Raw genomic sequence first — 121,013 nt, forward strand, 5'->3', positions numbered from 1 at the left:
AACTACAAAATTACAGGAGAAAACTTGTTATTGCTAAAATCTTTACTAACCTCGTCTTGCATCAGAGAAAGAGGATCTAGAAGTGAAAAAAAGAATCAAAACAAAGGCAGCAGGTTTATAGCAAAGGGAGAAGTTGTTAGTATTGCAAGTCAGAAGGGGTGTTAAGCTACAGTTTCTTCAGAGCTGGTCCAATTCTTCCACTAAAGTGTTGTGTAAGATAATGAAGCCTACTTAGATATTATTAGTCCCAAGATAGATATTAAAACACAGACAAATGTAATTTGTAAAAAAGCAGCCTTGAACTGGGAGCAGGTGAATTAGTATCTTTCCCAGAAATAGGAATTGCCAGGACTGGAATAAGAAGTGCTTGCAGCCCAGACTGAACTCAGGTGTAAGGGAATTCTTGGCTGTTTCTGGAGAAAGACACATCTCTATGCTACCAAAAACGTGTAAAATGAGCCAGTTTTTTATAACAGATGAAAACACAATTCCAGTGACAGTTGTAAACATTGATCCTATAGGGGATCAGGCCTATGGGGCTAGAGGAAAAGATGGAGAAGAATTATCATAGTACTGAAAGTTCTGCCAAAATAAAACCCCAAAACAGTAATGCTTTAAGAGTAGACCAATGGATTTCACTTAAAGGTTATTAGTTTTTTTTACAAGTCCCAATATCATAAAATTTACTGAATAAATTGGAATTCAGGGATGGATTGAAACAGTTTGGCTGGAAGGAAGTAAATACATTTCATCTTCCTTACAGGCTATGAACTTAGTCCACAGCATATTATGTAAAAGTATTGTTATGATACTCAATTATTGAGTTGCAGAAGGATTTATTTGATAATTTTGCTATGTGCAACAAATCATACAAGGATAGCTGGAATTCATTCTAAAATAAGATTTATTATATAAGCAATTCTCATATTGTACAAGTGTGTGCTTAAATATGTAACTGATTCACCTACAAAGTTTCTGTAAATAAAGTTTTTCTCCTTGCTAATCCTTTTAAAAATTCCAGTGGTCATGGGTTTTATTTTCACGCACCACCAACAGGCAAATCTTATGTCCTTGATTAACAATCACTGTGAATAGCAACATTAAAATGATATTAAATTAACAGTTGTTAACCACCAGCATAAGTATTAACAAGTTTGGGGATTTTTAGGATTCTGACACTGAAGGCATCTGGATGCCATATGTATATCTAATTAATTGTAAATAAAAATAATCACAATAAAACAGTTTTTTGTCTCTAAGTATAAAACTAATCGAAGGTAATTAAGCTGAATTGCTTTCTTTCCCAGTACATTTTTGCACTATGTAAGGTACACATTCATCAAAGTTAGTATTTCTGATCACTTCCGAGTAGAAGCCAACATCACTCTGCTGTATAGCAATTGCCAAGTAACTGAAATGAGGTCATACACCATCAGAACATTGTGAATAATGGGATGAGACTATTAAGCTCTCCAATTATGCCCTAACACTCGCCTAAATAAACTGTAATATATATGATTGCATAGAAACAGCAGCTTTCAAACAAAAGGAGAAGCTTAAAATACTCACATAAACACTGGTAAGTCATTTTCAGATGTATGCTTGGGAATGAAAGCAAGAGGGGATTAATCATGACATCTGAAATGCTCAAAAATACAGACAGCAGCAGGCAGGATCTGTAACAATAGCTCAACTCCTTGACTACTCATCAGTGATAATAGAAAGTCTCTTGTCTACAAAGATAATCACTAATTAATGTCACTGGCATGTATTCCTACACCATATGCAGCAGGTAAATGTGCTATAATAACAGTTATGTAAATTTTGTTTAAGAATTGAGACTATAAATAGCAGCTGGAGATACAATGTCATTGGATAAGAATGTAGTACTTCATCCAGGGCTCCCTAAGTCAAAGCTCTGCAAAACAGTTAATAACATCCCTTATTAATGTACTAAACAAATTTACATGACAGAAGTCACAAGAAAAGACTGTTTTATATAATAACAATAGGAAATCATCATTATGGGTATCATAGAGGGAAAAGCACAGAAACTTAAAAGGCAACTGAAACACAATATAGGTGCCTGCATTCAAATTTGCAATCCAAAGGCATTACTGCTCAGCTATTGCCCAACTATGGAGCAACTTGAACTCTGAAAGCATCTTGGGTGGAAACTTCCTATTTTCCTCCTGGTACTTCAAAGGGTACAGCACCAAGTTCTGCCCTCACTCATGACGTGGCACATTGAGCCTAAATTTATATTGATCTGCAATCCTACCCCAAGTGGGACCAAGTGAGTAGATACTTCTGGTCCTTAACTTACAAAAGAAGCTTCATTACCCACATGTTCTCACAGAGTGCTTCATACAAGCCTGTATATTCAGGTTCTGTACTAAAGGCAGTAGTGGGGTTTTCCTTGCATTTTTTTGAGAGCATAACTGGACAAAGAGAAAATGTTAAACTGGTGTTTGCAGGATGTGGAAATCAAAGCTTGATTTTCCTTTTCAGTCTGAGGGTTAATGTGGTGGTATATGTTTTAGTTATTAGGCTACTGTAAAGAAAATCTAACCTGTGAAGGAAAAAAGAACAGAGATCTACTCTTTCAGAAAACAGAAAATTATTAGAAAGTCTGGTGCTCGTAGCTTTCACATGAGTACTGGGATCCCAGTCCCTGGAATACATAAAAGTGTTTCATTTTTAGGGACTGGAACATAAAACCCTCATTATGGCTCTTTTTTTTTTTTGCCACTACTTAAGTAACAGTTTCATCAGGAAGCAGAGAAGGAATGCTGTCCAATGTAGCCTGAAAGGTGATGATTAGGTAACTTTCATTGCAGGCAGGCTGAACATTCTGAGGCTGATTTCTTTCCCAGTATCAATGAGGAGAAAAAAGAGTATTTATAATTGTGATGCTTTAGTATTCACTTCTGCTGTTGTTCAAGGTATTTCCAAGAAGCCAGAAAGAGTCTTGTAGGATCCTTATCTGTTTCATTACATTTTTGTAAGGCAACAGTGAAGCAGTAAAAAAAGTCTTCCTAAGATCATCAGTTGGTAGTTTGGGAATGCATGAGCCTTGGCTGACGTGCCAGAGCTGTCTGGGTGGGAATTGCAGTTCACCTTCTGCTAGAGCATGGTTACAGAGGCATATAATGTTCAGTCAGGCTTAAAATGAGCAAAAGGGCATACTTGATTCAGGTACTGATAATGATTGATAAATGGAGTAAGAGCATTGTCCTTAGCTGTGATGGTTTAAAAATAAAACAGGTACTGATTGCAAGGAAATGGCATTCCTTACCATGGACCATAAAGATGTCACTGCAAAGCAAGAGGCACTCATACCTATTCCCATGTCTGAAGTAGAAGCAGTAAACCATGACCTGAGCACAGACTGGGAATAAACTCTCTAGGCAAACTGCTACTTTCATTTACCAGTGATCCTATGGAAGTACACCTAGATGCCGAAGGTCATGGAGACACGATGCACTTTGTATCTTCTTGTGTACACTACTGTACTTACACTTTGCAAGTAGGGGATGTGCTTGGATACCAGAATCTGGGGTTTTTTTCATAATCTGGGGCAACATTGTGCTTGCATTTAACAGTTTGACTGTTCCCCTCACAGCAAAAGAGATTTCCTTTAGAAAGCTCTGATTCTACAAACGTGCACAGGCTTAAAAGTAATTAAATCAGTGGTCTTATTGCCAGGAAAACTTGAAATTAATTGTGTACAAAAGTGGTTTGCAGAATGGGGATGTAGGGTGCCTCAATCATCACTTGCAGAGACGTATAATAATCCGGATCCATTCATGCCTTATCCTTTCTGGCAACTGGAAGACCAGCTCTTTTATGCACATGCAAATGTGGTTTCTTTGGGGAAGCCGTCGAGGTGACTCAGGTGAGCTCTCAAAAGGCTGCCCTGCGGCCAGGGCTGAACCCACAGCTGAGCGGGGACTCGACTGCTTCAGAGCTCTCGAGCCGGGCTAATTCCAGCTCTCTGAGCAAACTTCGCTCGCCGCTTCAGCTGACCCCGCCATGCGCCCAGGCTCACTGCCTCAAGGCAACAACGACGTGTTTTCCGCGAGGGATCAGAGTCTGTGCCAGACACACGGGGCAGCATCGCCGAAATGCTCTTCGAGAAGAACTTACGGGCAAGGGGAGGCGGCTTCAGCTGCCGCTGTCGCGACATGGGCGCCCCCCTGTCGCCGGCTGCCCGCCCTCTCTGCCGGCCGCCCGTGCCGGGACCCGCCGCCTGTTGCTATTTTTGCCCGCGGTGTGGAGCGGCCAGGCCGGGCGTGCGGCGCGGGTCCCTCCTCGTCCCGGCCCGCTGGCAGGTAGGGGCGGGGCGAGCAGGGGCAGGGGCAGGGGCAGGGGCAGCGCAGGAGGCGGCGGGCAGCGGCCAGAGGCGTCGGGCGGGCAGGGCAGGAGGCGGCGGCGGGCGAGCAGCCCCTGGCCCGGCCCGGCGCCCGTTACCGGCCCCGCCCGCCTCCCCACGCGGGAGGTGCCCGGCCGCGCCTGGCAGCCGGCGGCCGCTGCCCGCCGAGGGCACTTCCCGAGGTGAGCACATCCTAAGGCGGTAAGCGGCGCCCGGTCAGCCCCGGCCCTGTCAGGGGTCGGCGATGGGGCCTGCCGTACCCCCGCTGCGGGCCGGCCCGAGCGGGGCCGAGCAGCGTTTCGGGAGGGTGTGGGGGAAGGAGGAAGAGCAGCTCTTAGCGCAGAGGAAGTGAAGAGTTGTGGTGAGGAGTGGGGCACCCGCCGCGGGCCGGCCCGTGCCTGCACCCGCGCTGTGAGGGGGGCGAAGGCTGCGGCGCCGGGCGGGGCGGGTCGGGCCAGGCCCGCTCCGTGCCCGCGGCGGGAAGGGCGGGCTGAGCGGGCTCCGCGCTGCCGGGCCCGAGGCACGGTCGCGCCGTCGCTCCTGACGCCGCTGGCGGCGAAGCCGCGGCTCTGGCTGTGCGAACGGCGTTGCTGCGGGACGGGGCGGCCGGGCGGGAGCGCAGCGGAGACGGGGGCGCCGGTGCCGCTGTTCTGGCTGGCGGGGTCCGGGGAGAGCTGGCTTCTCGTCAGAATAACCAAAAGACCTGCTTGAATTTAATCTATCAGTGACCTGAGGTGCCTTTAGTTCTTTTTCTCTCGTCTGCCGTTTCCTCGCCCATTATGCAAAATCGGTGGGTATAACTCCTCCCAGACCCCGCTCCGTCTGAGAGCAGCGAAGCGGCTCTTCCCTGGGGAAGAGCGGACCTTTCCTCTGGCGGCACAGCCGAATGTTAACTTTCCATCCGCCCACGGCGGCGCGGTGTTCTTATGGCCCTTTAAATTCGCGAACTAAGTCAGCAAGGGAATGATCTCTTGAAACTGCGTTCACGAGAGGTATGAAACAAATGTGGTTATTTATAGCGCACTTTGAAAAGATTGAGGCCTTTGTGTGCTATGTTTTATTTGGGAGAGAGGCTAACATGGCAGATCTGCTGTAGGAACCTTTAGTAGTGCAGATGGTGGGATTTGTGTCTGCGCTAAGCCCAGAGATTGAATGGAACATCATGGGTCAAAATTAATAAATTATACATTTTCTGAGTAGCGAATACTTCTGAACTGACACATATGACTATACTTTTAACACTTGTAAGTGCTGAAATAGAAATTTGTCTCGGGTTGTTATACAGGAATACTGAAAATCATAGGTAATACACTAAAGTGGAAATGTTTGCAGGTGAAAAAAACGACAGGAGGGAGGGAAAGTGAAACACAGTCAGTGATATGTGGGTGACTTTACACTTTTTTCACTTTAATTTGGTTAACTGCAAAGTTGAATGCAGGCATTTTGGCTGTGGATATGCAATTAAATAAAAAGGAATGTTCTACAGTTGTATAACAGCTCAATATTTTGTTCAGGTCTGTATGAGGCTGGGTCAGAAGACTTCAATCATCAGTGTATTAATTTCCGTGGACTTGATTAAGGAAATAGCAACAGGTGTTAAGGACAGGAACAGTCAGCTATTTTCTTCATTTGATAATTGATTATAAATGTGTTTGTTTTTAAATCAAGAACATACTAGCATTTTGTTGCAATTTTTTTTATTAATAGCTTATTTTTAAAACTTATTTGAGGAGCGATATAAATGTTGGCTGTACAGGTAAATATTTTAGGTGTATTTATTACTGGAACCAATACCAGAGTATATGGCCAAATGTTATTCAGCAGCCAGTCTAGAGTTGCTGATAGCATTTAAGCATTAAGTCTTTTAAAAGCAAGCATTTAATGAAAAAATAATGGAAATTAAAAGTAATTTCTGAGGCAAATTGGTTTCTGGACTTGTGCATGCTGTTGCCCACAGCAAACCATAGCTTCAGAAGGAAACATCAGATAATAAGTAGCTATGAGATAAAAAGAATATACTTGCAACAAGAGGTGTGTATTGTGTTTCCAAGTGTCCATTTGAATTAAATAAAAAAAACTTTTTGAGTGACTGTGACATGACATACTTAATATATATTCTCATTTGTGGTTTTCTGTATATCCTGCCAGGTGGATAGAGAAATCTGTCAGCTTGAGCAAAGACAATGTAGATTTCAGTTAGGGATCAGAAAGAGAGGGAGACAAGTGGTATTTTGTTCTGGCTAGTGTTCCAGAGTTCTGGCTGCAGGCCAGGGCTCCTCATAATCCTTAAGTAGTATGATATTTCTGCTAAAATAATCAGTGGGGAAGTGCAGTCAGTACTAGTGCCTCTGGTTCCATTTGTCAACAGGGTTCAGTTCTAATGCCATGCAGAGAAGAGCTGAACAAATTTTTGCTATTTAAGACCAGCTGTTTTTCATGAGACCTTGCTGTATGGTTGCATTTTTTGCTTAGCTTCTTGAAGGGGAGAAAAACTGACTTACAGAAGCTTACATAGAGTAAAGCTGCTGTCATGTCCTGAGCCTGATGTGGAGTAACTGCACAGTTGTCTCTCAGAAGAACTGCAAAGGTCAAGGAAGATGGCATCTTTCTGTTCGACTCCCAGGTCAAAGCCCTCGTTTATTCCTTGCTGTGTGAAAGCTCTGACTGCCTCCTTGCTTGATGTATCTTCTAAGCTCGTCAGTTCTGCTCTGAGTCCCCACACTCCAACTGCAGCCAAAGCAGGGAAGGAGCTAGAGGAGAATGAAGGGTTGCTCAAGTCACTTTTCGCTGCATGTCTGTATTGAATTTAGTCCAGTTGAAAAGACAGGACAAAAGAAGGATAACACTTCACCACTGTCAAAGTTTCTGCCTTTTTTTTTTTGAGTGGGGGGTGGGGGAGTGTGTGTGTTTTCTTTTGATTATAGAACATTCTCTGTCCTTTTTGTCTTTTTTCTGTATTAGTTTGAGTGTATCCCAGATCTGCCTGGTGTTCTTCCAGGTGTACAAACCTGATTTTCAGTGCCTCATTTTCCCAGGTTACTAACACAATAACCTCACAAGATTCTCCTTCCTAACCTCAAAGCTTACTTGACCTCATCTAACCAACTGGCACCTGGAGCCAATACCTTGCCCTTGTGATATAGTCTTTTCTCTCTTGAGAGAAGGTGAGTTTTGAAGAATGCTGTCCTGCATGATGTAATGCTGCTTAGAAATGTACCTTCACATGGGGTCCAGAGTGGCAGAAATAATATTTTGTGTAGCTTTCCCTTTCATGCTGTCTTGCCGTCATCCTGGCTTCTCTCTGAAAGGGTCCCTTATAACTTGGTGGCATAACACGGTGAGAATGTAACTTGATTTTGGAGAGAAGAGTCTAATATATATATTTTTCAAATTAGGTTAGAGTTTTAAAACACACTTACCAGATTTTGCTAAAACAGGACCATCAGTGTAGTGTTGCATGCTTTCTAAGCCTGCTCCCCACTTGTGAGCACTGGCTGGGTGTATCAGAGCAAAAGAGAAGTTGAGGATACAGGGCACACATATGTTCCTATGTGTATCTTCCACATTATTGAGTCAGCCTGGTGTTTCCCAGTATAGAAGGCAGGGATAGATCTGTTACTGTGGTTTGTGTAAATATCATATCCGTTACAGTTTGACTGGCTGTTTTTATGCTAATGGAGCAAATACAGCTGAATCAAAGCAGGCTAAGCAGTAGGAACAAAAAGGTTCATATTCTCCGTATCTCTATAAACTATCTTTCTCAACAGCAAAGCTGTCAGCTGAGGAGTGTCACTCAAGCTGTTCTCAGTTTCGAGTGCAAGGGCAACCAACATCTTTCAAAAGATGCTGGTGAAGAGGAGAAAGAGGAACTGTCCCAGTTATATCTGTGAGCACTGGGAGAACAACTGGAGACATCCAGTGTGCAAAGCAAAGCCCAGAGTAATGAAGCTGAATGTTGCATGGAGCTGCCAAAGGAGCATCAGAGTTGAGGTAGAAGGAAACTATTGGACAGCTTTATTTTTATATCTTTTCTATTCTCTCTTGGATTAGAGGTGAAATAGACATTTAATAAGCATGAGTTAATCAGACACTTGTGAGGAAGAGGAAACTTGTTTGAGCCTACTGTACTAATATGTATGGTAAGCTCCTATGGCACCTGCAGAGCCAAATTTCAGAGGGGATGAAGTGAAAGGTGGCAACCAGAGATGGGTAAAGCTGCTAAAATTCCAAGCAGTGGGGTCGGGGCAGACATGGATGAGCTGAGAGCATGGCTACTCTTTGGTCGTAATGTGTGCTTAATTTTGTGGCTGGGAATAGGCCTGTTGAGAAGAACAAAACTATTTTTATGTCTAAATTAAGCATGTACATAAGTACTTCATGGTCTTGAAGTAAAACCTAGTCCTTGGTGTAGACTTGAAGGACATTAACATGAGCAGCAGGAAATTGGCATAATTTCTGGTTGGATTTGTTTACAATAAAGTGACAGGAGGGGAAAACAAGGACAGAATGGTTGGGAAAGGAAAATGGAACATGCCGAACAGTAATACACAGAACGATATGGGTTAGATAAGGAGACTTTCTGATGCTGCTAAATTTGTGCTCTGAGAAACTGCACTTTCAGCCTTTCCTAACATTAGGGAAAAAAACTAGCATTTTGACTTCTGCTTAATAGGTTTGATTTAGTAGTAAGTGTTTTTCTTTGGAAATAACAAATGCAGACATTGGAGTATTTATGCTGTTGATTTTGCAAGGTGTTTATTTTTTAAAAATAGAGATGAATGCCAAGAAGCTTCACATTTATATTAAATACATTCCAGCAGTACAATGTTTGTTTAAGTATGACAGAGTATCAACCTTGGGTTTTGTATATACTGTTCAGTCCTTAGGGTTAGCATAAAAAATAATGTATTATATTGTGATATTAATTTTTCTTTGAGGCTACATTACCTTGGCTACAAAAAATATGTGGTAATACATTATTGTCTGTGTTGTAGCTCAGTTCTCCTGTTTTCAACTAAGAATAAAGTTTTCTTAGGCTTTCTTGTCCTGCGATTATTAGCTATGCCAGGAAGTGACAAGAACACTAAAAGCTAAAACTTCGATTTTTATGCAGTTTAAGACTACACACCATGGTAGTTATGAATGAATCCAATCTACTCTGCAGTTGCTGAACTATTTTTCATTGTTGCAGTTAAGGAGAAATAATTTGTCATAGCTTGTCAAAGAAGAGACCATTTTGATTCTTGGCTGATGGAAAATTATAATGGTAACTGTATTTAGCAATCTGTGTTGATAAGGTGTAAAAATACTTCCTGAAGCTGCTATCCCATTTAGAATCACAGAATCATTGATGTTGGAAAAGATCTCCAAGATCATCATGTTCAGCATTTGACTGAACACTGCCATGTGAATTAGATCATAGCGCCAAGTACCATATCCAGTTGTTTCTTGAAAACTTCCAGGGACAGTGACTCCACCACATCCCTGGGCAGCCTCTTCCAAGTCTTACCATCCTTTCAGTGAAGAAATTCTTCCTGATGTCCAACCTGAACCACCCCTGCTACAGCTTAGTGCCATTTCATTTAGGATATAATGCATATGTATTAATCTAAAAGGTGCTTATTTTCTTGCTCATTTGTGAAATAAACAAAAAAAAAACCCCTAGTTGTAGTATACTTAAAATGAGGTATATAAATTCTGGATTTTCATGGCCCTTTTTCGCACACCTCCCCTGTGCAGATACACACACACAGGTTTATGAAAAGACTTCTAAAAAATTGATCTACACATCTAGACTGCTATTTATTATGAATTCATTGAATAGTATCTTGAAAACTTGCACTCTTGCTAAATTTGCTATTCTTGGAACTGGTAATGTGTCCACAGTGTTCATTTGTCAAAAGATGAAAAAGCTTCAAAAAAGTAAATGTACCCAAAGATGATTTCTGCAGTTCTCATTTTTACAGTTTGCTAGTTACTGCAGAAACATTTTCCCCCGCTGAGACATTTACAGATTGGTTGCATTTTAAACAGCTTAAGATTAATTTACATTGTGAATTTTTAAAAAAAAGTTTTGTGGCTTTTTTAATCTTGAAATTTTCTTTCATTTTCAGCAAGGTTTAAAACTCAGTCTGAAAATATTATTACAAGAGCAAATGAAGGATAAAGTTTAATGGAAACTCCTAAGAAAAATAGTGCTGGTTTTGATCATATTTGTAGATGAACAAGGACAAGAAATACTGTTGCCACAGTAAACAGATGCCACTTATTCAATACTTGTTCAAATGTAATCAAAATGTTTTTTTAAGGATATATTGGTACTATTTATGTTGTTTTTAATAGGTCTTATTATGGGAAACTCTCGTAAGACTGATGGTAAACTGGTGTCCTGGTATTTAAACACAGGCAATTACAAGCCTGTCAGCCTCGTGTCAGTCTCACACAATATAATGTGACAGCTGAAACTAGGGTCAGTTAAAGAGGAGTTAAAACAGGGTAGTGTAACAAATGCCAATCTGCGTGTTTTCGTGGACTGCTTTTTGTGAAATGGAATTTATAAATAAATGCAATTACTGGATTTCATTACTAAAAGTACTAATACATAATAACAGTAGCGGTAGTAGGTGCTGGGTATAACAGGGTTACAGTAGGGTTGTGTGTAACTTGGTATATTCCATTTGATATTTTAAGAAATGAAAATGACACAATGTCGGTCTGGCTAACATTTAAGTAATTCTGTCTGACTGACCAGCGTTAAAATGCAACCATGAATTGTGATTGTCATCTAGTTCTTCCCAGAAGGCTGGAAGGATTCTTGCTTGGGACTGGATAGGTTTATCAGCAATCACTCAGTTGACTGCTACTGGCATTTTTAGATGACAGTGATTTCTAGGGTGTTATTTATTTTAAAAAATCTATTTGGTTACAATCAATAATCACTGGGCAAACTGCACCTAGGGAAACAACTCCATGTTAGTAGCCAAAGTCATCCAACTATGGACAAGAAAGTTGTCAAGCTGACTTTTTTTTTTTTTTTTCCCCCAAAATGTATAGGTGTCTTAGCAGGCAGTGACTTCAACTGTCATGAAGGTCAGAATAGCTCAGCTGAGTTCTTCCTGTGGTAACAGGATTGAAATAGGCCAGTGTGATCTACATGTGCCTGCTCAAGAAACAGACACAGGCTGGAAAGAATGTTCATTTAATTTAGTTATTCATTAGATAGTTGAGCTAAGTCATAAAGCAAATTTTTAATCAGGACTGACTCTTTTCCAAGCAATGTATTTATTACAATTATGTTTGTTGGACCTGAAATAGTAAAGCCCAATTGCTAGATGGGGGCCGTGATAGCTCTCTTCTAATGTTAAGCTATTAATGATTTGTGTTACTGAGGGTTGGTTTTTCATCGCCTTCCAGCACCTACATAACTCTTTCTTTTCCTTTCAGAACTCATCTGTTCCTTAATCAAAGGAGCCATCCTGCATCCAGATAATGTCATTCCATGGAAGTGAAATATTAGTGAATTAGTCCAGTTTACCTAAAGGACTGTAAAATGGAGCCAATAACTTTCAAAGTTAAAAAGTGTCAAACGCCTAGTGATTTCTCAGCAAGTTTCAGTCTCCAGCTCGTGGGTTCTCTCCCAGTGCATTCCCTAACCACTATGTCAATGCTGCCTTGGATTGTGGCCGAGATCCAGTTGCTCAGTGCAAAGTCTTCCAAAGAAGAACCCAGCGTCACCCAAATCCGACTTTGTGTTTCAGCTGCCAGTTTGCGATGTGAGCCAGACACAGGGAAAACCCAGCAGTGGGATCCTTTAATTTGTTCAAGTTTGTTTGAGTACAAGCCACAGCAGGTCCACAAACTGATTCACAACAGCCACGATCCAAGCTACTTTGCTTGTCTGATAAAGGATGAAGCAGCAAATCAGCAAAGTATCTGCTATGTATTTAAAGCTGATGATCAGACAAAAGTAAGTAAAAAGACCCAAAGCAAGCATCCCTGGAATTGTTTTTGTGCTGTTTGAATCTTTTCACTACACTGTAAGACCTTAAAGTTGTACTTACAATTAGAGACTAGATCTCATTAAAACTTACTGACTTACTTTATTTAATGTTAATTGCTCAGTGGAATTTGAACTGCTCAGTATATGAAATGAAAGGTGCATACATCTCCTACAGGATCAGGGCCTGAATTTCATCATCTTAAAAACCACTTTAGTTTGGAATATAGGCTGAAATCTTGGCCCTCAAGTCAGTGAGAGCTTTTCTGTTGATGTCACTAGGGCTAGTATTTCACTCTCGAGTCACTGTGAACTTTATCTAATCCTGCACTCAGACCTCTCAAGTTTCTGTTTTCCTGAGCTGAGACCTCTGTGACTGGGAAACAGAGATACCTTCTTTCTCAGAAAGAGGAGAGGGCAGTGTGGAACCTCCCTATGTATCATATCTCTAACAGCAGGACCTGTGAAAACCTTTACCTAGCTCTATAATTCACAAAACCTGGTAGGTAGGTTTAGGGAGTGGGATAAAGGCACAGTAATTGCACCTCCATGACATGCAGGCTTGGAATTGGGTATGCATGTCTGGCAGTGGGTAAGATTTGGTTTAGTCTGCTTTTCCTAACCAGTTCCTAAGCAGTTGTGACTTTGCTGGAAAAGTAGAAGCATTAAAATTGTCGATCTCTTCTCTTTGAGAGTAGTGTGAGACACTCATTCTCATGAATGAGTAAAATGAATAGGATTTAACACAAAGTTATTGTGAACTACTGGGGACAAAATGGTGACGTATCCTTCTCCTCTTGAATGTTGACTCCAGTCTCCATAATGTTGGAAAACAGCATGCTCATTCACTCATAGGAGGTGTCCTGCTGAAGAACCCTGGAGGTATTATGTGAATATACACCACACATGGGATTTATGCCAACCTGCTCAATAGCAAAACATTGTACAATTCCAAATCCGTGGTCTCAAGCTTACAGCTCAAAACATATGGAAACAGCTTTAGTTAAGTCCCCCCAGATAAAGCGGCAGTTCCAGTAAATTAAAAGGCAAATATGTTGTAAATCATAAGCATTCAAGAGAGAAATCCTGTCAAGTTAAATGTAGAATACTGAGTTTATATATGTAAGAGCAGAAATAAGGAATAGACATTTCAAAACGTGGCGTTGAATAGCAACTGGTGAATACATTTTTCAATTTGCTTATGCATTTACTTCTGCTTGTGATTTTCCAAGATTATGGTGAGAACACAGCACTGATCACCTCCAGTACATTTTCTTAGACATTTTCTTTTGCAAAAAAAGATTCAAGTACTTTTTCTTCATGTTTGATCAAATTCCTGCACGTTTGAAATGCTTAAGAAAAAATTAAGTCTGTAGTTAAATTTGCACCTGTGTCTGCATATTTCTGGAGACAGCACCCAAAATTTTTGGATGCCTGTTTTAACACAGCTATCTATCCTTTCAAAAACTACCTTCCACTGGTCTCTTAACTTGCCTTCCACACAAGAGTTGTTTCTCTTTATTTTTTTACCGTCTAGGTAGACATCTAATCATCATTTGTGGACTGATGTTTTAACAAAAGCATAATGGAAATGTCAGGTGTTCTTACCATGTAAAGTGAAGCCATGCCTCTTTTACTTAAATTTTGTGTAATTTCCACATTTTAAGTAAGTTCTTTGTGCTTTATAGGGTGTTGTTACTTTGCCCTGAATATGGTCACATAATGCCTTTTAGCTAATTGTTATCTGTGCATTTATCTGGAGGAGTGAACTGATGTTACCTGTTTTGCAGATGCCGAACTTGAAAGGATAGGGAATGCACATGTGCCTTTGTTAAAAACTGAAGGAGCTGTTTGTTAAAAGCCAGTGAGTTGGGATGAAGAATTTAGAATTGTTACTACAGTTTTTGTTCAATTTCAAAAGAAATAAATTTTAGAAACTGGACTTTTGCAGCCTGTGCAGTTCAGCAGATTCCTGTGCACTCTTGCTGGTGAGGACTCTTTTTTTCCTATTTGCTTCAGGTCTGTAAAAGAATCACAGCAGTCCAGATACGTTTAGTTCACAGAATTTACATGTTCGTAACAATCTTTAGCTAACAATCTTGGATATCTAGACTTTTGTGATAATTACTAATTACAATAATATTGTAAACTGCAAGAGCCACAATTCTTTGTGTCTGCATATATAAACCTGTAGTAGGGTTATATTTGGCAGAGTTCTTGGATTAAGTCAGGTCTGACTAAGGATTTGAAGTAGAAGGTACTTTGTGGCTTTGCAAATAAGTTCTGTGTATATCCTCACCTTAAGATAAGTAGAATAAAAGGGGGCAGAAGTATGTCTGTGAGAGAAGTACAGTAGGAAGATTAGGATGTTAAGACAAAGGCAGTTGAGTAGAAGACACTTAAAGCCTTTAAGAGGAGGACAAGAAACTTGAAAGTCGTGCAGACAGAGGCATACCACTGGAGGTGGTAGAAGGTGCAGAAATCCAGGAATGGTCAGGCTTTTAGCATCACCATTGCAGATAGACTGCAGTCTATTAACTGTAGTTTTACTCCTTTATAAACAGAAATTGACCAAGAACATCTGATTAGTGAGGAATTATTTTACTGTTTAATATGAGAGTTTTGTTAATGTTGCTGGATAATATTTAGCTCAGCTCTAGGGTTGATGGAGGTGCATGCCACCCGATGTTTTTCCTGCATATGAATACAAGGCTCTTGGGTTCCTTGTTGCTGCATTTCCAACATATCTACTCTAGAGAAGAAATAAGTAGACAGGTAATTAATACTAAGTAATGTCAGGATTCTTTGCTAGGAATTCTTTGTTAGGCTGCTCTTTAGCAGTGAAAGAAAAGGTAGTGCCCCATTGTGGTCTTTGTCTTCCCTCTGTAGGATCTTCTGTAATTGTTTGCATTGTAGCATCTTGGCAATGTGTGGTTCACTCTCCCTGCTGGATAGCAGTAAGTAGGGAAGGATGAGATGCCATTACTTGGAAAGAAGCATATGGATATGAAGATCATTCCACTCTATTTTGCGCTTAAAGGATGAGTTTACTCTTCCTAGAAAGAGCTTCTCTTATGGATTAGAGTCTTCTTTCCAAGTAGATTTGTCAAACATGGGATCTGGAGTGTTCCTTCCTTCCTGTATAACCTCTGTAAGTTTCCACTAGTTACAGATAGTGGCATTTCTTATCCTTACACCCTCATTTTGCAGAGGTTCTGATGTGGCCTCATAGTTGAGGCCTCATAATTTCTGCCTGAGGGTGGGGCTGAAGCATTAATGCATATTCTTTGTAGGTGCTCAGGAATGGAGCTGGATTCAAATATATTGCCTGCAGGGAGCTTATGAAGGCTACTTAGAGGTCAGGTGAGTAATGGTGGGGGAAGCTGGGGAAAAATTAAATCTCCACTAAATCTGTTTGCAGAATAGTCCCTTAAGCATAAGAACACAGCCTTGCTGAACACTTTGGTGAGAATGCTTGGCTACTGTAGGAGTGCAATGGAAATGAAACCATACGTGCTCCACCCTCTATGTTCCCAGTGGTCTCTGGTCTGACACTTGCTTATGTACTACAGAAGTGGGATGCTGTTGATATCACTGTTGTTGCTGAAAACTATATGCCTAAAAAAATTATTGGTATTTTAGTCCTACATTTGAGATGTGCTAGTTCTAAACTGTTTGGAACTGCAGGTGAAGTATGCTGTTTCCTTCCTGAGCTGATTGTCCCCAGCTTTCCTTCTGTATGATACCCTGCTTTAGCACACCATTCAGTCCAAGAAATGAAAGAGATAAATAATGTGAGGCTACTGTAGCAGGGTATCCCCCTCCAGCAAATGCAAAGTAGCCAAAACATTGCGGAGTTAGTAATTTCTGTTCTTATTTTCAGCCTGGAAAAGTAATTCCAGATGTCATTATGTTGATCCTTCTTTGGATCTGTGTATCAAATGCTTCGTTTTACTTAGGTATGTTTAATCTTACTTGATGGATGTTTGGGCTGGCAAATGGAACACGGGTCACTAGTTTATCTGACTCATGCCCTGAGCTAGTATAGATTTAAGGCAAGTTAAGGTTCTGTTGTCCTTTATTATACTTTTATATTTATTGTAAATGAAGACTAAGAGTTCTAAATTTAATGCTTTCACAGAAGTCTGAATCAAAGAGGACATTCAGTATCTCAGCCTTTTTCCATGTCCTGTGCTCCATTCAGCAGCAGGCTCACATTTTCCTAAGCCTGCCTTCTGTCACCTATATAGCTATAAAGATTTTTTTGTTTCCTTTGACAACCCTTGCTAGATTCAATTCCAGGTGGACTTCGGCTTTCCTAATCGTGTCTCTGTCTTGGGCTGTCAAGTTCTTATCAAGGCTCTCTGGAAACTGGCTGAATTGACTTTGCCCTGCTGTGTTTTTCCTACTGCAGATATTTCAGTGGTTAAAGTCTCTCATCAGGACCAGGGTATTCTAACGTGAGACTACTCTGAACTGTCTGTAGAGTGCATCATCCACCTGTTCTTTCTGATCACAGGGTAAAATAGATTCCTGTATGCAGAGTAGAAGTCAGCAGACAGCACTGTCTGTCATTTTTAAATTTATTTTTTAGTGAAGCTCTGAATTTTTGAAAGTTTCCCCCTTTTTATCCTTTGATATGAACTGGAGGTTTAGAGAATTTGAGGGAAAACCTAGAAACTTGAGCCTTATGTCTTGCAAGGAAAATATTCCTGTGACATTACCAATGCAAAGCTGGAGTATGAAGAAGGGTAAAAAGTTCAGTTCAGATTTTTAAAGGGTTAAATTTTGTACTGCTGTTTTTGTTTGTGTAGGTTAGGTTTTTTTGGTCCCCGAGACTCTGGACACAAGTTGTCATAACAGCCTGTAATATATGCTTGTGTTTACCAGAGCAGTTAATGCTATGATGGCAAAACACTGGGTAGAACTTTTCTGCTCAATAGGAAAATATTGCCTGTGATTTAAACAGGATCACAGCTGCACAAGACATGCACAAGTCTGTGTGGTGCTTCTGAATCTTCTCTCTGTAGTGTAATCAATCAGGGACAGCTTTTGGCCCAGGCAGCTGCAGGACTTACCATGAGAGTTGCAGTGTCTGTATGGTTGCAGCAGACTGGGACACCTGCTCGAAGCCTGAGCCTGTGATTGACTTCACCTGTGCCAAATCTGCCCTAAGGCAAACACAGATAGCACGAATCTCCTTACACTGAGGCACTTTCTGAAATGTAGCACTTGGCCTATTGTTCAGCTTTTTGGTTACAACTGTGATGTCTTCTGTTGTCAGAGGTCTTCAGGTTTTTTGTGCACTTATTGCTTAACAGTTACTATGCTTTTAAACAACCTTCACCTACTTTCATGAGTTAAAATAGCTTATGCACTTAAGTAGATCACGCTGTCTTACACTCTGTTACATGTTGTTTATGATCTGATTATGTGCTGAAGAAGCTGGTTTCAGATAATCAACACTTAGCTCTCTGTGAGGCTGCACAGAGCTGAACTTCACATTATTCATCTATAAAAGGAATGGCAGGGGCCCAGTGAACTCCTAAGCAGTTGTTGTGAGGCTTGGCTGCATAACTCTCGACTCTTACACAACTTATTTTTACATTAGACTCTAAGGTATAGCCTCACAAAGTATCTCATTTTTAATAGCACCATTTCTCTTTCTTAAAATAATTCAGGGAAGATAATTTAAAAGATAGAGGTGATCTTTTTCTTTTGTATTTTACTGCCTGATGAGTCTAGGGAGATTAGGTTCTTCTTTTGCAAAAAATCGTTAAAACACCGAAACAAAATTAAGTTACTGGAATTATGTCAGTGCAAGTGAGAACTTAATTTGGCTGTTTTCTGCCTCCTTATGCACCTTTGGGGTTTTTGATTGAATCTGTGTAATTGTGAACTGCTTTTTGATTTCCTGTCTTTCCTGTCTCCCAAACACTAACTGAGGAAAATACAGAAGGAAAAGAAATGCAGCAGAACAAATGAAAAATCAAATACATGTTTGTGCTGTGCACATACGCAGTCCAGTTTATAAAGTAGGTCAAAGTTTAGCTGTATAAATCCTAACGGAATATCCTGTATAATGCAAACAACCAGCTGTGCTTTCAGTACTCTCACAATTAATCAAGCTTTACAGGCTTCTTGAGCATGAGTGTGATGACACCAGTTCTATCCTGGGATCTGTTCAAACAATTCATGTATGTGAACTCTTCTGTCAGGGAACTTTAGTGGCCAGTGACCCTGTCCCTGGCAGCATTATTCCAAGCCTCTATGGGGCTCTTGTCAAATCTTAGAGTGACTTTGTGACGTGCTGCATCAGCTAAGTGCTTGTGTGTTCGCTCTCATTTCATAAAAAATATAGTGGGATTTCCCTAAACCTTGTGTGATTGCCACATGGAGGAAGTAATTTGTGTAATACCAGTGCTGCTGTCTGACTTAAGTCCGAGATAGTGTCTGATCAAAGATGATGTACAGGGTTTGTAAAATGAGTTGCCTATTCCCACTCTTATGGCAGCAGCATCATAAAAATGATATATTCTTGTGATTTCTTATCTTTGTGTAATAGTTAACTCTATAGTAAACTTATCAGATGACATTGTTCCTGTATTTTTTAACTTAAATAATACTGAAAGTAGCTGTTTGTTACTTGTGATTTTGCATGCACTTTATTTTAGGGTCAGAGTTCATGCCAAGGCTATTTATTGTTCAAGGCTATTAACTGTTCCTTCACTTTTCCTGTTGGGGATTGTAGCAGAAATACAAAATAGTAGAACTGAGGCAAAAACATAATTAGTGGATTTGTGATGGCTTCTCATCTGATTGCTAACCGTTCTTTTTGTCTTACTTGTGGCCTATGATGTCCAGCACAGGTAACTGGAGCCATGAATATCTAAGCGTCCTCCAGAGCTGTAGAAGAGTTTTCTTTAGAAGCTCCTGTTCACACGGAGAAGAGCTTCCTTACATACCTCCAAAGTGAAGCTCACTCTTAACATCCTAACCAACTTTGAGTCAGCTTTCTGTGGCCTTGTATTCCTTTGTTTGCTGATTTATTCATTCACAGCTCTCCCCCTATTCTTTATACTGTGGTATCACTCAGTGAGGTATTTCAGAGCAATTTGGATATTCCAAAGGAAAAGTGATCAATTTTCAATGAAATCAGCATCCTAACATGATCACAGAACACTTCCATGTGCACCTTTGTGAGAGTCAGGGCATTGCCATACAGAGCAGAGAGAAGGCCTGGCCACAAGATCCCAAATTCATTCAGTCTTAAACTGCCCTGGGGTTTTAGTTCAAGTGTAATCTATGATGGTACACTGAGGAGATTGTATAGCTGTCCTCTGTCAAAAGAGGCATCTGTTATTCTTTTCTCTTCTGATCCATCCCTTGATGTACTTCCTTGGTGTTCTCCCTTGTGCTGGCACTGATGTTTGTCCAGTTCTGTGTTGAGCTGCTTTAGGGGCTAAGGTAAAAGAAACTAATTTCATTCTGCTCCAAAACTAATTTGGTGCACCTTGCTAGGTCACCATAGATGTTTTTTGTCAAATTTCAAGTTGACATAAATTTGGAAACTGAAGTGAACATAAAATAATTTGGGACAAGATTTTCCTGGTGCTTTTGTAAGAAGGTGGGCAAAATAGAGTGCCACACTAGGCGTACTCCAAAGGGATTGGGCCATGGAGTAGCCCCAGTTTTTGCAGTCTTGTTGTTCTTTCTTTGTAGGATGACATAAATCTTAAAAGTAGGTACACAGGGACGCTTGCAGCCTTCCTTGGCCTCTGTACACAGAGTCACCTTGTTTGGAGCATGGTGCTCCTAATGCCAAGGTTGTGGATTCAATCCCCATATAGGCCATTCAGTGAGAAGTTGCACTTGGTGATCCTTGTGGGTCCCTCCCAGCTCAGAATATTCTGTGAAAGTGTCACCAACATTGAAATCTGCCCTGCTGGTAATGTGTGGAAAAAATCACTGCATACCTGCTCATCGGGTCCAAAGTAGCTTTGCTCTGAAAAGGTGAGAACACCGAGTGGGTGGTCTTCAACTGGAGAACTGTCTATCCAGGTATCATCCATCACTAATCCTGTTGAAGTCCTCAGCTTCACATAGCTTGTAACAATAACAAAATGTGTAGCAACAAAGTTATCCAGAGCACCTTACCGTGGCGCTGGAAAGTGATTTCTGAGAAGGTGTTGGATGCAAGATGCAAACAAAGTGAATGGGTCTCCTCATTGCCTTGCAGCCTCATCAATCCTACAGCTTCAAACAAATGCACAGCAAGCAGACAGCGCTGGGCAAATGGAAAAACCCAAACTAAACTGAAAGACTTGTGCCCATGGAAAAGTTCTGAGCGGGAAATAGAAGGAGTGTGGAAATATAAGTTGTGTATACAGAATTAGGAGTTCAGAAAATACTGTTGATTTATAGCAATATTGAATATAAACTGCATGCACACTACTATATAAAGAAATACTTAATGATGAAGAAACTCCAGTGTATTTTCTGAGTTACCCACTGCTGAGGCTTGCTGAAGTTGATTTAAGACTAGAAGAAGTTTGGAAGTTTGAATGCTGCCTTATTGATCTCCAAACTCAAGTCAGAAGGTCTAATCTAGACACAATAGATGGTTTTTATTTTTTTGTTTAATTACTTAACACTCTTAAGTAATATGAAGTATGCACAGTTGTGAAGTTCTTAAATTAATTTTGTGGATACTTGATGCAATGATAGTTGTATGCAATTTAAAGCCAAAAAATGTATATTAAAGAGGGGGGAAAAACTGCTAGAAAATAACATTTTTTTATTTAAAAAATCAGTCTTACCTAAAACAGTGTTGGTTTTTGTGGCACAAAGTACAAAAGCATATTGAGGACAGTGTGATTTAGTTAGCAAAAGTGAGAAGATAGTTTTTGTCGAACGAATAAACAAAGGCTGTATCTGTCATGTAGGCTAGTACAGTCTACAGACAGACTCAATAGTGCTTCTGGCTCATACCTGATTGATACCAGTTAAGATATCAAGCTTCCTCAAGGCCAGTAAAACCAAAATCTCCTATTTTCTGTGCTTTGCAAGTTTCATTAAGGGAGCTTGGGCTTTAGCACGCTTGAAGCTACTTAAACATGGACATTCATGTTCAGGCAGTTGTATTTTCTTCTTTTCAGATTTTAAAATGGCTCTAAAACACAAATGCAGACCATCCACAATAAAATATGAAGATGTCAATTTGTAAATTATGATACTGAATGAATAGCCTTCCTGAAATAGCTCCTTATGTTTCCATGCAGTTGGCTTTTCATTTGGAGTTTTGCCTTTCCTGGGCTGACATTTATGCTGTGCCCCCAAGGTCATCAGATGGGAACTCTTTGACTGTAGTGGAGCAGAAAACCAAAGCAGAGGAGGCATATATAACCACTGTATTTACTTTAGCAGCACAATCTCCCATCCTGTTACATGTCAAAGTGAATAATGGTAGAAAATCACTGTCGTAAAATCAGTGCTTTCTCTTGCCTGGTGTAGACACTGTTGTTCTGTATTTCTGTTTTTTTTACCCTCTCTGTGGACGTCAAGTTATGGGAAGGGCTGTGGGAAATATTTTCCTAAAGAATGATTTGTGTGACTGGACAAATACAGGCTTAAATGGATATGTGTGTTTGCCCTAAAGGTTGATCATCGAGGATCTGATACAAGGATTGAGTGGATAATGCCAGTTTATACTTGGTTTGTCCTTTGTATGAAACTGGTGATTGATGTGGACTTCCCTTTCTTTCCCACCCTCCCCCCAATTTTCCCAGAGGGACAGTAATTGAGATCTATTGCTAGTCATAAAAACAGCTTCACTGGTGATGATTCCTCTTGCATCAGGTTAAGTTTGGTCCTTCTGCATAACTGATTGAACGCTTCTCATTTGCAAGCTTCTAGTTTCAGCCTTTAAAAAGACCCCACAAAACTAGCTTCACACAGGCAGAATGTGCTTCAACATTGTATTTTTAATAATCATGCTGGGGTTTGTTGTGTTGCTTTGTTGCTTATATGCTTTACTTCTACTTACATTGTAAAGAATTTGCACAGGAAGAGGGAATAAAAGCTAAATTTTATTACTCCTCATTTGAGATTTTTGGAAGCCACTCGTTCAGCACAAAGGTGTCTTGAGCTTGCAGTGAATATCTGGTGGCGTATTTGCATCGAAACCTATGGCTAGCTGAAATGTTGAAACTGAAATGGTTTTTTGAGAGTCAGAAAGCAAGTTATACATAAATCTTATTTCAGAGTCTCTGAGGCAGAAAATCTGTATGCACTTTAACTTCAGGCTAGTTCCTTTGAAGACAGCATACATAGTTGCAACAATGACTTTAAACATGCTTGTAAATATTTGCTTGGTTAGCACTATAGTACATAATATATTATTCTGCTTGGGTTTGTCCTTAGAGTTTTTTTTCAATGACAGTTATGTTGTCCATGTAAGAAAAAAAGGTTTCCAATATCTGAAATTAATTCATTTAGAAAGATTTTTAATGAAACAGAAGTACTTTTAAAACCAGACAAGAAAAATTATAATTCAAATACAAGAATATATTCAGGATGATTAACATGATTGATTCAACACCACTATTACAAAAATTAGGTTTTTTTCCTTATTTAAAATTTCAAGTAGAAGTATGCTATATGTCTATGAAGCAATAATTTACTGAAGTCTGAAGAAGAGCAAAGCCCTGTTCATCACTTTTAATTCACTGTGGACTATGAAAACCGTGTTCTAATGTGCATCTTCAAGTAAAAATAGTGTTGGTACCTTCAGAGGTATCTCAGTGAAGCTGAATTTAGAGGCATTTCTAGAAGTTGTTTTGTCATGTTAGGGTTGTCTTTGTTGGACCAGCTGTCCAGCAGCAATGAGGCACTTCAATTTTCCCGATTTAAGGGCATGTTTCAAAGCGATACAGTAGTGGGTAATGACATACTGGAACGAGGCGCTGATTCCCGAATCAGGACTGGGATTTAGGAGAGAAAGCAGTTGCTTCTGTGGAGCTCTCTGCAGTATCTCTGCTGCTGTGGAGCACTGCACAGCATTCCTGACGGTAGCATTCCTAGCCAGGCCACTAGGAAGCTTTTCTAATTGCAGGAAGAGAACTTCATTGTTCTTAGAAGGGATTACTCCCCAGAGTGCATAACTCCTTTGGTCCCCTCAATTCCTTCACAAGATCGCAGATTCATCAGTGCTTAAGATGAGGTGTTTAAGTGCCACTTAGTGGCTGTCCAGAGCAAATGTAAGATACTGTGATTGCTGTGAGTTTTCACTTCTTCTGCTTCTGCTTTCCACCAGCAGGAGAATTGCTTGCCTTACCGTAGAGATACCGAAGGCTTAATCTAAAACTGGTTCAAATCAGTTGAGAGATGCTGGGGGTTTTCAGTAAGAAAGCTTCAGTACTGTGATTTCCATTGTCCTGCTGAAGTTCTGCTTGGGTTCTCCTCGTGGTTTTTTTTTGTTTGTTTTTTTGCATTTCATTGGGGTGTTTCTTCAGTATTTTTGCAGTGCCTCTTAAAGTTTTGGAATGAGTTTGTATTTTACTATGTAACAAGAAGCAGCACAATGTAAAGTCTGTAGAACAGAAATACTGCTGTTTCTGGAGTTTATTCTTGTGTGTTAAATTTTGCAAAACAAGATGTGCTTAACATTGGTTAGTGTTTGACATCAGCCACTGTTCTGGGGTGTTTCAGCTTCCCTCAGTAGAATATCTCATAGGTGTGAAAACATTAGCTCTGAGTCATGTTAGGAGCTTGCTATAAGTTTTTATGTGTGTAAGGACAAAAGTTTATCTTCTAGAAACTTGCAGGACTTCTGGATATTCTTTAGATGTGTTATTAACTGCGTATGAACCAGATACATCCTTAAGACACATAAGGATATAGTAGCAACTTGATCTGTGATTTAAGTGGGGCAATTCTCAAATTAATAGCTTTTACATCTCAAAGTGCATGCATTGCCTGTACGGCTTCCTCTTAACTAGGAGAAGGTGAGAAGGTTTTCAGTGGGCTTTCTGCAGGGAGATCATGTACTGCAGGAGGCATGATTCAAGTTTTTCTTTAGAATGGAGTTGTCTTTTTTTCCTCCTTATTCAGTTTTTTTGTTTAATAGACTATCCATATGCATGGTAGATTTGGAAGAGTCAGAAAAGTTCTCAGGAACCTCAAACAAACAAAACATAGATTTCTGATTACATTTCTTGTTAAAGTTACAGAACAGAAACTGTCAAGGTCTCAGGATAAACCCCTTCACATATGTTGAGACAATGTACTTCCAACAAGCCATATAAAACCTAGATATGTGACAAACTTTCCTTAGCCAGATAACCCGCAGTGACTGGCTTTAAATACACACGTTTGCACAGGCATGTCAGCCTATTCTAGAAGTCTTGATGCCAGCTTGAAACATCAGCTGAATTAGACTTCTGGCTTTTTATCTTACTTGGAGTTGTGAGTAAAATCAAAGCACTTGTATGGGGATGACACTGTGGATCTACAATGAGAGAAAGTCATACTTGATTAAGTTCTTCTTGTTTGACTGTATATTACAGCTTTTTGCATGCTAAGAGAAAAAGCTGGGAAGGTTGATTAAAACTGACCTACATTCTGCTCATAAATTATAATTGAAAGCAATGGGACACTTGAAAATTTAATATACCCTGTATGAAATGTCCTGTTTAATATCTATATCAATGATCTGGACAAGGGGATCGAGGGCACCCTCAGTAAATTCACAGATGGCACCAAATTCAGTGGGAATGTTGATCTGCTGTAGTGCACAAAGGCTCTGCAGGGGGATCTGGACAGGGTGAATAAATAGGCCAAGGCCAAGTTGCAAGAGGTTCAACATGGCAAAGTGCTGGATCCTACACCTGGGTCACAACAACCCCAGGCAGTACTGTGGACTGGGGGCAGAGTGGCTGGAATGTGGCCACAGCTGGGTGAACATGAGCCAGGGTGTGCCCAGGTGGCCAAGAAGGCCAGTGGCTTCCTGGCCTGTGTCAGAAATACTGCAGCCAGCCGGACTGGGGCTTGGCACTGGTGAGGCCACACCTTGAGTCCTGTGTCTAGCTCTGGACCACTCACACCAGGAAGGATATTGAGGGGCTGGACCAGAGAAAGGCAATAGAACTGGTGAAAGGTCTGAGCACAAAGCTTATGAGGAGCAGCTGAGGGAGCTGGGGCTGTTTGGCCCGGAGAAGGCTCAGGGGAGACTGGATCACTCTGCAACGATGTGAAAGGGGGTTATAGTGAGGTGGAGATTGGCCACTTCTCCCAGGTAACAAGTGACAGGATGAGAGGAAGTGGCTTCAGTTGCACCAGGGAAGGTTTAAATTGGATATTAGGAAAAATTACTAAGGAATCTCAGTAATAGGGTTCTCAGGTATTGGATTAGGCTGCTCAGGGAAGTAGTAAAATCACCATCCCTGGAACCATTAAAAAAAAAAAAAAAATGTGTGCATGTGACATTTGAGGACATGGTTTAGTGGTGAATATGGCAGCGCTGGGTTAGTGGTTGGACTTGATAATCTTACAGATCTTTTCGGACATAAATTGATTCTATGATTATAAAAGACCTGCTCAGATGACTTCTGAGGTTCACTTATCCATTTGAGTCTTTGCACCAGTGAACACATTGAAATATGTGAGTTAAGACTTGCAAATTATTCAAATATATGAGCTCAGACTTGCAAGTTGCAGTGGTATCTGAACCTACCAGATCACTACAGTGAAGAATTCAGCTGTCTAGCCAATTCATCCAGCTTTGTGCAGGTTTCTCCTGGAATTCCAGAGTTCCCTATTGGTACTAAGAATACCCAGAAAGGAGGAAATGGCAGAACTGACCCATTAGTTATGCATTTATTTATGTATTTCAGTAATGTACTGCATGTCAACTAATATTTTAGATTTTATTCCTGAAAATATGTACACATTTCCAAATTTTACCCACTCCAAGAGTCTTATATGAAATGATGCAGCTATCTCCCCTTCTCGGTGATAAGATGGTTAACAGAACCGGTGATGAGGGGCTGTGTTCAGTCTGTGTGGATCCATGTTTTTTTGGATGGCTGACTCAGCATGCAAAGGCTTCCATTGTTCTGGAAGAGGAGCGGAAGCGCAGTCAGCACATGTGGCTGAAATGTGCCGTGGTGACTTACAGTAGTATATCCTGAGCCCTTTGAAGTGATGCAGCTTTATCAAAACCACAAAAGAGTCATAAAGGCAAATCCTGCCTCTCTATTGTGGTGTTATATTTCACGAATGTTTTCCAGTGTGTTTTTCAGGAGTTAAAACAGAATTGTCTTAAAGTAACTAAATGTGGAATGTTGTTTGTAGTGAAACCTGGAGTTGTACATTTCTGAATGGAAAGCCAACTGAATCATGGGGAAAAGGATTTTTCAGATTGGCAGAGACAGTGTTTGAATCTTGGTTTGAAAGATGGTTTATTGCCATTTTGTGGCTTTCACTGTAATTGAAAGACACCATGACTTAGCCAAAAAATACAAAAGCAAAAGAGTCCACATCACTGGCAAAGATACACTCGATGGGTTAATAAGCCTGCAGAAGAGGGTAGGAAGGGGAGAGATTAGAAACAGTAAGTTAAAAATGTGTGCAAGGAAACATTGTTGATAAAATTTTCTGCTTTTAAGGCAGCTGAGAAGGAATATAATCAACAGCACAACATAGCAAAATAAAAATCACAGACAATTTAATGAAAAGGCAGATTTATATGCTCCATACAAACTTACTGTACATGCAGATTATTATGTTAGTAGGTTCACATTACACTGGAAATATCTAGGGAAGGACTGTGCTGCAGCTTGTAATAAAAAGGCAGGCTGGTGATGAGAAGTGATGTAGAGCAAGGGTTGGGCAGGCAGCTGAGTGCACTTCTTAAGGAGCTGCAGTAGTTCTCAGCTGGCTGCTGTAGTTCTCCCACCAGGGTTTTGTCCAAGAGCACCCGAGGCTTATGATACGAGGGCAACCTTACAGACATTAAAATTTCTTCAGCTTGATTCTGGAAAAGAACAGGAAAATATGGTATTTGTTTCCTCTTTCTGTTATCTATGCTTAAGATGCATAAGAATATAGTAACAGCTTGGTCTGTGATTTTAGTGGGGGCAATTCTCAAATAAATAGCTTTTGCACTCAGCTGCTTATCATATGTGAACTGCAATATAGCTACATTGACTGTAGGTAAGTTCCAGACCCTACACCCTGCTGAGAGATAAACCTGAAGTGATAGTTCTTATTGTTAAGCAATTCCCAGAAAAACCAAGAGTATTTTGGTTTGGGGGTAGAATAGTTAATACTTTTAAGTTTTATTTTAACTGTTGGAGGTTTTTCAGTTTACTGAAATGGGGATTGCTTTAGAGTATGTGAACTACAATATATGTCCATTAGAATCTGTGTACTGTCTATGGGGATTGTGGCTGAATTAAATAATGAGAAATCAATGCTGTTAAGAAATAGATTTATTAAGTTATTAAGTAAATTATGGAGACCTGAGAAGACTGGCTACTTTTCATGGCTCTCTGTATGGAACACATTATACTTCCCTAGTCTCCTACTGTTGCAACTGAAGTATACAAAATAATATGCCCAGGCCAGTGGGACTATTTTTGTATCTATAATTAATTATGTGAACAAAGAGCTAGGCTATAACTCTGTAAAATGTTGTATATATGATTGTTTATTTTATATTATTCATTACCTGAATGTTCTAGTAGCCTACAGTAAATATGGAGTAACCGAACTAAAATGAAGTACCATGTTATGGAAGTAGGCATTCATAAGATATATGTCTCCCATAGCATGGGGAATTGATAAATTAAAATTATGTTTTGATTTTAACCAGTCAAATGAGAGGTGTCATGTTTTCTTTATAGGTTTTCCTCAATACTTTCTAGACTTTTTTTACTCTAAAACTTATTTATTATTGTAAGTAGAAGTGCTTAGTAGTTTGGGGGATTTTTTCCCACTGTGATAGATGTAATACTTCTTTAAAAAAGAAATTATCATCAAATTAGTTGCCTTTTTTCCCCATCTGACTTGAGTTAATCGTATAAGCTTCAAGATCAACAAGCACTTTAAGTATAACTTCTAAATAATTGCATTTTGAAAATGCTTTTTAAACTTTAAGAGGTTTGTTTGTTTTTTTTTTCTCCTGAGATCTGTGGGTGCTTGTCACAAGGAAGCAGCAGGAAGCTGATGGAAAAGGGTGCAAAGTCCTTTCAGAGCCATGTATCTAGTGCTGGGGGACATAATGGCAATTTGATTTTCACGTGTTTTGCATCACAGTGTTGGGATATTTTTAAAATAAGCAGTATTGCATAATTAATATTTTATAGTTTATCCAGTTGTGTCAGTTGTGCAGGTGTGTGTCATCTTTGTGGCATCTGCTGCTCTCTCCCCAAAACCACCTCAGCATTCTGGAGAGCTCAGCTAAGTTATCCCTCAGTTTGGTGACACTGAGAAGACCAAAAGCTACTGTCCCTACAAAGAGGAAGAGCAGGAGGTTTCAGGCAGTTTCAGCTACAGTCAAGTCTTAACTGATTATCTCAATGGCTTGACCTGCTTTTTTTCTCATTGCACACTGGGAGCATCCCCATTTATTTTGAGCTCTTTGTTTTGCTTCTGTGGTTTCCTAGTTTGCTCTCTGCCTGTCAATTCTCTGCTCTGAGTTTCCCCTCCTGCTAATTCGCCACATTGTCCTTGTGGGTTTTTGCATCCAACTATTCAGATTAAAGTGGTTTCCTCACAAGAGATCTTCATAAGTCTTCTTGTACTTATCTGTAGATTCAGGCTGTGTTTATTCACTCACTTATAGATATCTGATAATTTGATTACAATTAGATCACTCAGCAGTGTACATTTCATCTTGGTCAAATGCAGACATGATTATGCTTGAGAGGAATTAGTCAGAACCCATGGCAAAGTTCCTGACAGCTTTAAGCTTTTTTTTGCTGTCTGTAGGAAGACAAAAAATACACAATCCAGCATAAAGCTTTCCAATCCAAAGTTTGCTCATCAATGTTTTTGGAAGTGTCTGAAGTGGCACAGTCATTTCAGTCCAGATGTGCTCTTTGCATCAGGTAACCCTAATGTTTATGAATGGGACCCTAAAGCTAGATTGTGTTACTGTTATGCTGATTATGTATAGCCTTGGTTACCTTTACAGGATGATGGGTTCCACGTGCTGTAAGTAGTATTTTCTCCAGTTCCTCGTTTGACTAAGGATTTCAACCAAACCCTTCCACTCTGAACTTTCCAGAGCAAATATTAAGAAATTATCCATTCTGTTCAAGGTAACTGACTGATCATCCCAGCATCTGCTATCACCCACAACTGCATTCTAACAGGGCATAAGAAAAGCACAATATGAAAGTATTTCTCTAGATACAACTTTTCAAATGAAATAAAGAATGCCTGAATACTTTTTTGTCCAAAACAGACCCATGAGGAAGAATCTGAAGATAATGGTAGCCAATCAGGAAAGCTGTTTCAACCTTATGAGGTGTTTTATCTTCTAATGGTCTCATGACTTCACTCCAGTTGATGTAACCCTGCCTCTAAGATATTACTTGCCCAAGGAAGACTTTAATTCCACTGTCTGCTGAGTGAGCAACATGGCCCACGTGCTCTTATGCTCTTCTTCTACAGATAGAATCACCTTCTCCTTCTTGCTTTCCCTCAGTCCTCTTGCTGAGGTGCAGGTGGGCCTCAGCAGATGGTAGCCCTTTTATGCTCTGACACTGTTGGAGAGAGAAGGGATAGTGGTGCTAGGGAAGAGGACAGATAGCTGATCCACCAGCACAACTCTTCATTCCCAAGTGAGAAATCCTAATATCACTTGAATCAAAGTATTTTAGCAATTACAAATCTTGTGGTGGAAAAGACAATTACAGGTAAGCTAGACCTACAGGAGAGGTTGGAAAGGACTCTGCTGCTGAATCAGTGCCCAGCAGTCTGGTGAGGAACTGTTCTCTTCCGTCTGCCACGCAGGGAGTGAATTGCAAGTTATCTCTGGGCACCGGCCCAATGTCAGCATTTTTCATATTTGCCAGAAAATTGCACTCACGATACTAAGAAGTTTATCCAAATCTGTGTAATTTCTGTTTCCACTGAGTGTCTAGAAACCACCAAGAAAGTCATTGCAGGTGCTTTGGTGAAAGCTGGATTTCATTTTTACCATGGGCAGTGGGCTCCTATGCACTTTAATTCAAAGGGACAGCCACAACCAGCCTGTGGTTAGGTGTTGGGTCGTGCTGCTGTCTTTCATTGGGGGCTGGTGCAGATCTGGTTTGGTGAAGTAGTTTGGTTTTATGATTAATATTTTGTTTTGTATTACAAAAAAAGTTTGCTTATAATTTAGCCAAAAGAAGTAACAAAGCTTATTCTTTTCTTCACCACAGTATTTATTCAGAAGCCACTGAGTTAGGCTTGATTGAGTCTTTGGGTAGGATGAAATCCAGAGGATACATTACTCTCTTGTGTTGACCAATTCAGATAAATCAATTTTTGTATCTTGCATTGTGTGAAGGTGCCATAAAAGTCCAGTGTCTCTTTAGACACCTCTGTTTTGGTATGATTTAGTGCAGCTTCATCTAAGAACCAAAACCTTATTACATTTTGAATTCATATGACAAACACTATTCTCACAGTAGTTACTTTCTCCCTGATAAAGTAGAAACCATCACACCTGGAACAGGAAAGGATGAGACAATACTCAGGGAAAGAACAGTGAGAAATAAGTGATAAAGGATAAAAATTGTGGGTGTTTTAAAACAAAGACCAAATATTGGAAAGGGATAATTAATGGCAGGCATATTTTTTTTCTTGTATTTTTTTCACCTGAATTTATCAAGACCTTCTTCTGTACAGGAAGGAAGGAAGGAGATAAGTGCAAGTTGCAAGTGAATGTGGATAGAGGGGATGATTCATGAGAAGAATAACTGCCAAAATGTGTTTAAATACAATTCAGAAGAAAAAAACTGTAAATGGAAATGGCATTTGCTTTAAAATCACCACCAGTGGTAACACAAGAGCAACAGGAGAGGCTAGTTGTTAGGTATCACAGTTGTAGCTATACCTATAATGCAAGTTCTTGCGAGACATCATTCAGTGATGACACACTGTGAAGACTCACAAAAATATTTATGGCCATAAAACTTAGAGAAACTTAAATCAGAGGAAAATGAGTGAGAAATATTCCTCCTTTGAGTTGAAAGGTCAACTGCACCCTCCTTTCTTGTGTGTATTTCCTTATGTCTCCCTTCTCTTTTTATATCTCTTTCATTCTCCAAACGGCTTCTTTTAATGGAGAAAAGATAATGGGAGTGCTTGTGTATGTGCAAATTTATGTAGGACATCTGTAAAACAGAAAGATCACCTTTCTGATGATGTAAGCTTTAAGTTGTAGCTTTGAAGTATTTTAATTGTTGCTATTTTCAAAACAACCACAAATATCTTGCTAGTACTTTCCATGATAACATGGAACAGCTTATAAGACTGAGGGCTTTGTTTTGATTTTTAAGAGATCATACACTTGGATAAGATGGTGTCAAGTGCTACTTACTATTTATGCAATACAGATGTTATTCCCTGACCCTGAATTTTTCCATTACCCCAAAATGGATATGTAGTATTTTTGGAGAGACGGTTATCTACTCGAGCCAAACTTAAAATATTAAGATATAGAGGTTCTCTTTTTAGAAATATGAACATCCTGAAAAATGAATGCAGTTATTGTTCCCACTACATTACTAAATGTATATTTTTTGGAAGGTAGGCAACACAGTGACCTTTTCATTTACACTGAAGAATTTTATGCATTACTAAATGTTTTTATAGCTGAACACTTAAGCCTCACTTCCAGCTGTTTCCCAAATGCCAAAGTGTGCCCACTTCTCCTTCCTTCAAGGCCAGAATCTATCATCTTTGTTTCCAGGTGAACTAAAGCAGCGACAGCAGTTATGTAGCATGCCTGAAAGTCATGTTAACAGCAGAAGCTGGAATTCATTCATTGTTACTCTATCTCCTAATTCAGAATCTTCACCACAAGACTACTCTTCTTCCCAATCCTATAGAAGCATGTAGATGTTTTCAGAGTGCATTTCAAATCATACAAATATCACTATAACAACTACATGCAACAGGTTTCAAAGTTAAGTAGTGTGAAGTGACACACTGGAGGTGGCTATTTGATCCAGTTGCAGACAGGGTGAGAACCCAGATATCCTGACTGACATCAGTGTTTAATGTGGACTCGGGGTAGATGTGTAAATTGTTAGTTTAAAATTGTGTAAAGATGTCAGTCAGGAAGGGAGAGCTGGAAAAACTCCCAAGCTGGCGGGATCTCCTCGGAGAAAGGGGAAGAAATAGTTATTTAGTAGTAATATTGTTCCCACTCATCTTTAGAGAAATGAGACTCTTGAGACTCTCATCCTACCATCAAATATAGTGGCTATACTGTACAACTATGAGGAGCATTCTGCCCAAATATAGTGGCTATACTGTACAACTATGAGGAGCATTCTGCCTTGCTCGTGCCCTCAGTTACTTTATGAAATAAAAGCAGACCTGGTTCTATACTGCAGATGGTAATATTTCTAGAGTTCATGTCAGGTTCTGAGTTTAAGGCACTGAGAACAGAAGGTTTTTTTTCATGTATGTGCTCTGTACATCATGAGCAGAGTAGCAGCTCTGTCATACCAATATACCTTTAGAGACTGGTACCAGAATGGATATCGGTCATATTCAGTCATTTATTTGGCTTATGGCTAAGAACATCTGTAAAATCGAAATGTGCATGGGCCACTATCATAATGACAGAGCAAGCCATTGGCTATCCTTGTGAATTATCTGTAATCTATAGAACTAGTAGAAAATGTAACTCTATTCTCCTTTTATAAAGATCTGAAATGTATTTGTTAAGGTTTTCATTTCAGAAACTAGCTTAGGTACAGCCTGAGAAGAACCGGTTTTGTATTGTGCCCTCATCCCTCTGCGGCCCATTACAGACATACAGCAGTGCTGGGACCCTCATCAGCATCACGTTAGGAGGTGATGGAGCACTCTGGCAGCTTGCTGCCTTGTTTGCTTTGCATCAACCAAACCCAGGGCTTCAAGGTCATGCAGTCTGGGGCAGGTGCCAAAACTACCCCTTTTCTACCTCAGCGAGCTGTGGGATTGGCTCTGCTTCTCCCCGGCCCATGTGTGTGGATGTCACTCTTTTGCCTCCTGTTTACATTTAATAACTCAAACAACTGGAACAGTGTCAGCTCTAACCCGGAGATCATTCCATTGCCCATAGTGTGCAAATGCAAGCATATGCAGGGCATTCTCACAGTGGAGTAGCTCTCTCAGTGAGAGCGTCTTTGGGCAAAACGAAGAGCTGAATTTGGCACTTCATCATCTAACTTTGACCAGTTGAATTTTCTCGAGAAGTGTATAGCAGACTTCTATGCTTTCCTGTTGTGATTGTGCAAATCTAGTTCTTCATATTGTTTCTCTGAGGTGGTGGAAAATAAAGGGCTTATGTTTTGAGCCCAGTGGATTATTTCCTGTGAATTCCAAGCCTTTTTTCTTTCCTGGTTCTGTGCCCGTCCTCCAAACTCAAGAAAATTAGTAGTTTCAGGCAGCCCTACGGCCACTGAATAGGGGAGGAGGGTGTTCACAGACAGCTCAGCCGGAGCAACGACAGGAATGAGCATTCCTGGCTGAGTGGCGAGTAACATCCCTGGACCTGCCGGAAACATGTACACTACTGTCTGGCCTTCCACGGCAGTCTGATTTCTGCGAGTTGAGCTGCTAGCGTATGATGTCAAATGCCATTAGCTAACACGAATGGCAAGACAGACTGGAAGTGTAACATTTCACAGTGGTTTCAAACACATGATTTTTCGCTTGATCCTTTAATGTTAAGAATAGCTTCCATGCCGGGATGTTGCCAGAAAATTTTCGTTACGAATCCCGTCGTCAGCGCTGAATTACGTGGCCAGGCAGCGCGAGGCGGTGGCCGGCGGTTTTCTGCGTTGCCGGGCGCGCCGCCGTCCCGAGCCCGCTGCCGTCCCGAGCCCGCTGCCGGGCGGCCGCAGCCCGGGCGCGGGGAGCCCCGCCGGAGGCGGAGCGCGGCGGGGGCGGGACGCGGCCGCGGCCCTTCCTTTCCCTTCCCTTCGCTTCCCGCCCCGCAGCCCCGCGGCTGCAGCCGGCGCCGCCACGGGCAGTGTCCCCGGCGCGCAGAGCTCGCGGTGCCGGCGCTCGGCGGCGAGAACGCTTCGGGAGCCCGCGCGGGCCGGTCCCCTCCCCTCCCGGCACATGAGGCGGTGGCAGCGGCGGGCAGGAGAGGTGGAGAGGAGCGCCCGGAGCCGGCGATCGCCGCGCCGGAGCCCCTAGGATGTCACCATTGTTCAGCTGGGTGGCCAAGGTAGGAGGCGCGGCTCCCTCCGCGCTCGGAAAGTAAAGTCCAGCCTTAGGGCTTGCAGATGTTCACGTGTAAATTTCAAGGCAAGTCAGTCATCTCTCGGAAGGGAGCAGACCCCTGCTGTATTGTTCAGCCAGGGAAAAGGAGGAGCGCTCAAAGTGATCAGTAAACTCAACCTGCTGTCAGACATGGCTTGGGTTTAGGGGCTAAAGGCGAAGCTGCAGGTCTGGCCGACTTGCCCTGCGTTGCTGCGGATCTGCAAAAGGGGAGAGCTGTAACTAAAACTGCTCAGAAGGCCTGATCTTAGTGCCTGTGGAAGTCTAACGCTACTTTTGCACTCTGGGGAATGTGTAACAGCGCTCCCACTGTTTGTTTTGGAGTCTTTTTTTTTTCTATGGTTTTTGTCATGCTCTGAGTTTATGAGGAACAATAAGTTGGATTTTAGTGGGACACATGTTTAACTGTGACAATGCATGTGTCGTGCTGGCTTCTTCATCTGTGTGTCTAGGGCTTCAGTAGGATTTTCCACTGTAACTGAAATTACGTATGGATGCAAAGCAGTAAAGATCGTTAAAGATGTCTAGAATATAGTTTTGAGCTGATGTTTTTAAAAAATTTTAGAGTAACAGTCATTCTGAATTTAAAATGAGGTGCAAATGATACTCTGTCTCAAGGCACAGTTTAACTTGTAGAAGAGGACAATTGTGTGAATCAGCTGTAGGGCAGTCAAGAGCTGTAGGTTCCTTGAATAATTAGCTGGGGAAAAAAAACTGTATCTTGAAATTCAACAGACAGTGTAGGCTGCTAGGCAGATCACATAAAACCTGTTTCTCTCTGTTGTCAGGTGTAAGTGGTCAGTAACTTAATTACTTCTGCATCCCCGTTCCTGAATATTTAACAGGTGAAATACCTACCCTTGGAAGATACTAAGAGGGAAGTGCTTCATGTGTGACTGTTGCCTTTGTTCCGATTCTCTAGAAGATAGAAGGATTTGCTTTAGTCTGTTTTGAAAGGAGACTACTGACTTTTAGGCACACCTTGAAAATTCGAAATGTATCCTCTTTCCACTTGCCTTTTTTTCTCTGGGTGAAGACCTGTTGGGTGGAGCACGTGTAGTTACCTCTCCTGTCACTCCTCAGGCTCTGTCTCATGCATAACATAAGATCCAGTTTGCCGTCTTATCTGAAGGAACGATAACGGCTGATGCCTGTCCCGACTTTTATAAAAATGTCCCGGTTTCCTATGCAGGTGGCTCCTGTCAAAGATGAGTGGTGCCATTGAGTACGTACTTCAGGGATGCCCCCAAGGGATGGCTCATTTCCTTCCCTCATTGTTCACTTGTCAGCTTGGCAAGGCAGCTGGTAGGAGAGGAGTTGGTGTCGGAGGAGGTCAGAACTTGTAGCGCACGGAGTTCAGTGTGTTTTTAGAGAAACAAGCTCTTCCAGAAACACACTTCTGACTGCTTTTAGGAGTGCTGTCTGGGCTTTCAAAGCTAATTGTTTCAATGCTGGTTCCTCACAACTTCTTAGTTTTATTCTTTTGATGGCCATTAATCGTCAGCACTAATTTAGGAGGGAAAGCAAGGCAGTGTACTTAGAAATATAAAATAAGGCTTGTTAATAGAGAAAGCTTTCCCACCTGCCAAAATCTGATCAGTAAAAATGTAGGACCTCTTGCTGTGGGCTTTCAACACAAATGCAAGTCTTTCCAGTTTTTATGAGATGGTGGTCCATTCCAGAACAGGGAAGGACTGTGGGATGAGGGGAGGAGGAAACTGCCCCTCTCGAAGGAAAGCTGTGCCCTTACATCTATTACTTAAAAAATGAGTGACTCCATTACTTAAGTGTTTAGTCTCACCAGGCAAGTCACCAGGCCTGCAGATAGTTACGTGTGAAGAAATTTACTCCCATGTGCTATGAAATTGATTTCCCTGGTGTTTGTATAAACATTACCTTTTAATTTAACTTGTTTACACATTTTTACATACAGTTTTACCCAGCTTGTCTCTTACCTACACACAGGCTCCTCAGGGCTGAGTTTTGCAGTGCTGCAAGGTTCAGCCATGGGGCCCATTCTGGGCTGGAGGATAAAGCCCTGCTTGAGTCAGATGTGGGTTGATGTTGCCCCCACTGGCCATATGGATGCTGGCTAAGCGCCTGAATGGTGACTCTATGGATAATGAATGCTAAAGTACTGACTTGTTTTAGTCTCCTAAAATTATTTAAATAAAAAAGAATAGTCATACCTGTTTTTCCTGCATGATTTGATATGAAGTTAGACAGCTGGTTTAAGGGAAACCTTTTGACTAAGCACCTAAAAGCACAGGCTCTTGAAAGTGTAAATTATCTTTGCACTGTTCTGAGTAGAAAACAGACATGCAGAGTTTTAGTGGTGAACTGGCACGTTATTAATTCATTAGTAGGAGATAATAATACAGTGACAAGTATTAAAGGTAATTTTATTTCTGTTCCTATAATATTTAATATGGCTTTAGTTTAAAAAGATTCATCTTAGTTCATTACAAAATTGCTTAATTTTATAATGCAAGTGTCTATTCAGAAGCAGCTTTACAGCAACCAGAATTAGAGAACTGATTCCTGAATAAATAGAAACAGTTCTTAGTGCAAGAAATGATATAAATAGACAGTTTTGAGTAAATGTGTCCTCAGAGTCTCAGCTAGCTATGAAATTTATACAGTTTGTCTTTCTAGTTACAAAAAAGGTGCTATATATAATTTAATAGCTGTGTTAACTTCAGCTTATTTTGTCTGAAGGATTATAAACCAACACGGAACCAGTAAAGAAAATAACTAAGATAAAATGCAAAGAAAAGTTACACAATTTAATTCAAGGTTTCTTCTATTAATGATTTTGCTGGTCGGGATCGATCCACCTTGAGCAGCTGCCTCTGACCTGCAGGACAGCAGGCGGGAAAGAGATGCTCCCCCCCCTAAGGGGAGCTGAGAGTGGTATGGTGTGTTGCTGAAGCCTGAGGAACCTCCACTTACGTGCCACCAGCACTGGAAGAAAATTGTGGATTTAGAGTGCAGCTATCCCTAGCTGGGTTGGCTAATCTTGGACCTTGAGTTGGGAAAGCAAATTGTTTGGATGGCTTCTTCTATGAAAATCCAATTTTAGGGTGTATTCACAATAGATGCTCTGAAATTCCCAACAGCAAAACAAGAACTAAGTTTTATTTTGGTTTGGATTTTTTCAAGGATTTCTGAGTCGAAAGGGCCTATGAACTTTCCTCATTTTGGGAAGCTCTGAAGCTATCAAAAAAGAAAGTTTCTATCCTATTCAGTGCAGCAAGACATGGTTACTTGGTTTGTGCCATGAAACATTACTGAAGAAGTAATCATAATAATATTGGAAATGCCACTTATATATCTTGTAATCCTAATATAGCTTTATATGCTCTGTTAGAATCAGTTCTAACAGAATTGCTGTTTTGCTATCATTTCTGATATTTTCTGTATAATATAGACCTCTGGAGGAGCATGCATGGTAGTAACAATATACTTCTTAATTTAGATCAGAAGCTACGAATGAAATTAATTTGCCTTCTGCAAAGGAATGAAGAGGAATGAGAGACTGAAAATCAGGATGGCCAACAAATCCCTTCCTTTTTTTCCCCCCCTCCGTTTTAAGAGTGTTCTGAAAGGATGATTTTGGCTTTTTTTTGCTGGTCTGTTCTAGGGTATATCACACTCATTTATAAGGATGTTTTGCTCCAGTTTAACTGACATGCCTCTTTCTTTTATTCACCACAGTTTCCAGCAAAGTTGAGCACCTTTGAACATCTTTAATCCCTCAGTGAATGACTTACATTCTAACCAAACAAATCAAGTTTTGGTCTCTTCAGGAGCCCTCATAACCAGGCATTTAAAAAACTGTCTAAAGGTGAAAAACTTACACGTTTGTTAAACCTGTCTTACTTTTAAGCCCATCTTACTTATGATAAATTGTTTGGGTAGGTGAGTAAGTAGTGATGGTATTCTATGGGGTGCAACTCTTGTTTGTGCTAGTGCAATTACCCTGATACCTTATTGTGAAGGAATTTGAATACTTGCAATACTGTATCAAGAATCAAGTAGTTAGTAGAGAACTAGCACCAGGGAAGAACTGGGAATCAGTGTAAAGGGAAGGCTCAAAAGCCATAGTTTTGCTTGTGGAGGAATCTCCTTGAAGCCATTGATGCTGTGGGTAGGGCTGAAAGGACAGACCCTCACTTGTCTCCCAGGCTGTATGCCAGCAGTGTAGCAAACAGAATGAGGAAAATTCTGCCAGAGCTGTGTTTTGGTGCCCAAGCCTGCACAATGCCCTTGTCAGAGAACACTACATTTCTGCTCAGTGTGATTCTCCAGGTCAGTTTATGTTGGGGTAAAATGTTGTTGCCAATTGACAGCTTTCAGATAAATGCAGATTATCACAAAATACCGAGCAGTTCAAATGCACTGTTTTCTGTATGCCAGTCACTCCCCACCTTCCCCTGCGGGGCCCTGGGTGATGACTGAGGAATATGCGCTCAGCATTTGAAATGAAGTCAGTCCTGTGGTGAAACCCCTCAGTTACTCAGCAGTTAAGTTCCTTTTGGAACTATTTGCTTTTATTCTTCGTCCTTCCATTTCTTTTTCTGCATGCCAGGCTCTAATTGCACCTGCTCTGCTTAGATGTTCCCCGTTTGATGGGAGACGCCTGGAATACAGTCAATCACATGGCTTTTATTTGGCTGCGCAGGTGTAGTAGGGCAGTGTCCTCTGCATTTCTCAGGTACATTAGGGGTGCTTAGTAAGGAGCAGAGCTTTCCACAGAGAAATTTCTGGCCATGTAGATTGCAGTTTAGCAAGGTTTTTCTCTTGAATCATTTATGCCTTTCTGAATTAATTTCTCATGAGTATCTTCTTTCAGGTTCATGTTGACCTTCAGATTTAACAAGCCAAGCCTGATAAGGTAGCTGAGCTTGCTCTTTTGTACAGGTTCTGTCCTCTGCAATTCAAAACAGAACTTTTAGCCTCTAGTCAAAGACTGTTTTCTTTTCTTTGCTGAAAGGTACTCTGGAAGTTGGTGGTAGCTGTCTTCATGTGGTTAACATGTTCTGAGCCAACCAGTAGCAAAACTACTAGTAAATCCTGCAGGATCAGGGAAAACCCCAGGTCATATCAAAGATGGATAATACAACTACGGATTTGTTTGGATTTTTTGCCATATATACGTGTCAGCAGCACTGCAGTTTAACTTCATTTGCCTTACATTTGATGATTTAAAATACTGATTCACATCATAGGCTTTTTTTGAAAGGCTACTGTTATGAAGCAGTCATTTATGTGTACTGGAGGTGTTCCTGAGAACACCAAAGAAGCAGTTCCACTCTGGGTCCCATAAATAGAAATATCCTTAGGGAAAAGTCAGGTAAAGAACCTCTTTACAGTTTGCAACTTCCCATCATCCTGAATGTAGAAGCTGCAGCATTTCTGAGAAACCTCTTCTTTAAGGGGTTGTTGGAACCTTTTTATTGTGCCATTTAATAAAAACTTTAAGTACTTTAGGAAGTCTTCTGAACCATTTTATTTTAAATTTGAAGGAGCTGAGGTTGTGTATGGTGTACAGAGGTTGACTGATGACCTAACAAGTAAATCCTCAATTGAATGATCCAATTACTATTCAATTAATAGAATTACAGCTTAGTTTTTTGGGTATTTTTTTATTAGAAGCCTTTACAGCTCAACTGTTCAAGCTGAAGTACTTATGGATGGCAGTGACTCAAAGGAAAAACATTCTCAGCCTCTGTTTTGGTAGTATTTTACATATCAGTTAAGATACACAAAATATGTCAAGAGATGCTTACTAATTTGTATGGGGAGGTGAGGCAGCAGAGCTGGGAAAAGCAGCCAGAACTCAAAGAGCAGAAGCTGAGGCAGGGGAATGACTTTAGCTATCACATATCAGTTTTATCACTGAGTTTACTGAATTGTATTGGAATTGTTTTCAGTTATTCTTGCTTTTTAACCAAATTACAATAACAAATCATTAAATGCATTAATGCATAAACGTAGAATTTTAATAGGAGTGTTTTCACAGAATCACAAAATAAGCTGTGTTGGAGGGACCAACTAGGATGAAGCCCAGTTTCCTGGCCTTGCAAAGGACACCCTCAAGAGTCACACCACGTGCATTGTCCAAACACTTCTTGAGCTCTGTCAGGCTTGGTGCTGTGACCACTTCCCTGGGGAGCCTGTTCCTATGCACAACCACCCTCTGGGTGAAGAACCTTTTTTTGATGTCCAGCCTAAACCTCCCTGACACAACTTCAGGCCATTCCTTCATGTCCTATCACTGGTCACCAAAGAGAAGAGATCAGTATTTGTCCCTCTTCTTCCCCTCATGAGGAAGTTGTAAACTGCAACGAGGTCTTATCTCAGTCTCTTCTTCTTGAGGCTGAATCGACCAAGTGCCCTCAGCCACTCCTCCTACAGCTTCCCCTCAAGGCCTTTCGCTATTCTCATTTCTCTCCTGTGGGCACATTCTAACAGCTTTATATCTTTATTATGCCATGACACCCAAAACTACACACAGCGCGTCAGGTGAGGCCATCCCAGTGCAGAGCAGGACAATCCCCTCCCTTGCCTGGCTGCTGATGCAGCCTGAGGGCCTGAGCCCCTCAGGACACGCTTGGCCCTCCTGGCTGCCAGGGCACTGCTGACTCATGTTCAGCTTGCCATTGTCCCTCAGGTGCCTTTCCATGGCACTATTTCTCAGGATCTCATTACCCGGTTTGTCTGTACATCCAAGGTTGCCCCATCCCAGGTGCAGAATCTGGCACTTCCCCTTGTTGAACTTCTATGTTTGGTGATTGCCCAGTCTGCTGATTTATCAAGGTCACTCTGCAGGGCCTCTCTGCCTTTGAGAGAATCACAGCTCCTCCCAATTTTCTGTCATCTGCAAACTTGCTTAGTATCCCTTTTTTAAAGTAAACTCTTTCTGAAAAGCATGGTTTTCTTACTGAGAAGCAAGAGGGAGGTTCAGGAGCCCTTACCCTGTTTCAGTGGACTAGAGCATAACAACAGGGTTTCTGCTGCCCTTTTCCCTTGTGCTTTCAATTTCCTAAAAGCTAGGCCAGTATTCCTGGATCAGCTGGCCAGGTGCATGAAAGCTGCAGTTCTTAGCCTGGATGAAATCCCCTGTAGGTTGCATGTAAGTTAGTAAGTGCCATGCAGCAACATGTTGTTTAAGGGGGGCTGCTGGTGCTGAGGACACGTTCTATACCTTACTCTGGGAAGTCACTTTTACTTTGAATTGGCCCTAATTTGGTGCTGTGAACCAAATGCCTGTTTACAGTGAAATGTATCACAGAATGAAGGTTTAGTCCTATTTAAATGGGTGTCAATTCTGGTGTTTTGAGACGCCCTCATAATGTAGTCTGTCACACAAGAAGTGAAATGGGAGAATCCACTCTCAAACACATTCGTGGTTCAAAATAAAATAGTGAAGTAGTCGCTCCAGATTATACTTGAGAGTCCAGTTAGAGAAGCTGGACGAAGAGCATACACATGGCTTTGGCTGTGTGGACACACTGTAGCACAGTGGATGGCCCTGATTCCATCAGGGAATTTTTGTTTTATTGGGATGTTGACTTTTTGGCTAGTGCTTGGTGAAAATATCAGGCCTGGAAAGATTATCTGGAATTTCTGTGCCCAAGACTTCTGTATGTTACTAACTGATGAACTGTGAAGAGCGTGTAAAAATGTTTCTTGTCTTCCATACTGTGTATGTAAGCACACATGTTGTTGGTCACATTTTAAAACCAAACAGTATTCTGGAGTATCTGGAAGCTTCTTTCCAATTCAAGTTGCTAGCTTTGGACATGTGAATATTTCTCTTTATACCTTTGCAGCACCATGACTATAATCAAAAGCATGTTTTTTTTTCCAGGGGACACCTTTGATATGCAGCTACCAAACAAGATTTTCAGGTATAGATATTCTGTGAAATTGTAGGTTTGGGGAGAAGAGGCTGCTTATGCATAGTTACACAGGCACACTCCTTGCTACTGAAAATGGCAAAGCTGGGCTAAACTAAACAGCTCCTTTCTTTTCAATGAACCATTTTGGAGGATTTATGTATTTATTTCAAGGAACTATGTAGCCAAATATGTTACTTTTACCAAATCTTAACAGTTGCCTCTCTATATTTTCTGAATTACTGGTCTGCTGCTATAGTACCAATGAGGTGAGCTTACTGGAGCCGTTGTCATGGAAATTTGGATGGTTGGCACTAAATGTTTCATGCTGGTTTTGTTTCTGTGGAGCTTTTTATAGCTTCTAATCTCCTCAAATGCAAGTCATGGAAAAGGAAATTTGTAGAAGTGCCTTGGAGTTTTAGACTATTATGTACAAGGGGCCAGTCTTTAAAACTGGTGTTACTTACCCAGAACTGAACCAGTAATATGTTTTGGAATTTCAGATTTGGGTTTTGTCCCATTGGAATGTATAACCTACCGAGTTTATCGTTCTGTGAAAGCAACATTTCTGCTTGACATACAGTCATTGAAGGCTGACCTTTTTAGACTAAAGCATATTTTTTATATGCAAACACAGTTCATGCAGCTGATGTGGTTTTGTTTATGTAATGTGGAATCATATAAAAATTATTTATTTTAGCTTGTTATAATTCCATCAGCATTTTTTTCTTCTGTTATACAGCAGAGAAGGATGAAAACTGATGAACTAACTGCTCTTTTAAGTGAAAGTTGCAGTAGTTTTCATGGGATGTTTAGTCATTACTTTCCCATCCTGTTCTCCTGAGAGTTGACCTGAGGCAGCTGAAATCTGTTACTGTGTGAAAAAGCAGCAAATGTGCTCATCCACAATCAGATCAGTTCATCAGGATTTTGTATCAGTCAGGCAGAATGCTGGAAAAAGCTGATAGCTTCTTTGCTCCAGTTCCTCTGGGGCCTTTATAAGTTTAATGTTCAAGTAAGATTCTTCCAATTAGAAACATCATCTGTCCTTGTGCCTCCCACCAGCAACCCTAGGAAGAAGAGCTGTGTGGCTGTCTGTTTCCTTTGGAAGTCTGTCAACTCTGTTGTCAGAGTAAGAGATGGCATTTTAATCTGCTGCAGATAAAACTTACACATCATGTCAACCAAAAGCATTCATAGGTTGACTTCCCCCTACTACTTTCCTTTGTGAAAATGTCAAAAAAAATTTTGAGGGGAGGGGGATTTTGACACACATTTGGATCACCTGTCAAGAAGGTTATATCAGAAATAACCTTAGTTGTTATGAGGATACACATGGAGTTTTCCTCTTTTCTTGTTTGGAGTCGGATATTGATAAAAAGGAAAGAAGAATTTCAGGCTTTTTTTGAATTTGTAAAGAAATTATATTCACTTCTGTTCTACTAACCCCTATTTTGCCAGTTGTACCAATTTTGATAACTACCAGAAGCCCAAGAGCAAAGGAGACCAGGAGAGAGCCTGTATCCTATTGTACAAACGAAATTTAACCTGGTTAATCTTTTTTTTTTAAAAGGTACTAATGGTCTAAGTCCTGTTACTGCCTTTCAATAAAAGGCAACAATAAAACACAAATAACAATAAAAGACGAATTCTCCACACCACTTCAAAAAAAGTCAAAACAGAAAAGAACTCTTGTCCTGAAAGCTTTAAATGCTATTGCTGTCTTTTTCCATTTATAGCTATTTAAGAATAGGCTTCCTTCTGTTTCCCACCCTATAGCCTCCAGCAAAGTCCCAAGCCTGTCTCAATCCTGTGAAGGGAGCTGCTTGCAGTTCCATCTTGCACCTCTCTCAAAAAAGGGATTTAATCTCTGTTGATAATGAATGAGCGCAGATATTTCTAGTTATTGCTTTACAACAGGTATTGCCTCATTGTTCAGTACTCACCTTGTAAAATGTGAGACAGGAACCCTGTAGGTATGACCAGCAACTGCTTCTGTGTCTTTTAATACTGTTTTCATTTGAGAAATTTTGTGAAAATAAACCTTTGCTACAAAATATGGAGAAAATGCAACTGAAGATGTTAATGCCCTATTTGAAATATCTTTTGATTTATTCCACAATTGTTCTGTGTAAGTTTATGGTACTGAATGGAGGAGCTGATAATGCTGTGCTAGATGAAAAGAAATGGTTTTTATTGTAAAGACAGAAAGGATTAGGCAAATATGAATTAGTGAACACCATGTAATAAACCCACAAGAGTATACCTATATTCTTCCCAAAAGCACAATTTGTAGGAATACTCCCTTCAGAACCAATCAAGTGCTGTTGCATTTGGAAGTATTCTAAATTCACATGGAGACTTTGCCAACTGCAATTTGCTTTTGGGTCATGCATTTTCATGGGAAAGAGTCCAAAAGTAAGAAGCAATCTAGGATATGGCAGTTTATTTATGGAGAGTAGCCAGCTTTTTTTGTATTTCAGGCTTCAAGTAAGGTATATCTTAAAAGCATGTGTAAGAAACCCTTTAAGTGTATCAGCAACGTGATGCATCTCTCTTGGGGTGAAAGCACCATCACAAAACAGAACAGTCCAACTTGATTAGAATACTGAGTACACTTAAGTTCTGTTTCTGAGCTTGTTTACAGTACTCTTTGAACAGATTCTGCAAATATTGGTTTGAGGATTTTTTCAAAAGGAAAGAAAACCCTTTTCTGTCTCTTTAAATTACATGGTGTGCTCTCAAACTCACATGACTTTGCAGAAAGTGCACTCTTTTCTGTCTGGCTGAGGAATCATGAGGAATGATGTTGAGCTGAGATTTGCCTGTAATATTAAAAGGAATGTGATACTGTGAAAATGGCATACAATACTCATGACATCAGTCTGCAGTACTTTAACAATCTTCTGGAGATAGCACTTGGTGTGTGGGGGAAGTCTAGTCCCCTTTACAGCTTTTTATGATAATGTGTAAACTGTTAAGAGTATGTGTTGGCTACATGGAGCTCTACTTTTGGTGCTTACTGTGTCAGTCATCTCAGATGATGCAAGTGGTGTTCATCCACTCATCCAAGTCAAAAAGAACTAGATTTAAGCAGATAATTCTCTTCTGCCACACACAGAATATCCTTTGAATTTTAGTGCAGATTCATCAGCTTCTTGCATGCATCCCTGCAAAATTTGAGTCTTAACCTTATTCTCTGTATAATGCCCATTCAAACCTTACTAAGGAAACAATGCCCACATGTAAACGTGTGTATGACCTTTTATGGGCCCATGGTGATACTCAGCTGTTGATCTCTCCCTTATTAAGGCTGAAACAACACTTCTGTCTTGCTTTTGTAGTTTTCACAGCCCTTTCTAAGCAGCACACCTGCACTGTGGTTACTCCTGCTGGCTGCTACCCTGGCTACCCCTCCCAGCCCTCTGGTTGTGCTCCAACTTGTTCTCCTTTTCAAAAGACATTCGTGAGTTCCCTGGTTAAGTGAGACACCCAGTGCATCTGATGTACCGTAGAGAGAAATGTGCTAGACCAAGGTGTGTGGCTGGTGAAGCTGCTAAGAGTGGCACAGTTTATAGCTGTTTTATGAGCAGTGAGGATACGGCAGCAAAATTTTGGATCATATGTGTTGAGAAGTGAAGTCATGGAGTAAAGGTGACTTGTCTGTCTGTGCCGTTGGTAAGAATGCTGCTTTAGTTCTGGTGTGTTCACTATGCAGAGAAAAACTGACAGGAACTTGCAAGGATAGTAGTCAGCCAGGGACTGGAAGAGCTGTAAACTTTGTTGTTCCCTGAATTAAATCTGGGTTCGATTTGCTTTGTGAAAGGAATAAAAATCAAATCAAATCTGTTTATTAAGGGTCAATAGGTAAAAAGATTTTAAAACAATAATTGAAGTTAATGACTGGAAAAAGCCAGGGAGGTGTAGGAGACTGTAACCAGTCTCTAAGCAAGATAACAGAAGAAAAAAAAGACACTTGAGATAAGACGTGAATATAAAAAGCGTTTCAATGAAATAGAAATTAACTGCAGAAGTTTATAACTCTTTTCTACTTTGAATTTCTGCTAGTGCCAGAGAGTAAAGAAATTCTGTCTTGGTATTCCTACTTGGACCTTAGCTGGATGTAGCCCCCAGCATCTCATCAAAGTTTGAAGTTGTATCTAACTTGGAAGTTTGCCTTGTTTTATGTGGGAGACTGCACCATCAGAGGTCACTTCCAAATTAAATTATTCTGTAATTTTGGAAGGAGAAATTGTGCAGTATCTCAATTTAAAAGAAGAAGAGTATCTGTAAAATACATTAATTAAAATGCTTTTGATCTAAAAATGCCAAACTTTAAATTTTATGAGTGAAGTGTTTGAGAAGTCAGTTGACCACTACTGTGGGTTAAGGAGTGGTAAGGACAGGAAATGCTGATCTATGTTGATTTCTGGACAGTTATTTTGCCACCAGTGTGCTGAAAACAGGCCAGCTGCTTTTTATTACATATCAAACTGCTGAAATAAAAACTTTTATGCAGTGTTTGTAAAAATGCAAGTAAATAGTGTGCTGTATTGCCTTTTATGTGTGTAGTATGTGTTTAGAAATTATTTTAATTTCTTCATTCTACTACTTTTGCAAAATATTCCATGACTGTAAATAACTTATGGATGACAAAAATATTGCTATCTGTCCTGACTAGATAGCTTCTCCCACGGTTAAATAGCTGTGTACCCTATCTTATCTGTAGCAGTACTCTACTAAAATAAAGGAGGAAAGATACTAACAGCAGGCAGTATTAGATTTCTTGACATATTTTATTGAGCCTGCTCTATTGATCAGGGAGAAAAAACAAGTAAAAGCACTTTAAAATAATTCAGATGTCCTCTCTCGCCTGAGTAAGCTAGCAAAATTCAATCAAAACATCTACTTGTTTCAAGACTTTTTGAAAGATTTTCAAGTCTTTGTTCTAGCTGGGGTGGTGTGAGGCCTTCTGAGGTTCAGCCTAAGAATCTGACCCTAGTGTTTTTCAGTCTCCAGCAATTTCTGGAGTCTGTTGCATAAGACCAATTCCTGTCAGCACAGGTCTGTCTTAGGTTAAACAAAACCCCCTATGTCCTTGAAATCGTTAAGACAGTGCTTGAGCCCTTCACTGACCTTAAGCCGTATGCAGAGACTGGTAGGTATAAACAGGTAGATTTGTGCTGCAGGTGTAAACATTGCATAATAGAATAATAAATTATCCCCCTTTTTTCTTATTTCACCTTGTCCTCCCAGCTGATGTGGTAGCAGTTCTTTTCCTGTGACACATTTTGCTTTCTTAGCTACTATGTATAAAAGAAACAAGGAATCTTTTTTTAGTTTAGTCTTGCTTACCGAAAGTCAGCTGTTGCATTCAGCTGTTACTGGGCTCTTTTATTTTAAATAGTTTCTAACTCTTTCTTAAATCTACTGACAGGATAAAGACCTTGACCTCTTACATGCTTGTAAACTTACAGGGTGACCGCTAGTTTCAAGGGGTAAATTGCGGCTGCAATTTATGTGAGGGGGAAGAGCTGTTCTTTGTTCTCAGATGCAGCAAACCCGTGCATTCTTAAAAATTACTGCCTCTTGTCATGATTTGGTGCATGGCATAGAAGCTATAGCTATTTGTCTTGTAACTGAGTTACATGCGTTAGGAAGTCCTAGGTGTTTGTATTTTGGTTGAATACCCACAAGCCAAGTCACAAGAATACTCAGCATTTCAGTTCCCTGCTTTGTCACTGCAAAGTAAATATTCTCATTGTGGCGGAAATAATGTGGTACACTTTAAAAAGCCCACAAGTCCAGTGTTATTTTTAATGGTTATAGATACGTGATCTTTTTCTGTATCTAATTCAGACAATCTAAACACAAAACCTTTTCCTTGGTACATTTCAGTTGTGTCTTCTGTTCAGCAGGCTTGTTTGGCCTGAAGTGATAAGAAGGTAATGCTCGTGTTTGATAAAGGTTCATTGTTGCTTACACTGATGTTCTGCACATAGTTTTGTGGTTTTAGGGAAATAATTTTAGGTCAGCAGTGGTTTTTCTGATTACAGAAATAATCTTTATCCACTAATTATTTATTTATACTAAGAAAAAAGTCAGAAAACACCTAAGAATAGAAGTATGCTAGAAAAGAGGATTTGCATGGCATGAAGAAATCCTAACTGTGTGCAACAGTCTTCTCCCACTGTCTTAGCAGGTTCAGAGTAGTAGGCACAATTACTAAGTTATGAATAAAAGCAGTTGGTATCTATATCACCAAGGTGATGTAGGGTGGCCCCTCAGGAGGTCATCTAGTTCAGCCTCCTGCTCAAAGCATGGTCACCTAGAGCAGGCTGCTCAGCCCAGTCCAGAGTTCATATACCCACAAGGATGGAGACTCTGCAATTGCTCTGAGCAAATTATGCCGGCTTGTGGCCACCTTTGCAATTAAAAAAATACTTTTTTTCTTGTGCTCATGAAGAGCCCACAACCTTTAAAAGACTCCAAACAACATTAATTTATTTCAGGAGCAACTTCATCCGTGCTGCTTTTTGATACAAATTGAAGAGCCATAAAACCTGATTCTGTTTACATCCTAATTAATTTGTGGAAGTTTGCAAGAGATGTGGTTACCGATCACCCAGTGGCATTCTGCTTAATCTGGAAATGTTTCAGCTGTGGTTAATAAAGGTTTGCCAAGATAGAGCCTATAACCTGAAATAATTATAATATATTTATTTTTAACTACTGTTTACTTCATGTTTGTCTACTCAGCATCCAGGTCTGTTTACTTGGAGCACCAGTGTCAGGGGATACAGAGGACGAGTGGATTGTTCGTTTTCAATATTTGCATAAAAAGTCTGGAGTGGTACAGGTAGATAAAAAGAGCACAAATCTTGATCAGGCAAAGAGTAGTTCCAGGGAAATAAGTTTGTTTTTTTTTTCATTCATCATGGATCTTGTCTTTATTAATGAAAATAGATAAATGTTTAACGTACATAAGCATCACAGGAAAGTGAGGTGGTGATTTCCTGCTTCTGTTGCTGCATCAATTGCCTAATCATAAGTAATAAAATGTTATTAGCAGGCTGAAAATTTTTTTTAGGTCTGTAAGTGAGAACAGAAGAGTCTGTGTTTTTTAGTAAGTGTAGCACGGAAGCCAGCTGTTACTTATCAATGACATGATTCAAGCCCTAGCATGTGTGAAAATAAATAAATAAATACTCCCCTTGATTTTTCATCAACAGGCCTGCTGGGTCTCCTCAGACACAAAGTTTATTAACTACTGCAAAGTCCTTCTGTGTGATGTAGTGTCTTTCCCTAACCACTGTCTGTATATAAAGTATAGCCACTGTTGAATAGCTATTTTGTCAAAGTCCAAGGTGTTTGATAACAAAACAACATTGAAGAAGTTAAATTCACTAACTAGATATATGTGCTTGATCCCTTATGCCTTGTCAGGGCTTTAGCTCAGCTGTAACCCTTGCAGCACCTGCACTGCTGGAAATTGTTCTTACAGTTATTGACTGTGTGTGTTGCTGGGGGAGCTTAGCTGGGGTTGAGATAGTGGCCCTCTTTGCGTGGGTGAGAGCTGATGTTCCTGGCTTTACCAAAGTAAGCAGAGTTCACAAAATGCCTCTGTCCTTTGCTACTGTCTCTGCAGCCTCAGCAAAACTGGAGGTGGGTTTGCTGGTCTCTGCATGTATCCTGGGCAGCTCAGTGGTAAAATTGCCTATGGCTGGTGAGTCCAGACACTCCCACAAGAGTAAAACATGTTTATTAAAAATTACTAAAGCAGTTGCAGCTTCAAATGTGGGTAGAATGAAGTTTTATGTTTTACTGTAATTCTGATACGTTATGCCAGTCAAAATTGTTTCTTTGAAGGAGTGTTGAGTAAATAAAACTGAGGTAGACCATAAGCTCACTGTAGAGCAAATGCATATTGTTTGAGGTACTAAAGATTTATTATACCGTTAATGTTCTTGTGTATGATTAAGAAGTTAGGCACAAAGCTGCCTGAGCCCAAGGCTTTCTGACTAGTTTGTGACATATCAGAGAATAGACTTATGAATTCCTGACCCTGCTTTTCTTGCCCATTCTTCCCTATTTTCTGTGCTGAATGATTAGCTGGTGACTCATGCCTTGCGCTGAAGGGTGAAGTAATGCTTCCTGAGTTCCTGTTTAGTAATGTGTTACTTACTGTTTTAAATCTACTAGCTATATGTGTGTGAATATCTCTCTATTTGTCTATCTGGCTGTCTGCCTATCTCTCTCTCTCTCTCTCTCTCTCTCTCTCTTTATCTACCTACCTATCCATATCTTTATCTTTGTTTCCTTGTCTATGAAAGAAATCCTATTGAGGTCTTTATGCGCACCCAAAATATTCATTCAATTTTCACTGTTCAAATTTGTTTTTCCCCTCAAAGTACTTTGCTGTTTCCTGAGTTGGTTTATGCACATTGCTGCATAGTGATTAAGCAATAGATAACCATAAAAATGTCTGAAAAAAAAGAGAGACCGTGTCTCCAAAATATTCTCTAGGTTTTTGGGATGCCTTTTCTCATAGGGGAGGGGATTCTTCTGGGTTGCTATTTTAGTCTGCTGCTCCTAGACTTCTTTCTGTACTATCTGCAACCAAATACTTGTCTGGAAATCAGTGCACTTTGCATGGTTTTTTTCAAAGTAACTTTGGTAAAAAAGCTGGCAGAATTAGCAGTTATAATCATAGATGGTGGTTTCACATTTTTCATTACAGCAGGAGCAGCACAGACTGCAAGAAGAACCTTAATCTCCTAGGTCAGTCAAAGCAGTGTGATGTAACCAAGTGTTTGCCTCACAGCAGCTTAGCAGAGAGCATATGCATATCACTACTGTCTAACTGTATCAGCAACTGGGACCGTTTACTGTCACTCACAATGTGTCACATGGCAGTTTGGGTTCTAATTACAACATCTGTCATCCGTAGCAGACTGCTGTCTCATACAGATGCCCTTCCAGTCATACTGTATGTGAGGTAATATTATTTAAGAGTGTCATTTAGGATAGTAGAATAAAAATGAACATCTAAAATAATGAATATAGTTATTTTAAAAATACAGCTATTTACTTTTTTTAAAAAACTCATCAAACTGCCATAACAATGTAATATGCTATTCTGAAGGGGAAAGCATATTTGCAGGAGTCTGATTAATCTACATGATACGAGTGTTTGAGTAAGAGAAGGGAGTGAAAAATAACAGAGATTAAATAACTTTACCTATTAATTAGTCCATGGCTTCTTGTGTACTTTCTGAAGTACTTCTGTCTTTTGTTTTGAGTTGGAATGTCATGTTATACTGGTTGCTTCAGCCAAAAGTTTTAATGAAAATGAAGAGCATTACAAGGGACAAAACTCTTTGTCCATGACAAAGTGTTGATGGTGGTGAACTCTTGGCAAGGAGACAAATGAGAAATTCCTCTTCTCAGTGTTGTTTAATTGCTATAATGTGTCTCTTGAATAAATAGAAGATCACTTCAACTGGTCTTTTATTTTTGAAACTAAATCAAAGTATCCTTCCAGGAAAATCACAACAGGGAGCCTCTTAATTTTGCAATTTGTTTGTCATAAAGCACCCAATGCTAATGTGTATTTTTTCCCCTCCTATAGGTGCCTGAGATTATAAGCTCTATTCGACAAGCTGGAAAAATTGCCCGTCAAGAAGAGTTTCAGAATAATCTCTCCGATGTTGAAGACCCTTTTGCCAAAAAGTTTGAGGTGCTGTTCTGTGGACGGGTAACAGTAGCACATAAAAATGCACCTCCAGCACTCATAGATGAATGCATTGAGAAATTTAACCGTGTAAGTTGTACAAAAAGTTCAGATTTCAACTCATCATCACAACAGCATGAAACTGCCAACAACTTTGGAGGCTTCTCTTTCAGCAGCAAATTGCGGTCTGTATTCCAGCCCTTGGTCAATGAAGAGGAGGAAAAAAGGCCAATTAGGAAATCATTTTCTCAACCTGGGCTTCGTTCCTTTGCTTTTAAGAAGGATTTCCAAGAGGGAGGCCTTAGGAGTAACAGCTTTGTCAGGTCATTTGAAGAAGATGCAATTTCACTGAACCTAAAAAGTCAACTCATCTATGGACACAGCGTTGTGCAGCCAACTGACATTGCAGAAAACCGGACTATGTTGTTTACGGTAAAGCAAGATTTGTGGCTTCTGGTGGCGTTTTCACATCTTGGAGTTTGGAGTGGCAGACACCAAAGCAGATGTTCTGACAGATGGCAGTTACTTCTTTGATAACTTAATTGCAATTACCAAAGCTTAACTTAAACTTGTCTATTTCTCTGGAGAGCATTGCTTGTTAGTGCAAATTGGTTTACGTATTCTAAATAAGTTTGTATTAAATAGTTTAAAACAGTACTACCTGAAACCTTGTGCTTCTAAAGAAAGTTTTTAGAAAGTTACTGCAAGTTAGTAAGTAGTTGTGCAATTGCAGAATGATATGTACACTTACAGTAGCTAGTAACAGCAGTAGCAAATTTCCAGGGGAATAAATTACCTGTAACTAGAGCAGAAGGACCAAACCATGGCTGAGAGCTAGTAGACTTCTTCCCATGATAAGTGGTGTAATTGATGAAGGTGCTCCTGCTAGCAACATACCTGTGTAATGATGGAGTTGAAGTGTAATAGCTTCCTATACTACTCCACACATGCTTCCACTCCTGCCCTGCTTTGGTGTGGCTAGCAATGCCCTTGCCTTGATAGATGAGCAGCAAAACTATTTTCCAAGAACTGTGAAGCAAGTAAGGAATGTGGTATTTGCTCCTCTTAAAATCTTCATGATAGATAAGCTATGTAACATACTTTACTTAGCTTGTGTTTTCTGAATGTGATACAAACCTGGAGCTGATACTGCAAAGGCTGACTCTCCTAAGATCATCTTGGATCTGTCAGCTGCTGTTGGAGCTGGGTGTTCTTAAGACCAGTAATGGAGTGTGTGCAATTATAGCAGGTTTTTTAAAGCGGGGAAAGAGAATTCCTTAGAAGGATTGCCACTGTGTTATATCTGTAAAAAGTAGTATGCAGAAAACGTTGCAGTCAGCTATACCTGAATTAAATCTTCTGTTTGGTTGTGGCAGGCTAACATCAAACAGAGAGATGTTTCTTCCCTAGAAAAAAGAAAGCCATGTTCACCTTCCTCCATTGAGCGTGTATTTCACATAGAAAATATAGGTACCCTTTGCAATAATAAGGCCTAATTTTAAATAAATCATGACTCCATTATTGATTCATGGCACATACTTTAGAAATAGAGAGATAATAATTGGATTGGGAAGGTACTTACTCCAGTGAGTACATTTTTAATTTATATTAAATAGATGCAGTGGTTCTCAAAGACACCTGCAGCTTCAGCCTGAATGTAATGTCAGTCACCTACTTGCAGGCACATTTCCGAATTGTGAGGCTTTGCTGATCTGGCTTTGTGTCTTGAGTTGCTTTTTGCGTGGGAAAATATTGTTTCAGTATGCACAGCTGTATTCTTTCTGTATTCAGCCAGTCTATATTCAGCTGAATATATGGAAGTGAAGTAACTAGCCTTCAGTATCCACAGGCAGCAGCTGATGGCAGAGCTGAGTTTGTTGGTTGCCTGTCTCCCGTGTTGAGTCGGGGAATGCAGGCAGCGTGCTCAGGTCTCATCAGTTTGTGTGTGGCTACATATGAAATGCTTACAAGTTACTTAATATCCAGAGGGGAAAAAAATGATTGGTGTATTCTCAGCTGGTAACTTAGATTTTCCCCAGGACTGAAGCAAAGATTAGTTGATGCATGAGGTGTGAAAAGTATTCAGATTAGTTATCTGCGAGCTTTCCTCACCTGATTGAAACAGTCCTGATTTTCATATATCTTCCTGAAGAACTGCTTTCCTAGCCAGTTTCTTAGGATTTTGGGGGGAGGAGGGGGTATTTTTAGGGTTTTTTTTCTGGCTGTATAGTGGGGGTGAGTGGGAAGAGGTTCAGTGGTTTGGGCTTTTTCCCCATGTTCAGTTAACTTCAAACGATCACTGTTGCCCAGGGGCCAAATGTGAAAGAATTATGTGGGACTGAGCAATAAGAAGGAGCCTCTCTCTTGGTGCAGGGAGGGGAAGACAGCAGCAATCAGGAGGTGTTGGAAGGAATAGCCCCATGAACAGAGGCAAGATCAGCCCCAGGGACAATGCAGGAAAACCAGCAGGCATCTGGGGAAAACCATTGTGACTGATTAAGTGAAAGAAGAGGTGGAAGGTGGATGCATAGGACCATTTTTAGACGTACAGAGGGTGGCACATCTGACTTGATCTATTTACACATAAGATTTGTCCCTTCCTCCTTTCTTAGGAAAGTACAGTTACATCAGTGCTGCTGATGGTTTTATGTGCATCTTTTGGGATTTGGTAGTGACTGAAGCAGGTTTCTCTAAGTCATGTTCATCAGTGGATCCAAATTCCACCTGCCTTACTAAAATCTGATATGAGACTTGTTTTTAGCAGTCTCTGATGTGCTAGAAAATATTAGGAATTTAAATTTTTCTGTTACTATCTTACAAAGATGTTGCCAGAAGCTGAAAAAATGAAAGCAGTTTCACCTTAAAAATGCCTTTTGGCCATCAATACTTATCATCATGTTTTGACTGTACAAATGGCCTACAGATTAAATTACATTAGAAAATATACTCCAGTAGATTTATTTGTATAGATTTTGAGTTAAGTGCTTTAAATTAAATGTTATGTGTGCCATAAATAAATAAATAAATAAATAAAACTCTAAAAAATTATTAGGTGGAGTACAGGAAGAGGCACACACTTGGATTTAAGTTTCAGAGCACTCTCATTAAGTAGCTTCTGTGACTGTGGTACATTCCAAGACTGCAGATAATAAGGAAAGGGAGTGTGAGTATATCTCAGTGCAAAGTAGGTTACTTGTGACACAACATTGTTCTCATCTGTTTGAACATTATTTTCTGTTTCTTGTCTCGTTAAACCTCAATGCCATAATGTGCAGAGCTCTCAATGCCAAATCAGTGCTGCTTCACTGTTCTTTCTGGTAGTAATATGCTAACTTGTATAAATATACAGGTAGAAAAAAATTTGAGATCTATATTCAGGAAGCATTTTTATAGTGGGACAAAAGGAAGTGTAATGTTACTTGTTAGCACTTTGCAATTTATTTTGCTCTTTTTAGATTGGCCAGTCTGAAGTTTACCTTATCAGTCCTGACACAAAAAAAGTCGCAATTGAGAAAAGCTTTAAAGAAATATCCTTTTGTTCTCAGGTAAGATTGTAGTGTATTCTTTTTCTCATTTTAATTGTTTAAATATTTTCTACTTGTGAATGCTCATGTAATCCTTTCTCCTTGCACTCCACGTGGATTCTCTCAACAATCAGTTTCAGTGATTCCTATTGAAAAGTTGCTAATTAATAAGTAATTTTATAAGACATCATTCTTCTTTCATGCTTTGCATTGTGATTTCTCAGATAAAGACTCACTTCTGTGTGCAGTGGATGCATAATACTAGCTAGGAGGAACACACTGGTCAGGAACACACTCTTATTTGAGATTGCTGAGAGCATGATTCACAGTTGTGCAAACCTTGGGATCTCTGAGCCACATTTTTCAAGAAGTAACAGTGAAAGGAGAAAAATTATATGTAAGAGTTATCTGAAAAATGCTTAAAAAGTATGTTCTTTTCAAGAATATAAGTTTCATGTATTTAAAAAAGGACAGTCCTCTTCCATGCAGAGGTAGTGTATGTGATGTGCTGAGGGCAAGCAAGTGTCAGAGCCTCCTTATTCACCTTATTCACTACTAATCCCTGATCCTTGTGCTACAGAGTTTGCTTCTCTGTCCTTCTGCCTACGGTTTTTAGGTTTGTTTTGTGGGTTTTGTTTTCTATAAATTACTTTGGTTTTTAATTTGATGACAATAGCTTTCATCACTAAACATACAGGCACATATTCTGAAAATTTCAGAGTAAAATACATTTTGAGTGTATTAATCTCTGTGTCTGCTATGTGGGTCTTTTATACTTCATCCATTAAAAACAATACAAAATCCAAACTATGTCTGACTTAGTTGAAATTCAAAAGATTAATGAAGTATTAGGTTCTATAACAGGACAGAATTTTAATGGCCAGATGTCTTTAATGTAGCTGTAAGAGAGATAAGTGACCTGTATGTAATGCTATTTTGTTCCTTTCTTCCTGAAAGAAATACAGATACAAAACATTGAAAGTAGATATGACTGTTTCATTGCTGTTATTTCTTTGCTAGGGAATTAGACATGTGGATCACTTTGGGTTCATCTGCAGAGAGTCTTCAGAAAATGGAGGCTTCCACTTTGTTTGCTATGTGTTTCAGTGTACAGATGAAGCATTGGTAAGTGAAAGAAAAGAATAGCCAAATAGAATATTAGGCCCTAAAAGTCTTCTATTGCTCCATTTCTGTGTTTTGCTTAATGTCTTCAAATCCTACTCCGCTCAGAAATATAAGTATTTCAAAACTGTAACTAGTATAGCAGTCTGCAAGAGACCTTTTCATTTGTTTTGAGGGCAGAAGTTAAAATCCTCTTTAAAATCTACAAAATCTTCCTTTCATTTCACAAACTTAGCTAGACCCCATGCCTCTTTTTTGGGGAGAGTTTTCTCTTAGGGCACCTGTTCTGACGAATCAGGACTAGACTCCTGTGCTCTAAGTAAGGCCAGTGCATCACAACTGCAGTAAGCTTTTTTATCATAGACAAGAAAGGAGTTTGAGATAGAGGGTGGGATCTTTCATTAGACTACAGTAATAAAACTGGGTGGTCTGGAAGAGACATGAGTTCATTAAGAATTTTATCATGCTTGTATGTTTGTGCACAGAACCAGCGTAGGAACAACTTGTCTTTTTAATCATAAGCACATTCACAAGCAAGGGGCAGTACCATTCTAAAAGATTGTTGTGTTTGTGTTAAGGAAAACAGTGGAAGAGAGAAATTCTGTTCTTTTGCATGCCATGCTTTTCAGGTTGATGAAATCATGATGACATTGAAACAGGCTTTCACTGTGGCTGCTGTGCAACAAACTTCCAAGGCACAGCCCCAGCTCTGTGAAGGGTGTCCTATGCAAAGTTTGCATAAACTCTGTGAAAAGATAGAAGGTAAGGTTTAAAGAATTTTCTGATTGAATATTTTTTCTGGCAGTTTCATTGGGGGATAGTATGTAAAATTCTAAGGAAATTAGTGCTTAAAAAGAGCTTGGGACTTGGGGTGGAAAGTTGAAAACCAATACTTTTATGTAGAGGACTGTAGTGTCAGGTTTTCTGTAAAGTAATCAGAATTTTCTAACAAGAGTTAAAGTCATTTATTGTGTTTTAGTTGAATTTTTGAAAACTGCTTACAAACGTAAACATTAGTGAGTTGCAGCTTTTTAGGCTCAATTAGCCCTATAAATGCAGAAGACTCTAGATAAGGAACCTCTGAAGGATAGATGCTGCAATAACTATGACCTGCTATCCTATTGAATCCATTTAGCAACTGGCATTATGCTGTCACTAAGCAGGAACTGAATAGTATGCTTTTAATATGTGTGTTTGTGATGTTGATCTATGCTCCTTCATGAAAATGCAGAAATTAGAATTGTAGTTATTGTCCAGAACAGAAGTTCAAGACACAATAAACCTCTTTATATTTCAGCAAATTTCACAGTTAGATTTTGTTCATTAAGTGATGTTTGGGGTGAATAAAGGGCAACAGCAGCTTTGTCAGATCACGTGACAGTGGCTTGCTGGACTAAAACCTGCCTAGTGTTAATTTGATGATACTGGAAAACTTCCAAACCTACTTTCACTCTATTTTGGTTTTGAGCTAGCTGTGATTTTTGGGAAGTTTCTGAAAGGCAAATGTTCCTTAATGCCTTCAATCATGCCATCTTATTAATCTTGTCATCTGCTTCTGAAGGAGGTATTCCATGATATGAAACTGAAGTGCACAGTACTGTTGATGGTTTGCTGTTTTTCCACAGAAAAATAGAGGAAAGGAATTTAATCCAGGATGAGAATAGAAAACATAATCTGAATGAAAGGGTAGTCTGCTTTAGACTGTCAATAAATGTTTTCATCAAGAGGCAAAGTATGACCTTCACTAACAAGCACTAAATTTACTCGTTTCAGAAGGCCCACAGCATAGAAATTGAAGAAAATGAAAGGGAATTCTATTTATACCATAAACAAAATCCAAACACCACTGCACAAAACACTAACAAAACAGTCTGCTAAAATGCAGTAGATTGTGGGTTTATTTTATTTTGTGTGATAATGGAATCTTCAGCTAAGAGTATAATCCTGGTCTGTGCTCAGTAAATCTCCTCATTGCAAAGTTCATGTCCCTCATTTTAAAGACATGAGTTTAATAATAGCTTTAAATTAACCTAGAGTTCTTTCTAATGCCCTCTATGAAATCCTGGAAAGGGCCAGCTCAAATATTTGACATGCTTTGGCTTAAATAGTGAGCATATTTATATGATTGATTGATTAATTCTGAAAAACTTGACCCTGTAATTTGCTCCTTTATGTTCCTTTTGGTAGGGTTGCACCCTTCTAAGACTAAACTAGAACTACAAAAGCATCTAACTACACTAAATAACCAGGAACAAGCCTCTGTTTTTGAAGAGGTTCAGGTAAGCTTTGTTTCCTACAAGATTTTAAAGCAGTTTTGTTTTTTGCTAACATATGTATAAAACACAGAAGTTATTTTCCTTTTTTGTGAATCATTCATTATTTTTGCATAATAGACTGTTAGCCAGCTTGTGCTTTAATTTCAGTTGTTTTTCTAGAGCTGTTAAAAACTTACCTTTGATGAAAATGACTGTTTTACTCATTTTTCTTCCCCTAATACTCCTTGCTTTCCATGAAGATGTTGACTTGTCACTGAGTAAAACTGAACACATTTTTTTATGGGTGAAGGCAGTAACTTGTACTGTGAGGGAATTCAGACTGTTACTTTGACCAAAACAAATTACTGTAATATTCCCAGATCATAAAATTTCTGGCCTAAAATTTGTTCTAGATCTTAACTCTTATCAAACTAACTAAAGAAGTTAAACTTGATATCTTCTTAATTAAATCTATTTCAGGACAGAGGAAAGCATAGCTGCATTTAAAACAGATGATATGCATTGTAGGAAATGTCACTGGAATTGACACACTGTTGAAGATAAAGAAATTTCAGTCCTTTCAAAAAATGTTTCCTTCCTCTCTTGAGTCGTTTGAGTCTCTGTGAGTTTCCACGGTATCACTCAATACCAAATTTGGAAGTTGTTCTGTAGGACCAATTCCATGAGCTAAGTAGTTTCTTAGCATAAGGCAGCTAGCAGCACTGGTGCCTTTTAGTGTTTGCACAAAGTCTAAAGCTTCTAGTAGTCACAGGAAACTGTTAATTGCTTCTGGTGAGGTTCTGCAAACGATTAACTTGGTAAAACTAAGGGTAAAGTACAAACCCCCTGCCCATCTTTCTCAGCTAGCTTTTTCAGTTGGACAGCCTGGAATGTTGCATTCTTGCAGATCCATGTATTGTTACCATGATTTGCATTTTTAGGTCACTGTCTTCCTGTGGCATTTTTATTAATCTAATGTGCTACCTTGGCATTGATTCATACTGTAACCTCTGCATTGTATCAATAGGCTTAAGGCAGCATATGTTTTTCAAAAGTTAAGTTTCTGGGATTAAATTCTTTAATAAATTGTTTTAAAATCTTCTCTTACAGTAATTCAGATCTAAACAAAATGTGGCACAGATAAACATGTTCACCTTGTGCACTAATATATAAAAAAACCTTTGTCATTTCCCACAAATTAAATGTCCAGTGTGAAGGATTTCTAGTAGAAGCATAGTGAATCCTATCTCTAGGACAGTACTCCATGTGTGCTACAAACTCAGAACTACAGTGGTTCAGTTTTCTTTATATCAAAAGAAAATTGGCAAAAATATTTTTAAAGCCTTTATTTGTGACAGTTTGATATTTGTACAGTTGTTCTCTGTCTTAGGTGTAAATTCTGTCGTGTATAAAGTGAGGTGAGGTGTTTTCGTGGCTGTACTGGTGCTTTGCCTGGAACACTGGTGTCCTCTGGTGGACTGGAGTAGTAGCATTAACAGACTAAACTTATTCCTACATTGATGATTTATTATGGTGACAAACGAAAAGCATATATATTTGCTAACTATTACACAAATGTATAATTATTCTGCTTGTGGTGTTTTCAATTACAGAAATTAAGACCACGAAATGAACAAAAAGAAAATGAGCTGGTTATCTCTCTACTGAGAAACATATATGAAGAAAAACAGAAGGACCATGTTCATGTTGGAGAAGCAAAACAGGTAAGTAATCATTCTATTTTAGTTCATGTAAGGAGAAGCCAGGCAAAAATGTTCCATTTGATTTTTTATTTCTTTCCAAAGGCAAATTTCCATCACTTGAATTTGAAACTTCATTGTGTAAGCAGTGGTGAATACTGGGTGTGCTTATGGTTCATAAACTATTGTCATCTGCCAAAACAGATATCTGTGAATTTGAGGTCCCTGGTACAGTCTGATTTCAGGCCTAGGAGACAGAGGTGCAAACAAGGCAGACTACTAAGTTGTTTATTTGTTCTCACTGCAATGAAAATTCAATATATGTGAGAGAATATATAATGAATTTGTGATTGTTCTCAGCTGGTCTGTAGCATTTGCCATCTCGCTGTCAGTGTTGAGTCTGAAATGACAACACATTGGATTTGATCGTTAATAAAGCCTATTACATTTACCCAGGACTGAAAGTTATTTCTTGTGTAAGTGGCCTTAAAATGAGGAGGATTGCTGCAGAAATGGCAGCAGAGACTCATCCATGTCCACAGAGATGAGCTACCTTTTATTCTCTGTGAGGTTCCATCAATGCTGCTTAACTGGCTATTTATACAGTACACTTAAGGTTTTTCCGAAGGGATTAGTGATTTTGGATACCTTGGTTTGTGAGTAGCTACCTTGAGACAACTCAAGGAGGTTAGTATTAAAAGGATTCCATCCATTCTCTGGAAACTTTCAGTTGCAATTGTTTAGACCCTCTTAGAAGTCTTGACTGTCCCTCTTCTATTGCTTGATAATTCCACTGTGATGATTGCTGTCAGCTCTTTGTGATATAAACTAGCAAATGAATATATAGAGAATAATTACACCTGTGAAAAAATTAGGAAAGTAGCAGCAAATCTTCCTTTACTGTATTTTCACTTTGTTAATCTCTTCTCCTTTCATGGCTTACTAGCTAATTATTTACCTCCCTCAGTAAACAGAAAGAAAATTGCATATTTCACTCTCTGATTTATTGTCTTGGGCATCTCACCAGAAATATGCTTTTAAGAAAAAAGCATTTCAGTTGTGGGATAAAAGGAAGAAACATTGCCTGAGGTCCTCTGTCATCATAGGTGATATATTTTGATTTGGTGTAATGCTAGCTGGTGGTCAAATAATTGTCAGTTACAGACAGCTTGGAAATAGTGATATACAAAGCGAGATAAGATCTTAGTATGTCTTCAATGATTTGAAAATTTATAAGGCCTGCTGCAATCTGTTTGTCCAGTTCCTGAACCAAATTGGTTAATCTGACACTTGCAAAGATGCCAGTGTTCTAAGAAGAGAACTGACTTCCCCTCAGTCCATCATTTGTCTCAGCATAATATTTTATATTTATTCTAATAATTTATCTCCAGGCCTGTGTAATAGCAGATACCTTTGAACACATACTCTGTTATTTGTCTCAGCAATCATAACCCATGACACCCTGATGTCCCTGTTCCCTTCTGTTCTGCATATTCATTTTCATGCTTTTCATTGCCTATCTTAAAAAATATATTTAAATCAGGAGAAAAAAGATGAAATGTGATGCTAGTATACGGATCTTGTTTAACAAAAACACTTCAAAGTGAGTGTCTTTTCATAAGAATGTAATAGCAAGCAGCATCTGATTTACCCTTGGAGAATAAGATGAGGAAAGGTGATGTGGCTTAGGAATGGTACTGCTCATTCAGTGCCCCCACCAAGACTCTCCAAGCCAGGCACCTACTGCAGTGGGATGGAGAGGACAATTGGAGGCACAAAAGTCAAAAAGCATGAGATAAGAATAATTTACTGGAAACAGCAATGAGGTAAGAAAAGGACCAGTAATACCACCAATATTAGCCACAGAGGGTACAAGAAAAGAAAAGAAATTATTCACACGGAATCCACCCCGCAGTGATAGGCAGTACTGGAAGGCTCCCTGCTGATACATTGATTTGACTGGAAAGAGCCCATACCCTCCAGCAATGACGGATGGTATAAAATATCCTTCAGGTCCTGGCCATGCCCCCTCGTGGCTACTGCAAAAATTAACCTTGTCCTGGCATAACCAGGACAGAAGGTAAGAAGAAAATAGAGGAGCCTGTAAAGTTGTCATACTGGAGATAGGATGTTTTAAAATTACATATAGACAGGACAATTTGGTGACAGTTACGTCATTCAGCTGCCCAGTAATATTAATTGCACAGATCAAGCATTCAGATCTCTGAATTTAGGGACAAGCAGGGATAATACTAATGTTTCGTGAATTAGTATTCACCAGCACCAAAAATGAACTGAAATATTTATTTAAGAAGAAAAACTCTCAACTGACTGTTAGTTTTAAGGTGGAAATATTTCTACTGGTGAAATATATAGAAGAGTTAGATTGCTATACATCTTCCTGGCCCTTAGAAAGACCCATTTTACTACAATGAAGAAAGTTGAGAGTTTCTGTTAATGATGAGATTTTGATTCATTTATTGGTTGAAGAAAAGGAAATCCATGAGAAATCTCTAATCTGTTACACTTCAATGTTTAGAATTTGTACAATTCCACATTGGCGTAAATGAAAATTTGTCAACAGAGCTGTAAATCCGTATTAAAACGGTAATTCTTCTCAAGCATGCTAGTTCACTCAACATATTTCCTGTAAGAGATTTCCTTTCCTTATTTTAGGATAGTCTGTTAAACTTCAGTACAAGTATCACTAGAGAAAAAGGCATGTCAAGTAGAGGACACCAAGAAAAGCTATTGATTTAGGTTATAGAAGTCTTCAAAATGTTCACTGAGATTTTTTCCATGCTGTTGAGTATTTTGTATTTCTTTTTTTAAACACTTGCAGGCTTCACAACCTCCTGCTGAGAATGCTGCAAATGAAGTGTCCAGCAGTGCTCCGAGATTCAGATTAGACATGTTAAAGAACAAAGCGAAAAGGTCTCTTACAGAATCTTTTGAAAATATTTTATCACGTGTAAGTATCTTCATGTTTATTGTCTTTGAACATAATGTCATTGCTTTGTTTATTTGATAGAAGGGTCTTATTTGTTATCATTCCAGGCTGTAGCCCAAAGGTTATTAAAGTCACAGTGTCAAAAATATTTGACTGTACATTTTAGAAGACAAAAAAAGCAGGGCTTTGGTAGAGAGAATACCAAGTCGTGGATGAAGTGAACTAATTCCTACATAAGAAAGCCTGTATATAGGCATTTCAAAAAATTAATATGAAGTTAACATGAGGACTTATGAAAAGCAACAGTTTATTTCTTTTTTGGATTTAGAAAATTAAAACAGTAATTATAATTGTTCACTTTATGTAGAAGGAAACTACTGAGGAGCTGACTAAGCATTTCTAATGAGATGTGTTTCTTAGTGACACAGAATTGATGAATAGTGTGATAGCTGAACTTTTAAATCCCGTAGATTATTTGAAGGTGAGGAATAAGAGCATGAAGGCATCTAGGCAATACTACAGCTGGTACAATTCTCTGTAGACAGTGTCTGGAAATACTGATTAGTGGAAAAAACTTGAGCTTCTATGTGGTAGTGATTCTTTTCCAACCTGGTTAATTCTGTGGTTCTATGAAAATGTTTATCATGAACAGATCACTGAAATTAGCCACTGAAAGTAAACAGGAGCAGTTGGAAATTAAATCAGATGTCAAGTTTAATAACAATTTAAATCTATTGAGTGTCTTATTCAAATATACTTTATTTTGAACCTCATGATAGAAGTCTGAGGAAAACAGTAGGAGGTTTGTAAAGACGTCTGCTTGACAAAGGATTTAAAAAATCAGACCTTCTCCCATCAAAAAAAAGTTGTGACAGAATGCCAAACAACAAATATTCAGGAACAGAAACAGTGCATTCTCATTTGTAGTCAGCAAAAAGTTACATTGAAGCAATATCTAGTAGAATTTATTAGTTCACAGACAAGCAACTTGTAGTGACAAAACTCGATTTTCAAAGCTTGTTTCAGACATCATATCTAGCCCATTCTCTTAAGACAAATGATAACAAAAGCATTGTTTTACTGTTACAATTGTACATATAGAGGTGAGTTTTAGTTTCGTATCTCCTCTCGTTACTTCCCAGACAGCGTTTCTAGAATTCACCCGTATAAAACCCTGCTGCAGCTGTGCTCGGGATATGGAACATAATGTTAGTGTTGTTACATTAGCTGTAGTACTGATCTAATTTTCTTTCAGTTTGTCCTGACTGGTATAAGCTGCCTTCATATAAGCACAGCTGTACATTGGTTGCATTTTCACTGGCATTGCTGTTTTGATGGAAACTCTTGATTTTGAATCTGAAGCCAGATCTGAAGCCAGAAGTTTTGGCTGAACTTCAAAGAGATATAGTCACTGTTGTGAATAATAACAACATTTTATATTTTAGCTGGGAATAAACTTCAAAGAGAACATGAGCTTTAACTTCAGAACATTAAAAATTACATGGTTTAAGATTAGGAAGATACAAGTTCCATAATTGTGTTAGCACATCAGAATCCATCAGATATTTTTCTTGGTTACACAAAAACATTACTCAAATGATACAAAAATACTGTTCACAGATTTTACAGAATATTTATGCTTTCTGATTTATAGGCACTGAAATGATAATAGCAGAAATTATGTTTTCCTGTATATTAAATTTATATGGGTTTAGTCCTTTGTAAAATATGTCTTTGTAGGTACCTAATACAGAAGGTACTGTAACAGTTCTACTACATATGAAATATGTGATTATGTACATATAATGGAAAACACATCATTGCCCGTGAGAATTCCTTAATTCTACAGGATCCTTAAAGTTGACAGAGACTATTCTGAATGAAGCTTCTGTTTCCCATAGGGAAAAGGGGTATTTTTAGGAATTTCAGGAAATTAAATTTGATACTGTCTGTGAAAATTACAGATCCCGACTGTGCTACCCAAATCTCTTTGGTGTGCCCTATGTATCATAATCTAAACTGCTGATGTGCTTTATTTCTACAGGGCAGTAAAGCCAGAGGTCCACTGGACAGGTCTGGTTCTGTGGATCTGGAGAGCTCTATGTCCAGTACCTTAAGCAGCACAAATAAAGTAAGTAAAGCCTGGAATAATTGTACATATTTAGACACTTTGAAAAATATTCCCTGAAACAATTAAGCAAGTGTGAATTATGGTCAAATGTGAAATGTTTCAAGTTGCTTTCAAGATTTTCATTCTGTTCCCTGTGTTATAAAGCAGAGAAGTGCTATTGAATTAGAAATTCCTTGTACTGTATATAACATATTTTGTATGAATATGTGAATATATGTGAAATAATATATAACATCATCTGAATTTTACAAGAGTGTGCAGCAAAACAAGTGCCATAATGACCATTCTGCTGATCCTCATCTGACTGGTTTTAGCCCTGAGAGTTCATACCATAAATGCAGGACTGTATTAATAAGAAACATAAAACTAAAACAAGAAGTAGAGTAACTTCCCTGTTTGTGTGGTCAGAAAGTTTTTAGTCTGTAGAAAACAATACAGGCAAACAGCATGGGAGAAGCCAGTCTTCTTCCCTGGAGGCAGTATAGCACTCTGCAGGCTTAGATATACAGCTATTGATTCTGCTGTAATGCCTGCTCACCTGCAGACTCCTAATGTCATGTAAACAAAGGTCTGCTATTTCTGCTTATGTTTTTGAAAGAATCACTGATTCTGCAGGAAACATACGTCAGGAATAAAGAAAATGCATAGTTTGGGATTGAAACAGGCATCTAGTCATTAGCTTAAGTTCTTTGTGTGAATCTGCAGGTAGACAAAAGGAATATTATATGGTTAGATGGGTTGCTAAAGATACAGCATTCTGCAATACCACCCTTTAAACTGTTAGCCAAACCTCACCCTCTTGTTCTGAGCCTATTTCTTCTGAGTTGTATTCAACATGCTATAAAATACAATTACTCTCAAAATTATTCAAAACTTTTTCTGCAAAATAAAGACTCTGCTTTGTTGGTCTAAGTGATGAATAACAAGGACAAAAACATGAAACATCTTTCTTTGACCTAGCTTGATAAAAATGTGTGTTTGGAGCAGATATCTATGGATGTGAATAATGACATGGTACTGCAATCACAAAGATGGATTCGAAGCCCATACATTGATAACCTTATTTCTTGCACTGCTAGGAGCCACCATTGTGTGAAAAGGAGAAAGACAGACTTCCTGTGCTTCCTGCAGAAAATGCTGTCAAAGCCAGTGGATCAGTGGGTGATGTCTGCAGTGACACAGAGGTTTCCTCTCTGGAGCAGTCTGTTACGTTGCCCCAGCAGAGCTTTCGGAGGCGAGCAAACACACTGAGTCATTTACCAACAGAGAGCCAGGAATCTCTGGGACCTGTCGAAACATCACCATCTGTTCCTCAGAGAAAACTTATGAGGTATCACTCAGTGAGCACAGAGACTCCTCACAAAATAAAGTAAGCCTTATTAAAAGCAGGCTATGATTTTGTTTGTTGAGGGCATATTTGGGGATGATAATTGCATACCAGGTATGTCCTGTTAATGGATAAGGGATGTGTTGCAGCAGTGTGTCACTCCTTGGAGGTTTGTAGGTATTCTTTTTTAAAATACCTTTAACCCTGTGTGCTACACATGAGATGTGTAGTTCTGCAATATATGTCACAAAACTGGTCGATTCGGTTATATTTATCCAAGCAATTATTTTGTTGTTTTGATCTGTGAGAGGTATAAATAAATGCTACTTCTTGGTTTCTATTTAGAGAGAAAAATCCAGTAACCTCTGTGATCCTGAAAACCTTACTGGTTGGTGATTTCATATGTAGTATTGAAACAGCACCCTAAAGTGTCTTAAAGTGCTTAGTTATTGGTAGAGGTGAGGCTTCTGTCTAGCTTTTCAATGAGCCTATCTAGATTTTACTCACAAAAACACTTGCTTTAATATGAATATTCTTCAAGCTGTCCTCCTTCAAATGCCTGCCTCTGCATCTCTAGTCCTCTCTTACTTTATGGCAGTTTTCTCCCTTCATTCTATCTGGTTTTTCCAATTACTGTTGAAACAGTTCTGTCTATAGGCGTCTGTTTTACTGCCCAAACTGCTCATTTGCATAAATTAATAGGAAATCTCTGTGTTCCAGCATATTCTTTTCCTGCAGGAGGCAGGGCAGTAAGTCAATATGCTTGAAATGGATGATGGAGGTGGAAAAAAAAAAGAGAATTATAGTATTTGAAAAGAAGCATAACCTGGGTTGCCTTTTTGGCCATTTTTTGAACCTCTTTACTCCTAAAGTACTATAGAATGTTTTTTGTAGTGCAATTTAGGACTTGTTAGTCTCTTATCTTCACAAGAGCTGCCCTAGAACTTGTAGCTGCTTGTTCAATCAATTATTATCTTACTATAGGAATGCAGCTAGAAATTAAGTATATTTTTTATTTTCTTGGTTATTTATGTTTGGTCATATAATTTTTAGTAAGTCCTGAGTGTGCTTGCTCCCTCATATAACTCAAACCCAAAAGAAATCCCTATTGCTTCTATTTCATAGCAAATATACAGAAACAGAGGAAACGGAAAACTTACAAGCAAGTGTACTTTAAAGTTCTCAAAAATCATGTGTTATAGACTTTTAACAAGTCCTGTTTTATGAGTGTTCTTGAACAGCTTACCTCATTCAAAAATGGTTTTCAAAGTAGAACTAAATTTAGTTCCTCCTATAGCATTTCAGTTCTCATTCATTGGAACTCTTGATCATATGCCTGACTTTATCATAGAAATCAAGGGGAAGCACATATAAGTAAAAAGAAATTGAGGTGTTAGTGCCATTTTTTGATGAGTTATAATTAGTCATATTCTGAAATGCCTTACTGAATCCTGTAAACATGAATTTGGAACTTTGCTAATTGGGTTAAAAAAAAAGTTTTTGTTCTTAGTTACTGCATTAACTGTGAAAAACATAGGAAATGTCTCATTTACATATGCCATTTCCCTTTCAAAGATTAGAGAAGGGATTTCATTTTTTTTTTCCCCTCCTTTCCTTTCTTTCGGTTTTGTTCTCTGTGCTACCTCAACTCCATCGCTCTGGTTGGAATCCGCTCTATATGGTGTGAACGAATCTGTCGGCAAATCTAAAAAGTTCTTCTGGTCAACTTGCACGTTCTCCTACTCTAGCTCGTCTTAATCCCTCGGCCTCTTCACCCAACTTTTTAAAATATCTAAGACATAATTCAAGTGGAGAACCAAGTGGGCATTTTCCACAAAAAAGGTGAGCTAGTACCTGCAAGTAGTTTGGGGTAGGGTTTGTTTTCCTATTGCATAAATGTGAAACTCTGTAGCATAAAAAATCGAAATGGTTTAGTATAGACCAGAGGTGGTAGTTTTTTCTGGGAGAGGGAGGTCTTTAACTGCTCCACTACTGGATGTAGAGCTGGTACTTACATAATTTATTGTTTTAATCAATCAGATTCTTTCAGACACTGGTTCTTTCTTTAGAGACAGTTGTTCCAAAGCAATTTGTTGTTATGCAGCAGACAGCAGCGCTCTTTAAATTGTGTGAGGGATAAGTTGCCAAGAACCTGAGAGCTCACTTTGTCCTTCCTGAAGCGTTTGGTTCTGTTCTTTGTTCATGGTAACACAAAAGCACACTACTATTCTTTTGTGCCTGACATTAAATGAAGGTTGACCAAGTTAACTACATGGGGCAAGAAGCAGCAGGAATATGGAGAGCTGATAGGAAAAAAACCCACCACATACCACCCCACCACCATCCCCACTTCTCACAAAACAAAAACCCAAGAACAAATAAACAAAAACCCCAGCCCATTAACCCATCATTTGTCTTGGTTACTTACAGCAGTATCAAATTATGCTTTCCCATGCTTTCTTAGAATTAAAATATAGAGAGAGAACATTGAAGAGCACTTCGTTTCCCTGAGAACCTGAAACTAAGTGGCTCCCTAAATATCATAAACTGTGAAAGTCTTTCTTAACTCCTTGAGCTAAAACTGCTTATTTTAACTCAAAAGGCTAATGAGACCAAATGTCCTCAGAAGCTCTGTCAACAGTCACTGGCCATTGGCAAGCAATTTTTGTTGCTGCTGCTGTTTATTTTTTGTTTTTGTTCTCCCATGTGAAAGTTTCCTGTTTCCCTAAGGTGCTGATTTTCTAAACCTGAGAAAATATTCAACTGAGGATGCTGTTTCACCAGATTCTTCAGTTGTACTTGCTGAGTACTAACTAGCATCTCTTAATTTAGCTTTACCTCAGAAGTATGACATAGCTCAGGGCAGGAAATGAGTCTGCAGAGTCCTGTTCATTCTTTAATTTAATAAGATTTACTTGAATCCTGAAGGTTAAATTCTCAAAGCAAATGTTTCCAAGTGATTTGGTAATGATTCTGTACACACCGTTGCAATTACACCTTTCATTTCCCTGTCTCTTAAGGAATATGCCATATTGAACATCTAAGTAACAAGACTGAAAATGGAAATTGCTAGGGATGTCAAATGGGTTAATGAGTTTAAATCAATACAGTCAATCTTCCTAATTCTGTAAGTGGAACTACCATGTAATTGTAATGGATTTACAATGTAATTGTAAGTGAACCCTGTTTGCAGGGCACACCATGCTACGGCCTTATCGTCTTTATGTCAATGCCAGCTACTAAAGAATCTGCTTCACTTGATGCTAGTGATTATCCCAAAGTATTCTCTCCCCTGCCCTCCCACCCCCCCACTTCCATTCACATCTTCAGGAAACATTGCTAAATGTCATCCAGATAGAACATTATGGTTTTTCAGAAACAATTCTTTCTTAAACGTACTTTTTTAGGAGTCAATTCTCCTACTCATGTGATTTTGTGTCTGAGAAAAGGTCTATAGTATCATCAGCCAAGCAGTTTTCTGTATTTTCACTCCATGCAAAAACTTTTCATTGTCTGATTTTTTTCTTATTTCGTTCTATTAACCTGCGTCTGAGTATCTTTCAGACTTATTTTAAAAGACAATTATAGAATTGTTTTAAATTAAAAGAATTTCTTTAGAATAAATATTTTGGCCAGAAGACTGTTGATGAAATTTGATTAGCGCTCCTGTCTGTTGCATAAATAGAGCCACAACCCTGAATGATTAGTCAGAAGACTTAGCTTTTAACTTAAAAGTTCCAAGTTTTTCTAAATAAAACCCTGGTAATGCTTTACAAAAGAGTTTTTGCCAAAGTCTTATTTTTCATTTGCTAGCACAATGATTATCAGTGTCAACTTTTCCTAACCTTTTCCCTCAAATTTAGTTGGTCATTGAAACTGATATTTAAGAAAATGTGATGAAGTTGGCATTGGTTCTTAATAGATTAAAGGAATTTATTTGAAACATGCCCTAAAAATCTTGGGATATAGCAAAGAATAATAATTTTACTGGAAATGCATTTATATACATTGGAACGTTTTAGTTTGCCCAAACAAATATGTACCTCAAAATAGGACTTTGTTAGCAGTTTTAGTTTTGACTTTGGATTCCTTGATATTCGGACCTCCTGGATTTAGCTGTCTTTTGTTTGAAACTTAGGAATTTTGTATTATTTTTATTCTGTGGACTTATACTTCTTTGTTCTAAACTATACTTTTCCCAACTGCACTCTCAGCATCTCCTACCGTACTGCCTTAAGGAAAAAGCTTCATTCTTCTTCTTCTGTGCCAAATTTCTTAAAATTTCTGGCTCCTGTAGATGAAAATAACACCTCTGACTTTAGGAGCACAACAAGGTAGGGTTCTCTCTTAAAGCCTGGAGGTAAAACTGTATTTTCAAAGATTTCTTTGTCTGAAATATTTTAAATGCTTCTTGCACTTGCAAAACCTGATTTGTGCAACAGTTCACCTGCGTGTATTCTGCATGTAATGGCTGTCAAAAGGATGAAGCTATCCCAGACTACTCTCCCCTTAAGATTGCAGATCTTAGCCATTTTTATGTTGCAGTGGTCATACAACTTCCATCTATTTACTTCTGTGATTATTCTTGACATAAAAGAGTTTTCAGTTAAGGGAATATATGATTCAACCTAAGCAATGTCAGTGTCCTCAAATTGGAAGGAGAGGATGACCTGTAAAATGCTTCTCCCTGTTGCTGCCAGAGCTATCTGGATTTCATTTATCCCTTTCAGCTTCTACAAAGACTTTTGTAACCATTTAGCCAGTGGCTGGAATAAAGTTTAGAATATTTAAACAATGAATAGTTTAGAGTTCTAACAGATTAAAGTTATTAGTGGGATTTTTAATAGGAAAACATCATTGTTCGTCACTATTTCATTTTATATTCTGACTAAAAAACCTCTGTAAGGCATGTGTGGATGACATCAAAGGAATAATATCCAAGGTTCTTGGATTCTGTTCCCAAGTTTGTTGCATATTTCAGAGATAGACTTGCTAACAGAAGGGTTAAAAGTTTTCTCCCAGTCTGTGTTGGGAGGGAATATATTGCATAACCAGTGCACAGAAGGTTGGAAGTTTAGTTGGTGTTTATAAAGCTCCTTGATGAGTACTGATAAAAGGCATCAGCAAGTCTTTGTGTCTCCTATGAACAATTGCTAAGTTTCATTAAGGGCAGGTAAATAGTGTAATGGTAAAGCTACATTATTGTGTATGTATCTTTAATATGTTCTAATTAACATACTGCTGCAAATAAAACTGAAAATTAATTAAAACTGGAAAGAGTAGACTGTTCAGAGCTGCCTGTCCCTGTTTGTGAACCTCAGCGCTGTTTGCAGCCGTGTGTAGGCCTCTGCTACAAAGCAAGTTTCACCTTCCTAACACTGAGAGCTTGGCCCGGCATGTGCACCACACACTGCAGTCCCCAGGCAGTGGCCGTGTGGTCACTGCAAGCTGTGTCACACTTTCTGGCACAGCCGGGTGACCCGCTCACACACTCCTCTGTGTTCTGCCCTTCCAGCGACTACGACTCCAAGCACGGCCAGCAGGCCCTTGACTCGGACAGCCCCGTAAGGACTCGCAGGCATTCCTGGAGGCAGCAGATATTCCTGCGAGTGGCCACCCCTCAGAAAGCGTGTGATTCTCCCAGCAGATACGATGGTAAAGTCTGGGTTTGTTTGCTTCTGTGAGCTTACTCCTGTACATAGTGTATGGAGTGTGAATCATTGTGTCTACCAAGGGGATACCTTTGCCTGGTGCTCTGTTTGTATTGTCATTGCAGTTTACCACCTACTTTTTGCTAATACTCAGCTCGTTAACTGATGAGTTTTTACTTTCCAGCTTCGTATGTAAATTTTTCCTATTGTCTCATGTTAACTAGCCAAAGAAGAAATTATTTTTGTGTATACTATTTTAATGAGTTCTTGGGGAAAATTACATCAACAAGAATTGGGCTGAAAAAAAAAGGATGCTTCTCTTTCATCTTTCTGTGTTGGAGTATAGAACCACAGACTAGACAAATCCAGGTGTACCAGCAGGAATTACATTTCTTTTATGATCTCAGTTGAGTTCTGTAGTGCATACTTTGTCCCCGTGTATGCAGTCTGTGACATTTACCACTTGAGTCATAATTATCCACTGTTCCCATAATTATTTTTGAAATTCTGTAGAGCTGAAGAACCAGAGACTAGAAGAAAACCACTGTGCGTAAGCATGCATGTGCATCACATTCAGTTTATGTAAGCCAGCTAGTACAGGACATGCTGGGGCCAAGAATGCCTGAGAAAATCCTCTGGGTCACTCAGGTTTGAATTTCACAACATGAGCTTTGTAAGCTGTAACTTCTGATTTACCTCTAAGGCCATTGTATAAGAAATAAGAAAAAGTATAAGGAAACAGAAAGGAACAGTACTTTATAGTAAATGTAGGAAAAAGTAACCATCCTAATGTCACTGAGATGTTTTTCTTGCATCTTAAAGTGAGACCTTGATTAACTGAAGTAGGCACATAATAGAAGTGTTTCTATCATTGATGCACTACTTGCAGCATAATTTGTCTGACAGTGAGGTAAGCTGCATATGGGCACAGATGCCTCTCCAATTTAATGTACTTCAAAGTGAAGTGATCTCAGGAGCATACTGTGTGAACATAGATGTGAAATGCTCTGTTGTACTTAAAGGCATGTGAAGGGCTTTTATATGAAACTTCTATTTTTATGGATTTGATGCATCTCTTTGTGACTGGAAATAGTCTTACTTGTTTTTGAAAGCCACAAAACTTTTCCATATTAAATAGGAAAATAAAATCCACCTAAATTGCCTACCCCAGCATTTCCTCTGAGACATAATAGCTGCAAGATACAATCTTAACAACCTACAGCTGGGTAAGCAGAATAGTTTGGGAAACAAGTGCGGCCAAAATGGAAAACAGGATGTGCTATTAATAGGAGTAGCAATTTAAAATATTTGGCCTTTTTTCTTCATTCATTTTCTTTTTTGTTTCACTGTACATACTCAGTTTATGAACAGAAGAAAACTCAGAGTCAGCGGGTTTTTTAAATTATTTAAAGCAAATACTGGGTTTTTCTATTTGGACTTTTATCCTGGAACATTTCTTGCAGTGAAGGATACTCACTTGTTATCCAGTCTCTGTAGCCTTAAAGAGAGCTGCTGTACGGCTGGTCTTACACTGGACTCACCATCTCGGTTATCTAAGAAACACCTCTAGTTCCAAAGTAAATGTAACTACCTGTCATTCATCATCTTGTTTTTCTTTCATATTCTTTTTTTAAGTCTTTCTCACTCTTTTTAGATTTCCTTTAATTTGTACAAACAGCTGATGAATCATCAAAAGATCAATTTTACCCAAATTGGACAGAGGGCAAAGAAGGTTTCAAAGATAACATGCTTTATCATGTTCTGCAAAAGCAAGCATGAAAGGAGGAAAATAAGGGAATATCTGTGATTTTTGGGTTTCCCTTTGTAGATGCAGACTCCACTGCATCTATAAACATCTAAAAACCTCCACTGAAGTTTCTCCCTTTGGGTGCCATGGTCAACACCCTACTACAGGATGATCTGGAGGAGAGGAGTAAGCAAAAAACCTGGGAAAGGGGTATGTTTAAAAGCTAGTAAGTCAGTCAGCCAAGAGATGCAGATCTCTGTGACTCGGAGATGATAGTTTTTCGAGTTTAGCCTACACTGCTTTACTAAACTTTGTGTTAAAGGTAAAATCCACCAAGGTTCCTGAACTCTGCATTGCTTTGACCACATGTGGGCAGGCATTGTCAACAAAATGAAACTGCTCTGGCTGTAATTTCTCTGGGTTGTAATGAGTAAATCGCACGTAAGAATGTATAAGTTGTCATGAGAATTAGAAACAGCTTTAAGCTTTATACTCACAGAAAAACCTAGGCTCTGACATTTGTGGTTACGTTTGTAGAGGCAGGTGGTGAGCTGACTCTCAAGATGCATTGTGTTCATTGCTGCTCTCTGTGTGGTTAACACAGCAGGATATGAAGGTGTATTTACTAAAACTTAGGAAAAAAAAAAAGAAATCCCAGACAACTGGTACATAGCTTTTGCTAAAATTGTGATTTTAGTCTTTCAAGGTACTGAACTTGACAAAAGTCTGATATCCTGAGTTTCCACTTGAAGTTTGAACAGCTTAAACAGCACTGAGTCCCACTTAGAAATCCCACTTCTTGCACTTCTGAATCCTATAATTCTCTAGGAAGTGCTCAAACAGTTTGAGCTAAAACTTCATTTTCTGTAGCTCAGGTAGAGCAAAATGGTTGCTGGCTGTGCTTTGGGGGTTGCATCATGAATTACCAGGCAGAGAACAGTTTGTTTTGCAGACACCATTTTTAAAAGGAAAGATTTATTATACACGAAGGAGGGTGTTCAGTCCCAAATCCGTAAAAGAAAAATACTGCAGACAGATATGCTGGAAAGCCATTTTTTCTTGCTAGTTGAGATTCCTGCCTTGCAAGGTGATTGGACTAATGTAGCCATGCTCAGGAAGGCAAGCACTCTGAGACAACACAAAGCCTTGTAGAGAAACCATTCCTTTTGGTTGTTGTGGGAGCAAAGCCCCACATACACGCCCTTTTCCAGCCACTTCCTGCTTGTTAGTGCTGCCACTTTCCCCTTCCCCCAGTATTTTTCCCTCCTTCTGTACATAACTTTACCATTAAGCACATCAGAGAACTATTGTGCAATTTGCTGCCTAACAGGACAGCCAGGTGATGCCTGGTGAACCTGAAGATGAGGCTGATCTCCAGTTTGAAGACCTAGAAAGGATTTTCTACATGGGTGAAATGATCTGTAGAGACTTCTAATACTTTACAGCTAGTAGCTGGAGGATGAAGTGTTGAATTATGCTTAGTTCCATTGTAGCAAATGGAACTGCAGTTCGAATTCTCCAGCCTCAGCTCCTGCTGTTTGCTGCTTGCCCTGAACTGTGATGCTGCGAGTGGTGAGGATCACCAGGGGGCAGCGTTTCTCTCACTGGCACATGCAGACACAGCGTCTCATCTTAGGAATTTTGGTTTTGTTGTTTATTTGTGGGACTGTAATGAGTGTTGAATCCTGCAAAGTGGAAAGATGAAAAAAGGGAAGCAGAGTCTCCTTACAAAATGAATCACACACTTTGATCTGTTACAATGCTACATTTATTTTGAAAGAAGGTTTTTATTATTCTTTTTCTAAAGCTCTGTCTCTCCTACTCACTGTCTTAAACATTCTAAGTGATAAATGTGTTTCCTCAGTTATTTGATTTTTACCTTTATACCTCCCCACCCTACTTGCAGGCAGATATTCCTACTTCTGTGACATCACTCAAGAGCCACATTTTTTTGGCTATGCAAGTGGTCTAGGACTCTTTAGTTCTCTGTTCACTGGTAAAAAGGTGAAGAGAACAACTCAGTGATCATTTTAAACCAGATGAAATATGGACACACTCGAAAGCCCTAATTTTCAGTTGGGTCAGTGTTCTAGTCCCACTCACAGTATTACACAAGCAATAGAGCAAGCAGGGTTAGGTGAGGAAGGTGAAGATGCCCTTACTTTGCTCAGGATCAGGACATCCTTAAACCAGTGTAGACTGATAATGAAACTTCACCTTGCACTGCAGTGCAGCGAGATATTCACTTAAATTTATTCAGCATGTACAAATCTCTGTGCAGTGGACAATTTTCACTACAGTTTTCACATTTGACTGTTCACAATTGGTCATAGTAGGAGAACTTTTTTGCAGATTGTCAGAAACTCCCAGCACAGTCAAGTCAATTGCTGGACTTAAGGGGAATGTGAATAGTTTTTGAAAGAAATGTGGGAAAGTAGTGGTGCTTGTTGGAGCTTTCTTGCTGAGGGAGGTGTGTTGGAAGTAGACAACAAGATTTTTGTAACAGCTATGTCAGTCTTAGGTTGGAGAATGGGTGATTTGTTTTGATGTGGGCAATGTGTGATGAAGCTACCCGTTGAACAGTGAAAGAAGATGAAATTCAGAGCAATGAGGTGCTTGTGTCACTTAGCAAATAAAATTTGCTTTGTACTCAGAAAATAAATTCAGATTAAAAATTCAACTACATTTTACTTTAGAGCTTGAAGTTTCAGGAAAAAAATGGTTTAGTAAGCACAAATATCTCTGCACTGGAAAATGGTTCATTAATTAAAATTATTTTGGTTTCAGCCTCTGTCAGATAGAGGTGGCAAATCCAAAAACTGTTAAATCTAAAGTGCTGAAGAAAAGTTTGAAGAACGGTTATTCTTGAAACCAGCTGTAGTTAGCAGCTACCTATCTCTTTATAGGTGTGGGCTATATCACTTGATTATTTAAGCAAATTTTTAAAGAATCATTTTGTAGTAGCATTACAAATACTATAAACTGTTGCTTTATAATTCTGTGCTTAGACTGTTTATGGGGTGTAAATTATTTGTAATGTGTTTGTCAGTACTATTTTAACAACACAGTTATTATTAATTAAAGCCAGTTGGTTATAATTGATTACTCAGTTCTGCTCCTTTCAGAGCAAATATGTGCTCAATCTTGATTTGTGGCACAGAAGTTTGGCTACAAACAGTAAGTACACGATTAACATTTGATGACCTCTGTGCCCGTTGAAATATTAGGGCATTCCTTTCTCAGGGACTGATAATATTAGCAAATGAGATTAATTTGGAGGTAGTGAGTACTTTTTAGGAAGTCTTGGCTTTAAAAGAAAAGCAAAGTCCAAGGCATCTTTCAGAGCTGATTTTAATCAAGAATGTTGAAATACACAATTTTTCAAGAATTCCTCATTCAGCCATTGCTTTACGTTGTATGTCAGATTAGAAGAACTTGTTGGGTCTTGTGATTCTGTATCTGAAACTTTCTGATTACAGAAGGCTCCTGATCATTTTATCACATCTGGTTATGAAGTTAAAATTGGTTATAGAAGTTTGCATTCCTCTTTATTTCTGTACCATGTGTGAAAGATGTACTACCTGAATGGAAAATCAGGTTGGTTAGAATAAGTGTTTCTGAATGTTTTTTAAACTTAGGTTTTTAGGTTGGTTTGTCACTTAAACCTTGTTTAGTACTAACGTGGATTGATAGGAAAATATTTGATAAACTAATTTTTTCTTAGTGATTTACAAATGAAATATCCCTGTTCATATCATTTCTGATGAAATATTGTCTGTTTTCATAACTACTGAGCTCATTCACCATCTCTCCATGTATAGACTTTCTTTAGTGTAGTCCCTGGTAGTAATATATCATGACACTTCCTTCTTAGTCTTTTGTACTTTGGTTTTTTTGTGTCATCTGTCCCCGTAGGAGGTTTTGTAATGCATTTGTTGATCTTTTTGCAGTGTAGGGATACTCTGCACCTTAGGGTTGAAGCACTGCCATGTGAAGCCAACAGCTGAGTATAAATTAATAGATGAGCTGTACAAATTCCATCTCAGTCCATTGTTCCTACAGGCCTTGTCCTTTGTTGGGTATTATAAGTGGTGGAAGTGTAAGAGGAGTGCTTTTGAGGTACATATGGATGTGCTAGAATATTTGAGCAACATTTCCATCTGGTTCATGAGCAGTGTCATCTGCAATACAGTACCTTGAACAAGTTCTCACAAGCCCAGGAAAGATGGTGGTTTTCCCAGTGAAGTGTGATTTCTCGGGGAATCCTTGGGTTTGACCCACAGACTTGTAAAATTCCTTTGTGCAAAAGAATAGTTCTGAAATGTAGTCCAAGTATGAATCTCAAATGGAAAATTACGACAAAATTACCATTGATCAAATATACTAATAGTTATTGAGTCAACTTGACAAATTCTTGCCAAATTAGAGAATAGAAGTGCAACAGCCTTGTAGGAGTAGCATGTATGGAGGTAGAATTTTATATGGAAGCAAAGGAAGCAATCTATTTGCAAGGAGTTAGGGTCAGGTCAAACGTGGAATAGGAGTCAACAAAAGCTGAGTAAGTTGGCACATGAACAGGGAAGCAGTCTTTCAGTGTGTGCTGAAGCATTCACATCCTGTTTAAGTGCACCTACTAATCTCATAAAAGTTCTGAAGGCTCCATATGGCAGTTTGGTTCCATGGAATGTGAGCTCCCAGTTACATGCAGTTGGATCACTCTACTGTTTATCTTTGCTTTCTCTGCTATCCTCCAGATCCCTGGTGCTTAACAATGCAGTACTCTGTTCTTTGTCACAGTATTTCTGCTCTTGTCTGTTCTGGATCTGGAAGCTGGGTGGCATGTCTCTCTATCACCTTGCATGTTCATGGACATGGGTTAGTGCTGACTTACCAAATGTCTGAGTTTTTTATTTTGATTTGAGGGATTGCCTTCACATTCCACCTTCCTCCCTCCTTTAACAGCTGATGCAACTCTGCAGACTTCTGATAGGCCACCTGAGCAGTTAGACAGGTTCCTTTTGCATTCTGTAAATCTTGCCTCATGCCAGTGTGCAGATGGGAAGGAAGGCAGTTTTTGAATGTGCTGCACTTTATCAGAGTAGACTTTAGACTTTCTGTTAAATGTCCACAAGTGATAAGAAAGAAAAGAGCACATTGAAAAGGAGCTGCAGTTTTGAAGGCAAAATCAATCCTAGGATTCTTCACAGAAGCATTACAGGTAGGGTTGATAATCATAATTGTTCAGCTTATAAAATTTTGTAACCTTTTGGTTTTCTTTTATAGCCTTAAGCATTATTTCTTTTAATGAATACTGATTTTATCAGATTAGTCATCAACAGATGGGAGATTTTCAGCCTAAATGGAAGCAGAACCGTGGTCTTCAGTAATTAATGCTTTGCAGCAGTTCAGGTGTTGCCACAGTTTGATCACGGGAGAGCAACGAGTGAGTAATGGCTCTGATAAATTTGTGAATTTGATACTTGAAGACCAATCCCTCAAATTTCTCCTGAGAAAGCAGGATGTGTACATTAAAGACAGGAAGAGTCTAGGTGTTGAATGTGTTCATTCTTGCTTTAGGAATGCAACGTGTTTAATCCATTTCCTTGCATGTATTTTGCCAGCCTGGGTTTTTTAAGAAAGTAAGTGGCCATAAACTGTATCTGGACATAGTCTATTATTTTCTATCGTATTAGTGCATATTTGCATACATAAAATCAGAATACACATCTGATTCTAAAAGAGACACATAAATACAAGGGAGGATGTGTAGAAGAGACTTTTTTCCTTCAAGATGTGACTGCATTCCATACTGGATGCTATGAGAATGGAACATGAGTGTAAGATGTGAATAGACCACTGACGGTGTACAGTAGATAAGGGGTTTCTTATCTGGATTACTTTTACTTTTTTGCATTGGTGTATGGTGACCACTTCTATTGATTCCTCTTTCTTATGGTTTCATTATTGTGTGCAGCCTTAGAGGAAATTAACAACTTCTCTTGAAGATTGTCTTTTTATTTCTTTATTATTTTATTCAAGCAAATTAAGCGAATTCTATTAGCATTATCCTTAAGAGCATTTCCCTTTAAATATTTCTTAATATGCTCTAAGGAAAATTGGGATGAAAGCCACTGTATTTAGAAATTCTACATAGAAATGTAGAGAACGTTGTTGACATTGGTAGTGCATGTGCTTTGAAATCAACAATTGTATCAAAAGTAGCCATCAAATAAAAATAATTTTCCTTTCGTGGTCAATACTAGTTGAAAATTATTGAGTGTATCTTCTCTATGTGCTGACATTTACCTGTATCTCTTTCATAATTGCAGATCTTAGCCCATTGAAGTCTTTCCATTTACCTGTAAAGAAAAAGGATTAATGTTTTCCAATTTCTTTTAATGAATATAATAGTCTCTTCATTGTATTGATACTTTTCATAACCAGCTGTATTTCTGAGTGCACCTGTCAATTTTCCTGTTTGCTTTGTAAAAATGGTGATTGCCCTTAAAGTGTCAAATATTTGACCTTTGCCTGATTCTCATTCCCATGATGTTCGTTGTTCTTTGAAATGCTGTAGATACCAGAAGTGTGGGTATCCACATCTATATCTAGAGTGCAAGGTTGTAAAGGTTTAAATTGTTCTGCTAGCTCCAAATGTTACACTCTCTTTTATATGTATATTTTTGCCCTAGACTTTGTGGTGGCAAGCAAATAAATGTTGTACAAAAAACGGGTGGTACTTGAAGCCACTCTGTTTCTCTCTGTCACTTTGAGAGAAGATTGACAATGGCAAGACTTAGAAAAGCAGAAGTGAACAGCTGTGAGCATTTCCATTCTTAGTCATCTGAGCTCAGTTGTTCGAGTGCCTTCAAACAAACAAGGAAAGAATAGCTGCATATGAACTTCATGAGTCAGAGTGACAGTCTGGGCAGAACTTAAAGGGGAAAAACTTTCCTATTTTGTTAGTTTTGAAGAGATGAGATGATGTGTATGTTTAATTCAAAGTCTTTACCACCATGCTAGGCAATGATAAAGAAGTGGACCACTGAGCTGCCATCAGAATAGTTGCTTCAAGAATGCTCCTTCTGCAGGAGCAGTTCAAAATAGCACACACTTGTCCTTAGCTAGCAAGTCTGTGAATGGATTTTGTTGCAATAACTTTAAAGCACTGTCCTGCATGTGCTCAGGGAGCCATTTCATAGCCATTGTGGTTGGGTGAAGAAGTGCTGTTGTGATGTCCTTTCATTTGAGATTTGGTAGGAAGAGACTGGTTATTTTGACCATTCATTTTCAAGTTGGTGAATTGAGTAATTTTTCTTCTAGATACAGGTTGTGTCAAAGACTGAGCCTCCAGAGAAGTTGTATAAAACAATAAAATTAAGTGATACTACAGCAGGTATTAAGAAAACAAAGTATAACAGCTTGTGCCTGTTACATTGATTACTTGATTTAAAACAATGTTATATACTCTTTCCCTAAAAATAAATGATTTTTCAATTTGCCTGAGATTTATTTAATGTTCACTTTCTTTTGTAATGTTTTCAGCCTTAAAAATGCCTTGCATGCTTGACAAAGTGATATATTTTGTGGTAGGCCAGCTGAAGCCAAAAGAAAAAGTGCAGAAGGTTATGATATGGTTAAAAATGAAAAGTGGAAACAAGCATGTCTTAAGTGCCTGTCTCTCTCTCCACCTATTTACTTTAAGAACTGGTAATCATCCCATGGCCTTAGGTGGTGGTGTGTTTGTGCAGCTAAGGGCGTGTGTTTTCTTTGTTAAACACGCTTTAGAGATTATTCTTCAAATTATGTGGGTGCTATATTTGATTTTATCTGCTATTTGAGTCATGCCACATTTCAGCTGTAGGTTATGTTTTTGTAATTTCTCAAACTTGCCTTTTCCTTTCAGTTCTCTGCGTGTAAAGTTGCAATTAGCAAGATGTGGTCTTGGTGTGTGGTGCAATGTTTTTACCAGGTTATAGAAAAAATTATTCTAGGCTTTAGCCTGTATGATTCTTATTCTAAAGCAGCTTTTAAGTCTGCTTGAAATTTTCATTTGGGAAGCTTTGCTTGGTGTTGCTACCTATTATCTATCTATCTATCTAGATATCTAGATATAGATGGATACATGAGTTAGTGTGTATATATGTAGATGTGTGTATCTATGTATGTGCAATCTTTCAAATTGTGTCCCTTCATTCACCTGTTCTTGACATCCAAGTAGTTAACAACAGTTTCTCTCTTTTAAAGATTACTGTGAATTGGGAGATCTTCCACCCAGATCCCCATTGGAGCCAGTGTGTGAAGATGGCCCCTTTGGGCCAGTGAAAGAAGAAAGGAAACGGACACCCCATGAGCTTCGTGAGCTGTGGAAGAAAGCCATTATCCAGCAGATACTGCTCCTCAGAATGGAGAAAGAAAACCAGAAGTTACAAGGTTGGTGAAGTTCTCGAGTACTACACCCTACTGCAATACAAATTCACCTTTTGGTTTTCTCTGTGGCCTTGGTAGTGGACTGCACCAAGCCTTAATGAAACATTCTAGGAATACACAGGTAAATCAGATTAGCTGCATCTCCCTCCGCTGTCATTAGTGTAAGTGACAATGGATGATATTTTTTTTATATACTTCACTTTATTATTTGTTTACCTGATCTGAAGGGACACACTCTTTACCATGGCTGGGGCTTTTTAGGATGGTGTCTAGACACTCTCACAAGGAATTGAGCATGATCAGCATCATGAACTGAATTCTTTTCTATGTTCACATCCACAGATCCTTGTCTAAGTATTGGTCATTGCATCATTGTGTTTAGCCAGTCTTGAGGCTGAAAGGAAGTTCTTAAAGAGGTTGTTGTGGACTTAAAACTATGGGTTCCTGCAGTAGTACCCATATTATGCAGGCAGGGTTTCTGTAGGGTGGTAATGACTTAGATCAGTCCAAAGGGTGATGAGAAGGAACTTGAGAAACTGTAATTTGCAGCTGTTCTTAATCACAATTTTTCTGTGAATGACTTAGCAGCAACAAATCCATTTTGGTGGCAATTTTTACACATAAAGAACAGCTGTATGCAGAATCACAAGTGATTGTCTTTGAGAGCTGCTCCTTTGAAGATATGAATGATGAGGACAGAAATTTTTATCTGGGTAGTAGGCACCTGAACCCTCAAAAGGGGAGGTACCTGGCATGAAAATGGCAATATTTCTTTTTATTGTCTAAACTTGAGGAAGGTTTGACTTGCAAGAAGTGTGAAGAGAAAGGGCCCAGCTGTATGAAAAGTTCAGTACACCAAACATGAAATCCTTCTTTAAACTCAGGCTAAGACCTGTGGCTGGAAAGACAAAACACCTCTTGGATATTGAATATGGCCTGTCAAAGCACTTGGCCCACCTGTAGGCTGTTTGCACCTAGCTCTCCTATTTCAACCCTATCTGAGCACCTGACACCCGACACAGGTGACAAGCATGTTCCCAGCAGTGTACTAGCTAATCCAGTAAAATAAAATATGACAATGGATACCAGGTATACAGTGTCCTTGGCTAGAGGCTGAGATCATCTGGAGAAGAGGTACTTAGAAAAATGATTTATACAATCTCTTCAAGCTTAGAACAGTGGTGTTGTAAATGAGCTTCTGTAACTTTTTTATGGCATTCAGAAATAAATTTTCTCTGTTTTGTGTATTTATACTCCGGATTTTTTTTTTTAATTTCTCTTGTATTCAAATTATCTGAATCTATAGCCTGCAGTCAAATTTTTGCCAAGTCCAGGTCATTAATATCTGTACACATTTTTAGCAAGTCTAACTAGATGCTCCAATTTTGTCTGCCTAAAAGAAAAAATTGCAAAACCATCACACATACATTAAGATTAACCCATGTCTAAAAAGCTAGTTAGTGAATGAATGAGGTGGGTGTTGGCAGAACTGAAAGCCCAGCTGTGCTGTATGCCCTGAGGGGTGAGGAAGTTGTCCTAGGTAGCTGCTGCATGAAACTCTCAGATGGTGAGACAATACTTGAAAACAACTGGTGACTGTGCTGCAGAGAGCACAGCCTCTTTACTAGTAGTACTTGAGTGTAATATTGGGAATTGGGTAGTGTCAGTATCTGAATAAGCTTATTGATAAAGGCATATTCTCACCTCTGTCCTCACATGTCACATTTTTGCACACAGCATAAGAAGACTGAATAAAGCAGAAAAGTCTGAAAAGTTGCCAGGCACCAAAAAACGTTTGCAGAAGACGAAACATTAAAAGATTTCTCCGAGTTTGTTTTCCTATAAGCTGAAATTTAAATGCCTTTTTTTTAAGTTATATTCATACAATACCATATGTGTTTTGAGGTTTTTAATATTCTGATTTATAAATGTGTTGGTTTTGAACTGACAAAAATGTGAAGAAGTTGACAAATAGTTTAGATAGACTAAATTACTTTCAGGGTGAACACACAGTTATAAGAAAAGTATGAGTGTGTGTATTTCATGTATCTGTAGCTAATCACTGAATTAAAAATTAAATATTCTGAGGTCCAAATCTTGCAAACGCTTAGGTAACCTCACAACTCGCATGAATAACCTCATTGAATAAAGTCATTCGCATGTGAAAGCAACTACAGGATGAGGCGGTACTCTTCTCAAATATAAACAGTTCTTTTCTTTCCAGTTTTTGGAATCTAGAAGCTTGTGTAGTCAGTGGGATAACTCTTTGTGACTCTCAGAATTCAATAATCTAGAGAACCTAAACTGCAGATACAGATCTCAGAAGAAGTTGAGTGTCGTGTGTTGCTAGTGTCATTATGGAATGTAAATGTCAGGCAATCTTTAACTGTTTATTAAATATATATAAAGGGGTTGAAAATACAAATAATGGAGAGTTAAATTATCAAAATGTAATAACATTTTAACATAGATTGTCTCAAGACTTGAAATGGATAGGAGTGATTTTATGAGTTCATACTGTGAAATCCTCAAAAGTAGCAGCAGGCTTATGATAAATGGCAGAATGTCCTCAAAATAAGAGTATCTCATTACCATTGCATCATCACAACAAAGAAGCACTGTAAGTACATCAGGGTAAATTAATTAAAAAACGTGGTTACTTCACAATACACTATTTCATAAACATAGCTTCAAATAGTGTTATTTGTATGAGAATTACCTTTTAATTTTTGTTTAATACTATAGAACCTTTCCAGGCTTTTATGTATTTTGAACTTTTGCTCTGCTCATTTTTTTGCAAGTTGAGAGCTGCTCTTGTCCTGGAACTAGGTGCATTGAGTACTCAGCCACACTACAGCCTAGCTAAAAACTTGAAACCTATTTTGTTAATTTCTCCATAAACTTACCTCTGTCTCTCCTTAGTGTTGTCTTTGTAGCTTCATCTTTTTTTCCTTATAGCGTTATCTTTGATCATTTCAGCCTTTTGGGAATACACGACTGACATATTTGTCTCATATGAACTATGCCTCTTTTTCTCCTCTTCTATTTTTTTCAGTCTTATTACCTGCAAAAATCCATCCACTGTCACAAAACATGCTTTATTATTTAGTTTACATAATTAACATTAATAAATCCTATTTTCTAGGCACATTATAGTAGTAAAATGCCCGCCCCCCCCCCAAAAAAAAACTTACCAAGACTCCCTTTGAAATTCTTGCTCTACTTCTAAACTTTGGAATTCCACTCAGCTATAGAATCATTTTCATTTCTGCCATGGTTTTTTGGTGCTTTCCTAGCTATTGTTTTTACTTTGTCATTACTATTATGGGGCTGTATGCATAACAAATGGATACTAAATTTGGTTTGTGTTTTTATTTGCTGAAAGTCTTCTGCACTGAAGAGCTGGGGAAATGAAAATGCCTGTTACGAAAATCTTATGTTTATTTCAGTAGTCATCATCTCTCATATCTCTTGTTCTTCATATTTAGGAGTTGATTAGGAGTAGGGAATTCAGTTTAACTGGCCAAACACAATTAATATTGCATATAATATTTTAAAAAAAACCAAACAAACCAATCATGGAATTTTAGATATGAAATGTTTCAGGTGGATAGCACAAGAGAGTTTTAAGTTAAATTAATCCATTGTACAAATAGTAACTGCTACATTCATTATATCACTTTTTAGCATCTGAAAACAATTTGCAGAACAGGCGCCTGAAACTTGACTACGAAGAAATCACACCATGCTTAAAAGAAGTAACTTTGATTTGGGAAAAAATGTTGAGTACACCTGGAAGGTCAAAGATTAAATTTGATGTGGAAAAAATACACTCTGCTGTTGGACAAGGTAAACAGTTTGTTTTTTTGAGTTGTTGAAGTGCATGTAAATTGTATCTGAAAAGGAATAGTGTGGCCACTTAACCATTCCTTATAATTATATTCTCTCTAGTGCTGTTCCTCAGGCTGCTGACTAAACAAGTAACAACTTTTGATACCATTGTGATTATGCAAATGCAAGTACCAGTCCCTTTCAGTGGTAGCTGCAGTTGTATCACTGGAGCTACAGCATACATTTTTGAGTAACATCTGCCCTTATCAGGAGACTTGTATGTTACCTCAATGTATTACAATTTTTATGATCTGATTTTATAAATTAAAAGTTGCAGTTAAAGAAGAAAAGCCTGCATAATGGCAGTAAATGACTGTGAATAACCGAAGAAGCCCTCTGCACTCTGGAAATTCTCTGTTCCAGCTTGTGTACTGTGTCTGTGCACAAACAGTAGACATGGGTGTCTCTGCAGAACTGCCTTTTCTGAGTTCAAGAACACTTTTTCCCTGCAAACAACCACTTAGAGTCTTCCTCACAACTGCAGGGCTGAGCAACTACCCCTATCTCTACTGCAGCAAAAGTAATATAACCTAAGGATGTTTTTTAAATGTTCTAAGAAATTGGGCTATTACTCCATGTTGCATTTGCCATGGTTGGACCCAAAGGCCTTAGGCTGATTGTTAGATAGACCAATGGTGAAGATGGCTACTCTAAGGAGCTTTACAAAGAACTTACTCTAAGTTCTTTACAAAGCTTTCCAACCTGTAAAGGAAGTATCAAGATTTAACCACTGTCAGAAGTTTAACATTTTAAATATTGCACCTGACTATGTGCAATTATACAAGCAAGTTAAACCAAATTGCCCATTTAAAATGACTGGGTAAATCTAGATTTCTAACAATATCAGATATAGTGTTTTGTTATCTTTCCATGTAACTTGTATGCTTGAATAATTCTTGATTTCTCCTATTATTGTTGTCCTCCCTATGTTACATATATACCAAAAGAAAAAGCCAGTCCTAAAAACTTCAAACTGTAAGTTATTTCAAACTGTGGTATCTGGTTCCACTGCATTATGGATTAGATAGAACACTTCCCAAGTGAAAGTGCATTGATTTCTTGTGTAGGTGATTTAATAGTGAGTGATAGTCTTGTGCTGAATTAATTTTACTCTCAGAGCTTTACATACAGTTTAAAAATTAAGGCTGTCATTATTTATGTGAAATAGTTAAGTCGCATCTGCTCTTTTTAACGCAAAATAAATTCAAATTTTAAAACATTTTTATGTGTACCAATCATTAAGCAAGCTGATAGCAAAACTAGAAATACAATACTTGCTATCTGATTATCTGCCTTGTGTTGTAGTCTCTAGATCATTTCTCATTTGTACCTATTTGTATTTTTGCTATATGTGCATCTCACCTTCCTAAAACGACATCAGAGACCGTGCTTGTTAGTGGAAAGTGTGAATTCGTTCTACTGCAGTGCTTTCTTGTGTACTTTACATGGAAAAAGGGGAGATAAGCACGTAGCTTTTCAGAGAAAAGTAGAGCAATTCTTGATGCCTCTTCTAGTGCTTCTCAGACTGGATGTAAGCATTAACCTTAGGCAGTTCATAGTATTTCTTTCTGCTTTAAATCACTCCTGTTAAGGTGGTGATGTCTTTTATTGATTGAGGAAGTAAAAGCGCTGTAGTTTCATCTCCTTCTATGGTCCACTGGAGGTAGCCAATAGGGATCTGTCTGCCTGTGTAGCAGATAGGCATCTTCAGTTCCTCAATCCTGTTAGCTCAACTATAGCAGAACCCTCAGTAGGAGTACAAATTCTGGTTTAATTGCTTTCTCTGCTCAGGAGTACCACGTCATCACCGTGGGGAGATCTGGAAGTTTCTAGCTGAGCAATACCATCTTAAACATCAGTTTCCAAGTAAACAACAACCAAAGGACACACCTTATAAAGAACTCCTAAAACAACTAACTTCCCAACAGCATGCAATTCTTATTGACCTAGGTAAGTACAGTAATGTTCTGAAATTAAAACAAGGGGTTTATGATCTCTGTAAGATACTTAAAGAAGGTAATACACAAAATTGCTTTCACAATAACCCATTTTATAATGGGTTATTGATAAGAATCTGGTATGAGAAATCAGGAGCTGATGTTTTTCCAAGAGGATCACAGCTCTTGTGTGTGGGATAATCCCACATTGAACTCAGTATTCATTATGCTCTTCCCTAATAAAGGCAAAATATCAATGTCTTCCAGGGCATAGTACTGACACTTTGGTTCTGAGGAGCTGTGTGGGTCAGTTTAAGAAGTCCATTATCACTGCATTTGATTAAATGAATTTCCAATTAAAAACTCCATCAAAGGAAATTGTGCACTGCAAGTAACCAAGTAAAAGAATGTAAAAGAATGATAAAATTTATGGAAGAAGTTGTACTTGGACTGATCTGAATGATTAATACCCATTGCATTATTTTCTCTTACATCTTTTCTGCAAGGCAGTAGTGGAGAATTGTCCCTTCATAACTCTTTATAACTACTCTTTATAACTACTTATAAGTACTTTAGCATTTTTCACTGCAAATGATCTACCCCCTTTCTTGCCTGATGAGGAAGGATTACCTATACCCAGAGCTGTCTGAGAGCACTCATTTATTATTTTATTTAAAACTCAATGTGCTGTCTTCAAACTGAGAAGATTTGTCAAGTTTAAATGGTGACCTAAGCTTTAGATGATAAAGAGGTTATTTTCTCCTTTTTTGCAACACTTGTTAAATTGAGTCAAAATACCAAAGCAGTGCACAGAAAATACATAGGAATGTGAAGGAACACGTGTGTTTCTGCATGAGGTGGCACAGCTGGAGGTGGGAAAGGGTGGTGGTGAATGTCACCTTCCCTTTCCCCTATTTGGCAGACCTGTCTGGTTTTAACTTGGCACTGTGAAAGTAATAGTCCAAGGAGCTTTAATGCCAGCTGGGAATAGGCAGGGTGTGTAAATTGTCTCCCTTCAGACTTTGCATACCAGATCTAGGAATTCCCCTGGACTGAGCATGGCCACACAACAATCTTTGCTTTGAGAGACATTTACTTGCAGCCAGAGACCATTTACTATCAAATACCTATTGGTCCAGCATACCTGGCAGTGAAGAGTGGGACACTGAAGTAGTTCAGTAAGAGGTGAACAGTTTTGTGCTGGGTTAATTAATTGAACACCTTAGCAGAGGGATGGTGCTGGGATGATGCCTGGGAGAACAGTCAGTTTCAGCTTGGTTGTCTCACATAGCAGACTGGGGCTTACTGGCTCAGTAAGCTGTTCATATTTTCTACATGGTTCTGCACACAAATATTTTCTCAGCCATGTGCTCTTCTTGTAGAAACAAATGACTGCATATGTTGGCAAACTGGTAACTTCATGGTGGTTTTCATGCAAAGTGTTGTTTCTGCCAGGGTGCTCTTTGCCAGCCCCTCCTAGCTGAAAGAGGCATTGGGCCCTGTCATAACCCTAAGGTGAATTAGGAAGCTGAAGACTTCCTAGTGATTCACATTGAAATAGAGCTGTGCTGCATGATAACAGACAGTATAACTGGATAGACAGCTAGAAGGGATTTGCATATTCTGACTTGTGTTCCTTCAAGCTATCAGAAGCATTTTTGCTTAATTTTTTAAGAATCCTTCTGAGAACATGCAGTTCACCTTGAAAGAAAAAAACCTTTGTTCTCACAATGTAGTGGTTGTAATACTTACAAACTTTGCCCAAATTAGGCTAAATAGGTCTTGTTAACACAGTATGAACCAAAGCTGTAATAGTATTGCTCGAACTTAATTGAATTGATGCATCCTCAGATGTAAATAGTGTTTCCTGAGGCCAGGAGTGTGCATGTGGCTGCAGAGCTAAGGTATAGCAGCTGCTTTGCTGGCTCAATTTACATGTCACAGTGCTATCAGTGTAGGAAACCATCCATCACTGGGTGTTTCCTACACATGGTGGAAAATTAGGTTTTGTTTTATTACATTTTAAAAAATAAAGTAATAGGTACTTATTTCGCATTCTGAGGCTCTAGAGGTATCACAGTTCATTTAGTCTCTTTTTGGCAGGGCCAGATATCTTTGCTCCAAAATAAAGGCTAAAACTCTTAGTTAAGCCAAGATCAGAGCACTCAGAAGCACATCAGCTTGTGAGTTTAGCAGTTCTTCTCATCCATTTACTGGTTTTTAGAACTTCTTAGCATTTTTATTCTTGCTAACCTTGTAACTCTTTTTCATGACTTATATGAAATGAGCTTTGCTGCCTGAGTGAGGCAGTGCAGGTCTGCCTTTAGACTGTGCTGTAGTAACTTGTCCTTCGAGCAATGGAATGCAAGCTCCTTCTCCTTTGAAAACTAGAAATACTTATTCTGTAACATTCATCTCTGACACCCTGGCCAGGGAGACCTACTCAGAACTGAATGCCATGTCCCAAGTGACAGGGTAGAGCAGCTACCAGATGGCAGAAGGACTCTGCCATGGGCTTTGTCTTGAAACAGAAGTTTCTGATATTATCTGGCAGCACAGTAGCATTCCAGGAGCTAAAGGGTGGGGTGGTATTTAACAAGGGGGCAACCAGAAAGCAAGCTCCACTTAATATTAGAACAAAAGAGGTATTCACATTTCTCCTCTGTTGAGGTATTTCACAGAGGAAGTTTGATAGGGAGAAGGTTTTTCCTAAAAGTGAAAAATTTGCCTTTGGAAGTTTTTTAAAAAAATCTGTAAACGTTAAGTCTTTAATGTCTTTGTTCACAGAATCACAGAGTGGTTGTGATTGGAAAGGAGCTCTTGAGATCAGCTAGTCAAAATCCCCTTTGCTCAAAGAAAGGTCCGCCCTAGGATCATGTTTGCTCAGACTTTGAATATGTCCATAGATGGAGACTTCACAACTTCTTTGGGGCAGCTTGTGCTAGTTGTCTATTCACCCTTACAATTAAAAAAAAAAAATAAAATAAAGGTGGAATTTTCTTTTTTTCTACCAAAAACATCTGGAATGTTTTTCAATGTGTGCCCATTGCCTTTTGTTCTGTCAGTGAGCAACTGGGAAGAGCCTAGTTCCTTCTTCTTCACTCCCTTCCACTGGGTATTTGTGCACACTGGTAACATCCTCCTGAGCCTTTTTTTCTCTGGGCTAAACAGTCCCAGTTCTCTCAACCTCTCTTCATAGAGGAGATGCTCCAGTCCCTCTGTTATCCTACTGGTCCTTCACTGGACTCTCTCCAGTATGGCCATATCTCTTTTGTAGTGGGAACAGAGAACTGGGCACTCCAGATATGGCCTCACCAGTGCTGAGTAGAGGGGTAGGATCAGCTGCCTCCAGCTGCTGGTGGCACTCCTAATGCAGCCCAGGATACCAGCAGCCATCTTTGCTGCAAGGGCAAATCACTGGCTCATGTTCAACCTGGTGACCACCAGAACCCTCAGATCCTTTTCTGTAAAGCTGCTTTCCAGATGGGTGGCAAATACTGGTGCACAGGTTTGTTTCCTCCATCTGCAGGAATTTTCCACTTAACTTTGTTAAACTTTGTTAGGTTCCAGGCAGCTCATTGGCCAGCCTGTTGAGGTCCCTCTGTGCGTGGTAATAGGTGTATCTGTCACTCCTCCCAGTTTTGTATTACCTTCAAGCTTGCTGAGGGTGTGCTCTGCCCCATTGCCCAGGTCATTAGTGACCCTCCCTTTTAAGGGATCAGCTGGAACAAAAGTTCCAGACACCCTGTCATCAAGGGCAACTGACAAGGGTTGGTTAGCATCGGCTTTACCAGCATCAGCCTTACCAGCCAGCAGCAGTACCCTCACACTTCCAGGAGTCCCCTGCTTATCCTGGACATAGTCTCTTTATGCTCAAAGCTCAAGGAAACAAAGCCCAGAAATGGCTGCACAAAGTGCTGTGTCTGTTGGCTGCCTCCATTAGCTATGCTCTCACAGAATGTATATGTAGCACCCAACATAGCTTATATATGGCTACACAATTCTTGGTATTGTATGGGCTGCAGGAAAAAAAAAACAGAGGGAGACTGGGAGGGACCAAGGTAAGGAGGGTAGTGACAAGAGACACATTTACATGAAAAACACAAAAAGAAAATGGAAAGGGCCTCAGCCTGCATAGATCAGATGTTCTAAGTCTGTGCCTGGATCCTAATAGTCGTCTTTATCAGGACAACTTATAATAGTCCTTATAATAGTTTATTATCCTTTAATAAACTGTTCAGGGTTCAGTCTTAAGAATCAGGTATTCAGCTGTTTCAAACAACAGGTTTTCCTCACCCCCTGACAGTTTCTAAATTAACTTTGCAATGACTGTAATAAAACAGTGGTTGATTATAAGAGTCAATTGTTCCCTCTTGTTAACTTTCTTATGGTCTTCCTGTGTGTTGGCTCAAAATCTACCTCTCAAAAGAATCTACATTTTTGAAAGGCTGTTTAATTTGACAGCATGACAGGGTTTTGGGGGTTTTCTTGTTTATTTTTTAGTTTAAGTCACTAACTTCAGCTCTTTTCACAGGGCGCACATTTCCAACACATCCATACTTCTCAGCACAGCTGGGAGCTGGGCAGCTGTCACTCTACAATATTTTGAAGGCCTATTCACTTCTGGACCAGGAAGTAGGATATTGCCAGGGCCTTAGTTTTGTAGCAGGCGTTTTATTACTACATATGAGTGAAGAAGATGCTTTTAAAATGCTGAAGTTTCTTATGTTTGACATGGGCCTGAGAAAACAATATCGTCCTGACATGACAATTTTACAGGTATGATTTCTTTTTTTTTAAGTAAAGGACACTAATGTTAAATAATAATAATGCAATACAGCTAGCATTGTCAAAACTTAAATTGAGTTCTTAAAAATAGGGAAGGATCATCTAGGAAAAGAATACATCATCTTAAATGCATGATTTTTAAATGAAAATACTCCTGGGGAAGTTATGGAAACCATAGAATACTTCTGTTGTGTTCAAATGGCCCTGCAAATGAGCCTGTTGTAGGCTCACAGGTGACCCATCCAGTGTCCTAGGTGGCTTCCGAGTACTTTTTGTTTCCACACAATTTCATCCAAACATCAATTGACATTTCTGTGTTTCTGATAAGTATGAAGCATGGACTTTGCTATTATGAATGTTAAAACATGTTGATCTTTACTCTCTTGTTCTTATTTCATGCAGATCCAGATGTACCAATTGTCTCGACTTCTTCATGACTACCATCGAGATCTCTATAACCACCTAGAGGAACATGAGATTGGCCCCAGCCTCTATGCTGCTCCCTGGTTCCTCACCATGTTTGCCTCCCAGTTTCCCCTTGGATTCGTATCCAGAGTGTTTGGTAATTCTTCATAAAACTTCTCTCTGTTCTTTCTGAAGTCTTACCTTTGGAATCTTGTTATTAGGAACAGCATTACTATCCAGCCTGTTTCAGACACTCAGGAGGAATATTTTGCTTACTGTGAACAGAAGAAAAACAACAGAGGTCATCCTATGGAATGTGCAGTGTATCAGTAAAACAGGAAGAGAGAGGAAGAAAGTAAACGACAATCCCAAATGTCTTTTCATCCTCATTGTTACCTTTTCCTGCCTTGTAACCACTTTTAGAGAGGATGTAAAATTTGATGCCATGAAGGTAGCCATTGTATCATGACAATGACTCTTCAACACCAACAATTATTTATTTTCAAGCTGACAAGAGATGTAACAAAGGCATAATCTGAGAAATATATCCATTCACTCCATTATCATCATTTCCAGTAGTGTCAGCTGGAGGGTTATGTTTTGAAACACACACAGAGATGGCCCTAGCAGTGTAATCATGGATTTACTCTGCATAAATACAAGACATTTAGACTAGTGTTTCTAGTTTACATAATTTTAGTTTTAGTTTTAGTTCCAAAAATGTTTGGAATCATCTGGTGTTTAGTTTCTAAAGTCACTTCTGTTGCCTATTTTTAGAATCTACAGAAGCTTTCCTTTTAAATTAAATTCCAGTTAAGAATTTACCTTGATGCTATCTTCTGGATGTATATTTCATCGATTGTTTGGTATTTGAGAAGATGCTTTGTTTCCTTTTCAGTTGCTTGTTTTTCAACTTCATTATGTAGTACTGGGTTGTCCATAACAGATGGGGTGAATTGGAGCTTTCTTCCCAGTTCTTATTTTCTAGTGAGAAGCTAGTTTGATTTTCTTTAGTCAGTCTAATTTAAGAGATAAAATGAAGAAATTATTTATTAGTGGATTAATATTGACACTTTCCTGATTTAAAAACAGTATGGTCCTGTCTAGCACAAATAGTAATATAGAGCTCAAGAAGAACCAACAACAATTCTGTCTGGTTTCTGTTTAAGAGCATGCTAAAAGTAGTGCTAGAAAAATTGACAGTGAAAATGATGGTCTGTAGGGTAGAACTGTATGTCACATGATTAGCTTGCAAACTCCAGGGAAAACAGCATATTTTTTTCCTGGAAGAGTTCAAAGCAGGTTAATGTACATCAACAAGTATGTAGCTGAAAGTAGTAATCTGTAGGAATCAAATGAAGTGCTGGATGCAAGTGTCATATACCAAGGTTATAATCAGCTTATCTTTTTGTCATTCTTGATCTTTCATAGTATTGTACATGATACGAAGCATTTGAATGGGGCAATTGACTGCAGTGAGATTATACAAGTGCCTTATGTATCCAATTTATTTGGATTTCTGCCTTAATACACAGATTAGTGCTTTCTCTGTCATTGAACTTTGCATTAGAATAGAAGGCTCAGATACGTGATCTTCACACATCTGATTTTAGGTCAAGAAGATAAAAGCATATGTGACAGAAACTGTTGCCTCTTTAAAACCTCTGATATTTTTTAGAGAGAAAGTTCAATATGACCAATACTTGCAGATTTGTATTTAGTATTTTCCTTAAATTCAGTATTTCTTTTGTATTTAGTTATTTCCTTAAAACAGTATTTACTGAAGCTATGTAGGTTAGGAACACTGGACATTCTCTTACATTAGAAAGTAAAATCTCCTCCTCACTCATACTAAAGACTCTGAAACACAACTTTAAACAGAAATGGTTAGAGCTGTCATTCTGCCAGTGGCTGTCATTAGCAGCATGGCAAGTTAAAATCCAGTCATTTTTCACCTATGTCTTCACATGCTTTTGCAGAACATACGTATATAGATTTTCATTGCTCACTTATTAGAACCCTTGGGAGGAGAGAATGTTGATGCTGAAGTAACTGATTTATATGTTTTTATTTATTTATTTATTTATTTATAGCTGGTTTATAGGTTACTAACAGTCTGAGATTGCACTTCAATTTTCTAACATGTTCTCTGAACCCCTAGTATTTAAAACTAGCCCACTCCTATTTAATTATACAATTGTTACAGGCCATTCCTTTGGATTTCCATAAAGTGTGCTTTTTGCAGGCATCTAACAGGCAATATGTAAAAGAAGTGGGTTAGACTGTTTTATGAATCAAATAGCAAAACTCCTTTTAAGTTTTTATCTATCTGTCCAAACTTTCAACTCTTCTCCTGAGCAGAAGCTGATGTAAATACAGTGTTAAGAAAGATGTGTTCTTTAGTATCCCTGCTTACTTATTATTAGAGGAGATTTGATAGAATAGTGTTTATTTTGTTTCAAGATTGTAGATAAAACTTAATTTTTTTTAATCCTTAAAACTTGGGTTTTTTTAACTCCTGTAGGCTGCCACTCATGCTGATATTAATTTGGGTACCTTCACTGTATTGGTGTTGGCTAGGAGCCCACTTAATATGAAGCATGGGGAGTGGGTAACAAACAGGTCTTTGTTAAGTACTTGCAGTTTTAAATGAGAGAGGGATTTCAGCCGTGTACTACCAGCTCAGTCATACAGACATTCATTAACAACTTTTGGGTCACCTTGAGTTAATCTGCATGTCATTATGGAGCAGGTGCTGAATCATAAAAACACATTCTTTTTAGCTCTGCTTTTTTCACTTTGTGTTTCTAGCTGTTCTTCAGTATTTCCTGTCTTAATATAGAGCTTTCCCTATGAATAATTTTCCCATGGCTTTGAGTTTCAATAGAGAATTGAGGTGGATGCCTGCTCTGTTATCACTTTTTAATCATTTCTGCCACTGGAGTTCACATTCAGCTCAACACAGAGCTGAAAAATGTTACACCCCTTTTAGGACAAACGGCGAGAAAGTGCAAGATTTGTGGCTAGTTTTTACTTGTGCTTTTCTTTCTTGGTGAGAGAGAGTGAAATGAGTTATGGCTTCAACATTGCAAGCTGAAGAGTGCAAGAGGGGAATTTCATTATGATACAAATTTGGAAATAGAGTTTGGTTTTTCTAAGAAAGGCTGTTAACCAGTGCTTTCATAGTAGGTTCTTCACTACATCAGAGATTACTGTAGTTTTGCTAGTAGTTGTTTCTCTTACAGCATAGTGGGTTTTTTCTGTCTCTTTGCTTTACTCTTCTTTTTCTATTTTAAATTTTTTTTTAGTATCAAGACATACATTTTTTCTTTTTTTTGTTGTCACTATGCTACTTTGTATATGATTGATTGTGGCTGCATTCACAGCTTCAAATACAAAGCAGGGAAAGAACAAGAGAGAAGCCCTTTCAAAGTAAATTTATATTTACGAAATATTATAAAAACGTCACAATATCTTCTATTCCTTTATCACCTCCATCAGTATTATTTCATTTGTTAGATGCTTCTGTCTGTAACAAGGCAAGTCCTTCAATGAAACCAGGAGCAGATTCTGAGTAGCAGGAAAGTCAAATACAAGGTAGTGCTGTTTATACAGACTGGGTTTCTTGTCTGATGTCTTTATTGCAGGCTTATATTTCTTTATTCTATAAATACACAGGCACTTTGTAAAAGAAAAGAAAGGAAAGGATATTACATTGAAAGGTCACTGTGTACTGTGGTTTCACTGTGCTTGGTATGCCAGGCGCTGTCATTGCAGGGCCACCTGCAATATTTACACTTAAGCTGTATGACTAAGATTTCAGGGTATTTATTAATATCATTATTAGCATATTAACAGAAGTGATTGAGACACATACGCACGCATCTGAAACTTGAGGCTACTGGAAAGTGTGCATTTAGGCATTTAGGCTCATTTGCTCAACGTATTGTGGTTTTGTGGCTTTTTCTACCACATGAGAGAGAAACAGAATTTCAGATCTTCAGTTGTGTCTTCAGGTATAGTTTTTTTCCCTGTTGTATTATGATTTTTAAAGGGCATTGGGATTAGATTTCTATTCAAATTTATATTCCTACAAACATCAAAACAGCCCAGTAAAATACTGCATGCACAAAAAATGGCAACAGGAACTTGGTTAACTAGTTTATTGTAGACTTAGCTTAAACTTGAATTGCTTTTTAAAAAAAAAAAACAAAAACTCACTAAACAAATTAGTAAGTGATTGTGTTAGTCAAGTGTGCTATTCATAATAATAACCTTGATCCTATAAAACTTCTAAAGCCGTAGCCAAAAGCATATGTCCAGCACAGTGTATTTAACCTCCAGGTCACTCCTGTCAGAAGTTGTTGTCCTTGGACAATTTATTGTTTTGATACTCTTATCAAAAGATGTGCTTGCTTGATATAACCTGTTTTTCCTTGCTTTCACAGATATGCTCTTTCTTCAAGGATCAGAGGCTATATTTAAAGTAGCTTTAAGCCTTTTGGGAAGCCACAAGCCCTTAATTCTGCAGCATGAGAATCTAGAAACTATTGTTGATTTTATTAAAAGCACTCTCCCCAACTTGGGTTTGGTACAGATGGAAAAGACCATTAGTCAGGTATGAAATAAACTGAACACATGAGAGGTATGCAAAGGAATTCTTCTGTTAAGTTCTCGACAGAAAAACCAGAACAGCTACTTCAAGCTGAGAACTCTCTTGTAGTGTGGAAGATGTTGAAAACTTTTAGAAGCAGGTGACTTGTAAACTAAGACAACTTAGTATCTTTGTATGGTATTGTAACCATTGGTTATTGTCACTTTATGAAGCCTTTAGAGAAAATAAATTTTTTTCATCAAAGAATCTTGCCTTCCAAGTCTCATATCAGAAGAAAAAATTTACTTACAAGAGCCTCACAAATGTTAACTTTACTTAATGAAATTTGGAGCCTCCCTACATCGACTCTGTGTCTACTGGCTTTTATGGTGCTGACCCAGTATGTAACAACAGCACGTTTGTAATTCTGTCAGGTGTACATGGGGCAGTGTAGACCCTTGCAGTGAGTAGTGACTCTAGACAGCAGAACTTGGAATCCTTTATACAATTCTTTTAAACAGCAGACAAGGAAAATAATGCAATATTACTAAGATAGCAGAAAACTCCAGATGATACTTATGGAATATGAAAAATTGGAAATTATTTCAATTAAGGCTTGCCTGTTTAAAAGCCCTATGTGTTTTTACACTTAGCATCTAAACTGCAGCAGGCAAATAGAAGATGGGCTTTAGCCCGTTTTTCTGAAGGCCTTTTGTGGTCCAGAACATGGGAGATGTACTGTGCAGAATTGCAGGTGCTGACAACCCCCCAAGGGCTGTGGGATCCAAGCCCATGGGTTGATAAAGAAAGCAGGAGCAGCAGCACAGTGCTCTGCAGAGGGCTGGCCAGGGGCTCCCTCTGAGCCCTGGCAGCAAAGCTTCTGGGGGACACAGCCCACATTAGGGCCAGAAATATGGCTCCTAATGCTTATCAAAGGAAGGAGATGTGAACTAGAAAGTCTCTGCGAGGGGAAGGAAAGCAAGGACTTTCCAAGGGGCAAAGGGGGTTGTATGTTACCTGCCAGGCTGAAAGACTTGCAGTGCTTAGTTGACCTCCAGAAAACTCTGTGCTTTGAGCAGAAGGAGGGAGGGATACTCTGTTTAGGCAGCTGGCAACCCCAGCTGCTCTAAATTTGAAGTGGGTAGGTAGAAGTGAGTAGAAGGATGAGCAGTTCCACCACTTTTGGTCAGGGCTGCCTTTGGAGAGAACAGCTGTTTGACCAGCCCACAGTCCATACACAGCTCCTGGGTTAATCCCCATGCTCCTCATCCGTCTGCAGCATGGCCTTTGGTTCTGTGCCTTAACATGCCTTCAGTTGGCTAGGCTTCAAATCAAACTTCTTATTGCCTCATGTTTCCCTTCTTTCAGATTTGATACTCTGGTTATGACAGCAGGGATTTCCCTCCCTCCTCAGGAGCACAGAGGCTAGAAGTGGCAGAGGTCATGAGAGGAACTAACATTCTGCCGTGCTGAATTGCACTGCTTGTTTTATTGACATTTCAACAGGGTGTATTCTCCAGAGATGCTCAGATTCACAGAAAATGAAAATTCCCTATGTGTAATCAAACTTGAATTAAAATCTAAGCCTTCTGTGCTTAGATGCTCAGTATATATGTTTCTGGTGCTATTTAAGTGCAAGATAATTTTTATTGGACATCTGACAGAAACATTTCATAAACTGATGTTTTCTTTAACCAGCAGTTAAAATTTTGTACACACAGCAGATAAATAAAATCAGCAAATGTTCCTGTTATTTTTAACAGGTATTTAAGATGGGATTTGACTCATTTTCAAAATTAATAAAGTCGAAGAGGTTTAAAAATAAAGAATGACTCTGGAACTTCCCTTCTTGGGCTATTTTTCAAATACATTTTTAAATCAACTTTTATTTCTTCTGTGTTCTGTGATTGGCACACTTGTCCTTTTAATTTACTGCCTTCTTCACTGCTTGTAGAGAAGATTGGAGTCATAGTTATGAATAATTTGAAGGCAGATGCTTACCAAAATGTAGAAAAACGAAAAGAAAATAGTAGGTTTTTTCCTTTGGGTCACTCTACATCTCAATTTATTTATTTTCTTTTAAAATAAAAAGTTTTTTTATTGTTCATGGACAAGTCTGAGCATTTGTTTCAGTGATTTGTAGTTAACAATAATAGAAATCTATTTTGATGTTATATAATGGTTTTGTTAAATGTGTTAGTGTAAGGATAGATAATTTCATTTTCTTTCAGTCTGTAAAAATACTATAGAATGATAAAGATAGATGTTTTTCATTTAAAGCTTTTATTTTACTTAGCCTTACTCTTGTACATGTGGCAGGTGAGTTTGGGCCACACTTTTTCTGAACTGACAAGTAATTCAGGATGTGACTAGAAGGGTTTATGCCAAACTGAGATGTATTACGTTTGAAAAGGAAAGTACCCTACAAAGTCCACACTCTTGAAGCCTTTAGTGTAAGAAGTTTTGCTGAAGTCAGGCAGCAAATCAGTAGCAAAGTTTTTAAGTAGATCCAATGCCAATATATTGCTCTCTACTGCCTCAGGCTTGCCATTTCCACAATAAGAAATGTGAAAACCACCTTTTTTTGTATGCATTGATTAAATATCTAAGTCTAGGTCCAGTTCAATGGATTTTAAATCCTTGAAAGAGCAATGTTTTTGATCTGCACAGCACCTAATAATATTTTTATATCCAACAGGTATTTGAAATGGACATTGCCAAACAGTTGCAAGCTTATGAGGTTGAATATCATGTGCTTCAGGATGAACTTATAGATTCATCTTTAAATGACAATCAGAGACTGGATAAATTAGAAAAGGCAAACAGTAGCTTGCGCAAACAAAACTTTGATCTCCTGGAAGAACTTCAGGTACAATTTATGATTAACATTCTAATTTTCTAATTTGTATACCTTTTCAGAAGAGACTGTCTTACACCACATCACAGGAAAGATTGATGTTTGGTCTAGTGAATTTAAAATGTAGCTACGTAAGTTTTATTTAGTTTTTAGCCCTCAAAGTTTACATGCAGAAGAAATTCTGAGAGAGGGGTATTTAGAACATATACTTGTAGTTAGTGAAAAGCTGATTCAACACACTGCCTTTTCTCTTGTAATTTAAATCATATCTGTAGAAAATAACTAAAATGCTTTTTCAACTTCATTTTTACATTTTCAGTCACTGCTTTATTACAGCAGTCAAAAATGGCTGAACTAATTGCAATGTCACAATTTAGGGATATGTTAGAGAAAGGATACATTGTCTATAAAGACATACTTGCTATTACATTTTTTAAGTGTTATCCAGATTGTTTAAACATTATGTGAAATAATAATTCCTAATATATGCTCAATGCCTGTTCAGTCTGCAGCTTTTTCAGAGACAGTGCATCTGTTCTGTGTAGGGGGCTATTTGTTTATCTGAGCGAGAAGTCAGCTTTCTGGCTACTTTATAACAGGATGTTTGCTATAAAACTTTTGACTGTGCATTTAGTTTGATGGACAAAGGGACTTCAAGGGTAAGAAACAGACATTTCATAACTCTTGATTATGTTAAAGACATAAACGTTGTAAGATAATTGGTGAGGGAAGTTTAGCTTTCTTAGACATTGGTTCTTTATCCTGACTAAAGCTAGTCAATGATGCAGAGATTTAGAATGCCCCTCCTAACAAAACTTTGCTTCAGCTGTACGTCCTCATCCTGTGAGGGCTGATCCTGTTTTAGGTTCTAGGTTGAGCCTTAGAGAAGTCAGAAGGAGAGGTACTCTTCTGCAAGATATTTTCATGAAGCTTTTGGCAAAATGGACAAGGAAATTGTTGAATATAATAAGAGGAAGATAGAGGAAGATAGATTTCTGGGATTATATTCAAGATATGATGTCCTATAAATACCTGTGTCAAGGATCTTAAGCTCTGAAAATGTGGGCTGGACAGTGGACTGTGTGCTAGATTGAAAACTGGCTGAATGACAGGTCTCAAAGGGTTGTGATCAGTGACACAGAGTCTAGTTGGAGGCCTGTGACTAGCAGTGTTGCACAAGGTTCAACGCTAGGCCCAGTATTATTTATCTTACTCATCGAGGACTTGGATGAAAGGGCAGATGCCTCCTCAGCGAGTTCACTGATGACACAAAGCTGGGAGGAGCAGCCAATACCCCAGAGTTCTGTGAGCCCTTCAGAAGGGCCTCGACAGGCTGGAGAGATGGGCAGAGAAGAACAATTTGAAATTCAACAAGGGCAAGTGCAGGGTCCTGCAGCTGGGGAGGAATAACCCTGGGCACCAGCACAGCCTGGGGCTGACCTGCTGGGAAGCAGCTCCGTGGAGAAGGACCCGGGGGTCCTGGTGGACAACAAGCTGTTCATGGGCTAGCAGTGTGTCCTGGGGGCCAAGAAGGCCAGTGGGATCCTGAGGGGCATTAGGGAGAACATTGCCAGCAGGTCGAGGGAGGTGATCCTTCCCCTCTACTCAGCCCTGGTGAGGCCACATCTGGAGTGCTGTGTCCAGCTCCTGAGACAGGAAGAGCTGGAGCTCCTGGAGCAGGTCATCAGTATATGAAGAGAAGGTGTGAAGTGGATGGAGCCAGGTTCCACTGAAAGGTTCAGAGCAGTAGGAAGAGAGGGAACAAGCAGAAACTGATGCATAGGAAGTTCCACCTGAACATGAGAAAGAACTTTACAATGTGCTTGACTGAGCACTTAGCACAGGTGGCCCAGAGAGGCTGTGGAGTCTCCCTCACTGAAGATATTCAAAAGCTGTCAGGACACGATCCTGAGTGATGTGCTCTAGGGAACCGTGGTTGAGCGAGGAGGTTGCAACTAGATGACCTCCAGTGATCCCTTCCAACCTTATCCACTCTGTCATTCTGTGATCTTCCATCTGCTCCTGTCCCTATAGACTTGACAGCCTTAGGCAGCTTATTACAAAGCTCATCTCTTCTTGAATGCTGGCAAGTCAGCAGCTAGAATCACAGCAGGGAACTTAACTATTCAACACTGTAGCGTTGCAGCAATCCCTTTGTCTTGGAGATGGGCTTCATCAGACTTTGTTTCATAAGTTACCCCCTCCCCCAGGTGTAACCAGCACATTGACCTATTGCTGATAGGAGGAAAATGCATCACTAGATAATGTGGGTCAATATAATTTGTCAGTGTTTTGTCCCTAAAGGCTGAACTTTTTAACCCATCACAATTGCATGATGGGTAGTGAGCTCATCAAAAAGGCAAATACTTTCCTGAAAGCCAAGACCACCCCATACTCTTGTCTCCAAATGTTATCCAGTGCTGTTATCCAGATATCTGATGTTGTCAAAGTACCTACAGATCTCACATGATGAGTTTGAACAATACTTTGTTTCACCATGAAGTAAAACGTCAGTATGTGCAACCTTTTGAGGGAGAATTTTTGAAATTTTTCACAATGCATTTTCCATTTGCATATTGTTCTAAATCCTCTTCTCCTTTCCCTTCAAACCTGGTATTTGTTGGACACAATGCTGAGATGAAATGAGGACGCAGCTAACATGTTGAATTGTCTTTGTTTTGCAAAGCAACAAGCGTAGCTGGCCAAAAATATCTCCCAATTGACCCATACAGAAGCTTATCTTAACCTGCAGTTCTGTGGTATAAAATTTGCAGATTCGGTAACTTTCTAATTTAATTAGTTTGCATTATATTCTCAGTTAAATTTTCCATAATTTCTAATGTATTTTATATGTATATTCATGTATCTCAATAGTTTAAAGATGGTTTCAGTCATTAATGAATCTACCTTTTTTTCCCCCTCCTATCTTTGTACTTTGATAGGTGGCTAATGGAAAAATCCAAAACCTTGAAGCTACAGTAGAGCTTTTATTGACCAATGAAGGCAAACTGAAGCAGTCCATTCTCACTCTTGAGCAGGAGCGAGCAGCTCTGCTGAAAGCTGTGGAAGAGATGCGAAAAAAGATGGGTGATACAGATGGGAAGCCTCTACTTACTGGACAAGAACTGGAGGCTGACTGATTTGCACAGTTGTAAGGGAGCAGAGAAGCTGAGCAAGAAACAAAGGGAAGAACTGAGTCATTTTGTCATGATCCAAGGGGATTTGACATTGTCGTGTTCTTTGTACACTCCTTACTGTGGCAAAGCAAGATGGGGGCATGGTGGATTTCCATATCAGAGAAGCTGGTTTTGTGGGGAAAAGGCTCTTCTTAGTATGTAGAAATACTATGAAGAGTGAGATGCCACATAAGAAATAGTAAACAGGAGAAACTTATTAGTGTGTGCAGTCATACACAATACACTGTAAATACAGTATGGATTCTTGAATAAGTTCTTCTAAACCTAAGTGCTTTGGGTTTGTCGCATGTTTGTTTGAACGGTGTCTGAATCACCACCATGTTAAATAGCACATCCTTTAGAAGGTGTTTTGAAGAAATATGTCAGTGTGAAACCTTTGAATGTATGACTGCCCCATTGCAGCTATGCAGTGGTAACATTTACAGGTGATTTGTAGTTGGACTTGAGATTTTTGACAGTGTAATTCCCCTACAGTTTGGCTGGGTTCTGTTAATTATGTTGTTTACACCTCAGAAAACTGCTTCCTGATACTTGAAGGTGTCGATCCATTGGACTCCCGGGAGCTGGACATTATCATATGTAACTATGCATAATTGGGGGTTGCCTTCCTTTTTTAAGTATGTTGGTTTAGTATATTTCTTGTTTAACTACTATTAATTTAGTGTATTGTTAGTTAGCATTATCTGCTAAACATACTGTATATAGTAACTGCATTATTCTTAACAAAATATACTGACATTAATTTGGTGAAGCCTGTGACTCTTGGCATCATTCAAGGATTTATATTCAGACTCCTCAAATTTCATCTTATTTATTTCTGATCTGCTGTGTGATATAAGGCATCTTTTTACTGGGAAACTAATGTCCACTGTAATTTTTTTCCGTTTATTTGCTAGTGTATGCCCACTCATCTTCTGAGAAATGTAAAGACTATTTCTGAAGAAATGGAGTCATTTCAAGAGCTTCATGTGCCAGATAAGCCTAAACCATTTCATAAAGAGTATAGAAGTTCTAATTAGGACACCATTCTTTTTTGCAATGCATCTTTCAAGTAAGATTACATATCTAAAAAAATAAGTCTCACTTTCCTTAATGCAAAAGTAGTTTCCAAGCCAGTTAAAGCAACACTGTGCAATAATACCCATGGGTATGCTGTTGTTTGGGTTTGCTTCAGAATTAGGAATATTGCCATAGATTTTTTCAGTCTCTAAGCACTGAGTTAATAGGCACTGTGTTTTATTATAGTGGAGATTCACTCAGTACATGATTTTTATATGTTTGGTTTTTGCAAGTCCACTTTGTATTCACTTATTATTGAAATTCCCCATACATCAGTTGCTATTAATCCATTTACCTCTTAAGCTTGTTTTCTTTATTTGGAAATCCACAGTGAAGCTTATGCTTCATGTTTAAAATCTTGTCATAATGGACCTCATATTGTTAGATCACTCAGTAATGTTGCGTTTTTACAGCATAGTGCCGTAGTTCATACACTGACTTTTTAACAAGAGCAATAAAAATAATAATAATCTGTGCCTACATCTATGTTGTTACATTTTTTGACATTGAAAAACAAAACCACAGTTGGTGGGGTGCCAGTTCGAAACCACCTAAGATGAGACTTCCCCTGGAAGTAAGGTACTGTCTACAGTGGTTGTTAATTTCCATTCAGCTCCCTGGTACAGTGAAACAGTTGCTTCTATAGTTAGAAAAGGATAAAGTTGCTTGTTACGTATTTACTAGTCATGCTTTCTGAGAACAGTGACTCTAGTTCTCAGTGCACTTAATAATGGACTTACACAAATTCTCAGTAAGAGGCTTTGGATTAGAAGTTGAAGAAAAGTAATACCACTTACCAAGTTCCCAACTTTGTAAAAGCTTTTCCCTCCAGAAGTATCAGAAAGAAGTGATAGACCCCAGTGCTAGTCTCAGATACTTGATACTCCAGCTATGCTGTAGCTGAACATCCTTAAGAATGTGTAAAATTAGGTCTCCTATTCTCTGAGTACCAGAAATTGTCATCACATACTGTGTCCCATATGAACAGTAATTTCTGATTTGGAGAATATTTTTTTGAAATGCCACCTGCAAATCTATACATTGAATGCCTCAGCAGAAATAGCAGATGAACCACTCCTGGAAAATCAAAGCTGAAATAATCATCATTTTCTCTATATCACTTCTACAGATAAAAATCCCCAGCAGTGATGCCAAATTTTTGAAGAAAAGAAAAAACAGTGAAGAAGGAAGGAGTTCATTGGCATGTGCAACTTAGGCTTCCAAAAGTGCATGACAAAGGCAGCAAGGGATGCAGTGTAAGCATGTTAGAGAATTGCGTGGATTTAGTCCAGAGATTAGCCTGAAGCATGGAAAGAACTGATGTTAACATGTGCAACAAGAAAAAGGCAGGATCTCTGAAACCTTTGCAGTGAACTGCACTGCATGGATGGAGGACCAGCTGCAGTGTGTTGTGGTCACCACTTCTGGTTTGGTTTTCTTCCATCTAATATGAGTAATTGTGGTAGGTAGCTGGGACTGCCTGTGCTTCTGGCTGTTTGATGTACTTCTTCTTGCCCTGTTGTCTGTTTCCAGAGATCATTATTTAATACAGAGTCTGAGAAATGATACAGTGCCCATGGTTGGAAGATCAAAGCACTTTCATAAAGGCACAAATTCCCTTGTTGAGAGTGAGAATTGAGTCACAAAAAAGTGCGATGACTTGCACCAAATATTTCAATTTCTCACTGGTTGCTGGCATCCAGTGCAATCCAGATCTTCTAATTTGTGTCAAACTGTCTTACTGATTTTCTGAAAAATTGTTCCAGAAGGTCTGTAACATGCACTTGGTATGTCAGGCAATGCTCTGCCGAAACAGTGTAAAGTGGGAAATGCAGCCACTGAAACCTTGTCCTTTACTGGCAGCTCCCTCCCAAAAGTAACTCTCTCAGTCCCACTAAAACATGTTGTGTCCTTGCCAGGTACCTCCTCTGCAGGTACCCTGCACCTGCCAGCTCTTGCTGGACACATGCTGGAGTGGAGGCACTGCCAGCAATCCTGAGCAGCAAGGACTGTAGTATAGCAATCAATCAATATTCTTGGGATATTTTTCAAACATAATAATCTGATAGGAATTGCATTATTTAGGACTAAGTCACAAAACTGCAGCTAGTAGGACTCTGAATGAAGAACAGTAGTCTCTGCATGGCAAAGAAGACAACATAGCTCATGTTTTTTCTCCTTTGGGATCTTACACCATCATTCAGTGGAGCAAGGAACTGAATCCAATTTTTTTTTGCTTCAAGTCCACTACAGGAGGTGCTACAATTCCACTGTAATAAAACAGCCTGCTGTGTCAAAATGGCAGAACATACCACTCCGTTGCCAAGTCAGGTGGGATACTGCCAGTGCCCTCATTGCATTCCTCTCTCTCCTGGAGATTTGGCTGCTTAATTAGATAATGCAGACATCTGTCTTAGGGGCGCTCCAGGCCTCCAGCAGCTTAGGGCCTCAATGCCTGCTGGCCTTGCAACCATCCAGCAGAAAGCTGGAAGTAGCCAGGTGCTTCCCACACTGTCACCATCTTTTAGGATGCACTTCTTGTGCTTGGTCCTTACCTGAACTATGTTGCAGCCACACCTGCATCTGTTGATTCTGACCTATGGGCTTGGCTTTCCTGCTTGAGCTCAGCTTTGACTGATGATCTGAACTGTTGCCCTGCCTTGCTTGTGTTTTTTGGGTATTGTGGGATATGCCCCTTGTCAGTAAGTTATTCCCTTTGCCTACCTGTCACCCTCAGCCCTGGCTCACTGTCCCCTTAAGAGTAGCCCTGCCCTTGCTGCTGCCCAGCACACAGGTTTCTTATCTACACTGCTGCAGTTTCTGGGGCTGGGCTGGTCAGGGCTTGTTTAGGTGTCTGTGGATGCCACTGCTCTTCCCTGAACAACCCAGCCTGTTCTCTTAGAGCCTGCTTAGGCACCTCTAGCACAATGGTTGCTCTGTGTAACATGGCCCTTACTAGTCTCCCATCTGTTTCAAAATTCTGTGTTCACATTCTTTTCCACATCAAACACCATATTTGCAAACACAATTTTGGTGTTGATGACACCAGAAAAAGTGCCTGAAATGAAAAGAATACATTTTGACTACAACTAAATGAATGCCATGGTTGCTTGAGGCACCTTAGATCATTGTACAGCATTTATATGGTGTCACACTCTGTGACATTAGGTAATTTTTCTTCAAGAGAGCTTTACTAGAACAGGTGCATGGGAAGGAGAAGAGCACTGGCAGCCAGGCCAATCACTGAGAGTGCAATCCAGGCATTGCCTTCGGAAGGCATGTGTAGCTTACACCCACTAAGTTTTACATAACCTAAATTAGGGTGGATCACTAGGTACTCATTTGCTCATGGTGCTGCCAGAAAATGTTCCTTTCATCTAGACAGACCTGAGGCTGCAAGAATTCTGTTCCTCAAAGTAGGCCTTTTCAGCATAACTCAAAGCAAATCAAGAAAAACTTCATTATGTACAATACTCTAGTTATTCTTTTGTATAAATGCATTTTTCCTTCTGTCTAATTGTAACATATATTTTCATGGTGCCAGAAAAGCATTGGGGCTATAGATGCTGAAAGATGATGAAACTTCTCTTGCAGAGAGAACAGAGGTGATTAAAACAGGACTTCTGGAGAGGCTTGTACCAGGTCCCCATTCCTGACTTTTCTCATGCATCATTTCAGAACCAAAGCGATTTTAGGAAAATTTCATTACATTCCTTTTTTGATTAGGAACAACTAACAAAAGCCATTGATCCTAGGTTCAACTAGATTCTTGTTTCTGTCACTCTCTAGCACTCTAATGTAATATCTTTCCCTTTGTTAACATTTCACACTGGGCTGCTCGTCTATAAAGGAGATAGAAATACATTTTTCATTTTCTAGCTAAAAGCAGAGTATCTTACGTATCTGTCTGCTCCTCTGTTACTAGTGAGGCAGTGAGTTTCCGTTTCTCAGTAGTTACTTTCAAGTCATTCTAATCAAGATGGTCCTCAGGAAAAAAAGTCTTGCTACAATTTGGTTCATTCTGTTGTTCTATTTCTTTTGGAAGCAGGGCAGGGAGAAGGAGGGGCAGTAGTTGACTGTTTAACCATCATTAAGAAATGTCAAGTTCGATTTTTTTTCATAAGCTGTTAAAGGATGAGTGAATAACTAATAACACTCCTATATACAGTCTCTTTTTTCCGTGTTTCCAGCATTTGATGCATAGGATGTTGTTGGCTCTGTAGATAATGACATTTCTTGTAATATTGCAGATATGAAATTGCCAAGGCAATGGTTGTCTTAAAGAGCATTTCTTCCATGTACTAGTTAAGATGAGCTAAGTAGCTTCAAGAGTCAGCTGGCTGGGACTTTGAGCTCATGAAGCCATGGATTCTTGGTGGGATTAGTTGTACATGTATGTCTTCACAGTTTTCTCTTAAGGCAAATCACAAAAAGTCTGATTGCAAAACAATCAAAACCTGAAATTCAGTTGTTGTGTAGTATTTAATGGCCTGATACACCAATTGTCTCTGGTAATTTTTGATAAGGAATCTTAGAAAGGTGGTTTCAGTGGCTAGAGACTGAGGTTACAGGCAGATATAGAGGAGCAGTGAACCTTGCAAATGGCAAAATAGCAATGTAATTAGTATGTAAGTACAGAATCATTCTAGAGCCTTTGAAGTGCATTCTATATATAGTAAACGTGTCCAGTGAGTTGTTAAAGACATTATGCTCATTTTGAGAGACGGAAAAAACCAAGATGTTTATTAAAAATGGAAAGAGATGGACTGTTAAGAAGGCATGTAGGGCCAGACAGGATAAAGCCATGATATTTTCAAGGCCTGCAGTTGGATGTCTGATGCACCATAAAGAGATGTGAGTGCAAATATCCATTGAACTGAGAGGCAACACGAATTTGAGCATAGTGAAATAATTGGGATAAGGCTCAGAAAACCTTCACGTTTTTTGCGGTACCTGACGGGGCTCATAAAGGCAGGCTTCAGCAGGTTTTTTCTGATAAAGAAAATGTTCTGTTCTTTTCAGACAGTGGAGAAAGTCAAGTAAGACCTGATTCCATAACATAATCATCTGGTCAAAATGACCTGCTAGAATGAAAAATGCAAGACGACTTGTTAATACAAAAATATCTTCCATATCTTCCAAGAGTTTCTGGCATATCTCTGGGATGCACTGACATCTTCATCATGCTGAGAACAAGCTTCCATAGTACCTAGAAATCAAGTAATTTAAGTAGCAAGTTCAGCCACAGAGACTTAGAATATGTAACTTTGCTAGAGCTTACACAGAGGCAGTCCATGATGCTGATCTATTATTATACAGCCCCTGCTGGAACTGTTTTTTGGTGATATCTGCCTCCTTACCTTACATTGAATGAAAAAATTATTTGCTCACAAATTTGGAGTTTATTGTTTGACTCTCATGTTTCTGACCTTAACTTCATTATTTGGCATTAAACTGCTAAACCACATTAAAGGAGTAGAAAGATTGCTTTAATGCACTGACTTTGCAGGAAAACAAGAAAAGGGATGGTGAGACAGAACATGTGTAGGTGTTTTACCGTGTCTGAACAAAAATTGTAGCTGCAGAAATTCCAGGTGGCCAATCAGCTCCTGGAGGATTTAATGGGATAGAGTGATGGAGTCATATATAACTGCTGACTTCAGTGTTACTGCATGCTGGCTTAGATATGCTGGCTGGCATGAAAGGTGCCATAGCAAGCCACTACCCATACTCTGGTAGCTGCCAACTTCCATATAGGGTAGGAAAAATAAGTCAGTTTTAGCCTAAATCAAGCAGGCATAAACAGCGTCTTCTATCCTCAGAACATCTTTAGGTTTTCAAAATTATTAGCATTTGTTTAAAAGGGGAAAAAAAAAAAAAAGCCAGCATTTCACATTCTCTCCTTATTTGTTTCAGCATCTCAATTCCAGAAACCAAAACCATTTTAACTGGGGCTGATTTTTAAAATACATAACTAAATAGGTACAAATTAAGGCAACAGGTGCTAAAAATGTGGACAAATTAAGGAATATGTGTTTGGATATTTGAGTGGATCTGTGCTAGTTATTATTAGCTGAGTTTGTGTTGCAAGTACAGTAAATTCTTGTTTCCCCTTTTAAAAAACTTCATGCCTCAACAAAAGATAAAAACTTCTATTGTCAGCTTTTGCTTAAAAAAGAAGTAGGAAGTTCTGTGATTAAAGGAACCTAAGTGTATGTGAGAGAAGGAGGAAATGAGAGTTTCAGAAGCAAAGAGCTGACACCAGGGATTTACCCAAACCCTTTGTATGACCTCCAGAGAGATCCCAGCAAAAAACATGCAATAGCTCACTGCTGTGGGCTACAGATTTCAAGATTTTTTAGTTACTACAGTGGCTAAAAATTCTCTCAGAGAGAAGGTTATACTATACTTTCCCTCTTCTGTATTCTCCTCCCACTAGCTACTCTATCTTGCAACATCAAGGTGGGACACGCACACAGCGCAGCCATAAGCCAAACATCTGCAGGCTCTGTTGTGTGTCACTTGAACCCTGTCCTATCCTTTGGATAAGCCAAACAGTCAAGAGGAGAAACGTCACTGGGGACTCAGGTACTTTCCTCTGTGAGCTGTTAGGTCCACAAGAGTCACCAACTCTGTACTAATGCCAATCCTGTGCATTTTGGTGAAGCATCTCTCCTGGAAAACCAGCAGCAGTGTCAAGAGAGGATGACTCTTCCACTTTTCTATGACAGTTTGATTTAGAAGGATCAAACAAGAGCAAAACATTGAAGAACTTGCAGAGCCAAAAGATTTTGTTGTTGTTGACGCAGATCAACCATTGGAATGGAGTTCTTAAAAGATTTAATGTTTTCTCCCAGCTTTCCTTCATTACCAAGCATGGTTTCTGCCTAGAAATTGTTGGCTCTGCCAGACCCTCTTCCCTAAGGAAACTAAGGGCATGGGCAGTCGGGAAGCTTTTATGCATACCAGGATCTTGCTCTTTCAGTCAGGAAAGAAGGGTATAAGTTCCTGACTAATGGTTCCAAATTCATCTCCTCCCTTCCATTCCTGACTCTTTCTTGACTATTTCTCTAGATGTATCTCCACAATTCCCAAGAAGCAGATTTTCAAAAAGCTGTCTGTGATCTGAGATATACTAAGCCTTCCAAAAGAGGTAGGTTGTTTTACCCAGAACCCACACCTTATTGCTCTGCTTCCTGGCCAAGTTTGTTAGTTTGAGCTCAGTGCAGTCCTAAACTCAGGCAGTTACATGATTGCCAGTTTGGAGTTAGCCTGTGCCCAGTCAGTTTGGAGAAAGAGCTCGCTCATGTCAGCCTACATCATTCCATGTTGACTTACTTTGAGTGTTTTCAGGTCAACTTCAAGACTTCTTTTCACTAAAGCACAATGTGCATGCAGGCAATATGAAGCATTTTACCAGCCCCTGACCATTTATGTGGACTTCTGTATCACCTTTCCTTTTTCATAATAATTGGAAGACAGGCACAGAAATTGTATGGGATGGTTCATTGGTGGTCTTCTTCATGCCCCTGGTTAGTTCTTAATTTCCATGTTTGTAGGTAATATTCTTTTTCCAGCACCCACTGGGAACTCATGTTAAATTTGCTGACAATGGCCATGGCTCCTAAGGTCTCTTCAGTAATTTTTGATCATCCCAAGATTTATTCTGTAGTTATGGCATACATTATTCATTCCTAATTATTTAATTTCCACTGCATTAAGGTATTTTGTTTCCAGAGGACACAATGCCTTTATAAGAATCAAGACCAGTCAGAAACCTTCCTAAGCTTGTTTTTCTGAAACATCATCTGTGCAAAATATCTTCTACCTGCATTTCTTTTTCCCCTATGGAGGTTTGCAAGATTCAATGAAGTTTCCAGTCTGGAATTATGTACATCATGACCACCCAGCTTCCCCTCTTTCCAGTCTGCACTGTTACATGGATGGGCAAGGCACTGGTCTGAGACCAGATCATGGTTGCATTTCTTAAAGATAGGAGCAACCTTTAAAAGTAAGCAACATTTAAAAGGAAGAGCTCATGAGTTGTCAGCTGTGTTAGTTTACCGAGCCCGTGCACATCAAGTCTAATGTTCTTGCTGGATACCAAACAGGCCTAATTTGGAAGCAAAAAAAAGCAGTTATAAGTCTCACTGGAGGTTAGATGGAATTGTGAAAAGATGTACTGCATATTCCACAAAGAAAATGTCAAGCTCATTCTCTTGCCCTAATTCATTTGGCCATTTTTCCTATTTTCTGACTGTAATGAAAGAGCTTTTTCCAGCTCTCTCCAACCATCTTTTGCAAAAGGATTGTAAAGCTTCAGGCAATTAGCCTGGGTATGTAGCCAGTGCTGTTTCTGGAGAAGGTTTAAATATAAAACAGGTCTCATACCCAGGTCCATCACAAAAATCAGGCTGATTTCAATATAGCCCTTACCCTAGATAGATTGTAATGATCTTCTTAATTCCAAGTTTTAAGGACTTTCTCTCAGATCTAGCATGTTCTGTCTATGTAAGTAAAGAAACACCAACAATTATGAAGTATTACCCTTCTGCATCTTATCAGAAGGAAAGAAATTTGATTCTAAAGAGAAACTTCACAAAACTTCTGGCAGATATTTGATTGTCTCATTTTACTTTCCTTTTAATGCCTGATATTAAAGTACCCAAATTTGTCCCCAGGGAGGAATTTCATCATCAATTCCAACAGGAACAGGATGACACCCTGATTATTCCTACCTCAGATAACAAACTGCCGCTGGGGGAGAGGCTCTGTTGTTGCTGCTGGGTTGTTTTTAATGTGTTTATTACCCTTGGAGTTTAAGACCTAAGGCTGTAATCTCCAAAGCAAAGCCGCTACTGTGACCCCAAGCAAAGGAGGTGCTGGAACACTGTTATTCAGTGTTGTGCAACCACTGCGGCTGTGCTACACAGACCACTTCCATCTCCTCCAGACAGCAACTCCCACGAGATGCAGCTTTCCTCAATGGTACCAGGGGCTGTGCAGAGCAGCAGGGAAAGTGGAGGAGCTGAACCAAGTTCCTAGTATGACTTCTCACACGTGTGCATGTTGCTCTAGACAGCCTTCTACAAATGGAAGTGTGGCCCTCATCATGGGTGGGTTTAAAAGCACTCATTGGCCTTGATTCTTCTGTCAAGCTTTCTACTTTGGCATTTGAGCACTGTGTAGTGTCCCCAGAGGATGGTGTGTTTTCCTAACAGTTAACTTTTGCCTAAATCAGAGAGGTTTAGGCCACAGAAGATTGACAAGCTAGCCAAATCTAGAACTTCAAACTGGTTTCAGCCACAATGCTGAAGTAAATGTGGCAATGAGGGAAGAAGCATGGTAGGCCAGGAAGGACACAGATGAGACAGATTCAAGAGAGTTGTTACATGTCCTGCATGCTCCTAGAGCTCTGCTTCACTGTGGAGGTCCCACTGAATGCTGGCTCTTTTACCAAAGCCTGTGCAGGGGAAGCAAGCGGTGGGACACAGAAGAGAAACCCAATAAACAAACTGAGCATCAGAGAGAAAGTGTAGGAAGGGCAGGGTGGAGGTGCAGGAAGGGAAAGCCCTGTGGCCAGCAGTCCTGTCCTCTGCCACTGACCAACTGATCACCAGCTCCTGTCCTGCACACTGAAAGTGCTGCACAGCATTCAGCACCAGAGACACTGAACCACCTGCACACAAGGGGGTGCACAGGGGAAGGGCGCCTGGTCAGGCCTAAGGAAGTTTCCAGTACAAGCTATGTGGCTGAGTCTGCCTAGAGATTTCTATTTACACTAACCTGAAAGATGAGAGTTTGGGTTTGATTTGTGTTGATTAAATTCAGGCTCTAATTTTTACATAATTAGAGAGAGTGGTCGCATTTTGCTATCTCTTTTCCAGATGAAGATGTAGCTGCTTTGTCAGAATGAATATCAAAGTTTTCTTCTGAAAATCTTAGGGAATTAAAACTAATCTAGAGATTCTTATAGTGATTTCCTGCATTTCTAATATTACTGATCTACACTATGACTCAAAGGCTTTTTTACTCCTCTGTTAAACCGTCAGATAACTTCAAACATTGATTTTCAAAATGAATATTTAATTGACTTCCTAATTCGGCATTTGTGCCACAGTTACATAGTGTATATTTCTGCGTTAAGGAATTCACATCAGTGCTGGATTATATTCTCCACTAGATGGTAATGTTGTTTCAAATAGTTTGTGTTTAAAGGAGCTTCCTTGCCAACAACTCCAAAAGAAAGCGGAAGCCATGAGATATGTCCAAGAAATTATCTTCGGATGACTTGAATAAAAAATTTCTAGTTATTATAAATAATTTTTGGTTCGAAAAGGTTTTGATGAAAACTTTGTATGTACTGTGATTACTAGGATAATGGAAGTCTTAGTTCATGAAACAAGTTTGAAAAGGTCTGTAAGCAATGAATCAATTGACAGAGAATGCAGAAGACAAGTGATCTCTGCTTTATGCTATCTGACACCCATCGTTGTTGCTGAGTGACTCAAAATCCTTCATTTGTTTTTAGCCACAGTTTTCGTGGGGAGTAGAAAAGTGCTCTTCTCCTCCTTTTATGGCAAAGGAGACAGAAGAGCAAAAAAACATTTCTGCAACGGTACTAGAAAACCTCTCTGGTTCCATCGAGATATGTGGCAAAGCAGCTGTTGAGCTGCTCGCTGGGGCTGGGTTTGGCAGGCTGGACACGCTGCTGTGCCTGCAGTGGGGGCTGGGGACCCGCCCTGCAGCACAGAGGTGCCGGTGTGTGACAGGAGAGCGCACAGGGCAGCGCTGCCAGCTGTGCTGGCCCTGCAGGAACAGCAGATCAGGAGACAGGTTCCTGATTGTCCATGAAGAACATGGGCCACGCTCGGCACTGAGGGGCCACCCTTGTCACACAAACATGATTTATTTATTTGCATTCAGCAAAACACAACCACTATGAAACAAAAAGGTGACAACTTGCCCCACAAGAAGAAACACAGTTCCAGTGTGTGCTGCAAGCAAAGAGCTGCAGACTCGCTCCCAGGAAATATCTTAGGCCAGTGCAGCTCTGGAAAATGTTTTTTTAAAGTCTTTAAATAGCAGATAACATTAAAGCTAAACACAGTTTCCACCTTAGAAACCCAAGGTTTCCAGCTTCTGTATTAGGATTTGTCAAAAATTCAGTGAAATTCTTAACATTGAATTTTACTATAATGTGCTGACAGATCTAAGCTGATGTATTACAAATACAAACCTAAAATTAGCTCAGTCTGTTTCTTCGAGGTGACCCACCAATGTTACAAATCAAAAGCAGATTTATGCTGTTTGCAAACAATAACCTCCTCTCCACTAGCACTGTCTGAGAACATCATCATTTAACTTACATAAAGTAAGAGTCCCTGTCAACACTGGATCCTCTGATCACATGAGACTCAATTACATATACTTCAAAGTTCATCTGTGCTAGTTTTATTTTTAGTAATAAAGTGAAGTTTAAAAAAAGACTTTTCACCTTTCACTTGGAACAAGAGATTAAGAAAGGTACCACCCAGGAAAATTCAAGAGAGGTTCAATTTAAAGTAGCAATTCTGGATTTTGATAGTTCTGCAATGTGATTCCATTAATTGTTGCTAAAGAATTATTCCAGCCTTGGCTACAGACATTGTTATGGCTATTGATAGTTATGGGAAGGCATCATTTGGTTTGGAAGAGAAAAATGTAATGCCTCTGCTTCAAGTTTGGGTCCATATTCCTTATTCTTTGCTAGACGGAATAATGGATAACTGTCAGTTTTGCTTTAAATCAGAGAAACATGTTTATCCCTCTCAAGAGACACGAGATGAATCTCACCTTCAGGGAAGTCTTTGCAGGTACTTCTTAGGGCACTGTCCCATTGCCAGTTGTTGTGCCTGTGCCTTATCTAGAAAGGCAGTATTTACAATGAGAGGTAACAGTTTTAATCAGAGTTAAAACATCTGATATCCTTCTGGGCTCAGATTGTATTCATCTGTCCAGGCAGGAAGCTGCAACATCGGAACTGAAGGAAGGTTAGGCATCCCATGCATTCCACACTGCTTACCCTGGTTGCTTTTGCTGGCCTACCCACCAAAGACACCTTCTTGTGGCTGTGTCTATTTCAGTCACCAACTGAGCAGCAATCACACAAGTCAGAAAGACCTTAGTTTAAAAAGGCAAAGGTGGCATTATTTCTATAGATCCTAAATGATGCTGTCTCTGCCAAAACTGCCTCTGAAGGCTAAAGACAGAGAAGAAGGATGAGTGCATTGTGCTTACCCAGTCTGCACCACACCACAGCATATATGCTGATTTTATCACAGTATTCTCTCACAAACAGCTACTCTGAAACATAACAAGATAATTTAAGATTCACATTATATTGCTATGACTTTTACAACCCTCTTGAGCCTCTAGCTATGCAGAGCAGTAGTTTCTTCATGTTGTGATCATCTGGACACAGAAAGAGAGCAGCACTTGGGACATGCTTTGCAGAACAAGCCCTTAAGAAAATCTCTGGGCAGCCCATCTTCTATACACAATACAAATTTCTGTCCATACTTGGTGACAGCAACCCACGAGGCCCACTCAACCTTACACAAGGCCTGTGCCTGACTGTTGGCAGAGCAACTTAAATGTGCTTTTTCCAGAGAAAATACACAAGACAGCTGGAAATTTTTTTTCCTTGCTCTTTTTCTTGATTTGCACCTGCTGTTCTACCTTATTCTGGGGCATCAGAATGTCTTGGATGTCAGACTCCCAGAGGTGGGCAATACTTGACCTCACAATTTTCTTCTGAGTCAGGTGTGAGGGGCAGAACCTGTTTCACATCACTGACACATGGCACATCTGCTGGGTCACTGCTCAGTTTGTAGATACAAGCAGAGAAAAAGATCTGAAAATGCAGATTTTTTTGCTTAAGTTAACATGAGTAAGATGTTTGCGTCATATTGCATCTTATTATGCTCATAATCTTTCAACATTATGAAGTTTAATATTTCATATTGTAATTTGACAATTTTAAAAAAATCCTACCTAGAAAAAAATTATGTTTTCAACTTATCACTTCAAATTAAAATCCAGCAATTTTACATCTCTGTTACCAAAGAGCTAGTTAGAAAGCATTATTCCATTTCTCTGTTTTTCTATAGAACTATTCATCTGCAGATTTTTCAAGGGTCTTGAAGAGGATGTCCCGTTTTTCCTCTATAAGCTCAGTGGTGGAAACAATGAGTTTAACTGTGTCTGTTTGGGCTCCCCATGCTCTGCAAAAGCAGAGGCAGAAGGGAGACGAGTGCTGGAGAGTCCTTAGCCCTACTCAGACACTCTAACCCTGAAATAGCCCTGCCTTTCCTGGGCATAAACTCTTCAAAGTGCAGAGCATGGTGGCACTGAGCCAGGACAAAGCCCAACTGTAGAGGCAGAAAATGTTGAAAGTTATTGCTGGGCTGTGGGGGCTATGAGAAGTGCTAGGACATAGGGATAGGCAGCAGTCTGCTTGCCATCCCAGGCTTTAAGAAGTACCTTTCACTTTTGGCTATTTATTAGATGTCTGAACTATTTTCTCTAAATAGATCATGATTAGATGTATCTTAACCTTTAGAAAGCTGGAATATTTACCTGTTCTTCCAAGAGTGAGCCCTAACATTAAATCACCACAGATCTGTATTGCTGCTAGATCTGCACTGCAGTCATCCTTATTTTTAGTGAAAAGTGATTAACTTCCTTTGTCCAAATTAATGTATTTCTATAAAAAAACACCCAAGGACACGAAACGAATGCTTTTTTTCCATGCAACAAGAGAAATATATGCAGCACCAACAAGCAATGAAAGGCTGGGTAGGGCACCTCTGGACAGCAAACACCCCTTGCCTGGTGTGGGGCCACTGTGACTGGCCAGGGATGTGTGAACAGGGCAGAGCTGGAGCAAGGTGTGGCAGGAGCCCAATTTTTTTGAGCACTGCCCTCCAAAATTCCCTAGCTTTGTATTTGGTGTGAGCAGGGGTGGCAGATCCAGAGGAGAGTAACTCTTAAGACCAGAGGGGGCCTTGAAAAAAGCGTCAATATGTGAGAGCCACTGGGCACCACTGGGACATGATTGATGAAACAGGCTGGTCTCCAAGATTGTTCTTCTGTGCTCATCCTGAAGGGACAGCACCTTGGAGCACAGCATGACAGACTGAGTGAGTGATAGGATACATCCTGTCATAGTCTGTGCAGAACAAAACACATGAGGTGAGGTGAAGCAGGAAACACCTCTGGAAAAGGCAGACTGATAGAGCTGAGAACTGAATTTGCCTGAGAACAAATGTGGTGAGATTCTGTGCTGCCCCTCTACAAGCAACCATGCTGAGTCCAGGGAGAAGGTGACATCAACAAAATTTCTTTGGCCGTTTGTTGAATTGGCAAAGGAACCATGGCCCAACATAACCTCATGTCTTAGCTTCCCCCAGGCTAAACACCTGTTTCTGGACTACTCTGCATTGCTGCCCATACATAAACCAGCATAGAGGAGTCTACTTGCACTCCCATAATTGGTGTGAGATAGATAGGTACATTCCAAGTCTCCTTGGGTCACTAAAGCAACACAGCTGGCCAGCTGCAAGCTGCACCCTAAGGCAACATGTTTCTACAAAAGATGCTGAGAAACTGCTCCCTCAGTTCCTATCCCCAGTGCATCCTTGCTTCACCTGTTTGGAGCCTCTTCAGCAAGGTAACCCCTGCAGGAGCTGAATACCTCACCTGTAGCATCTGTGTGCTTTGAAATGTGAGCAGCACTGAGGGAAGAAAGCTTGCACAGGAAAAAGGTGGACTAATGAAGCAGGGCAGCACTACTGAAATTGGTGTAGGCCATTGGGGAACACCTCCTGCAAAAGATTTGGAAGAGGCTAAACTGTGAATGTCATGTGCTGTAAGCTGACTTTTTGATGTCATTAGATGCCA

At 39.2% G+C, this 121,013-nt stretch overlaps 1 protein-coding gene across 6 annotated transcripts; it reads left to right on the forward strand.

Annotated features, from left to right (window-relative positions):
* Positions 1 to 6,324: 6,324 nt before the first annotated feature.
* On the forward strand, positions 6,325 to 106,552 carry TBC1D1 (TBC1 domain family member 1). Of its 6 annotated transcripts, none has more exons than XM_088163257.1 (22): positions 6,326 to 7,539; positions 11,819 to 12,341; positions 52,404 to 52,937; positions 55,961 to 56,050; positions 57,050 to 57,154; positions 57,781 to 57,913; positions 59,339 to 59,430; positions 61,020 to 61,130; positions 63,949 to 64,077; positions 66,101 to 66,187; positions 67,267 to 67,556; positions 69,228 to 69,356; positions 71,729 to 71,848; positions 73,030 to 73,169; positions 83,160 to 83,345; positions 87,030 to 87,191; positions 89,025 to 89,183; positions 93,705 to 93,949; positions 94,361 to 94,520; positions 98,812 to 98,981; positions 101,656 to 101,826; positions 104,757 to 106,552. In XM_088163257.1, the coding sequence occupies exons 2-22, from the start codon at positions 11,925 to 11,927 to the stop codon at positions 104,952 to 104,954; spliced, it is 3,828 nt and encodes a 1,275-aa protein (XP_088019383.1). In that variant the 5' UTR covers positions 6,326 to 7,539; positions 11,819 to 11,924; the 3' UTR covers positions 104,955 to 106,552. The 6 variants fall into 6 exon arrangements, with proteins under 6 accessions (XP_088019386.1, XP_088019383.1, XP_088019385.1 ...); XM_088163259.1 differs by having other exon boundaries at positions 67,267 to 67,517; XM_088163258.1 differs by lacking the exon at positions 6,326 to 7,539 and adding an exon at positions 8,197 to 8,365.
* Positions 106,553 to 121,013: the final 14,461 nt, after the last annotated feature.

The sequence above is a fragment of the Sturnus vulgaris genome, chromosome 4 (assembly GCF_052056855.1).
Source record: "Sturnus vulgaris isolate bStuVul1 chromosome 4, bStuVul1.hap1, whole genome shotgun sequence".
NCBI classification, from domain to species: Eukaryota; Metazoa; Chordata; class Aves; order Passeriformes; family Sturnidae; genus Sturnus; species Sturnus vulgaris.

Excerpts from the sequence above, each read along its gene's own strand:
- TBC1D1 (XM_088163257.1), top strand. The coding sequence starts at position 11,925 with ATGGAGCCAATAACTTTCAAAGTTAAAAAGTGTCAAACGCCTAGTGAT. Across the intron at positions 66,188-67,266 it reads CCTTAAGCAGCACAAATAAA|GAGCCACCATTGTGTGAAAA; the intron begins GTAAGTAAAGCC and ends TTGCACTGCTAG. Across the intron at positions 69,357-71,728 it reads GGGCATTTTCCACAAAAAAG|CATCTCCTACCGTACTGCCT; the intron begins GTGAGCTAGTAC and ends CTGCACTCTCAG.